Consider the following 109,447-nt stretch of genomic DNA (forward strand, 5'->3'; position numbering starts at 1 on the left):
TTCATCAGCACAGGGCATGCTCCTGGCAGGCTTCAAACTGGGAGGGAAGAGTAAGTACAGGCAGCGCAGCGCTTTGGGAAGGAGGGAGTCTAGCCTTCTCTTAGGGGGGGGAGGGTCCAAATGCCCCAGCCTGCATTCCTCTGTCTTGCCTGGGCGGAACAGGGGTGGCACCTGCATGTTGGGGTGTATGTGTGTGAGCAGGACCCCATCTACTTTGGGGGTGAGTTGTAATCTTGCTGGGTGTGGCTGCAATCCTAGCCACACTTTCCTGGGAGTAAGCCCCATTGACTCAAATAGGACATACTGCTGAGGAGACCTACATAGGCTTGGGGTCTGTGTCAGCTTAACCAAGGATCCTCACCTTTATCTTTTTCCTCCCCTTTCAAAAAAGAAAAAAAAGCCACTCTTGATGGCTTTGTCTCCAAAAATTGATTAAAAAATAAAAACACCCATTCCTTTTCAGCCATCCCTTTTTCCTCCTGCCTCCTTTTTTGGGGGGGACGGGACTTCCCATGTTGGCTACTATTATAAGACAAAAGGCACAATCCTAGCTAGGTCTACTCAGAAGTAAGTCCTATTGTGTTCAATGGGACGTATTCTCAGGAGAGTGAGGTTAGGATTGCAGCCAAACAGTCTCTGGGTCTCAGTTTGCCTCAGTTTGCAATTAGCAGATACACACACAAAAAAGTCTTCCCCTCCCCCAGCAAATTCATCACTTCCCCCCTCCCTTTCCAAAACCCTCCAGGTGTGCTGCTAACAAACTCAGGGCACAATCCTAACCAGCTCTACTCAGAAGTAAGTCCTATTTTGTTCAATGGGGCTTACTCTCAGGTAAGTGTGGTTAGGCTTGCAGCCTCAGAGTGCTGGCAGCTGTTTTTTTTTGTTTCTAGTGTTTATTTATAACAGCTTCACCCCCATTTTGGGGGTAACTGAGGTGAGGTGTTGTAATGGGGAGCCGTGGCCTATGGCCACAATAATCAGGGGAGCTGCGGGCCGGAAAAGTTCGAGAACCACTGGGTTAGGCTGTAGCTGTTCAAAGAGGAAAGCAGGGTAAAGAAGCTGAAACTGCTTTCCCAGGAATTGAGTGTGTTGCAAGGTAGTCCACAAAGGGTAGCTGGCCAGCCCATGCAGGCACAGCAACTTCTGGTAGCACTGGGACAGAGGCCTCCAAACCATGACCCGGGGGCCAGATGTGGCCTGTCTCTGGTCCCTTGAAAGACTGGGCCACTTGACCGAACATGACCAGAGTTGTGCTCCAATCCAACTGAGGGTGTCCAGAGGGTGTTCTGAGGGCCTAAAAACATCACTTCCTGGTTTTCCTAAAATATTGTTAAGTAACTTTTTGTGTCCTCTGAAGGCTTTAGAAAGCCTTCTTGGGGTCAGGGAGGCCTCCCTGGCTCTCAGAACATGCTTTGGGTGTTCCCTGTGATGGGCTGGTTCTGAGATATTTACTCCTGTATATTTAAGTAAGCTGTGTGGGAGGTGGGAGAATGGCAGTCCATTTAAGTGGGGGCTTTATTTCTGGTTTGGAGAAATGGACATTTCAGGCCATTCATTCATTCATTCATTCATCTAAGTTTCATCTCTAATGTATTTAAATTTTATATTGAAATTTTTTTTCTGGTCCTTGACACTGTGCCAGATATTTGATGTGTCCCCCTGGCCGTAAAGTTTAGAGACTTCTGCACTTGGAGAAGGGGTGAAGATTGGAAAGGAAATTGAGAGTTGTCCATTACCAGTCCTGGATGCTAGATTGGTACAGTAGTTCTTGTACTAGAATGGGGGTGCTTCACACAGCAACAGTGGATTAAAGAACAAACACTGCAGTACAAAGGTAGACAGAAGATCAAACGGCATCTGGGATTTGGTGACCCAGCCCTTCATTCTTTTGCTTCTCATAGAGTCCTATGGGGTCTTTTGTGGAGTGAACTCATCAAGGAAACTTCTTTTGTTATTTCAAGGCCCTTGATTATTCATCCCTAGCCATAGATTTGGTGAGGATAGCTAGGGTTGGAGACCCTTCTTATTTTCTGAGAGAGAAAGGCAAGGCTTCTCATGCCTCTGTGTGTGTGTGAGAGAGAGTTCTGAAAATTAAAGGCATGGCCTTCCTTGAGACCTGAGACCTCCTTTCATCCATCCTACTTTAAAAACACATTACTAGCCTGGGTTGTGCTCTCCTGGCAGGCACCCAGCATCATGTGTATACATGCTTTGTCCATTCTATTAAAACAAATGGAAAGGGTCATCAGCCAATGATGGCCCATTACATGGCCTTCAATCAGGGCTGAGTTGTTAGTCATAATCAACATTTGGTGTATTGTGCCCTGTAGTTTTAGGCAGTGGTCTGAACTTTTAGGTGGCTGTGTCAGTTAAATCTAGTGAAAGTGAACATGCACCAATTTAACAGTTTCCTTTTATTTGAAATTCCACAGAAAAACAACATAGCTCATTCATACGTCAAATAAGAAAGAAGTGCAAAACCAAGTCCAGTTACATAAAATAAAAAAATAAACAAAAGGCACAGATTCAAAAATCCATGATTACTTTTGGAGAATAAGCAGGCTATAGCCCAGTCCCAGATGGGTGGGAAAACAGAAACTATCTGTTAACCTCTTGTGGGCCGTTAATGTTGTTTTAGTTGCACTACAATGCTTTACAAGTACTACTGTAAATAGGTGAAACTGAATAAAAAAACAAAACAAAGGAAAACTTAAATGTTTAAGATCTCTGCCATTAAAAAATGAGTTAACTGAGTTTGTTTTGTCCAAACAATTAAATGCATTCAGCAAAGAGACATGTGTTTTCATTCTTTTCATGTTTGCTTTGTTATATCAAATACATATGTACAAAATGATATGTTGGGAGAGACAGTATGCCAAGTGAGTATGCTGAGGATGCTGGAGGGTGTGGTAACCCAGTTTTTCCTGGTTCAAGTAATATATGCTATCCTCTACACCTCACTACAATACAGATTTTATACACACACACATACACTACATGGCCATATTCTTTAAAAGGCAATTTATAGCTCCTTCCCCAATCCAGAGAAGGCTGTACACTTAAAACATGTTTTCTTTCTTGCGCAGGTTCCATTTATTTCGATGATAAAGCAAATCTGCTCATACATCTGGATCTGCTGCCTCAATTGAAGTGGACGGAGCAACCCTTAGAGGAGTTTCATTCATATGAAGTCTCTGAATCAGAGTGCAGGTGTTTCTGGACTTTAATTAAAGTTTTATAGCGTGCAGCAGAATTAAGCATAGGAACCTCCATGCTGCAAAAGCATGGAGCTGCTTTTGCATAAGCAAAAGTTGATTAAGATAATGTGTCTGTTTTAATTATTCCCCACCCCCATTCATATATCACTAAGCAAATATTGCTTGAACTACTGTACTCATCTTGAACATAGCTGTCTGAAACATAATTTCTAAGGCTTCCTGGAAGGGAGGAGGCGGTTACTTTCTAGCTGCTTTGTACTTGCAATGGTTCTCATGTTGTAGAAAGGATGAGCAACTCCATGCCTATACTCCTCCAACAATTTACTTAACTCTCTGGGGCCATCAGGTCCCTCCCCCCACAAAAGCATGCAGTGTGCACTCCATCAGCAGTGCTGTGTGCTATGGGCTGATGCAGGATAGGATTAAGCTTTTTTTTATCTCCAAATTGTAGCTGGGGCTGTGTGGAAGTGGCTTTTGACCACTAAGGAGTTCATGGCAGAAGTGAGATTCAAGCCGTTAAAGCCCTCCTAGTTCATTCACAGTTCAGTCTCTTAGCTACTACACTACACCAGCTCACAATGCTATCCTATTTGTTTATTAGTAACATTCTCTGCAGCTATGCTTTATCAGTAGCCCTTGCACAGATCTTTCAAAATTGATATGTTTTCTTTGGTTATTATGAGGTTCTCTTACAGCAGGGGTGCCCAAACCCCAACCCAGGGGCCATTTGCAGCTCTCAGGGACCTCCAATCTGGCCCACAGAGAGGCACCTCCACTGCTTGCTGTTTTAAGTCTGTGAAGCAGCAGCGAAGGAAAAGCTGGCCTTGCTTTGTGTAAGGCCTTGATCTATTACAAGACCGTCATTCATTCATATAAGTTCCAACTCTAATATATTCGTTTATGTAAATATATGTAAATTTATTCAAATTTTAAATGTAAATTTTTTCCCCTGCCCCCCCAATACACTGTCAGAGAGATGATGTGGCCCTCCTGCCAAAATGTTTGGACACCCCTGTCTTACAGGAACAAAAGCAACTTATTCAGCCCTTGAGAAATGGTTAATTCTATCAGTGTTAAAGATAAATACAAAACGACGGATGAAGATAACCTGTTTATGATCGTGTATACTGCACTGAGCTGTATTTTGTGACCCTTGAAGACTTGTTCAAGGTAGAACCAGAGGGAAACACTTCCTGGGCGTTGGTCTGGTTAAAGAGAGGGTCTGAGATTAAGATACGTTCTTGTACATCGCTGCCAGAATATGTGGTTGGTTCTGTCATACTCAGCAGGCCAGGGGTAGGTGTGACCACTCTCTCAGTCACTACCACATTCTGGCCTTCTGAAAAACTGGGGATGCTTAAGGAAGTTTGTGCATCAGAACTAGGAACAAGGACTCTCTCCCTTTCTCTAACAACAACATACTTTGAATCTGGGAGATCTGGAAAGATTCCAGGAGGCATTTCAAACACATTCTGCAAGTTAGAGGAAGGAGCAAGCACCCTTTCTGTCACTACCACATTCTCCTTAAACTGAGGGTCAAGGATTACTGTGGGAGGTATTGCCCCATAAGATGTTTCTGTCACAACAACATTGCTGCTAACAATGGGGTCAGGTATAGGCCTAACAGGCTGCACGTCAGGCCTAGACGTCAAGGATGTTGTTGTTACCACCTCTTCCATCACAGCTTCTGAACCAAAACCTTTTGTGGGTTCGGGTACCTTGTAGCTGGAGTCTGAAGTATAGGTGTGTTTTGAATTCAAAGTATTCTGCTGGTGCAAGTAACGTAGATCTGATTCATTTGCTGCAGAACTAGGACTTGTATTTTTCAGGCCTTGGTTGCTGTGCAGGTTGGTTTCTAGGCTTATGTGTCTGCCCGTGCAAATCTCAGCCAGAGTCTTAAATTTGTCTCCTAAGTCATCCAGGAAATGGTCATCAAAGTCACCCTCAATAAAGCTGCAGCAGCCAACAGAGCCATGTGGAGAATCTCTTTCCTCCTCTTGAGAGTAAACTAGGAGGCAGTCTTTTGCAAGGTGAGCTTCATCTTCTTCAGCAAAAGCTTCGGCTTTCTAAAATGTGGGAGAACGAGAACTGTGAGCCTTCAGAGGTTATTTTCTCTTAATGAAAACGTCGTTAACAACATCAATGTTACACAAACTTTTGAAGACTAAAGTGCTGTTAGTTTTAACATCTTATGTTTCCATTCTCGAACTACAGTATTTATTCCAGAATCAGAGGGCTCCCATGTCTTATATACTGCAAATAGGACTACATACAACATTCAGACTTTGAGCAGAATTCTAGGGTAAGACGTTTAAAGTCCTTTTAAAAATATTTCTTTCTACTTTTCAACTTCCTACCTATTACCATTCCCAATAATTTGTAATTTATTTACTTTAACTTGCGCTGGGACAAACAGGTTGGCAGGTCTGCGCTGTATCCAGCGCAAGTTTGGGACTGTCTGAGGCTCGGCCCAAGGAAAGGGAAAACTTTTTCCCTTACCCTGGGGAGAGCCTCAGCAGCCCCAATGGGGCTACTTGGATCTGCGCCACCTGACCAAGCAGCCTGGAGCTGCCCTGGGCTGCCCAGGAATGCGGTTAGGATCTGGCATAACTGTCACCATCTGGCATAACTGCCAACTGGTTCTCCCTGCCCTGCCAACCTCTCGCTCCCTGCCCGCCTGCCCATCCCCAGGAACACCTACCACCAGGCAGGAGGTCTGGTCTAGAGGGTAGAGCCTCCATTTGCCTGAAGATAACATCTGAAGGTCGCCAGTTCGAGGCCACCGGCACCATGCGACCTTGAAGCAGCTGACAAGCTGAGTGCAGCTATTTCCATCTGCTCTGAGCGTGGGAGGATGGAGGCCAGGATGGAGGCCAGATCAGAACAAAACATCTGAATTGTTGTGACTCTTGAAGGACAGAACCTTCTTTCAATTGTAAAAATCCCTGCAGGGATTTAAATAAGCCTGCCTATGTAAACCGCCTTGAATAAAGTCTTGAATAAAGACCAAGAAAGGCGGTATATAAATACCTGTATTATTATTATTATTACCACCCTCCCTCCCCCTGCCCGCAAAAGCCTCCCTCCCGCCTCCTCCCCCCCCCCGATCTCTGCGCTGGCCAAGCTCAGCCAACACAAACTTACCACACCCAGGACTCACATCAGCATGGGGAGACAAGCGCACATTTGAGCACTGGCCTATCTCCTCTCAGAGTGGCGTAAAAGTAAAAGTTCTTATGTTCTTATGTTCTTAAGTACTATACCGCACTTTTGCAACACTCCCAGGCCGGCGCAAGAGACCTGAGTAAGGGCGCTTTAGGACTGCATCCTCAAGTCACTTTTTCAGATGTATAAACTGCAGAGGTTATAATTAGAATAGCTCTACAATTTTAAATTATTATATTACAAAACCTAAGATAGAGTGTGCGCACACGTGCATGTGAGAGCACCCCATAGGAAGCACCCCCCAAAACAATCTTAATAAAGTGGGAGGTGAAATATAAATGCCCCCCTAGCTTTATGACATGCAGTCAAACCAAAGAAAAAAGTAAATCCATGTTTTTGAGGATCTCAAACATTTAGCTGCCTTACGTCACTGAAGTAACTTCTTAAGAATTCTTCATTCACGACTCCTCCGGCTTCCATGGTCATAGTTCCTCCAGCACCAACCGCCAGGCCTCCCCCTGCTCCCACAACATGTCTTCCTCCCGTTGCCATGCCACGATAGTCTTCTCTGGAAAGAAGAGTTTGCTGCTCTTCCCACCGCTCTTCAGCTGTCTGAATTTTCTCCTGGTGCTCCCTGAATGCAGAAGAAGAGCCACCACCCGCAGCGCCTGTGGCTCCCACACCCACTGCAGCCCCTCCACTTCCCATGTGGGAGGCTGAGGACTCCAACGCAGAAGGACGAATCAGGATTGCCTAACATTAAAAGATGACAAACGTCTTAGTCACATCTCTTTAAGAAGGCCAACAGGACTGAGAGGCTAACCTGATTCAGTATCCTGATATTTAACGTGCTTCCTACTCAGAGATAAGAACACATTTGTTACAAAAATCCATGAGAAGAAACATAAAGTCCAGGTGGTTGTGTTCCCCTCCCTGCCATGCTCTTTTCAGAACAAAGGGGTTGGAGTTTGGTAGTTTTCTAAGGCCACAGGAATATCCCCACAGGAAAATACTCTAAATGAAGCTTCTTGTCTGCTTTTCTGCCCACACACTTCCTTGCAGCTGAATCAAAAAAATTAATTTGAGGATAGCCTATCATTCAGCTTGATCCTGCTTGCGTTCATCTTAAATTAGTCCCATGGATTTAAATGGGATTTACGACCAAGAACCCATATTTTGAAAGGCGGTCCTAACCACTGAATACTCTTTCTCTCCCATGTTTGCCAAACTAGTTAATCCCATTTTTACTTTTTAATCCTGGAAATCTAAAAAGAACTTAATGAAACCATATCTATTAAAAGATCTAAGATAAAGACATCATTTTAATTTTAAGTAGCTTAACCCATTGCCTAAAGTCAACTTTAAGTGAGACATTAAATTAACATTCCCGGAAGCCAAATACAGAAGCAGGTGAATACTAAGATACCTTGTCTTCAGGTGCTGCCCCTTCACTGTTCCAGTTACGCAACATTTCCTCACTGTTATCAGGTATCGCTGCAAAAGACTTTGTAGCACCTGATCCAAAACCGCAGGCCAGCAGCAAGAGAGGCACGACTGTAAAGGAAAGCAGTTTATTTATGAACAACCAAAGATTCAAATAACGTGGGAAGAATAATCACAAATATGCATTTGTACAAGCAGTGCAATTGCGCCCACTTCTTTTGCAGGTTCCAAGCATTGGGGAGCGCTGTGCAGGGCTGCCTGCACCTCTTGCAGCCTGCTGCAGCCCAGCATCATGCGAAGTAAGGCACAAGTACCGCCCCTCGCCCCCCTTCGTGACGCAATCCTGGGGATCGTGTTGCTGCCTCCTTCCCCTTCCCCTGCCCCTTAAAGGGACGGGGGAAGTGTTACACCAACTGGTGGGTCACGACCCACCAGTTTGAGAACCACTGCTCTAATGAAATGAGGGAACCATGAGAACAAGAACCAAGCACTCATAGCAGTGCACTTTCTTGCTGTGAAGCAGGTTCCATAGTATGTACCATGTTCAGGGTTGTGAATATTTCACACCTTATAAACCTTGCAGACATAAACTTGTAATCATAAATATACTAAGGGGACCTCATTTAGCATCTTGAAAGTCCAGCATTCATTTTTTGAAAGAAAAAAATGTTTCTACCTTTTAAGGTTGTAAAGGATATGAAGTTTTGTGAAGTAACAGCTGAGAGGCTTAGGGCCCAGTCTTATCCAGCATTCCAGTGCTGATGCAGCTGTACCGACGGGGAGTGTACTGCATCATGCATGCGGGGGGACGGGACAGGGCGGGGGAAGCAATCATGAAGGCATCTTCAAGGTAAGGGAATGTTTCCCCCCCTTACTTCAGAGTTGCATTGTGGCTGCATCAGTGCTGGAAAGTTGGACAGGATTGGGTTTCTTAAAAGATTCCCAGCTTTCAAGGGACATTTCAGCAACCTGTATGACTCTTGGTATGCTGCCTCTTGGGTTTTTCTACAAAGCTGCTATTTTTTGGAGAAAATTTGAGATTTGGGTAAGAAGAGAGGAATGGGAGGCACACACTTGAGAGTGAGAAATGTATATCAGGATCATCTTAAACATTTAAATACATTCCTTGTGCTCATTCTATGGCTCTTTACTGCATCATAGGAAAGTGACTGGAATATTAAGTGTATTTAAATACTATTCCTTTCAGCAGGAGATAATTAGGAAGGGGCTTAACTTTGGCTGGATCGTGTCCACATTTTCCTTAAGAAAAGACTGCAAGGTTGCTAGTCCCAAGATTGTGAAGGAGCTGTCCTGTGTGGACATTATTCATATAAAAAAAAAGTGAGTGGGGGCTGAGGAGAGGATGCTGTAAACCCTGCCCTTGCGCTAGCAATGCTTTCCAGACCCACTCCATGCAGAGCATTTGTCTCCAGAGCATGTGTTCTCCCCACAGGAATAGTGGGGAGAGGGCTTCCCATTGCGCTCTTGCTAGCCCACCATGCATTCCCTTTCACAACAGCAACAGTATCTTCAAAAGGCTCTGGGCAATGAAGAATATTTTGTTAGTTCTTATCAAATACATATAGTTACTTACGCAGCAACAACAGTAACGCCAGGATGATGAGTGCAATTGCTGCAGGACCCAACACAACAGATGACCCGACAATCCTTTCTTGGCAGCCACCCCCACCTTCACAATGACAAATATCCACAGAAAGGAACTGCTGCTCGGGACAGCTGAGTCCTTGGCTATCTTTCACCAAGACTGGAATCTTGTACCTGCCAGGGTTCACATTCTGTGGTATAATCTGTGCTCTGGATCCTTCACAAGGAAAGAAAAAAAAATCATATTAGAAAGCAGTGAAATAAAAAAATGTGGTTGAAATAAAAACTCTCCTAGTTAATAAAAACCACCAGAATTTTCATTTGCTTTAGTATTAACTGGTCCTGCTGGATTAGGCCAAAGGACCTTCTAGCTGAGCGTCCTCTTTCCCATAAGGATCAACCAGATGGCTCTGGGAAGCCCACAAGCTGGAGATGAAGGCATATTCCTTTCCCACTCTTGCTCCCAGTAAATGGTATTCAGAGGTATACTGCACCAACACCTGGAAGCTCCATAGAGCCATTATGACCTGGGATTTGTCTTCCATGAATTTGTCTAATCCCCCTTTAAATCCTTTGAAGCTTGTGGCCATCACCACCTCTCATGACAGTGAGTTCTATAAAGTACTTTCTTTTGTCTGTTTTAGATTTCCTGCCAATTAATCTCACAGGATGTACTGTATCTAAGTTAGATACATCCTGTTAAACTAATCGGCAAGGAAGAGAACAAAGCTTCTTTTTACCCATTTTCTTCACAGCACAGATACATTTTATACATCTCGTCCATATCCCCCTTTTACTGCCCCCCCCAAATAGCTCAGTATTCCTATGAGGGAAGGTAACCCAGCTCTCTGATAATTTTGAATGCTCTTTTTAGCACATTTTCCTGCTCAACAATATTCAGAAGTTGTAAAGGATAAGGTCATATTATTAGGTAAGAACAGCTCTGCACAAACACTCATGTTTATGCATGCAAGTATAGACATGTGCTTATCTGGGGAAAATGCTTGCATTCTTTAATGTCTCTTTCAAAGCACTCCCCTGACAAGATCTGAAACTTCTCTGATCAGAAGTGATTTTGAGGAAAAGATGAACACACAAGAACTACAGCTTGGTAAAACATGTAATAGTGATTCTTTCTTACCATCTATTCGGCTAATCACCCATTTGTCTGACATCCTTTCAGGATGATCGATAACAGTGACAGTGAAAGGGCCACCATTTGGATGAGAATCTCGATCCTCAATAGTGAAGTCAATGAACTGTGCATCGGAACAGACTCTTGTGGTGGTGGGTGTAACAGTCGGACAATGATCATTAACATTTTCAACTTGAATAGCAATGGTACCCGTTACAGTTTTTGAAGGGGAGTCTGCAAAATACATAAAGTGAATTAATTATTATGAACAGTATTATGAACCTATTTCAACAAAAAAGTTCACAAAGTGGTTTACAGAATAAAATCAAATTAAATGGCTGTGTCCCAAAAGGAATCACAATCTTAAAAAGATGCAGAAGATCACCAGCAAACAGACACTGGAAAAGATAATTGTGCTGGGGACATCTGTATTTTGCAAGTATGTAAATATTTTTACTGTTCAGAAGTTCATTTATTTCCTTGAACATATAATGGTTTTTTAAAAATATGAATTCATTGTTCAGTTGTCAGAGGTTTGCTTTACACTTCAAAGCAGAGCTGGGCTTGCTAATATAGGATGCCATCCAGATTCACTTAGAACGCAATCCAGAGATTGTACTGGGCTAGCCTAAGTCCCTTACACCAGCCTGGGAGTGTTGCATCTCTTCCTGAGTCAGCCAGGCTGACACACAGACACGTGCCAGCCCACAGAGGTCTGAATCAGCCTCTGCACAAGTGGGGAAGGGTATGTTTGTGCTGCCTGTGTCAGGCTGGTGTGGGGATCTGGGGGGGGCAGGGGGAGGGTGAGAAGATGGCATTCTGGGGTGGGAGGAGGGCGGACGGACCAGTGGGCAGGATGCAGGAGGTCTGGTCTAGAGGGTAGAGCCTCCATTTGCCTGAAGATAACATCCACAAGGTCGCCAGTTTGAGGCCACCGGCACCGTGCGACCTTGAAGCAGCTGACAAGCTGAGCCGAGTTATTCCATCTGCTCTGAGTGTGGGAGGATGGAGGCCAGAATGTGAAGCCAGATCAGAAAGAAACATCTGAATGTTGTGGTTCTTGAAAGATAGAACCTTCTTTCAATTGTAAAAATCCCTATGGGGATTTAAATAGCCTGCCTATGTAAACCGCCTTGAATAAAGTCTGAGGAGAAATCTGACGACCAAGAAAGGCGGTATATAAATACCTGTATTGTATTGTATCCATGGTGGGGGTGGGGCAAGGATACCATGCTTATGCTAGATCGTAACCCCAATTCTGGGTGCCTGGAGCAGCTCTGGGTTGCTCAAGGTCTGCACCACCTATTTAGGATAGACTGGAGCTGCTGCAGTGTTACATGGGGTAAGGGGAATGCATTTCCCTTGCTCAGGGCAGAGCCACAACTAGCCCCAACCCCGTGTTGGATACAGGGCAGGCCAGGCAGCCTCCCTGTTCCAGTGCAGATTAGGATTGGGCTGATAAATTTATTTGGCAAGGATCTGAACCAGTGTGGATTGCTATCATAGTATTACTTGATTACTTTGCGTTTTGTGGGTCATAAGATAATTATCCCGAATGTCAGGGCTTCTAGTATTGTGAACAGTAGATGTGTGTCAGTAAAGTTTGCCTAGTGGTCTTGACTGGTATCCCTCAAAGTAGTAATATAGTGCCTACATATTACAAAGTGCAAGTGTACACTTTTTTTTTGGTTTTCCAGTATAGTGCGATGACTGTATCAGAAGTATTTACTACTATTACATCTACTAAGTACCAAGTATGTGTCAAGTGCTCTAAAGAACAAAAAGGAACATGGTTCCTGAAAGGTATCTACAAATTCACTCACTGGGGGCATGTCAGAGGACAACCAGCACTACATAAACCCTCTTCCTCAAGCTCTTAATCTGCTGCAGTTTGGAGAAGGTAAGAAATAGCAGCAGTCTCTTCTAAGAGGGAAAGAATTCTGCTGTGTCTTACCTTTTCTATACCCTAGCACACATGAAAGAAGACCCCCCCTTCCCTCTCTCATTCTCAAAAGCCCTCTGTGCATGCTGAAAGATCAGGGAGATGCAAGGTGGGGGTTTGCAGAAACCTCAAATCATGACTGAATAGCAAGCCTAGCCAAAAATTGTTAAGCCCTGGTCCCAATTCAGATAGCATACTACTCAGATGTTGCTGCCACTTCCAAAGGCTAGCCTTAGGCTTAAACAGAGAACAAATGAATGTTGCCAAATGACAGATGCTAAATTTGAAAAATAATGTGTAGAAAGAGATATCACTTACCACCAGTTATAGCCAAAATCATTGCAGTATAAGTTCCGTTGACAACAAAAGATGATTCATAGTCAGGTACTTTAATGAGCTTGATTTCAGCAGTTCTGGAATCTATCGTGAGCCAATTTCCGCTGTCATGAGATTTTACATACCTGTGCAGATTTTTATCAGATGTTAGAATCTTCACAGTAAGCAATGTAAAAAAGAACTCTGATCCATAGACACATGAACTTGGTTGTTCTGGTATACAGTGGAACTTAGTCATTCGATTATTCCACCTGCCTTGTCATCCTAGGGCCTCTTTCCACATTATTTGTTTAAGGAATGAGTATGTACATGTTGTGGGAACCCATTTCCAAAGATACGTGTCAATGTAGCATAAAAAGATACAGTACTTCCCTCATAAATGAATGTATTTACAACTTGAGAGAGGTTGACTGGAGAATTCATATCATCCCCAGTTTGCAAAATGTATGAACCAAATGAATAACATGAATTCAGACTGTGAATTCATGTTATTCATTTGGTTCACACAATCAGTTCCCTCCTATGCCAGACATAGAATAACTGCTAAGATTATAGAAGTTGGGGCAGTTGAAGAAGAAAGGTGGAGCTACACTGTATGCCTTGGAGCTTGGGCTAGTAACTGTTCTGCTGTTGTAACAGGCTATACCTCAAGTATACACAGTACATATACACAGCGTACTCTAGTGGCCATTTTCAAACCACCTCCGAAAACAGCAGCCTGTTGCTGTAAGCTGGCAACCTGCACCAGAGCAGGTAAGCTGGCACAGGGGGAGGATCCAGTGACAATGCTACATGCTGGATTTTATTCCCTCTAAAAAAACCTCCTCATCTTTTTTCCCTCATTGGACTTATATCACCAAAATAGATGCCCTGTGTCTGAGAAGGCCTATAGGCAGCCAGAGGAATTACCTGGAGGTAAGTAAAAACATTTTTACTTATCTCCCATTTGCCTTCAGGTTTCCCACCACCACCACCTTGGGAAGTGGCAGGTGCCCTTTTGGTGCAGCTGCATTGGTACTTGTGGTAGGGATAGGATTTGGGCCTAAATCATTACATCCTGTAGATGCTGTAACTTATTTACCTAACTTAAGAGCAATGGCGAAGTAGTATACTTCTACCACAAAGTGTAGGAGGTCATTATGGCACCCTCCATATCATTGTAATGCCCCATTACCAATATACCAAAACCCCATTACAACTATAACAAAACCCCATTACAAACCCCAAACCAAAAAAGATTAACGTAAAATTTTTTCATTAGAGTGTTTTTGTTTCCTGCCACTTATTTCTACTTTGAAACTCATTATAAACATTTAAATGTCTAGCTCAGGGCTTTTCAGACTGGGGCGCCTGTGGGCCCTGGCCTCTTTCCCTTTAAGGGGGGGGCAGCCAGGAGGCAGGGAGAAGGCAGCGAAGCAATCCCCAGGACTGCACCGCTCAGGGGGCCTGCAGGGGTTTGGCTGCACATACCTGAGCCTCCTACAGCCTCCCGGGGGTGTGGGGAGCCCTGAGCAACCTTCTTCAGGGCTCCCTGCAGCTTTGAAAGTGAAAGTGGAGCAATCGCACCACATCTCTGCTAAAGCAGAAGTGGAGCACGATTGCTCCATGTTCACTTCTGAAGCTGCAAGGAGCCCTGCACAAGGTTGCGTAGGTCAAACTCTCCCTGAGAGTTTGAAAACTGCTGGTCTAGCTCATTTTATCCCAAACCCTAGGATTAGATTACAGTAGTTTTAAATCAAATGTATGAACATAGAAAAGTGTGATTAAAAATATACCAAATAAATACGAATTATCATCATACATAAATATATATACTGAGTGCTAGCAAATGTTTAGTCAGAAGTAAATCCCACTGTGTTTTACTCCTAGGTAAAAGTTACATAGGAGTGTCCTTAATATGAGTTACATACAGGCAGTCCTTGATAAAGATGATGGACTAGACCAGTGGTATGCAAACTGGTGGGTCACGACCCACCAGCCCATGTAACACTGCTCTTTCTCTTTAAGGGGTGGAGCAGGGATAAAGCAGCGACATAATCCCAGGACGCTGTGGGGGAAGGGGGGCTATTTTTAAACTTAACTTACATGTTGTCAGGGTCTGGGGAGCCCTGCGGAGCACTCTGCAGGGCTCCTCACGGCTTATAAAAAGTGAAAGTTGCGACTGCAACGAAACCGAAAGTGGGTCGCGATCACAATGGCAAGAATCCGGACATGTTGGAAAATAAGGGTATTAGCAAAAAAAATTAACAGGTAACAACTCATCTTCATAAGGGTTTCCCATCTGCTATTGATTGCTACATAGCAACTTAATTTATACATGCTCTCAGTAAGGAATCTTACCTGATGCCTTGTGCTGTTTTCCCAGTGTCTTCATCAATAGCCTGATAGCGTCCAATAACCTGATTCACTTTCATTGTTTCATTTACTTGTATTACCATTGTTGATGGTTTAAACTGAGGGCCTTCCTTCACATTTACCACTTTAACTTTAACTGGAACTGGTTTTGCTTTGTAACCCTGACTAATAATTGATTTGTGATATGCTGCTTTGTTAGAAACGACAATATTCAAGTCCATGCTCTGCAATTCTTCATAATTAATTTCCTGAAGGGAGAATAAGAAAACACTCAGAATACATACACTGCAAGTTTTTCACCATTAAATATAGAGGAATATGGTGTAAAATGTTTGAGACGAAAAGCTTCCAAAGTGATTTTTCCCCTTGACAAGTTCTTCACCAAGTGTACGTTCCCTTACTTCTCCCAAGTCTCCCAGTCTGTCTCCCCCCCCGGCAGGATGCAGAGCAGGTCTTTTTGGTACAGTTGCATTGGTGGGGGGGGGGGGGTAGAATTGGGCTGAAAGTCCCTAACTTGAGCAATCCTCCTCCATGTGTTACTGAGACACCATGTCAAATGAAATGCTACTTTATACGCTAAGCACCCCACAGTCCCATTGGTATCACATTGCAGATGGAAAGAAGAGCAGAGTTACTATTTGGCTTTTTGTGCACAAAAGCCAATACCAATTCAAATGGCAACACCATACAGATATCCAGTGTGTCCACAGATTAGTAATCTTGTATGTAGGAAATCATATACCTGGAGCCACATTTGTGGAACTGCCATGCACCAACTTATTTTGCTCCCATGTGCAGCAACTCTTCTGCACGAAAGCCTCTCACGTACTAGGGCTGATCTACCCAAATTGCTCCATGAAGACACTAACCTTGACCAGAGTCAACACTCCTTCATTGGTCTGAGAATCTGTTACTATCTGGAAATAGCCTCCTTCGTTGCCAGACTCAATCACGAACTGCGCCAGCCAGTTATCGGTGTATTGTTCATCTCTGTCAAAAGCCTTCAATCGTAAAACTTCCACATTGGCAGTATTTTCCTGAACACTTCCTTCATACTGAAAAAAAAAATGCCTTTCAACATCTCTTTCATTTTAGGCAGTAAACAAGAACTATCTGCAAGTAATACAATGTGGAAATTTCATGCTGTTATCAGACACTTACCATGACCTTTTCAAGAACAGGAATATTGTCATTCACATCCAAGATGTTGATCTGTACAGTAGTCTCTTGACCCCTTCCAATTGCTTCCCCATTGCGGTCTTTAGCTTCCACAGTTAAGGAATAGCTGCTTTGCTCCTGTGTTACAACCGAATAGGTTTGCATCAGTGAGGTGTAAGAGAATACAAAAATAAAGTCTCATTTAGAAAGCTAAGGCCACTCCTGTCACCATATGCAGAGCAGCCTTCAGGTTTCAGGTGGTGGTAGTGGTTGCTGCAAGAGGTATTCCTTTATGCCAGAGGTTCTCAAACTGGGGAGCTGCAACCTGAGGTCCACTGTCCTTGCCACTTTAAGAGGCGAGGAAGGGGGAATGGAGTGACATGATCCCCAGGATCATGCTGCTGTGGGGGGGGGGGCTATCTTTTACTCTCATGTCACAGCAGCAAGCTCCTGGGGATCTGGGGAGCCCCGCAGATGCTTCAGTAGGGCTCCCCAAGTCTTGGAAAATGAACAAATAACGATTGCAACCCACTTCCAGTTTGCTATTATGAAACCTTATGTGGGTTGCAATAGTTTTTTTTCATTTTCCAAGTGTTGGGCAGCCCTGCAGAGGCTTCTGCAGGGCTCCCGGCACCCCCAGGAGCCTTCTGCTGCGACATGTGAGTAAAAAGCCCCTGGCCCTCTCTGACAGCAGCATGATCCTGGGGATCACATCATTCCCCCTCCCCTCCTCTTCAAGAACTTATCTTGGGAAGTTTGAGAACCCCTGCTTTATGCCTTCCCTTTTTCAGGAGGGAGACACAGGGACACACATACAGAATACCACCTGCCTGGGTCCCAGGAGCCCTCTGGTCTGAGATGGGTGAAAGGAGACATGAAAAGAAAAATGATTTACCTCTCTATCGAGCTGGAACATTTGAGTCGTAACCCGGCCCGTTGCTGCTTCAATAACAAATGCCTCAGGGTAACTAGGATTTTGGGAAATGATCCTGTAGGCAATTTGTGAGTTGGGATGATTGGGTTCATCTGCATCTGTTGCACTGATCTGCATCACAAAGGTACCTAACAAAATAAAGTAAGCCTTTGTCTTATAGTGTTACTTGCCAGCCTATGTTGAACTGAATGTTTCCAAATAGAACACTCTCCTTCTAATGGGCCAATCCTATCCTCTACCCCACCCCCGCCAAAGCAGCCACACTGCCAGAACATGGCACTGCATCCTGTGGGGGGGGGGGGGGCAGTCCTGGAGGTCTCCTCAGGGTAAGGGACCATTTGTTCCCAAATGTTCCCTTACCTGGGGATTAGCCTGTGAGGCCTGGATGGGCCGACTCGGACCTGTGCCAGAGCAAATCTGCATGGGCCCAGGTTGGGAGACAGGTCCAGGAAAGGGGTTTGAATTTTGCAGATGCTGCTGCCACTGAACCAGCCCCCTTCCTGGTCCCAATCTGCCCATCCCCACCCCATTCTGCTCTTCCCAGCACTGCCCCCCCCCACATGCTGATGTACTGGTGCCAGGGGCCATCTAGGCACTGCTAGTGGGCTGCTGGTGCCACGTGCAGCAGCAGGCCTGGCAAAGTCTAATAGCGGGTCATGTCTGTGACTGCTGTAAAGCAGCTTATGCTTCCGGAATGCTCGTTCCAGTGGTGTAATCAGTCCATAGGATTGGGTTGTAATGGTATACCCACATAGGACAAGTATGGCATGTTTAATCCAAGAGCATACATACATTCAACCAAGATACCTAAATCCTAAAAGTGTTTTTTTTTTAAATTATACTCCCTTGGACTAGATTGTGAAGAATGTGCTGAAGATTTTATTATATTTGAAGAAAGGACACATGAACATCAAGACTAAGTAAAACTATCTACTTCTTCATTCCTTAGCAGGTACTTGAAGAGCAGATTATCCTCTCAGACAATACACTGCTGTAGATGCTGCTGGGATCTGTGTTTCATTCATGACACACTTCCACTCTAAGATTTTTGGAGATATTGCTTGCCTCATTGATGGTCAAATGCTAGTTCCTTAAGTCTTCCTTATTGTGTATGAGCCACGTTTTTTTCTGGACTGCCTGTTGAACCCTCCAGTAGGAAGGTCGCTCTTGCTAGCGGGGCTTGTGTGGCAGCCAGCTGGTGTTCATTCTGCACACGTGGCCAAACCACTGCAGCCCACATTTTGGATTTGTTCTTCAACTGATGGTTGATGATTGCAACAGATCTGAATGGTCTTGTTACAATGGTGATCATAAAGAGAGATACCCAGAATCTGTCTCAAGCATGTGATTTGGAAGACCTCAAGCTTCTTCATGTCTGATTTGAGCAGAGCCCATGTTTCTAATCCACAGAGGAGAACTGAAGATTAGTGCTCAGAAGAGGTGAATTTTGGGCTTGATGGAGATTCTGAGGCCTGTGGAGGCCCAGCACGACTGGAGGAAGCCTCTGGGGCTTCTTAAGAACACCACAAACACCAATGCTTTACAGTAAACCAATGATGGACCATTGTATAAGCAGTCCGTGGTTGATCAGAACGTTGCTAAGCAACGCACAATGTATAATAAATTCAAAATAACCACACAGAGAAAAAACTATGTAAATTGACATCATCTGACTGAAAATGTAAATACAACATTAGGACTCACCTACTTCACATAGTTCTTCAACTGAACCCACAAAATGTTGCTCTGAAAACACTGGGAGATTGTCATTTACATCATCAACTTTAATCCTGAGATCTATTGGTTTTTCCACAAAGTTACCAAACTGATTCCGTGCGTAGCCTTTCAGCTGGAAAAATATTGACAGGTAAATACGCAAGAGGAAAGTAGAAATAGTCACGTAGCTGAGCAATATTGCTCATGAGGAGCATACATCAAAAAAGAAAATGCTAACAAATACAGCAAATATGGAAGACAGACAAGGTATGGCAGCAGACATTAAAAGTACAATCCTATACACATTTGCCTGAGAGTAAATTATTACAAATATTTATATACTGCTTTTCAACAAAAAGTAGTTCATAAAGTGGTTTACACAGCAAAGTAAATGATTCCCAATTCCCAAAGGGCTCAGAGTTTTAAAAATTCCACTGAACTCAATGAGGCTTACTTCTGAGTAGACATGAATAAGATTATGCTGTAATTTGAGCACTTAACAGGATAAGGAAGTCAAGTTGCTTCACTTACATTGAACATTGGTATTTGTTCACGATCAACTATTCCGGTCACGTTCACAGCTCCAGTTCTCTGATCAATCACAAATAACCCTACAGGGGGTTCTGTGGCTCCTGGGCCAGTAATTGAGTAGGTAATAATTAACCCTTTTTCACCATCACGATCAGATCGTATCTGTAAGGAACATACTTATATTTAGTATAAAGATCAATGACACAGGTCCATCGCCAGGGACTCCTTCTTGCTAATGTTAGGTGGGTGGTGAATGGATCATCTTGGTGGTGGCTTTGGAACACCCTTCCCAGTTCAAAATGCCTGATGTCCACACTGAAGAGCATCAGTACAAAGCAGCTGGTGAAGACATTCTTAAGTATCTACCATTTGAATAAGAAAGTTTTGTATCATGCTGCTGAGTCAAAAACTAAGTAAATCCATAACTTTTTCATTCATTCCAATTGATTTTAACCATCTTCATTTAGGAAAATTCAATCATGTTATATAGCTGTATGTGTGCTCTATGTTTATAAATTAAAATATTTCCGAAAAAAAAAAAATACAGAAATGCATTTACGGACAACGTCCATCTAATGAATTTGTGCGAATGTTCATCCTTAAGAAGTTAAAGATGTTTCATTATAAGGTTACATATTTTGTGCACGCCTGTAAGGCATAATACTATGACACAGAAACACTTTTTAAAAATTTAATGTTGTTAGTTGATTTAAAAAGTCTGCCTCAATTGAATATTGTTTGATCCAAAAACAAATGAATCTGTCATCCTCTCAGATATGCTGAACATGCAAACATGGGAGACAATCCTTAAAGTCAGTGGTTCCCAAACTCTTTTGAATGGTGGTTCTCTTGACCTACTGGGCCTTTGGTCATGGCTCCCCATTAGGACTACAATTCTATACAATGTATAGGGTAGCTTTTTTTTTTTTTTTTTTTGCAAGGATTCTGAAGCTCCCCTAGCTGGTTTCCGTGGCCCCCCAGGGAGCCACAGCTCACATTTTGGGAACCACTCAATGGTAACCTTTTGTATCCACCTTCCTTCTCTTCTGGCCCTCCTGCCCAAGTCCTGGAGAGAAATTAGTGGGCTAGATCTATGTATGGGAACTGTGCATGAACCAGGTGCATTTTCAGGTGCCCAGCAATCCTAGCATGTGCCTAGCAATCCTAGCTAAGGATTGACAAGGAAAGAAAGGAATAGTTCTACTGAGCTGACTCTTTCTGCATGTGCAGCTGACTACATGTGGAGATGATTATGTCCTAACTTACTGAAATAAAGGCTAAGGATCTCTGATATTGTTCAAGAGCATTAAATGGCTTAAGAGTAAGGACACAGAATTTGTGCCAGATGTGGTGCTAACCATCATTACCAGAACACAATCAATACAGACATTTTGATTACAATTTGATTATAAATCCACCATTTTAACTTGAAATTAACCTACAAATAATGTAGTCATCAAAATACCTTTCATTTACTTGGACTTACTTTAACAATTGGGTTTTTATACGAATTGTCACTCTCTTCTGTGATGGATGCAGGCGGAGCAATCCACTCTCGCTTTTGTCTGATTAGGCTGTTCATCCTGAAGGGCTGATCATTTCTGCCACCAAGAACCTGTCAGAAAACCAAGTTTCAATTGCAACATGTTAGAGATAATTTTTGCCCAGATGTCAAATCACAATGAACAGGCAGACTGCAATAAATGTATGCTCCTAATTTTCATTCAATAATATAGTAGGGCTCATTATAAAAATAGATGAAATGGAAGATGTACTGCATGCCCTGATACAGACACAGAATGCCATTTTATACATATTTACCTGGGAATGAATCCCATTAAATTCAGTGGTAAACACTAACTTCGGAGTAGACATGCATATGATTGCATTGTAACTAACTTCTGAGTAGACATGCATGATTGCATTGTAAACAGTAGCGTAGCATCTGTAACATCTTTACCATCTGGAGTATACTATCTTGGTACATGGTATATACATTTTGGAAACAAACATGTTATAGTAATACCCTACCTCTACATGAAGTCCATGTCCAAACATTATGCAGCTCTGCAAAAATAAAAACAAAAACAAAACATTTTTAGAAAAGCCCAAACCAGAAAACATCCAAGATAGATACATAGTAAATGAATCAGCAATTTAATGGCAGTGAAATTAAGTGAAATTTACCCAATAATCTTAAAAATGAATAAAAGAATTGTTAAGGTTAAAGATAATTTTAAAAAAAATCCTAATCAGGCTTTGATTTTAAAATTTTAAAGAGTTAAACATTTAACATTTAAACATACAAAATACTCCACTGGATTCTTATCATTATGAATAAATGATCTCTGGAATGTCAGTCTCTGCTTCAACTCAGGGCATAGCCTTCTGTTTTAATTAACCAAGGGCTACTACCAAAAATGGCAGTTCCATGTTCAGCTCCTTTTCTACAAGGTATAGTACAACTTACATTGCACTCTGATGATATGCAGCTGAGAGTTTTACTGCTGCTGTTTGTGGCAACTGATTACGTCAGGGAAAAGTTCAGCAGAATGACATCAGAACATGAGACAAGTTGTACTATGCATTGTACAGGGGAAAAAGGGAAACTTGACACAAGGCTGCCATTTTTGGTGCCAACCCCATAACTCTTAACACAGAATTTCACTGGAAAAGATAAAGATCTAGTATTAATGCTATAGTTATACAGGAGTGCGCTGCTTAACAACCGTTCACTTAACGACAGATCGCTTATGATGGTGGTCAAAGTACAATAAAGATGCTCTTAAATGAGGCAATCCTGTCTCACATAACTTGCAGCAGAGTGTCTGTTTACACAACAGAGAGGCTCTAAATGCAAAGAAGAAGTAATCTATCTACACTAGCCTGTGCGGCCAACCAGTGTCTGGCAAGGAGTATCTGTTTACATAACAAAGGTAATAGATTGGACTGAATGTTCACTTAATGACTTAATCAAACGTATCCCCATCGTTAAGTGGCACATACTTGTACAGTCAGTTCTCGGTATCTGAGAACTCTGTTCACACCAATTCACTCATCAGCAGGAACAAGAGTGTGACTTTTTGTAGATACACACCTATAAGTAGATCTCACAGATAAGCTGAGAGCAGGTTAGAAAATCATGGAATTTTCTATGACCCTCAGATAAGTCGGGGGTTAAACAGGGGAGTGTTTGACTATAGTTTTGTCTGATTTTACTTGAGGCCAGATCCTGAAAAATAACCTACCAGTAACTGTAACCTAAGAACTGTACAGTGTCTAAATTATTAAAAACATAGTAAAAGATCATAAGATACATTTTTATTCTTTTTAAATTCTGGTCTTCACCTTTTTGTAAACACTATCAGAGTAAGTGCACTGTAAACAACATACCAGTAGATCAGTGGTTCCCAACCTGGGGTTCATGTAACCCCAGGGGCACTTGACAGGACTTTTAGGGATAGTTGAAAAAGAATGGCATAATGGCAGAAAAAGGCAGGTAGTGCTCCAGAATGCCTTGTAGGGCCAGCAAGGCAGAAAGGGAGGTAGCTAGTTGGCTGTGAAAGTCCCACCTATAGCTAGTTTTTGGATATCAATTCATGTTTGAACCAGTGATTGAAAACCAGCACAGTAAAAAAGCTGAACCATAATATGGAAAGTGATCAATCAGCCAGAATTTCTCAGGACACTTCTGGTGAAAAACAGTGCAAAGGAATAGTCGTCTGTTCTTCAAACAGATAAAAAGAGAAAACACTGTGATGAATACAGGTTGAGTCTCATTATTTGCGAGGGTTCCGTTCCAAGAACTCAAGTGGATGGCAAAAAACGCACTATAGCAAAACAATTTAAAAAACAAAGGGTGCAATCCCTGACTTGGGCCTGCCTGGGAGGGTTGCAAATGTGCCGTAAAGCACGTTTGTGCCTCCTCTGGAGGAAGCCAGGCCGGCGCTCCCAGAAACGGGCTGCCGCAGGTTCCTTGCATCAGTTTGGATGACAGGTAGGCGTTGGGGAGATGGGAAGGGGGAGGGAGACGTTCCTGGGAGGGGGAGGGAGGGCATAAGGTGATAATCACTACCATTTAGCCTTCTTTCAGGTGCTCAGGGGGAAGGGAGGAGTGAAGCCTGCACAGAATGACTGATGGATTGTCAGCCGGCTACCCTCTCTGGCATTATTAAACAACTGTTTTCCTTTAATTTAAAGGGCCCTTCTCATCAGCTTTGAGATAGAAAAATCTGTGGATACTTAGGTTATACCTGTAATCACTTGTATGACTGTCTCTCTGCAACAGTAAAAAGAATTTTTTAAACTGTGATTTTAAAGGGGTGCATTTTTCCCCTTTTCAGGGATCAGCACATTCCTTCTCATTTGCAGGGGCCATTCGTGTTGAGTCAAAACCGTGTATAAAAAACCTGTGTATAACAAGGCTGAACCTATACATGAAGTATTGGTTTTCATATAGAAGAGTTGATGGCTTGTATTATTAATTACAAACATTTAGTTAATATGAAGGGTACAATTTATGGAAATGAGCTGCCAAGGAATACGCAAGTGAAAAAGGATGGGAACCACTGCAGGAGAACCATGAATCAAACCCACCTTTAAGGTTTCTGGTGTGTTAAGCCAGAAGCTCTACATACAACATATAACTTACAACACATAACTTCAAGTCACAGCAATTCAAGTCACAGCAGAGAGATGAGCAAGTGCAGCTGCATATAGTTGCAACCCTTTTTACTCAGAAGTAGACCCACTGCTCTCCATGGGTGTTATTCTTAAGTAATGGTGCACTGAATTGTAGCCTGAGACTTTGTTTCAAATGGAATGGAGGATCCCATCCTGGTGTTGAAAAAAAAAGACTTCTGCCAAATGCATGCATTTGCAAAATGGAACCAGGCTGCAGCAGCATTTGCAAAATGGAAGGATGAGAATAAAAGGTTAACTTTGGCTGGAATTTCCCATCGAGGTTACCACAGAAATTAACAGCCCTCTAATGATCTCTGAATTGCTTCTAATGATTGAAAGGAAACACAACTCAGGACAGGACTGAGTTGAAAAGCTCTGCCCTCTGATCTAGGTGATAATTTCAGCTTGATTACTTGGCAAAAATTTGTCACCCTGTAGGTATCTATGGTACCTCACAGAATTAAATGTACATCAGAAAAACCAAAATAATTGTGTTTGAAGGAGCCACAAAATAAAGGCAAGAAGCACAGTGAACCCCTTCACGAAGCAAGTTCCACAAAGAGGGTTTTAAGTTTTCCCTTATTGCAACTCGGAGTTTTATGATGCTGAACCTCTTTGCTTCTGACTGTTTTTGATTCTTATTTTTCTACCGTGCACTGTTTTGTGTGGAATGCTCCCCAAAAGTGGTATATTATGAAATGAATCCTATTAATCCTATAACACGTTCCTTGCAGTAAGCCTCAATGAACTCAATGGGTCTTACTTCTGAGGAGATATGCATAGGATTGTAGTGTGTCAATAGAAGATTATTACTTAGCATTTGTATAGTGCACTTCAATGGTTCAAAAGTACTTAATATCAGTAACAGCCCGATCCAATCATTGGACTGTGCTGCCAATACTTGCTATGTTATAACCACTCACATGCAAGCAATGTTTTCCCCACTGCATGCAAATGTGCATATACAAGCATGACTATATATAATAAATAAACCATCAGCATGACTGGGAAAAGGTATGCAGATGTGGCCATTTTCATGATCGAGGCTGCACTTTTTACAGCAGTTAAAAGTCATGGAAAAAATGGCAACCACCTATGTACCTATTCCAGCTCATATTTCTTCACAAATCTATGCTCTCATGGACCTAACCATCTAGAGGAAAAAATGAAGGCAGCTCAAGTGCATGAACTAGCCACAGGAATGTGCATGTTAGGGTGCCATCACCTTGATGAATTATGGGTGGGGTTGCTGTGCCTCACAGCTGAGTTCCTGCACCCATAAGGAACTACTGGATGAGGGTGGAGAGTATCAGTACAAGCCCACAGATGACTGAGCTCTTTGGTACATATTTTCAGATGTATTCAATGTTTTCCAAACATTTCAGTTATTTTATATTCATGTATTTATTACATTATTTATATACCATCTTCCTCATACACTTGAGTCTCATAGACTCAAGGTGGTATACATATGTTTTCTGTATGAAGCAGCTAATATTCTAATAACATGGTATAAAAAAAGAAGGATCGTGCTAGCAATTCTGATCTCTTTTACATACTCAGAAAAATTAGCTTGTGTAATAGCTCTCCAGTTTCTCAGAAACGAAACATACTGGTGTCCTCCAGTGTAACATCTTTGTGAATGGAAGTCCCTTTCCAAGAATAGGAGTGTTCCACTCATGCAAAGAGTCCCGGAGAACATAAGAACAGCCCCACTGGATCAGGCCATAGGCCCATCTAGTCCAGCTTCCTGTATCTCACAGTGGCCCACCAAATGCCCAGGAAGCACACCAGATAACAAGAGACCTGCATCCTTGTGCCCTCCCTTGCACCTGGCATTCTGACGAGGCCCATTTCTAAAATCAGGAGGTTGCACATACACATGAAAAGAGCTTCTATTCATGGTGTGCACTTCTGCTCAGGGAGGTATTACTCTAAGATGCCACCTATTTTCTTTTTTCTTCTAGTTTTAAATTGTCTTGATACATTTGCCTACAGATGTGTAATGAAGTGGAAGTAGATAATGAAAGTAAGAGCCAGGTTTCTAAGAACATTGCTAGAAAAATATTCTAGAACAGGGTAGTCCAACATGCAGCCCTCAGGCCACATGCAGCCCATGAAGTCTCTTTTGGTGGCCCTCAAGAACCCTGCTTCACCCACCCCCTCTTCCTGCTTCAGCAGCTTTCTGATCTCACTGCCACACTGTCTTAGCTTCTCTTTTGGGAAAGGAAAACCGGAACAGCACAGCAGGGAGAGAGAAAAAGTCTTGCTGCGCCCAGTGCCTTCTCTTCCACCTGCTTCTCCCATCACCTGGCTCAGAACCTGGAAGTAATTGGCAGTGACATCATCACATCGCCACCAATTACCTCCACGTTTGCACCCCCACTGGTTTGGGGGCAGTGTACTGCAGCCCCCTTAGTGGTGAAAGTTGGACCACCCTGTTCTAGAAGCAGGCACATATCCTTCACAGTGAAGTGCTAAGGGAGGTGCCTATTTCTTATTTTTATTTTACCCCTGCTAATTGGGTAAGAGGCACTTTTTCAAGTGGGTGCTTCTCTTTTTAGCAGGGGGAGAGTAACTGGCCCGCCTCACCCTTGCAGTGTCTTTTCTAGTGGCTGTCTGCTGGTGTTCTTTTTGCATCTTTTTAGAATGTGAGCCCTTTTGGGACAGGGAGCCATTAGTTATTTGATTATTCTCTGTAAACCGCTTTGTGAACTTTTAGTTGAAAAGCAGTATATAAATACTGTTAATAATTTTAAAACATTTATATCTCCCCTTACTTGCCAAAGGCAACGGACAATAAAAGAAAATAGAGCAAATTATAAAGGCACCATATAACAACCCATTTTTCAAGTAGATATGTTGGAAAATTTGTTTCTGTATGCACTATCTGTATTGTAATTCTGTTACGGTCTATAGTCATATGAATGACATTTTATCATTCACTGGTTATATAGAATAATACTGTTCCAAGGGAATGGACAGGGTACATCATAATAAAGGATTTGTGTGGGCGTCTTCCTGCCCTCAGTACAAGGATGCGCCTGTCTATAGTAAATCACTGTTTTTCAAGTCCCAGCAGGTTTCGAAGATGTGTTTCTAGCCCAGGGGAGATTTCTGTTCCAGGGTGGATTTCTTTGTTTTGGGTGAGAAAAGCATTTTCTTTGTCTTGTGTCTAATCCTTCTCTGTCCTTCCAGACATGATAAACTATTCTGTGATAACATAGTTTAACCCGATTCATGCCTTGTCTCAGAACTGTACAGGTATAAACCAGGGCAAAGATCTCTTCAAGATCCTAATGCAGTTTTAGCTCCAAAAAGTAACTACAGTATTCAGGGCCTATGAAAAACTTTTGCACACTGAGATCATTTTGCATTTCCCATACAGAGATTTCTAATTCAATAGACTGTGGCTGGCTTTGACTGTAATGCCAAACTCCAGATCAAGCAAGTTATAGCATGCTGAACCAAGATGCAACACAACCCTGACAATCAATATTTATATAGTACTTAAGGATCAATAGAAAATGGGCTGGTCATACCCTGTCATACCCTGCCACACCCTGTCATCAGTCCCGCATAATTCAACTGTCTAAAAAAAGCTAACGCAAGAACAGTTTGAGTGAAAGAATTCTTTCACACACAGAAACTCCCTATGTATGAAATGCCCTCCTACCTGACATTAAGCACACTTCTTTCATTTTGACATTCAAGCAGCTCCTCAAGATACATTTCCTCATCTTGGCTGTATCTCTTCCCTACCTTTTTAGATCATAAGCCTGCAGACACAGCCTACTTTATTGTTAATTTTTGTACAGTGCCTAGCAACTTTTAGAGCCAAAACACCACCAAAACCAACATAAGATGAACACTTCTGGATCAGTCCTCCTGATCTAGCATTCACTTTCCCACACTGACTAACCAGTGGCCTCTGGGAAACCCACCAGAAGGGTGTGAAGACCTCTTCCATATAGTCCTCCAGTAACTGGAATTTAGCAGCAAGGCACCTCTGAACAGAGAGGTTCCACAAAGCTATCAGGGCTACTAGCCAGTGACTGACGTTCAGAATTTGCCTAATCTCCTTTTAAAGCTGATCAATGACCATTACAACACCTTATGGTAGCATCTTACAACCAGCTGCCATCATCTGCTTTGATGATATTTTAATGCAAAAAGATTCTTCTCATTAGGAAGTCATTTTGTATTTGTTACTTTTATATGTTTAGATTTGTGCAAGTGAATAAAAATAAATGCATATTTTCCTTTAAACCTTTTTTCTTGCTTTGGGAAAAAGAAACATTTTCAACAAAACTCCTGTTTCAGAACAAATATGTAATACGTGAAGAAGAAAAATTACAGGTACCTGGAGAGGACCAGTATTGACTGCAGTTGCCTCAGTTGCAAACATGAGTTTACCACACAGAGCGTGCAGAAAGACCGTAGTTATTCTTTTGTGAAAAGGAGATTATCAGATTCACCATTAAAACAGGCATAAATGTAAAACTTTCATGCTTTATAGTTATAGCATTCTGGCTCCTGAAAGGCTCCGGAAAACAATTATTGCTTCCAGCAGTACTGAACTATATTTTACTGAGGGACCTTTGAAACATCACAGGAACTTCAAGGGGACAATTTCTTCTTAGGTTCAATCTATGCTTTACTTTAACATTTAAAAGTCTGCAAACACATGGGTGCGGCCAGTCTTCACCAACACAGAAAAAAATATGGATCTTCCTATGAGTAAAGAATAACCTGAGAAGGCTTATTATGACTTGAAAAACTATTGGAGAGGAAGGAGTTAAGTGGCTTCTAACTACCCACCCTTCTTTGCAACAAGGCAACCTACATGGACTGTTTTTGATTTTTGTTTTTTCTTTTTTCAGCAGAGAACAAAATCCTGCTCCATACTGTCTGGTTATGACTATGTATTCTCAGAAGCAAGTTCTGATGATTCATTGAAAGCCCCCCCCCGCACCCCCAAAATAAGTATTAGAGTGTTTTAAGGCCCTAAACAATAATCTCAGTTCAGCTGGTATATGCAATAAAATGTGTTATTTTGCATGCCATAGTTAACTGAGTTAAAAATTGTCTGAGCTTAAGGCAGAGTTCAGGCCATTTAAGAAAAAACATCAAAGGATAGAAAGAGCTGGCACAACATTTAGTGGCTAAGAGATTGAGGTGTGAATCAAGATGTCTCTGAATCAAATCTCACCTCTGCCATACACTCACTAGATGGCCTCAGGCAAGTCATTCCCTCAGCTTCATCTCCCCAGCTGGATACAGAGATGACAACACTTATCTTACATGAAATTCCATCAAAATAATACACATGAAGTGCTTTGCATGCTCAAAAAGTGATATACAAATGCTAAACATTACAATTATGGAAGTTTTTTTTATATAATCAGGGGCCAGTCCCATTGAGTCACAGTGACACCAGAACATGCATTCTAGTGGTGCAGTGTGCTTTACGGCAGTTGCAAAACAAAACCCTCCATTCTGTGCAGCTGAGTTGATACTGCAAACAGGCAACAGAGTGACCTTTCCGATTATGGAGATCCAAGTTTCTGTTTTATTAAATGCTGCTTAGCACAAAGAGCTTGGCAGGATTAAATTAACTTCACATGTCCCAATGTAAGGATTGGAGGAATAAATACAAATATTTAAATACATTTCTCTGACCAAACAGATACAAGTGTCTGAATTTTTTACCCACATTTTCCTTATTTGAGTATAACAATAGGTTATTCTCCAAGATCTTTTTTCTTTTAAAAGGTTAAACACACTATTCACCCAATTCAAGTCTATGAGACTCAAGAGAGCTCTGTTCCCAGACACAGACATTCTTTGGCAGCAGTACTGCTTCTGTGGGTGACTGAATTAACATATCAGACACCCGAAAGTCACATATAGTTCTTGGTGGAGGTATACTAGGAGGATCCATAGGGCAAGAACAACATTTATGTGCCAAGCCCAAAATGCTGTTAGCTCAGAACACCTAGGATACCTGCTTTCTTAGACAAAGGGCTTCCTGTTTCACGGCCATTGTTAGGAAAGCAACAAACGCAGAACTCTGAAAACAGGAATGAGAATTGGTGTGTGTCACCCTTGCTGTAAATTCTGTTTTGTCAGGTTCTGAACTCAGTGATTGTTTAGATGTTACTCTTCAGTCTGAAGTTAAACAAAGGGCTGACTTGTATGACAGTTAAAATATCCATCTAGTTCCATGTGGTAAAAAATGTGTGAGCTCATGAAAGAAACACACCCTAGCCCCTCCCTCATGGTGGTAAGAATGCAAGGAATTTTCTTGGCTCGTGTGGAGGGGGACTGGGAGGGGGCCTTCTTCACCATCCTTGAGTTCCCTTCACCATCCTACCTCCCCAGTTCCTGTCTGCATTTGGCTGCTGTGTAAAAACTTGTTTTCCAGAGGCTTTTAACCCAATAAATGGTTAGCTTTTATTATCCTGCTTATTTTTATTTTGAAACTATTTCATCTGACACTATTATTTATTATTTATTTTATTTTTCTACCAATTCACTGTTTGCCACTTTATTATGAAAAAGTGGAACATAATTATATATAGTATGTATAACAGCCATTCTCAAGGTGACACAGGTGCAAATGGGAAAGTAAAATCATTCCAAATTAAATTAAAAATCATCACATCCTGTTTCTTCAAGGTGGAAAAGAAACTCCAAAAGTGTAGAACACTTAAACATCCATATATTCACGCCTAATTGGAGAATAGGGCTGTAGCTCAGTCTCCGTGGCAGAGCACTTGCTTGGCTCTGCATGAAAACGGCATCAGGTTCAAGTGCCAGCATCTCCAGGTGGTGCAGGAGACAACCCTTCCCTAAAACCCTGGAGATCTGCCATTAGACAGTGTATTGAGTTCAACAGACGAATGGCCTGACTCAGTACAAGGCAGTGTCACCTGCTCATAATTCCAAGTTTGCCCAATAAAAGGCATCACACAATTACACCTTGGGGTTGCTTGTCTTGACTGCTTTTCATCCTTTGATTCTCACTGCCTCAGGCCCCAGGCATTCATGAGATGAAAACTCCTATCTCTGAAGAGCTGTGCGGGAATCTCAAAAAGAGAGCTCTACTCCTTAAAGGGTGGTTGATCACTGCCAAACTGATCAATCAGTTCAATCAAAGGAAGTGATAAAGGTATATTATTTTGGGGATATTGTTAACATGATGCAGTCACTGAGGCTGGCATTTGAGATGGGAGATCTGCACAAGGCCTTCCGAAATGTTCCTTCTCACACCATTTCTCCACTAAAAATCCCCAAAAGCTGCTATTATTCCTCCTGTGAAAAAGTTTAGGTGCTTACATCTTTTCCACAACGGCACTAAAAAACAGCCTGGAATGTGTATGATTTTCAGTATTGTTTAGCGGTATTGTATCAATAGCAGTATTGGTTCAAGAAAGAAAAGTTTCCCCAAATAATTATGTTACTTGGAAGCTTGCTCCCAAGCCAGGGAGAGAATCTTAGCATTGTTAGTTCCACTGTTGTATATACAAAAGCCCTGCTCTGGGTCTGACCAAAGGTCCAACTAGTTCAGCATCCCACTGTGGCCAACAAGTTGCTTCTGGGATGCTCACCAGCAACACTCGCTACAATCCTTCCCTGCTGTTGCACCCTAATACTGGTATTCAGTGGCACATTGCTGCTGAAAGATGTATCCTCCATTCACATCTAATCTCTCTTTAAAGGCATCTAAGGGCCCAATCCTATCCAAATTTCCAGCACCAATTTAGCTGCAATGCGGCCCCGAGGTAAACAAACAAGTATTCCCTTATCTTGAGGAGGCCTCCATGACTTGCCTCCCACATAGCAGGATGCAGTGCATGCCCTGTTGGCACAGCTGCATCAGTGCTAGAAAGTTGGTTTGGATTTGGCCCAAGAGTCTAACCTTGAACGAATAAGCATTTTGGGTAGAGAAGCTTTGGTACCTTCCCTTGCAGTGGTTCTGATTCTAACTGTGCCCCTCTGCCAAACAAGTCCTGGTTTCCCCCCTCCCATGATAACATGCTTGATTTGTTTTCCCACTTCTGAAGATGGAAATTTCCCTTAACTTTATAGCTCACCTCCTAGATCACGGTTCTTAACCTCTGAAAATTTGGTGAAAGCTATAGACTTCCTAGTCAGAAAAAAAGCACATAGAACACATACACACAAAACCCTTTTTTGCATCGTTCATGGACAACCCCCCCCCAGCACATTCATGGACCCCAAGTTAAGAGCCCCTGTCCGAGACGGACCTATCCTCCATCTCATGAACATCATGACAGCTAGGACAAAAACCGACTCTTGTTCCGCTTACAAAAGTTTCCTTCATGGTCACTAGGAGGGAATTGTTTCACAGCAGATTCAACTGAGCAAAGGGCTTCTTGCAATTCTTCATTTAAGCAGCGATTTCAACTTTTTCATTTCATGGCACACTGACAAGGTACTAAAATTGCCAAGGTACACCATCAGGAGTTTGGCAACTGACAAGGCACACCATGCTGCCAGTGGGGGGGGGGCTTACATCCCCTATTGGCCCTACTAATAAATTACCTTTTCTCAAATTCCTGTGACACACCTGTGGACCACTCACGACCCACCAACATGCCATGGCACAGTGGTTGAAAGCTGCTGATTTAAAGTGTTCAGCTGAAGGTTTTTCAGATCTGGGAGTTCTGTCCAACTAATTTGTAAGGGTTGTTGGGATGCGCCGTAGAACAATTCAGCTGAATGTGCTGCCAATGTTTTTGAAATTAGGAAAATTATGCGACCCTGAATGGTGGGTGGAGAGGCAGGTGAGGCAGAGTCTCCCCACTGGAGTCCTCCAAAAATTGTAAGGCACCCAAGCACCCACAACTCCTGCGCTCTCCATGTCCTGCGCGTGGGTTGTGGGTGCTTGGGTGGCTCCCACCGCGAAGGAGCTTTTCGAAGGACTCTGGTGGGGAGGCTCTGCCTCACATGACTCCCACCCACCACACACCCTTGACCCTGAAAGCCCCCTTCCCGCCTCTCCACAGCTCTTTTCCACCACAGCACCCCCACCCCGGGGTCTTCCCCCGTCCAAGCCACCCGAGGAAGCGCGCCGGGTGGCCCCACCGAAGCCTTTCCGTGCCACGCGCCCCGGGGACACCTGGGGCAGGTATTCCAGGCCCGGAGCCAGCGCTGGTGGCAGGGCGTGGCGCGGCTCCTCTCGCCGAGGGAGGAAGGGCAGCCGTTCCAGCGCCCAGCCCCAGCCAGCCGTCCGCGTTCTCCAAGCCGCGGCGCGCCCCGCGAAGTTCAGCTCTCTCTCCCCGCAACTTGGTGGCTGCTTTCGGAGCCAGGGAAGCCCCAGCCCTCCTTCCCTGCAGAAACTCACCCAGAGGAGCAGCAGCAGCCGCAGCCCTCCCGCGCCCATGGCCGCTGCCCGCTCTCAGTGCGCCTGCCGAGCCCGCGCTCCGTACGCAAAGACGCCGCCGCCGCCGCCGCCGCAGCAGAAGCCCTGGCGCTCCTGGCGAGGGACTCCTGCGGGCTGCTCGGCCACCCCCCTCCTGAGCGTGAAACGGGGCGGGTCTGGACTCGGCGGAGGGGGGCAGAAAGCCACCAGGCGGGCGGAGCGCCGCGCGCAGGGAGGGCTCACCTGGTGGGTGCGGAGAGCTCCGCCCGCTCTCTGAGTCAGAGCTGCGAGACGGGGGGGGGGGGGCTGGCGAACTTTGCCCGTCCAGGTGGAGGGAGGCGGGCCGCCGGGCGGGCTTGGTGCGCAGCTGGCCTCTCCGCCAGCGCTTGCTGTAGCCCTCCTTGGTGGCCAGATCCAGTGGAGGACGGAGTGCCTCTCCCTTGACCCATCGTATAGAGGAGGGAGTGGGGGCAGCGCCACTTCCCTCTTCTACAGAGGGGGTAAAGGCAGAGGCACTCTGTCCTCCACTGCATCCGGTCACCCTGATCCTTGAGAACTTGCACCCAGCCCAGACCAACCCAAACAAGCCCCTTCTCTCCTGGCATTTCCAGGCAGCTCCAAAGCCCAGCCACAGCCCCTGGAAGATTTGGCAGGCTTCTCTCCCTCCCCATTCCCCGCTGATCATCCAGGTTGATGGCAAACCTCTCCAGCTCTCATACTCCTTGTTTTAGAGCAGGGCTCTCCAAACTTTGCAGTGTGAGGGCCCCATGGTAGATTTTACACATTTTTGAGGGCCAGGTTAAAAAAAAACAAAACAGTTTTATAAATGAATGAATGAAATTTCAATGAGTGAATACGTTTTTCTTGGATTTTTTTTTGTAACTAGCATGATATGATTCAGAATGAAAGAGAAATGTGACAATTACAAGGAAATAATGCCATGCTTAAACTGAGAAATGATATATAAGGACTAAAAATGTCAAGCATTAGCAAATGCTCTGATCAAAAAAAAAAAAGTTGCTGGGGTCCAGATTAAATCTGGTGGTGGACTGGATGTTGCCCCCAGGCCATAGTTTGGAGACTCTTGTTTTAGACAGTGGTTCTGAAATTGTGGGCCCCTGGCCCACCAGTGGGCCATGACCCAATTTTTGACAGCACGCAAAACTGGCAGGGCAGATAATACACATAGCCTTTATTGAAACTGGGGTAACGGGTAAACAAGCTGCTACTTGGGGGAAGCACTACTGCCCAATTACCATTATAGCCACAGAGGCTTGAGCGACTGGTCAAGTGAAATGTGTTTTTAAGGTGGGTCCCGATGCTAAAAGGTTTGGGAACTGCTGTTTTAGAAATTCAGCATTGCTTTTTATATATTTAAAATATTTACATTCCACCTTTTCTCTCTAAAAAGACTTGCATGGCAAGGACCTGATATTAAAACTTTTTTTCCCTCCAGCCTGTGCTTTGTAGGATTGTAGTTGCAGATGCAACCATCCTCGTCGTGTTAAAAAGTTAAAAACAGGGTTAGTGTTTTGGGGAATCATCCCAGACCCACTAATGAACTGAAAGGTATATTGGGACTATTGGCTACAGTTCATAAAGGTTGTCTGCACATGTTCAAATGTACGCCTATTCTGTACCATTACTTCACAGATTCCAGGGTTGAGTCATCACACTGAAAAAGTGTTCCTGGGGGAAGTCCCAGTGAGTCTGAATTCCTGGGAATATGCCCCAGGGGGTATTTCACAACAATATCCAAACTCATGTTTGACCCATGATTCCCAGAACATTTCCTGATTCTGAGTGTTTGGCCTGGAAAGGTCTGGCTGCAGCTTGATCATACAGACGTTTGCCCCAAAATAGCAAAGTAGGAGAAGGATTTGAGACATTCATCTAAGTCAGGGGTGCCCAAACCCCGGCCCTGGGGCCACTTGCTGCCCTCGAAGCCTCTCAATGCGGCCCTCAGAGAGCCCCCAGTCTTCAATGAGCCTCTGGCCCTCCGGAGATTTGTTGAAGCCCGCACTGGCCCAACGCAACTGCTCTCAGCATGTTTGACCTCTTGCGTGAGCTGTGGAATGAGGGCTCCCTTCACTGCTTGCTATTTCATGTCTGTAATGCAGTAGCAGCAGCAAAGGAAAGGCCAGTCTTGCTTTGTGCAAGGCCTTTTATAGGCCTTGAGATATTGCAAGACCTTCATTCATTCATAGAAGTTTGTCTTTAATATATTCATTTATGTAAACTTATGTAAATTTATTCAAATTTTAAATGTAAATTAATTCTTTTTTTCCCCTGACATAGTGTCAGAGAGATGATGTGGCCCTCCTGCCAAAAACTTTGGACACTCCTGATCTAAGCAAAGCTGATGGGAAGGAAGGGTTTCAATGACCATTGTTTTGAGGACAGTGGAATTCTAGTTCCTAATAGTCCATTTCAAGAAGATAGTTCCCAAAAGTAGGAAATGGAGTTGCTGTAGTTGATTTTCACAGGGAAAATGGAGGGCACCAAAACTGGGACTTCCTTGGGCAACATAAGCAAGGGAAATGTCTGTCTGACTAGCAAAAAAGTCTGCAAAGTAAAAAGGTTTCAGTAGCCTGGCAGCTCACACATACCTAGATAGACCATAAGAAGAGGCCCATTTGATCAGGGCCATCTAGTCCAGCTTCCTATTTCCTACCTTCAGATGCCTTCAAAGACCTTCAAGAAGGTCATGCAGAGCATGAAGGTGAGGTTTCTTTGACCATTGAGCACTTTTGTGCTCCCCCATTCAAGCAACTGGTGTCCTGAGCATTCATACTGCTCTAAATATAGGAATTCCATTTAATCATTTGATGAACTTCTTTTGGTCCCAAGTGAGTAGGTCAACATTGTAAGATGTTAGGTAGGACATGGTCGAGTTCTGCGGAAGAAGATGAAGAACAAAATCACTTATAGAGAGGCATTATTAATTTCAATGGGATTATTTAGGGTTTTCTGATTGCAGTCTCTTTTCAAGAATCTTGAATACTTGAAACCTCTCCTGAAGCCTTCCAGCCCTCCTGGCCTTCTCACCATGATTCTTAGAGGAAATTTTTTTCATTTCAATATGTCCCTGCTTATCCTTGGGACCTTTTGGGCCCAACTGTATAGTTTCCGGGGTCATTTGGGTCTGACCTTTGGGCTCTGAGAGTCTGGAAATAGGCAAGTCTTCCTAGGGCTAGCAGGTGTACCATGGCTTTATAGTGCTGATCCAAAGACCTGGGAGAAGCTGTTTCCCAACTCCTGTGACTGCCGTCATATCCCCCCAGGTCCTTGTCATTTAATTCCTTCTTCTGTCTCTCCTTTGTGCTGACCTGTGCCAGTTTTACCTGTTTTTTCTGCTTCTGCGCACTGTCCTTCCTGTTGCCTTTCCCCACTTTGCTCTGGCTAAGCTCCATATAGTCTATTGTTATCCCTTCTGTACCCACTCACCAAGATTTGTCCTTTCTCCTCTTCAGCTCTTGAGTTCACCTCCTTCCTCTGTTTCCTCCTCTCTTCCTCTCTTGTCTCATCCAAGCCTTTTCTCCCCACTTCATTTATGGATGCATCATGATTGGATGCAAAACCTATGCGGGGTTCTTTGGGTGTGGATTTTTCCTGATGGCAAACTGGGAGTTTGGAATTGTCCACATGGGTAAGCCATTTTCAACCACTGTGCCACGGCACATTGGTGTGCTGTAAATGGTCTCCAGGTATGTTGTGGGAATATGGGAGAGGGTTATTTATTAGTAGGGCCATTGGGGGATGTGAGCCCCCCCACCAGCAGTGTGGTGTGCCTTGTGAGCTGTCAAAAGACTGATGGGGTGCCTTGAATATTTTAGTGCCTTCCCCGATGTGCCATGAGATGAAAAAGGTTGAAAATCATTGATGTGGGGGATGAATGTATGGCTGGAAACTAATGTGTTTGTCCTGTATCTGAGTCCTTTATGAGTCCTCAGGAAAGGGGAAGGGGGAGGAATCCTTTCTTGCCAGACCTTATCTTCTCTTTGTTTTCTTAGGCTTTTAAAGGCAGCTGTCTCCTCCCCTTGCTTGTGGTAGGTAAATAATGCTGGGATATGCACAGACACAGGAAGATCACTGAAGGATGATTAACAGTCCTGGTGGGGGGACTAGCAATCTTTTTTTCCAAATAAACCCCCATATTAGAGTGAACATGTTTAGGCTCATGTCTGTCTAGTGCAACCCTAAGACAATAATGGTCACCATATCCTGTGGCAGTGAATAAATTATGTGTGGATTAATTAAGTCAAATTATTTATGTAGTGTTCTTTTTCTCTACACAGATTCTACAGCCAGCAAAGTTTACTGGATGATTGTGAGCTGGTATGAAAAGAAGAAAAAAAGTTTTGCCTATCCATAATTTCATCAAATTTATCAACACTCTTAGTCATTTTTGTTTGATTTTTTAAAACACAAACTTCCCGATGCACTTGTCTTTCCTCATAGTAAAAGTAAAGTGCTCCAGTCCCAGGATTATTGTGGTTTATCTTTTTTCGGCTTTCCCCTGCTCAGCGATAACCTTTTTGAGATGATGCAACAAGAACTGCATGCCATATTCCAAAAATAGCCACACCGTGAATTTATAGAGCAATAGTGTTAGACTGGCATCTTTATTTCTGGAAAGCTTAAAACTCAGTTGCACATGGGCACAAGAAGATATCAGAATGGACAGAATGTATTTTTAGATATCCTGATTTCCACTCTTCCTCTTTCCTCCAATCTCAATTTGAGATTCTCAAACCCTTCAACTGTACAGAATGAGCTAGTAGTGAATCCAAGCCAACGCTCTGCAAGTGCTTCCTAAAAAGGTTCGTTTGTTGTTTAGGATTCTCTTGGTTGTAGTGGTCCAATGATGGTTGCAGTGGTCCAGTGAGAAAATCTGAAGAATATGTCTTACAGTGAGAACCCTCACTGCTTCATACCTTGTATTCTACTTCAAATAGACACACGATGGTGAAGTCATTCTCTTTTATGAGCACCACTTCAAATACTGTGACGGAGTACTGAAAAATATCTTCATATTCTCTGTGAAACTCAAGTTGTGATTCATAGTTGACACTCCCATCTTGAGCAGAGTAGAACAGTCATTTGTCAGCAGGTAGATATGATAAATTCATTCTTGTGGAGTTTGTGAAAACAAAACGATACCTTAGGCTGCCTCCTCTAGTGCCTGATTCTGCTCAGGTTGGAGTGATCAACCTGCAGTGATCAACCTACTCCAAATCAGCAAAAAACTCTCAAGCCAGTTTCTAGTTGCTTGGGTGCATTAATCACATCTGGACAGGATGCTGTGTTGGTCTGTGGCAGGAAAACCAACAAACAGAGTCTTGTGACGCCATAAGGATGAAAACATTTGTAGCTTTTGTGGACTACAGTTTGCTTAATCAAATGCATGAGCAGTGTATGTGGGTTGTGTGTGTGTGTGTGTGTGTGTGTGTGTGTGTGTGTGTGTGAGAGAGAGAGAGAGAGAGAGAGAGAGAGAGCACCCAATCCTATTGTCCCCCTTCCGCTGATGCAGCAGCAAAATGGCTACCGCTGCATCCTGCAATGGGTGGGCAGCCCAGGATGTTTCCTTTGAGTAAATAAACAATTCCTTACCTGGGGGTAAGCCTCTATAGTGTGTAGGGGGGGTCTTGCAAACCCGTGCTGGCTAAAGAGCTGGTGCAGGCCCATTTGGACTGGTATTGTGGGATCAGGTCTGGGGTTGAGGTCTTAAGGGATTAAGATTAATCAGACCCTGCTGCTGCCAAACCTGCCCCCTTTCTGGACCAATCTGTCCGTCCCCCACCCTGTCACTACTCCATTCTTTCCTCTCCACTTCCCCACTGCCACCGTGTTTCACCCTCCTCTGCCCCATTCTATACTCCTGCCATCCCCTTCTGTCTCCCCCACCATCTTACCTGGATTAGTGAGTGGGTCCAGATCCACTGGCACCAGTGGGAAGCCTCTGGCCTTCCCATCAGCAGTCAGTGCCAGCAGAAGAGATATGACAACCATGGCCAGTAAGTATAGGATTGGGTCCTGAGTCCCTTACTCTGCTCCTGCCACAATTTCTTCAAACACAGATGTACAGGACTTCCGAATGACAGAGCAAATGAAGTTCCCTGTAAATCAACTGGGCGTCCTGCATTAGTGTGTTTGAAGAAACTGTGCCAAGTGCAATTAACTATGCAGATTATCCACTTTCCACTATAGATCCACTGCAAAGTGGTACTGAACTGAAATGCAAGAGACGCTATATTCCCCCCGGAACATTTTCTGCACATGTATCATGGAAATGAATGAGTGCTGCTCAATAGCAGTCTAGCAATCTCTCATATCATCCATTTGTTGTGCAACGTGAACTAGAGCTGTTCCTGGTGGATTTCGCTTGTGAGAAATTCCCACATTTGTGAGAAATATTGCTGCAATTCCCAGAACTGTGATTGACGTATGTAAATCTGTTTCATCATAACACTTATTCATGCCCTCCTTAACCCATTTCTGCTCAGCCCACAGGTGTACACATTTGATCCTTGTTGCATATATGCAGCATCAGGCAGAAATGGCTTAATGACATTTACACCCTCAATATGCAATCATTATACTTGTTACCATTCTTTCCAGGAAGAATCTGAGTATTGCACAGGCAAAATTGCCTTCATTTCCTATTGATTTTAGCCCTGTACACATCTTCTATGTGTGTAGCCTGGATCAGTGGTGAGAAATGACTGGGGTTGGGGTCACATCTATAGGCTTCATCTCCTTATTGCACTCAACCTTATTCATTCATTCAATTTATATTTTGCAGTCCTTCCTGAAGAGTACCTAAGGCGGCTTACAACAACTTCTAAAATATATTTATAAATTATAAAATGCATAAAAATATAAAATACATATATAAGATAATATTAAGCCCCTAACCCCTCTCCAAAAAAAAACTTGCTGGAAAAGAAATGTTTTTAATCCTCATCAGAACTGCTCCGCAAAGGGGGCTGATTGTTGATTCTCTGGACGCCTGTTCCAGAGGTGTGGTGCCACAACAGAGAAGGCCCTGTTTCTCACTGCCATTCCCTTTACCTCAGATGGTGGTGGAACTCTTAGCAGGGCCCTGCAGATGATCTAAGGCAGAGGTTCCCAAGATGGGCTGTTGCTATGCCCCAGGCAGCAGAAACCTGTCACTACCCCCTTAAGGGACACGGTGGCAGCGATAGCACTCCTGGTATTGCGTCGCCATGGCAAAAACAGGGTTTTAACATTAACTAGGGTAGTGCAGGCCCTCTGGAGAATGTGGCCCCTCCCCCGCAATCTCCTCTGCCCACCTCCCCAAGTCTCAGAATGGCTCCAAAATACAATCATGACCCAGATAGGCCTGCACTATCTATCAAAACCCTATCAAACCCTATCAAAACTATCAAAACCCTAACAGGGTTTTGTTTTCGCCATAGCATTGAGATCCCAGGAGCGCTGTAACCGCCACCATCCCCACAAGGACCACTGTGGTCCACTGTGTCCACCACTGTCTCTCCCAACTCTCACTCCCGCTGCTGTCACTTCCAGACATGTTCACCGCCATCTCTCCAACTCTATAAGAGAGTTTGTGAGCCACTGATCTAAGGGGATAAGCCAGATTGTATTGGAGTAGGTGTTCACAAAGGTACCCAGGTCCCAGGTCATATAGGGCTTTGTAAGTCAAAACCAGCATCTCATTGGACCCAGAAATGAGTTGGCAGCCAGTGCACTTGCTGAAGCCGCAGCCCAGCAGAATCAAACTACTAAGCCCCAATAACCACAAGAGCTGCTGCATTCTGAACCAGCTGCAATTTCCAAACTGTCTTCAGGGGCAGCCCCATGTAGAGTGTGTTACTGTAATCTAAACATGATGTAACTAAGGTGTGGACTACTATAGTCAGAACTGACTGACAGGTATGGCCGCAGCTGATGCACCAGCAGGACCCTCAAGCTGTGGACCTGCTCCTTCTGGGGGGAGTGCAACCCCATCCAGTGCAAGGCACCAATCCAAATCCTAGGTGGTATAACCTGAAAAGAATTCCACAGGACAAGCAGTAGCCTGAGGGACATTAATAGATACCATGAATGTGAAGTTTAGGTCTTGACGAATATGAGTGATTTCATCAGCAAAATGTCTAGGAAAATTGTCACAGCAGGCAGTGGCCCTCACTGACCCTCACTACATGAACCAGCTCAGCTGGGTGACATCCTGCAGACGCTATGGTGGCAGAGAAGTAAGCCTTCTTTGCTACCGCTGAAACAGATCAAGCTATAAAATGAATTCTAGCCTGTGTTTGGTTGGATTCATCTTGGGTCTTCCTCCACCGTCTCTCAAGATGTCTACCAAATTGTTTCATTGCCAGGAGCAATCTCTATTGCTACATCTGGTCTACATCCCTGACCATTTATGCTTTTCAGAGGTTGACCAAGGCAGCAGGAAAATACTCCAAAGCCCTCAGGAAACCCATAGGGTCCATCAGCCTTCTGGGTGGACGATATGATCAGGTCCTTTGCTTTAGTGGAGCTGCCGACTAACCATTAGCGTGCACCCTACCAGGAAGTGATCTGTCCAAGATAAAGGCATGATGTTGATTCCCTCCATCACCAGATCACTATCGTATAGTGAAAACCAGGTCCAAAGTATGCCCAGTCACATGCATGGGGGCTGCAATCTTCTGGGATAGGCCCATGGCTATCATAGTGGCCATGACGTCCTGAGCTGCACACATACTAGGATGTTAAAACTCCTCAGCACAACTAGCTGAAGCATCATCCTAGGAAGCTCAGGAAGGGAGTCTGCTGGACAACAAGGTGCATGATACACCAGCACAATCCCTGTCCTGCCTTGACCATTTAACAGCACATCCAGGCATTCAAACTTGGCACATTGCTGGGCTAGGTACCTGGCAAGGGAGATGAACTCACAGTGGAACAGCCTCTAACCTTCAGACAGTCAAGGTCCTTTGCAGAGGAGTGTATGCTTGCACACACCTTGATACACACACACTATGAATGCTGGAACTGTTCCCTGGAAAACTGAGTGTATGGATTGTTCTCTTGTAGCCCTCATGTGTGGGGATGTTTCCTGTGCAGAGAGGACTTCTTATGTGTAGGGGTTGGATATAATGAGGAGGCCACACACAGAGTATTTTTACAAGGGTTTCCATGAATTTTAATGCAGTGGTTCTCAAACCTTTTACCACCAGGACTCCCTTTTTAGAATGACAATCTGTTGGGACCCACCAGAAGTGATGTCATTAATCTGGACATGATGTCATGGTCAGAATGACATCATCAAGCAGGAATATTTTTAATACCTCCATATGACAAAATTAAATCAAACGTTTACAATAAAGTTTAAAAATCTATTTAAAGGGAAGAAGAACTGATCTAACTCTCCCAAGCTGATGCTGATCTGTTTAAAAAAATTCCCCAAACATCCCAAAGGCTGCAATCCTATCCACGCTTACCCAGGAGTAAGCCCTATTGACTAACATTGTTCGAAGCCACTGGTGTAGCTGGGGGGGGGCGGCACACTAAGTTTTGCTGGGAGCCTCCCTGCAGCATGCAAGTGGCTCCTCCCCCTCCCCTTGGGAGCCATTCACCTCTGTTCCCCCCCCACATGACTCCAAAGGGGAGGGGAGGAGCCGCTTGCACGCTGCACGGAGGCTCCCTGCAAAACTTAGTGTGCCGCCCCCCCTCTAGCTACGCCAGTGATCAAAGCATATACACAGTGTTTGTCAAACTGTGGGTCGGGACCCACTAGGTGGCTCGCGAGCCAATTTTAGGTGGGTCACCATTCATTTCAATATTTTATTTTTAATATGCTAGGCTGGTATGGACTGCATTTTGGGAAATGTTACAGATCTGTACTTTTAACAGAATACTGTGTATATGCTTTTAACGATAGTCACTGCTGGGTAAGTGTGAATAGGATTCCAGCCTAGGATTGTTAAAAATTTTTCTGCTTGATGATGTCACTTCTGGTCATGACATCACTTCTGGTGGGTCCTGACAGATTCTCTTTCTAAAAGGTGGGTCCCTGTGCTAAACATGTGAGAACCACTGCAGTAGTCTGTTAAAAGTACAGATATGTAACATTACACCAAATGCAATTACCAACTATGGTAGCCTCAAGTCTAATATATTAAAATAAAATACGCATTGAGATGAATGACCCACCTGAAATTGGCTCATGACCCACCTAGTGGGCCCTGACCTGCAGTTTGAGAAATGCTGCTTCAATGTTTACAAATAATACTGATTGATTTTTGAAGACACAAAATCTGCCCTTTCGTACTGTTATGGTTCAATCCCCCTTAAGGGGCAAGTACTCACATGTTTATATTACCTATATTTATATCTACTTAGACACTTGTGGCAGTCCTGACCCCAAGATGTCAATGATGACTCACCTGATTGTTCTTCGACTGCCACCAATCCTTAGTTCACCACTGTCTCACCATCTGCAAGGCTTTGAGGGATTAGGGACACTCCCTACTGGTAAGCTGGTGCCCCACCAGAATTTGGGGCAGGATTGAAGTAGTGTCAACACAGCTTCTCAAACAAAACTGGTTTTATTTAGAAAGGATATTCTGTAGCAATCTTTCTTTTAAATAGTTCAGCAATGTGATTTAGCAGTGATACAGCTTTATGATTCAGCTCAGAGTTTCACTTCCAACTCCCCACACTGTGGCTAGGAGTATGCCTTTATGTACACTTTGGGGCTGCTCGCCTCCTCCTCTTTCAGTCGGCCAATTAGGAGGGACTTCAATGGGCCCTTCCTATATTTTTAAAAACTGAAATGGTTTCTGGAGGGAAACCTGTAGTTTGAATTCTAACCAACTTTGCACAAGCAGAAATGTAACCAGTTTTTTTTTACCTCTACTCATGAAAACACTGAAACTAAGGAAGCAATTTTCTTTTTGGTTTTGTGATTTTGATCACTTGGTTAATTATGCAGTAAACCACATAATATGCCAAAAATTATAATGGCCCATGGGAAAATGAAATGTAAGATTTTAATTTGAAGGCCTACAAACCGTTAGGTCAGCAATTTTCAATCAATGTGGCACATTGGTGTGCCACGGGAGTTCAGGAGAGGGTCATGTATTAGTAGGGTCAAGGGGGGATGTGAGCCGGTAGTGCACTGTGCCTTGTCTGTTGTCAAGAAACAGATGTTGCGCCTTGTCAATTTTAGTGCCTTCTCAGTGTGCGGTGAGATTAAAAGGGTTGAAAATAGCTGCATTAGGTTTTCACATGTGGGTACTTGATTAGTGTCATAGTGCTTTTTGTTTCACATCCCATATGCTCCTCTATACAGAGCATGTTTGTCTCTAAGTACAATAGGAAAATAGTAGTGGTAAGTGCTGCCCAACTAGCTCAAGACTATAGGATAGGGTGGAGGGCAGTTTTACCCTTTACTTCTTCCTTGGTTACAATCCAGATTGGAGGCCCCAGTGGCAGCTAATTGCAGAAAGAAAATTAAAAGTACAAAAAACAAAACCCAAACACATAATGTATGTTTAAAGAATAACTAGCTTGCCCCTAAAACAGTACATCTAATCCTCTGAACTGGAATCATCTGGACTTGCTCCCAGTCCCACTTAGGGCACAATCCTAATGAGGTCTACTAAAAAGTAAGTCCTATTTTGTTCAATGGGGCTTAATCTCAGTAAAGTGTGGTTAGGATTGCAGCCTTATACCCTTATTGAAAAGCCCTTAAATATTGATTTAGTTTTTGTAACAATCTCTGCAGCACAGAATCTACACTATTAATTTAATCTTTCAAAGTAAAGGTATCAAACCTTTACTGAAAAGTTTAAATATGTGGAGCCTGTGCATAATATTGGCCAAGCCACTAGGTCTGTGCAATGATCAGCACTGCAGAGGGCAGAGTGGCAGTGATCCAGGGGTACAAAAATAGCTTGTCATGTGAAGTGCTAAGGACCTAAGTACATGTTAGGTGAAGTGCATTGTTTGGCATTCCTGATTATTTCTTCTAATGCAAATAGCAGCAGTGGAGGGGAGCAATAAGAATCTGGAACACAGAAGATCCTTAACCCTTCCTCATACCAAGCCAGATTGCTCCTTCTATAGCTGCTATACCCCCCTGGGAAGGGAGCTCCCATTGGTACCAAGTCATAAACTGGTGTTGTTGTAGAAGCATAGGAGAGAAAAGCAAGATCTTATTCAGAAGTTCTCTTCCAAATGTTCGAGCTCTTCCTAGCCCAAAGTGGCAATTATTTGTTCCACTGGCTCTCTTCAGATCACTGGCATTTTTGTAACCATGTGTGGAACTGCCCACATTTGTCTTTTACTTCTTACCCTTGGGATCTTGCTTTGAAGCAATACTTATTGCTGGGAGATCTGTGTGTGATGGACTTCCGTGCAGTAACTGTCTGCATTGGCTGTTATCGAAAGAAGTCACTTGCCTATGCACAGGAGAATTACGTGTGTGATTGAAGTTCTGATTATTTTTGCCACTCCAATTTCTGACTGTCAATGAGCCAAGTTGCTTTGAAATTGAGCAGCATCTTGACTTTGTAAGTAAGTAAGTAAGTAAGTAAGTAAATAAATAAATAAATAAATAAATAAGGCATCAGCTGTGGCCTGGAGAATATGAATCAGGACTGACTACATGTGGACGCCACTAATCCAGTTTCCCATTATCAGTTTCTTTCATAGTGCGAACAGGGCACTGAACCACATACCTGAAATTTAGCCATATCTCCAAGGGGAGGGCAAGTGAATCTCCAAGGGGAACTAAGTGAATCAATCCATTGGAATGTTTGAGGCTCTGTAACTAGTGGTGGCAGCTTCAGTTGACTGAGGAAAGGTATGCAAAGTGAGTTTGCAAGGTTCTTGCCCTGCCTGCTCCTACAGATATTTCGTACCTGTGCTTGCGCATGGGTGTCTGTGCTTCAGGGCCATAGGAAACAGAGAGGAAGGAAGTATGGGCTCAGGCTTGCTTGTTCTGACACTGGTGGGAGACTGATGATTGTTTCAGTTTCCCTTTATTTGAATTTGAGCACCTGTGTTTTTTCCACCAAGTCAGAGGTGGAGCCCCAGAACAGAGGCTCATAGGGTTGTGAATGGGAATTTTTATTTCTTTTTGGGGTGGAGAAAGAAGAAGAGGATATTGGGGCACAGCTTTTTGTTAAGGGAGAGCATTTTTGGATGGGAAAAATTAATTTGGAATGAGGAAAATATTTTTGCAGTATCTTAACAGCCCTGATTCATTCCCAAGACAATTAAAAAATATAGAGGTTGAACAAAGGATGGAGGTAAATAGCAGAGCACTTCTATAATAGGTTACATCCACTCCCCAGATACACATTCTTGTAACCTTAGAGGTGCTGCTACCTCCCTAACTCTCTTAGCTTCCATTCCATCTCTCTTTCTCACTGAGGCTGCAATCCTAACCACATTTTCCTGAGAGTAAGCCCCATTGAACAAAATAGGATTTACTTCTGAGTAGACCTGGTTCGGATTGTGTCCTAAGGGTGCAATCCTGAAGCACTCTTGAGCCGACCCAAGTCCCTTGCGCCAGCTTGGGAGTGTTGCAAAAGTGCCATCAAGCACATTTGCACCACTCTGACGGGCGATAGGCCAATGCACAAATGTGTGCTGGCCTCCCCATGTTGGCATGAGCCTTGGGCCTGATAAGTAGTGCTGGCCTCCTCATGTTGGCTGAGCCTGGCCAGTGCAGGGGTCTTGGGGGGGGGGGCGTGGGGAGGATGGGGAGGAGGCAGGACGGAGGCATTTTGGGGTGGGGGAAGGATGGGCGATGGGTGTTCCTGGGGGCAGGCAAGCGGAGAGCAGGAGACAGGGCCAGGATCTGGCAGTTATGCTGAATCCTAACCCTGTTCCCAGGCAGCCCAGGGCAGTCCCGGGTTACTCAGATTTGCACCCACCTCATCAGGCGGCGCAGATCCGAGTAGACCAATTGAGGCTGCTGCGGCTCTCCCCAGGGTAAGGGGAAAGGTTCCCCTTTCCATGGGCTGAGCTCAGACAGCCTGAAACCTGTGCTGGATACAGTGCAGGGCCACCGGCCTGCCTGTTCCAGCACAAGTTAGGATTGGGCTGCCCAACAAACTCTATCTTCCTATAGCAGTTTCTTCGGTTCTTTTTGCATTGACCACACAAGGGGTGGAGAGTGGGATGAGTCAGCTTACACTTGCACTTCTGTGTCTCCTCTCAGGTGGAGGATACATGCAATCTTACCAGCTATCATGGCTCCTTCCATTTTCTCAGGAAGTCTTCCATTAAGAATACTCCAGCATCAATAATGTTTTACCTCATTTAGAGGTATCACGGCTTCCTATGTCAGTGACCTGCATTAAAGGAGGAATTGGCCAGGTAGCATTCACAATCATCACCCCAAATTCATTACACCTCCTTATTTCCTAAAGTGGCTACCTAGGATTACAGATCAAATATCTCTTTTGGCTATAAACTGCCTTCAGCAACAAATAAATCTGAAAAGAGAGTTTGGTCGGAAGTTTTTATTAAACCGAATCATTATTTTACATCTTCAGATATGTTTGGCAGTTTGTTGTAACCACTTGCAATAAAGCAGTTTAAAAAAAAATGATCACAACAGAGAAAAAGCAATGAGAGTTAATGCTTAGAAATGCTTTGGGCACAAAGGACAGTTATAACTGATTGATAAGTGAGAAAGCACATACGGAAAACTATGTTTGCTAGACAATTCCTTTGTAAAGAGTATAGATGAAAACTACTATTAATAAAGAATACGGCCTATTCAGGAAGGCGACTGAGGCAGTTGACTTGGGTAGCAAATTGGCAGTGGGTACCTACCTCCATCTTCCACTTGCCTCTACTGCTCCTCCTCTCTTCTCACTCCCTGAATTAGAATAGGAAGAGGGAGAAAGAGTGAGAGAAAGAGAAGTGTGGAAGACAGGAGAATGGTAGGCTAGAACACTGGGAGATGCTCTAGCCCACGACTCTTATTTCCTCCACAGTTCCACTTCCATTCCCTCATTCTCTTCCAATCTAGGGACTGGAAGGAGCAGACACTGGCATATCCCCTGGTAAGGTAGAGAAGAGCCTTTGCCATACTGCTTCAAGTGTCAGGAATGTCTTGGGCTGGCCCTGATAAAGACTGTTACTAAGTGTCAAAACACAGTCATCTGAAAAGTTATGTTCGTGCATTATGTTTACTCCTAGACATGAATTCAGATATAAAATTCATTTTAACTAACATAAAGAAAAATAAAACACTAAGTGACTGAGAATTGCAGCTATGTAATATTATCAAAACAATGCTTTTCATTAGCAAAAAAATGCATTGGGAAAGAATGTATATCTTTTTTAAAGATAATGCAGTAATGTTTTCCGTAACATATGTCTATGATCCATTCTTGGAGATGAGCATTTAATTCAGTGAATTTGGAATTTCTGAACGCATGAAATGAAAACATTCACTTTTGAATTTCAGCTTGCAAAATGGAATAATAAAGTGTTGTTTTTTTGTTTCCCCAAAGTTACAGCAGCTCTTATTCATACTGTGCAGGACTTTCTCATGAGAACAATTCAGTGCTATCCTATTTGAATGAGGGAGTTCAGTGGTGACTGTTCAACAGCCATGGCTATTAGCACTTATGACAGTAACCAAATTGATATTGATTACCAGCTACAGCTTTTACATAGAACACAAATCTTTCCTATTATATGGCAGCATCCTTTACAACGGAAGCATGCTAAAATGGAAGGCTAATCATGGAGATTATCTCGGACAGTGAGCATAGATGCATACATAAGAACATATAGGGCATTTCTTGCATTACGCAGTTAAATAAGCATAGAGAATCCTGGGAACCAGAGTTTGAGGGAGGAAAGGGATCTCTAATGACAGAGAATTCTTAACACTCCTATCAGACTACAATTTCCAAGATTCTGTGGGGGAAACCATGACACTTAAACTGGTGTACAACTGATCTAGGTTTATAGTATAGATATGCCCTTACAGTACAGTATTTAAGACAGCAGAGTAATTCAATCCAAAGAAACCTGAACAAATATTTACTAAGGGCCACTTCTGAAGCTAAAATTTCCTTACTCATGTTTTAAAATAGTAGTAGGAAAGTATCCAAAAAAGGCAGAAAGCAAACATCTTTGCAACATAGGAAAAGTCAAACATGAGTATTAAATAAGATTGTAGGAGTTGTGTATTCACACTTCTCTTTTGACATGTGCATATGTATGCATTCAGCCATTTTATGACTGTTCCTCCAGACACATTTTAAAAATGTAAGGAAGGAAACATACCATTGGAAGCAGCTCTACGTAGCTATAAAACCCAACATCCTAAAAATTCTACATAGGTCTACTCAAAATAATAGGTAGAGAGATAGAGGACAGTTTGTTATAGTATAGTGAAGAAAAAAAAATCCTTCTGAATAACTTGTATTTACACTACAGCATGGGTTGGCTACACTGCAGTTACTCTTAGTTTACATATGGTACATAACAAAAACATGAAGGCCAGGACTCAAAGAACTATGCAACAACTTCAGCATGCCCAAAGGGTGGAAAACTCTTTCTGGAAGTGATTGGCAGTTATCTGCAGTAAATTTGCAAGAGCGGACACAACAGAAGTACAGTTGTCTTCAGGATCGTTTATAAGGCATTTGTTTATCGAGTTGTTATTTTCCAGTTTGTGATCTAACATTGAGCCTGCCCTCAAAGGAACAATGGCCAACATTCCACTGGGTGTATCTAAATGTTAAAATAGTTCTTTGGACCCCTACCAATATCTTCTGTATTTTTGGTTTTATGCATTCTTAAGCTAGTCATGAAAGAATTGAACAACATAGAAAAGATTTGTGGGTTTACTTAGAAGTAAATCCTATTAATTTTGGTATGACTTACTCTAAGTAAGTGCAAGTATGCATAGGATCTTAACTTAGGTGTTTTACAGTAGTATGTGGACCACTATGGCAAACATTTAGTCAGAGACCATTATGGATATACAGATTTAGCAGAGCATGTTGTTGTTTTTTTTTTAAAAAAAATTTCAATAGTTAAATTTATTTTCAAAATTACATTCTCCTTCTACAATTCCTGCATGATCTGTCTCCTATACTATCAGTTGCAGAATACATTTTCGTCAACTCCGATTGTCTTTTCTGTAAATATATGATGTAGAGTCAACTAAATCGAAAACTAGTAATGTCTCTGCAATTTGAGAATTAAGCTAATAATGCTAATAGTTTCATGCTTGGGCCAGTTTTAAAAAGTGGTGATTTTTTTTTTTTTTTGAGATTTGAAGATGTGTAATATGTGCAGCCTCACCATTCATAAAATAGTCATGTTCTACTTAAGCAGATGCTTCCTGAAACTTTTTTTTACTACTATGGCAGGGCATTGTCACTATAAAAATTTGCTATCTTGATTTCCTGTGGTACTCAGAATCTCATAAGGTATATATCATGCACCACGCAGTATTTCATTATCTCTTTTCCCCCTCCTCTGATTACATCTCATTATCTAACTTCTCCACGCTTTCCCACCTCAGAGGGTTAAGAAGGTGTCATGGGTGGAACTATTGCACAGTACACCAACTGTGCTACACAGGCGCTATAGAGTCAGGCAGGCAACTGCAGAACCCAGTGAAACAGTTCCATGAATGTTGCAAGTTGCTCCTAAAAGCCACATGCAGCCCAGTTCCATTTCCTTGTCACGTTGCCAAAAAGGAAAAAGGAAAAAAAAAGATAAGCAAATACAGAACACAACCATTAAATGATTGTCAGAAAGTGACGAGATGGACCAGCAATGTGCCGGGTATGGGCAAAAGGTTGTGCCAAGGTTTCTGCACAGTTGGAGAAAGTATATTGGCAGTATATTGAAAGTATATTGGCAGTGGTTTCTTTTTCCTTTTGGAACTGGATAGCTTTAAGAGATTCCTGTTCAGACAAGAATTTTTTCCCCCCTTAATGCAGTTTCCTATGTACTGTATAAATAATTTTTAAAAAAAATCATTTGGTGGCAAATGTAAAAAAAAAGAAGAAGTGGCAAGTCAGGAGCCTTGCAACAACATGTTACTGCAAAAGGGCCTTACTGATTAGAATACTGTATTGTGCTGTACTTTGCTACCCTTCGTCGAGTTGTACCAGGCGAAGCAGATCCAAGTGTCTGGCTAAGGAGAGCGTCAGGACTCAGCATTTGGCCTGTCATGCCACTCATACCTCCAACACTGCTCATTCCTGCCCCAGACATCACTCTTTCTGTAACAACCACATTGCGCGCCCCTGATAAGTCAGAAGGAATGCTTAAATTGCCCTGAATGCCTGTGGCAGGTCGTATCACTCTTTCTGTTACAACTACATTGGACCCGTCACCCAGATCAGGGATGCTCATGGAAGGGGGTATCCTTGAATTAGGTGCAATGACCCTTTCAGTGACCACCACGTTTGAACCCTCTGGTATATCAGGAATATCTATCATGCCATGTAAATCAGTGACTGAGGTAGGAGCTAGCACCCTTTCCGTAACCACTACATTTGATGCACGCACAGGATCAACGCTAATTGTGGGAGGCTTCAGGGTTGGCCCAGATGTATACGTCTCAGTCACCACTACGTTCCCGTGGAGCATCGGATCAGGTGGCATCGGTCTTGGAGGCTGTATGGTGGAAGTAGTTGTGTAGGTGTTTTCAGTAACAAATGTTGTGCCACCAACAGGAGGAGGTGGAGGTACCGATGAAGATGCGTTAACAACAATGGTAGTTCCAGGGGGTGGCAGGCTTATGTCAAGTTCAGGATTGGGAAGAGGCGGTCTGGGCAAGGTCGAATCTGGGAAGGGCTCAATTTCGACACCCAAGCAAATTTCTGCTAAGGTTTTAAACTTTGGTCCCAAAGTATCCAGGTAGGTGTCATCGAGATCATCTCCAATGAAACTGCAACAGCCGATGGAACCAACAGGAGTGCCTATACCTTCATGATCATATATCAGTAGACAATCATTTGCAGGTCTGCCTTCATCCTCATCTGCATAGGCAAATGCTTTCTAAAAATGGAGGAAGAGGGAAAGACCCAGTTAGACAGTCCCTTCTTGCAGTTGATACAGAGAGGAAAATCAAATTCGTAAGAGAGATACAGCCCAATCCTAACCAACATTCCAGCATAGATGCAGCCGCAATGCAGTCTCAGGGTAAAGGAACAAATGTTTCCTTATCTTGGGGAGGTCTGTGTGACCGCCCCCCACTGCAGGAAGCAGGATGCAGCATGCATCCCATTGGTATGTTTGAAAGTTAGTTAGGATTGGGATGTTAGTGAGTTACTATTGAAAAGCAGGCAGAATTATGTTGAATATTGGTGGCACAAATACATGCAATAAGCAAATTCCTTCGGTCTGAGCACGCATAGAGATTACTTCCATATACAATATTTTTATGTGAAGCAAAAAGTTTCATCTGAGTTATGCTCTTTGGGTTGTGCTCAAAGAAGTTAAGCACGAGTAAGCACCACTGAAATAAATGAGACAAATTAGTCATGGCTAACTTAAGCCCCATTAATTTCTGTGGGACTTAGGTGGCAATTCTAATCACACTTACCTAGAAGTAAGCCCCATCTACTTTTGAGCATGCCTGCATCAGGTTGCTGGAAGACCTGGGGCAAAACTCTGTACCCCCTGTCACCTGCTTATGGCAGATTGGGCATTACCCATTGCCACCAGAATTAAGGTTTAGGGGTTGACCTGGATAGGTGTGGGCCCTTGACCAATGTCTGACGTGGCTGATCCTGATGCTACTCTTGCTTTTGAGTAAACACGTACTCTGCTTACTGTATGTCATGACTAATGTAAACAAATCAGTGATCTTACAGACTGATGCTATCTGGGCGTTGCACTGATGGAACTCACAGTACTTCAACCAATGGGAACTTACTCCCCAAACAGAAACTTCTGTGTGAATAGAAGAAGCACTCCACTTATGGAACGGTTCTCTTCCATGAGTGGAGCACTCCTTCCACTCACAGAGGAAGTTTCTGTTTGTGGAGTTAGCTCCTGACTGTGAATGTACTAGCCAGGATTCCACCCAACAATATATTTTTAAAAAAATGAACAGATTTTTGTTTCTTTACCTCAGAAAAATAACTGTCTAAGAAAGCCATGTTCACCCCACTTTCCCTATATTCTTTTATTCCTCCAAAGGTTTCTTTTCTTCCTGTTCCGTAGCCTGTTGTAGTTCCATAGCCTGCTGTGTTTCCGTATTCGGTAGTTGTTTCATAGCCCTTAACAGCTCCAAGCCCTGTAACTTCTTCGACACCTGCATTCCGCATCACTCCATCTACGTACTTTGTTGCATAGATATCTGAAAAACAGAAAATGTCAGACAATTCCCAGCATGCCAAGCACACCAATGAATCTAATTTGCATAAAGAAGTCTTATTTTTCTCAGTGTGGAGCTGCTCCTTCTTTTGGAGTGAGTTAGGAAACCGAATTTAAAAAAAAATTCTTATGTACAGTACATAGGAGTTCCATGTGTACAAAGGGTCACCTGCTGAGATCTGTCCTGGGGCATTCACATAAGTGGAACTTCCACCAGGTAACTTCAGTGGAGCTAACAAGATTTACAGCCCAATCCTATTGAAGGAAACACATGTTCCGCTGGTGCCGATCCGCCGCAAAAGTGCCATAAAGCATTTTGCAGCAGCGCAGGGAGCTGGCGCACCAAGGTCAAAGCCTTCCTGTGTGCACAGGGAGAGCAACAGAGGCCAGCCAGAGCAGGTATGCCTGGTGCATAGGTTGGAACAGGGTGGGGGAGACGGTGGAACAGGGTGGTGACAGGGGTGGGGTTTGGGCCTGGGTGGGATTGGCAGCGCCAGCATGCGCCAAACAAATCCCAAGGTCCTTCCCGGGCCTGATCTGCCTTCATGGATTAACATGGACTTGCACCAGCAATATCATTGCTGCAGGTCTGAGTTGACCTGCTACAGCTGCTGGGGCTTATCCCAGGGCAAGGGGACAAATGTCCTCTTAGACTTCAAGCAGCCAAAAAACCCCTGCAGGATGCAGTGTAGCCTGCTCTGGTGCCACTGCACCACCACACAGAGATTTAGGTTGGATTGGACTGTTAGATCCCAGCAGGTAAATTTAGGCTGGATTATTGAACTATGCAAGCTTCTGAGGTAGTCTCATACCTCACTCACTCAAATATAATAACGGCAAATATAATTTACTAAAGACCCCATCCTACTGTTCTTCAGTACTGATCTTGTGTGCGCTGCCAGGGAGATGGCTGTTGTGAAAGTGCCATAAAGTACTTTGTGGCAATCAGAAGGAGGGAGGCGCCAATGTGGAGGCCTCTGTGGGTGGGCAATGAGCCTCTACGCTGGTCAGAGAAGCCCCAAGAGCTTGCCGCTGGGTGGCATGGGGGTGTTTCAGGGCAGGGGGAGGTGAGGGGAAGGCAGGGAGAGGCAACACTAGGTGGGGGGGTGATGGAAAGGAGGGTGGTTCAGGTCTGGGAGGGGGCGGGGGTGGCTGAAGAGGCTGCTGCTGGATCCTATACCCTGACGCAGGCCTGAAAGCCCTATATGGGGCTACTTGGTTCTGCACCAGCCATTAAGCTGGTGTGAATCCGAGTAGACCCATAGTGGCTGCTGGGGCTAAACACAGAGTAAGGGAACATTTGTTCCCTTACCTCAAGGCGACAGTGGCTGGTTCAGCGGTTCAGCACTGTTCCACTAGCGCATGTCCCATTAGGACTGAACTGCAACTTAACATTTTGTCGAAGTGGAGACTTTACATACCTGAGGAGTCACCAAATTCACCTCTACCAGTTTTTACTCCCCCACAAATAGTTGAAACGTCCTGAAAAAAAAAAAAATGTAAATACACAATTTTATAAGATACAGACTTTTTCAATTTTCAAAATACAGACTTTTACCCTGACTCAGGAAACTACTAGCATAACAGAAGGCTGGATCCTACCCATATCCTGCTTAGGATGCAAGAAGCACTATTAGAGGTTTCCACAAACTAAATTATTTTTGTATGTGCCTAATAGACAAGAGTTGTGTGTGTGAGAGAGTGAGAGTGAGTGAGTGAGAGAGAGGTACTTGGTGTAATGGAGGAATTGATTCCCATGTGTGAATTGCTGTCACTGAAATTATTCTTTGTTACTGTTATTTGACAGGGAAAAAAAACATCCTTGTTATTGGTACATTTGTAATTTGTATGTGGTCATCCATTAGAGGACCCGGGTTACCTTACTCCATTGAGTATTTTCTTCTTTCAGATGGATAGTTCTTTATGTCATGTATTCTCTGACCAGACGGTTGAAGGAACAGTTATACAAGCACCCTCAATTTATGTGTCTTGATTTACACATTGTTGAAATAGCTCAATTTGAAATTTAGACGGTGGTCTCCAAATGTTTCAGTTTGAGGGTCACATGGTATATTTTACACTTTTTTTGCGGGCCAAAAAAGCAATCAGTTTTATAAATAAATGAATGAATATGTTTTACTTGAATTTTTTTTTTGAACCAGCGTGGTATGATTCAGAACTGAAGAGAAATGTGACAATTACAAAGAAAAACTGCTATGCTTAAACTGAGAAATCATATGTAAGGAGTAAAAATGTCAAACATTAGCAAATACTCTGACAGAAAAAGTTAATGGGGGCAAAATAAAATCTTGTGGTGGGTTGGATGTGCCCGCCAGGCCATTGTTTGGAGAACCCTGATTTACAGCGCAAGCCTATCTTGCACTGGAACAGGCAAGATAGAGTTGCAAAGTGGCTCAGTCAAAGGTAAGAGGAAACTCTTCCCCTTATTTCTGGGTAAGCCACTGCAGCCCCTATGGGTCTGCTTGGACTTGCGCCACTTCCTGAGGTGGCACAAGTCTGAGGAGAGAGGAGCAACTTGAAGTCACTCCACGTTACTCGGGTATGGGGGCTAGGATCCAGCCTAATCGCCAGATCCCAGCCCCACCTCCTGCTGCCCGACTGCCCCCAGGGCCGCCCTCCCCTGAATTTCATTCAGTCCATTTCTTTGATACACCATGAATGCTTAGCTCTGAGCCTTGTGTAGCGTTGTGTATAATTACACCCAGGGTCAGCCATAGGGCAATTCAACCAATTTGGCCAAACTGGGCTCCGGGTCTGGAGGAGTCCTGCACTGGGATGGCAAGCGGAGCACCCACAACTGCAGCTGGCACCTTGCTCCATAGCTGACACCCTGGCATGGAATATTCCATGCCTAGGCATCGCAAAGAGAGCGTGGTGAGTGGAGCATTGCCGCCGGATGCCCTCCCTCCTGCCCAGCCCAGTTGACGGTGGTACTGCTGCCAGGTGCCTCGCTGCTGCTGCCCAACCTAGCGGGTAGGGGCTCCCCATGGGAATGGCTCCCTGCAAAATGGTTTCAATTGGGGCCCACAGCTCCTAAGGCTGGCCCTGGTTACAGTCGTGTTGAAAAATGAGCCATGTTGCTCCTTAGTCATCCTAGAGTCTGGGCACTGGTTAAAATTATCGACTATATATTATTTAGGTAAAGTTATGAACCAACCCGGTCTTCAGGCTGTGCTCCTTCGATTCCCCATGAATGAATAGCTCCTTCGTTGCATTCAGGCACAGGCTCAAATCCAGCACCTCCACCTCCACCCGCCGGAGTAGACCCACAATAGCCACAGCAGCCACTCTGTGACATCAGAATTGGAACCACTAGTGGAGACATAAACAATCACACCAAAGGTCAAGAAAGGAAATGAAATTTTTGAAAAATTGTCTCTACGAACAACTGCAGTGTGCAAAACTAATTTTGCTAAGCTCTGGGACACAAACAGAAACATTTCTGAGGTAAACAACATGAGTCTTCATGAGTCTGACAATGAACTCTCGTTGCACAAGTCTAATAGCCAATCCTAACTAGTGCCTGGCTGGAGGGCACAGTGGCACCAGCACGGGTTTTGCTCCATCCTACGGGCAGACAGGAACTGTGCCGAAGCAGAGAGATAAGTAAAATAAAGTTTTACTTACCTTACCCAGCCACGTCATGGTCCGCAATGGATCTACTTGTATCCATGCCAGCTCCTTGGCTGGCACAAGTCCAAGTAGAGCCAAGGGGGCATGTTGAGGCCAGGTGCGAGCAGAGGATATAGACAGAGCTGTTGCCACCAATATCCTTCCTCTGCTTGCTCCTTCCATGTCCCCAGAAGACCCAATCCTCGCCCCATTCTGTCCACCCCTTGCCCCTACTGCTGGCTTATCATCAGTGGCAAAGATAGTGGAGTCCATCAGCAGTCCTCTGGCACTGCCACCATTTACAGCGGTGGTTCTAAAATAGCTGCTGCCAATGTGCTGTGCATGTCACTGAAAGACATGTTACAACAGCAGAACTGTGCTCCACTGTCCTAACGGGCAGCTCAGCCCTACACTGTTCTCCTGTAAGTCCTTCATAGCGCACTCCTACGCACCTTTGTTCAGAAGTAATTTTTGTTATGTTCAATGAGACCTACTCTTCGCAACGTGAATAAGATTAATGTCTTAACACATCGAACCATAAAATGGAGGCAAACAAATTGAATTGCACCTGATCTATTTTTATTTACAGCCCAGTCCTATTCTCCACCAGGCCAGAATGTTCAATGGTGTTGACGGAGCATGTGCTGTATGCTAAGGGCTGGCAAAAGACCAGATGACCCTGGAGAGGTAAATAAAGAATATTTTTACTTATCTCCCTGTAGGCTGCCTGGTCACCACTGGGTCTCCACAGACCTACACAAGCTGTTTAGCTGGTATAAGTTGAGGGGACTCAGGGGCAGGTATGGGCTGGGAAGGATAGCATCTGGTGTGTGTGGCTGCTGCTGAGATCTTTCCCCCTCCCATTCCTGAACTGCTCCCAGCCTGGCCTGCTCCCTGTCCCAATCCTCTTGATCCTCCCCCCTGCAGCTGACTGTGGAGGTTCCCACATGCAGCCTATGGGGCTTTGTGCTTGGGGTACCAGCCCACAGAACCATGAAGCCTGCTCTGAATTGGGTTGCACTCCTTCTCCAGGAGCAGGTTCATAGCTTGGGGGTCCTCCTGGATAAACAGCTGCTTTTAGATGGGGAAGTGGCAGCTGTTGCCAGAGCAACTTTTGCCCACTTTCAGCTGGTGCACCAGCTGCAGCTGTCTGAGCTGGCCACAGTGGTCCATGCCCTGTTGACATTGCAATTACACAACTGCAGTGCACTCTATGTGGGATTGCCCTTGAGGATGGTCTGGCAACTGCAGCTGGTATAGAATGCGGCAGTCCATGTGGTCATGAGAGCTTGCAATTTGACGTGGAATATTGCTCTGGTTGGTTATATTGGCTGCTGGTTTGTTTCTGGGCCCAATTCAAGGTGCTGATTTTAACCTTTAAGCCTTTAATGACTTGGGGCCAGAGTATCTGAAAGCCCGCCTTCTCTTGTATAGGCTGGATGGTCTCCTAAGACTGTCAGATGGTCCCTTCTGTGTGTGCCCCCCTTGATCGAAGCAAGGCAGGCAGTGGTGAGAGGCAGAACCCTCTCAGTGGTGGCCCCTGAAATGTGGAACGCCCTCCAGGGTGAATTATGATCAGCCCCCACCCAGGACACTTTCCAACAGGTCTTGAAGACTTTATTTAAATGGGTTTTGGTGGTAGATCAGATGGGGGGGGGGTGTTATTTGATATTTGGGATGGGGCTGCAGGAGTTCTTGTTTGCTATTAGTCTTATGCTTTTATCTCTTAGCTGCTGTTTTAGGTTACTGTGGCTTTCAATATTGTTTTTATGATGTATTTTTTTTTATCTTTTTACATTGTAAACATAAAAGAGCACAAAACAAATGAACTTGAGCAGCAGGTTTTGCTACCTAGGGAAAGGTGAAATAGAAATCCCGAATTAAATAAATAAAACATATTGCTTTCAGAAATGGATAAAGCAGATAGAGCTCCATGGATAGGGCTCCATGGCCACTTATTCATCTCAGCATTCTACATTAGCATGAATTCTGGGTAAAACATGTTACTTGATGCACTTTCCACCTACCCAGTCTAGGGCGTAAGTACATCTCAGTCCATAAATGCATTGTTAGATGCCTGACCATCCAGTTCCTATCACCTTGCCTAAAACTCTTACTTATTTCAAGGGAAGATGCATAGGCACCTTTTAGAAAAACAGTCATTTTATGTAAGAAGGTTAAATGAGAAAATAAGACAGGTCTGAAAAGCAAGCAGAACTTTTCTTTTTAACATTAATAGTTAATTTAGATTAAAGAAATACTTACATACAAATATTAATCCTCCAAGGAACATCAGGGCAATAGCAGCACCACTAAGCGAAGTGCCATCAAAACCTTGTCTTCCGCCATACTGGCCTGGTATATAGCCACCACTTTCTCCATAATCACGATCAGCACTACCTCCTCCTATGCCACCGCCAGTTCCACCACCACTGATGCCACCGCCAGTTCCACCGCCACTGATGCCACCACCAGTTCCACCGCCACTGATGCCACCCCCAGTTCCACCTCCACTGATGCCACCGCCTGTTCCACCTCCTCCTATGCCACCGCCAGTTCCACCTCCACTGATGCCACCGCCAGTTCCACCTCCACTGATGCCACCACCAGTTCCACCTCCACCGATGCCACCCCCAGCTCCACCTCCACCAATGCCACCGCCAGTTCCACCTCCACCGATGCCACCCCCAGCTCCACCTCCACCGATGACACCGCCAGCACCAGCTCCACCTCCACCCGCACCACCGCCACTGATAATAACAGTGATTCTTTTAGTAGCGCTTCTGGTACACATTCTGTTCTGATCACAGTGACAGGCTTGCAAAGGAACCATCTGTGGTCTTTCGCAGCTTCTTCCACTGTTGTCAATCACATTCACATAGACCTCATAGATAACGAAGTCCATGCTTTGGCAGGTCAGTTCTGCAGAGGTTTCTGTGGGGGAGGAAAAAAAACAAAAAATAATTTAGGTTAAGAATTCTGCTTTGGAATTCCTTTTCACTTAGGGCACAGTCCTAACCAGGCCTACTCAGAAGTAAGTCCTATTTTGTTCAATGGGGCTTACTCTCAGGAAAGTGTGGTTAGGATTGCAGCCTTAGGCACACTTCAAGTCTCTGGGTCAAGGAAAATTTTCTGAAGCACACTATAGCTGCACAGCTGATTTTGAGTTTCATTTCCTTCCCCCTCCCCCCCCCCCCCCGAGCTGGGCCAAGCTGATCAGAATCAGCATCAGGATATCAGATTTAGCTGATAAGGTCTCAGAAATGTTTTGTGAAGACTGAATTTCAGTTGACACAAGAAAGCGGGCAAGTAGCCCACAAGTTAATTTGTTGAGCTAGTTTGAACTACAGTCAGTTCTCTTTATATGCAAATTTGCTATCTTTTAACTCACTTATCTTCGAGGGGCAGAACTGCCACCAACTTCTTGTTATCTGTGACTCTTCTTGTGTGATAACTTCTTGTTATCTGCGAATACTGCATTGGTGCAGCATCAAACAGACACTGGTACTGGCCCGTGGAGAATCAGTGGGCACATTTGTGTCCGCTTCAAGACTTGGCCCACCAACTTGAACTCCATCTTAGGGACTCCAGCTGAACCGTCACAATTCTGGTGATGATGAGAGTGCGATGATGAGAGGTCCCTTGAAGGCTACCTGCTCTAGGGCTGGAGCAAGCCAAGAGAAGGAGAACGGTGCAGGAGGAGGATGGGTTAAGCAACCCACGCCCCACTGCTGAACTCTGAAGCCTCCTTTCAGAAGCCTGAAGAACTCTGGGGCTACAGCCTTCAACGTGTTGAGGGATAACCAGCATGGAGGCGAAAGTATCATATGTAGGAGATGTTGATGAGCACTCAGCCTCATATATTTCAAGATTCAGATTCATCCCCTCGAACCTCACCCCATTTTCCCCATAGGCTTAATGATTTGGTATCTGCTATTTTGATACCCACTAGGTTTTCAAAGAACCTAACTCTAGCAGATAACAAGAACTGTCCTGCACTGTCCTGCACTGGTCCCCTCTAGTGTATGGGGGAGGTGCAAGGGTGCACACATTTCTTCCTACCTGCTGTGTGGTCGCATTGGCATCAGTGCCTAACTGCAAGGGTCATGGCTTATTTGAACCACTTCTCTACGCATGATGCAAACAGTATTGCAGACTGTTGCATAACTTACATATCCCAACTATTTCTAATGGACCAAAGTTCTCCCTACAATTTTGTACTCTACAGCCCAATCCTATTCCCTGTTGCTGCCACGGGAACTAGTGTTGTACCAGCTAAAGAGCTGATGCAGGTCCATGAAAGTGACATCATCAAGCACAAAAATTTTTAACAATCCTAGGCTGTAATCCTATCCACACTTATCCAGGAGTCAGTCCTATTGACTATCATTGTTGAAAGCATATAGCCTGTTAAAAGTACAGATTTGTAACATTTCCCCAAATGCAGTCACATATCATGGCAGCATCGAGTCCAATATTTTAAAAATAAAATATTGAAATGAATGGAGACCCATCTGAAATTGGCTTGTGACCCATCTAGTGGGTCCCAACTCACAATTTGAGAAACACTGCAATAGAGCATTGGGACTCCTTTATGAAGACCAGTGCTGAGTTTCATAGGTGAATGAATGAGTGAAATTACAGTTGGACAAGAGAATGGGGATGATAGAAGTAAGAAGAAAGGGCTGCATTCCTGCTAAAAGAAGGCTTAGCATTTATTTTAATGCCCAGATTCAGCTGTATCCAAGAAATCTTACAAACCTACCCACCAAACATGTGGTTTGTGCTAGGATGGAGGTGGGGTTATAAGGTAAAGCAAATGTTAAATGCAGTGGCAAATTTTGAACAATACCACTTAATGGCAAATGGTAATACCTAGGTATAACTTTACTCACCATTTACTACGGTGATTCTCCATAAGCCATTCTGAGACTGAGCCACAATGTTATATCTGAATGGTGCTCCATATGGATGACTATCTAGATCTTTGGCTGTGATAACCACTGATGGTCTATCCATGCATACTTTTCTCAATTCATTTGTCAGAGTTGGGCAGTTATCATTAGTATCTTCAATTGTAATCTCAATGGTACCAGTGGCTGTTCTGTAAGGATAGCCTGAAACAAAACGGGAGAACAATTGAAGATGAATTTTAGCATGGCTTAAGTAAAAAATAAAACAGCATCTATAAGAGAAAAGCAGCAAGAGATATACTATATATAGCAGAACAGGAAGCAACCACCAACCCATCACCCAAACACCTGACAAAAGTGTTTTGAGCCCTTGCCAAAAAGCCACAAGAGAAAAGGTAGGTCTGAGCTCCCCTAGATGGGAGTTCCATAACTGTGGCACCTCTGTGGAGAAGGCTTGCCCTCCATCCACCTGACCTGAGTCAGAAATGGCTTGTGGAAGAGTGCCCCCTCAGTTGACCTAAGAATATGGACCAGAATGTACAGAAGTAGATGGCCCCCAGATCACCTGGTCCCAAACCGTGAAGGGCCTCTGTGATATGCACTTTACATGGCCCTCCCAGTCTGAAACTCTCCCAGTCTACCCTTGGATATCAAGAACAGATCAGAGATGTATCCTGGTCCAGTTACAATTCTGACTGCACTCCAAATAACACATGGTAGCAGGGTGCTTCTCCATTTATTTGATAGACAGTGTCTTGTCTATGTACACATTCCATTGCTGGATTGAGCTATTATTCTCCTAGATATTCTTTATAAACTGAGGAAGTGGTGAAGACGGGAGCTGTGGGATAAGGAGTTTACAAAGTAAGGAGACCAAGGAGCTGAGAAGTGGGAAAGCAATTGTGCACATGGATTGGAAGTTATCATTTCAATATTTTGATGCAGGTGTCTATGGAAAATATTTATTTGTTCATTTGCAACATTTAGAGGCCACTTTTTCACATGCTTAAACTACATTGTAATGTAGAAACACTGTAATGTAGAAACTATATTGAAATGTAGTTTACAATGCATTGCAAGGAGTTAGAAGATGTCAATTTGCAGAATTATATGATAACTGAGAAAAATCATTACTCAATGATATTGAATATCAACTACACAATACTTAGAGATTTCAAGGAATAATTTTAGAAAGCTGTTTCCTTACCTGTAGAAATAGCTAGAACTTCTGCTGTGTATACTCCATTGACTACATAAATTGACTCCCGATCAATCACCTTGTTAAAAGTAATGACAGCAGTTGTTGGGTTGATTCGAAACCAGGCAGCTGGATCACGTCCCATCTCATAACTGTTTTTGTTTAACAAAAATGCTTAGAATTAATTACAAAATGCTAACACATGTGCATACACCAGAGCTGTTCTAGTACCAGATGATCATGCTTGATTTGCACAATTATTTTAATATGAGAGAATGTGCTCCAAAATTTGTTCTGCCATTCAGCATTTGTTCAGCATTTATGCTGAATGGCAGTACAAATTTTGGAGCATATTCTCTCATAAATGCTGAAATATAAATCTCTCATAAATTGCTCAAAATATGAACAAGGAAGAAATAAATATGTGAGAAGTAAGTATTGTACAGCTGTAGGAAAGTAGCATACAATGGAGGAGGAAAATTTAGCATAGCCTTCTCCCTGAACTGTTCGCTTGCTGTATGCAGAAAACTTGTTATAGCAATGAGTTTGTGGAAGATGTCTTTTGCCAGCAGAAGCCTTGTTCTGGAACAGAGGTATCTCTCTGTGTAACAGCTTTGTGCAATGTGCTTCTTTGTGCAATGGGATTGTGCACGAACATTTCTGCTATCAGAAGACACCTTTGGATGTCTTTTCTTAAATTATTTTTAAGATATTGGTTTGTGGATATCTTTCTTAAAAGTAAAAATTTAAAACCTTCATTCACCATTGAAGTAAATAGGATTAAAGAACACAGAAGTCAGACAGAACCACATTTTGCTCCTAAATGATCATGTCTTCCTCTTCCTATAAGAAGTTGGCTCACTTTGCTCAGACTGGATACAAGAGCCTAGCCACAAGGAATGTCAAGTGAAAATAAAAAACTGTCTTACCGGACATTAGTAGCAATTGCTCCTGTATCCTGATCAATGGCTTGGAAAGTTCCAACTTTATAAGTCACTATGCTTTCAGCTGTCATGCCTTCTGAAGCAGTAACCATAATTGAAGATGGACTAAATACTGGTCCTTCTATTACGTTGTTTATTTGTATAGTAATTGGGACACCCTGAGCTTGGTATAGAGAAGCCACTGAAGAATGGAAAGGTGCGATGTTTCGCACACCAATGCTGAGAGGTATGCTTGAATACTGCTCAAAATCAATTTCCTAAAGGAAAGAAAGAACACATATTCCGTTTTCATACATACCAGCTTATGCTGGAATCCTATATACATTCATATGAGAGAGAGAGAGAGAGAGAGAGAGAGAGAGAGAGAGAGAGAGAGAGAGCAACAAAGAAGAAAGGACTTCTTTACCCAACTCACAAGTAATCAATAGAATGTAATAAAAGCCCAATCCGAAATGCAACACCACTGCCAGGTGCAGTGGTGCCTAAAAGACTATCATTGCATCGAGCAGCCCTGTGGAGGCCACCAGAGTTCTCCTTGGGGGAAGGAGAACATTTGTCGCCTTCCCCTGGATAAGGGCGCAGGCCCTGCAATGGGCTTCCCTGAGTCTGCACCAGCTATTTTGGCCAGCACAGACTGGGGAAGCTCTGTGTCAGTCTTTTTATCCCAACAAAGAGGATAGGATCCAGCAGAGAGGCCTCTGCTGGTCCCACCCTCCTCCCAGGCTGGTTCCTCATTGTAAAAAAATAAAATGCATGTTTTTTATTTACATGCATTTGGCAGTGGTGGCAGCAGCAGCGAAAACTGAAATTGTCATACTAACAGTGCCTATGGGTCCCTGTTCAGGTCACTATCTTACTTAAGAGGGTAGCATCTGAAATGAAAACGTGGTCTTTCCTGGAGGATCGCGACCCCAGGTTGGGGAACACTGCTCTAGCTGGGAAAGAACCCTGTGACATGATAAGTTCATTTCATAACATCCTACCTGCAAGCCTAGAGAAAAATACCCCCCCTTTTAGAAAGGAGGTAACAAAATGGGGCAGTTGAGAACGTTGGCAACCATGTGTACTATCTGTTGCTTCTTTTTTTGAGGGTCTACAGCCATGTACTCATCTTATTTTTTCCTGGGCAAGGTGAAAAGGCAGTGATTCTGTTCTTTATTTTTGGCACACAGACAGGAATCAGCTTCTCAAGTTTCAGTGGTAGCGAAATAATGGCTTAAATTCATACCTTTACAACTTTCAGAATACCCTGATTAGTTCTTTGGTCTACGACGATCTCAAAGTTTCCATTCTCATTTCCACTGATGAAATAAAATTCAGCAATCCAGTTATCTGAGAATTCTTCATCGGCATCAATTACTTGTATCCTCAGCAGCTCATCACTGAGTGAGTTTTCTGAAATGCTTGCTGAATACTATAAAAGAAAGAAAATGGTTGATACTGGATATGTATAGAGTGTTTTCATCATTGACAGTCATGCAGAAAGCTTCTTTACAATGAAAACAAACTAGATATGAGAACTAAACATCTGGTTTCCATCTGTTTGCACTCAGCAATATGGACATTGCTGCTCTGTGGAATGTGGCTACAAGAGTAGCCCTGTTCATAAATTACCATGCTCATGATACAAACTCTATGTGGTGGTGGTGATGGAGTTCCACCCCAACATGCACAGTACTTGTCTGCAGGGACCTATGTTGTTCCTGGGGACGGATCCTCCCTGTGATCTGGAATGTCAGGTGTCCAGTGGTTCAGAACATGGAGATGATCTCTCCACATGTACAGTGCTTGTCACTGCAGCAAACGCTATATATGTGGGGCCAGAGGTGTGGCTTCAAGAGCGCATTGGTGTGTCGACAGGTTTGGTGTCATAGTTATTTATTGGACAGCTAATAAGAATGCACAGGTCACCATAAGGCCTTAACTTGTTCTTCTAAAAACACTTTTCCTCAGCCAACAAATAAGCTGAGGAAAAGTGTTTTTAGAAGAACAAGTTAAGGCCCCTGTTTAAAAGTCATGAAATGAACCTGAGGAAAAGGTATAAGTGAAAAAGACATTGAGGAATTGTGTTTATAAAACACGGGAGAAAATGAAGCAGTAAGAAGCAATACCTTTGGACTAGTATTCGCTCTAATCTCCACCCCCAAGTGTGTGAACCCCTACCATGGCTTCGTGGGAGTGGCTCTGGAGCACTTGGCGATGATGTCATTGTCCAGAGCACCAAGATGGAAGGTTTGTGGCTGCACGGCTTAGATGGAATGCTGTTCATTACACCTTCCTCTTGCCCACTTTGTTGTTCCCAGCACATCCATACAGAGCAGTGTCCCCCTCCCCCATTTTTTGTTTTTCTTCGCAGTTTTAATATTTTGGGGGGGATCCTGCTCTAGTCAGGAAAGCTTACCGAACTCTGTGAGCAAACTGGAAAGTTATCGTTTACATCTTCAACAGTAACCTCGCATATACATTCCGACGATATTCCACCTTGACCTCCATCTCTATCTGTGGCTTTCACAACCAGTGTGTAGCTGGCATGCTCCTGAATTGGGGAAGGTGAGGAGAGCAAAAAGTGAAACAACAAAGTAATGTTCAAAAGATCATGCATTATTGATAAAAGATACCTCTGTGATGCAGACTTCTATTTCGGCGCAACAAATGTTTTATGCAATATATCGAAAAAAAGCCTGAAAAGTTTCTTCCTTTGCTATGTCACTGGAACTGCTTTTGAAGAACAATCCTACTCAAAAGAGCTAAGTGCCACTGAGCACCAAACGACACGTGACTTAAAATGTATCATTCCATGGTTAGAAGCAGAGCTGATACCTCTTGGTATCTGAAGCAGTGTGCCAAATAATGTCCCCCCTTACCTGGGTGGTGAACCAGGAGGAGAGGAGAGTCGTGGGTTAGAGCACTGTCTCTTCTGCTTTGTCCTCCTCTCCCTTTTCCAAACCAGGGAGTGCAAGAAAAAGAAGGAGCCACAAGAAAGAGTGAGCAGCTGGATGTGGGTGTGACCTGCCAATCTGCTGGCCTCATGGATGGGCTGGCCCTGTTAGAGGTTTGGCTTTACTATCAAGAAGCAAATATGTATTTCTGTGATCTGGACTGAAATTGTGGCATAGAAGTAGGGGCAGTTGCCTGTTTGCCTTCCTGCCATTTTCCTGCCCAAAATCCTTTTCCACCCAGTGGCCACTTAACCTCAGAAAGGTCATTATAGCAAATGGTATTTTAACAGCCAAATCCTATAGAAAACCACCCCCTTCCAATGCAGCTGCACCACTGAAGTTCATGCTGCATACTGCAGGGGAAGCAGTCCCGGAGGTCTCCTCTGGATAAGGAAACATTTGTTCCCTTGCCAGGGAGTAAGCCTCCACTGCCTAAATGTGTCTACTCATACCTGCACCAATGATTTAGCTGGCGCAAGTCCGAGTAGACCAGAGAAGGCGAATTGAGGCCAGAAAAGGGGATAGGATATTGGCAGGGGGTGATACCATCCTCTCCCTGTCCTGGTCTCCACCACATTTCTCCCCTTCCCAGCTTACTGGTGCTGGGGGTTGTTGCAAAGGCGCTAGTGCAGTTACAGCCTCTTCTTGCCTGTGAAAGCAGTCTGGCTCTTCTGAATGGTATGTTGTGTTTTGTGACAGCCATAGTTCCACTAGTTCCAGCAGTCCAAGGCCACCTGTAGGATGGGGCCATTAAATAGCTACTTTGACAGCTTGGTTGTAAATGCCTGCCAAAATAACTTATACCTCTGCCCTGCGGTTCCAATCCTAATGAAGTAGCATGTCTGCTACTTGAGAGTGAAGGCAGAGATCTAATTGCAGAAGGATGTATGAAATATATTCACACAAACTTTGCCCACATGGGTTAGGGGGGTTTCAATGAGTTAGGGTTAGAGTAAGCATTAGGGTATTTTTTCTGTGGGCAATTCTTGTGTGGGTTTTTATCAGTGTGGGTTTTTTCATAGGACTGTAATGTCACCTGTAGTTTGGCTCTGAGTTCAGTAGGACTTACTGCGAACATAGGATTGCAGCCCTGTGAATCTTTGTTTCTTTCAGGACTGGTTTATCCATGAGACCAAATGAGGTTGTCGCCTCAGGGGGGCAGACTGGCTGAGGGCACCCACCTCTGCCTGCCCACTTGTCCTCACTGCTCCTCTGCCTTCTCCTTCTCTCGGGATTAGAAAAGAAATAAGGGGACAGAGTAGAAGAGCAAGTGTGGAGGACAGTGGCAGGTTAGAGCATTGGGGGACAGCATTTGGCATGCCATCTTAGAGCCCAATCCTGAGCTCCTAGCGCCAGCCCTATGCTGATGCTGAGTGTCGCAAATGTGCTGAAAGGCACACCTGTGACACTCAGTGCCAGGTCAGTGCTGGTGCCAGCTCAGCACCAATCCACGCTGAGCCCAGTGCCAGCTAGAAGCCTACTGCATGCCGCCTAGAGCAAGGGAACAGCTCCAGACTTGAGTAGCCCCATTGTGGGGCATACGCTCTTATCTGGGGAAGGGGACAAATGTCCCCTTCCCCTGAGGAGACACCGGCAGCTGCCTGGCTTGCAAAGGATGCAGCGGCAGCCATTTTGGCTCTGCTACTCCTCTGGGTGCCAGGCAGCTCGGGACTGGGCTGTAAGACACCAGGAAGTCTTAGGCTGGCCACGGTTTTTTCTATCCCTCTTCTCTTTCTGGTCCTTTCTGAATACCATAACAAATGCACAGCTGTTATTCATTGGCTGCTGTGGGTACTGAACGCCTTCTTCAAGGAAACTGTTCTGTTCCAAGAATATAACATTTCTCCGATCTTCATACTGCCCATAAGAAACAATTTTCCAATGATAAAAAAATTGGAAGTTGTATTTTTTGGGTGCGTGGGTGGGTTACCTCTCTATCAAGAATATTTGCAAGGTGAAGTTCTCCAGTCTCTGTGTTCAAAATAAACCTTGATGGACCTCCAGGAGTCTGACTCTCAATCTTATAAGCAATTTTGGAATTTAGGTTATTTGGCTCATCTGCATCTGTAGCAGTAATCTTCATCACCAATGTGTCTGGAAAAGAGGGGGGGGGGAAAAGTCAGAAATAGAAAAATTAAAAGCTGCATTGCAGTTAGTGAATCCTCTGATTCTGCCTTACTAACCAGAAGGGAATGGAATTTTCAAAATGCACTATAAAGAGACAGTGCAGTGTAGCAGTTTGAGTGACAGACTAGGATAGGGCAGATCCTGGTTCAAATTCTTGCTCAGCCATGAAGCTCAGTAGATGATATAAACTAGTCACTCTCAGCCTAGCCTACTTCAGAGGGTTGTTCTCAGGATAAGATGCAGGGTGGGGGAATAATTGTGGGCCCAATCCTAGCCAACTTTCTAGCGCAGATGCAGCTGTGCCAATGGAACATGTGCTTCATCCTGTGTTGGGGAGGGCAGTCGCTGAGGCCTCCTCAAGGTAAGAGAACATTTGTTCCCTTATCTCGGGGCTGCATTGTGGTTGCATCAGCACTGGAAAGTTGGGTAGGACTGGGCCCTGTGTCCTGAGATTCTTGGAGGAAGAAAGGGATAGAAATGTGATGAAATACTTTCCAAGGGAACTGCTCAATCTCTGACACAGACAATATTCTTCTGTAAAGGACTTGAGAGACTGAGGGATCCTTAGAAAGGCTTCTGTGGGGTCCTGGCACCTCGCGCCTGGGGCTTTTGCCCCATCAGACCTTATGGTAGGTCTGCAACTGAAGTGGGAAGAAATGTTAAAGAGGGAGGTCTTATTACTCTATAAGTCCTTGCATTCTCTTTTCTCCTGCCTTTGTGCTCTTAAGGTCACAGCTCTGAGGTAAGGGCAATGCAACTGAGGCAAGGGAATAAACATTGCCCTACCTTGAGGAGGCTTCCATTACTGCCACCCAACTGCAGGTTGCAGCACATGCCCCACTGGCACAGCTATGCCAGTGCTGGAAACTCGTTACGGATTGCACCATAAGCTGATTGTGTGTGTGTGTGTGTGTGTGCGCGCGCGCGCGTGCGTGCATGTGTGTGTTTTCGGGGTGAGTAGCTACTTCCTGTATTTTGAGGCTGAGAAGGAATGTACCTGACATGTACTGACCCTTTGGTGCTTGCGTTTTTTTTGCCTTTCTTATCATGTCCTCTCTTGCCTCTCATCGTGACTATGTCTCTTTTAGGGTGCAATCCTAACCCACTTTCTAGCACCGACATAAGAGCAATGCAGCTCTGAGGTAAGGGAACAAACATTCCCTTACTTTGAGGAGGCCTCTGTGAGTACCACCCAACTGCTGGATGCAGCACATGTCCCATTGGCACAGCAATGCCAGTGCTGGAAAGTTGGTTAGGATTTTGGCCTTAGTCTCTCTTGCAGTCTCATCATCACTGGTGACTATGCTAGAAATGGCTACAAGACCTTAGCAATGTACTTACTGTCCATACTGCTTTCGAGAACTCTCCCAGAAAAGACGGTTTGTGTAAATATTGGTGGATTGTCATTTACATCCAGAACCCGCACTCGGAGTTCAAGTGGTGTTTCCACTGACAGCCCAGTTACAACATTTATAGCAAAACACTGAATCTGGATAAAGAAAGTAAAAGAAAGAAAGAAAAAAACCTAATTCAAAATGAACATCATCATTGAAATACTAATAGTCATGCATTAGAAAAACAACTTTCACTTCCTTTATAAATATTGTAGGATGTAGAAAAGGAAAGAGGATATATTCTGCAAATAATTAGTACTTACAATAAACATTGGAGTTTCTTCTCTATCTACTATTTTTGTTATATTAATTTCACCAGTCCTTGGATTAATGACAAATACACCAAAGGGGTGACGATCAATCCCTGCTCCAGAGATTTTGTATGTAATTTGTTGGGTTTCTTCACAATCTGATCGGATCTACAAGAACAAAAAGAACACAAATAATGTTGTCGCTACTATTCAGATATTTTTCTCCATCGTAAATTGAGTGATCCCCAGTGATCCTTGAGAAATGTCGGTTTTGGTTAATGAAACCCAAGGGTGTGACCACATCTATGAGTATTGTGATTTAGTATTATTACTTACTAGAAACAAACTAGAATCACTCCAATCTAACCACTCTATGAATGTGTACTAAGAGGCTGTGCAGATATTACTATAGCTATCCTACTCCTGCAGACCATTTTTCACTCAAGCGGTCTACTTGTGTGAGATCTCATCCCTTCTTCCATGCAACCCACATAGTCTCTGTGACATGTGCAACTTTTGTTTTTGAAAGTCACTTAAAAAAAACTGCCATGATTTCCTCAGTGGCCGTGAAATCAGCATCATCAATGTGTGCGTGTTTGTGCATTTTGCACATGTGTATGCAAGGCTGCTCATTCATGGGGTTGACTGAGCTTGTTGCCTGAGGCAGCAAATTGGTGGGGGTGTTCCCATATCTGTCTGCCCACTTGCACCCACTGCTCCTCCTCCTCCTGCTTCCTGAATTGGAAAAGATAGGTGGGAAAGTTACCCTCCCCATCTCTCCTGGCAACATTGCCTTGTTATTTATTGTAATATACTTTTTATTTATAGGTACTGAAAATTGTGTGCTTTCTCTTCTTTACGTTGGAGTGCATGGGAATTGTCCACAACAAAGGTCAATCCACACATTTCAAAGAATGGATGAGCATGGCACTTGTTTGTGTTTTTTCTTCCCCATTTTTTTCTTTTGAAGACCATATGAAGGTTGCAAAAGATAAAGCCCCTTGATTTCTGATGCAGCTTTGTGGCATTCTGCAACCTCTTCCCCCAATGTTACTTAAAAGATAAGAACCAAGCTCACCACATTCTTCATTAGACTTACAGTAATTTGGCCCTAAATTGTCTTGTTTATTTCAATGGTGTCTAGTTATGACTTTCTTTCTTTGGATACGATCCTGTAACTAAATGTTCTCGCACAGGTCGCCTCCTGACCACCATCTGCCTGATCATCACTGTAACTTTCACACACTTGTTTGGGTGTGTCAGTTCAGTGGACTCAGTGGACTTTGCAACTTAACCAGAGTGTATGAAGGATTCTAGCCCTTGTTTCCATAGTGATTTACAATCATTGAACAATATTTTTTTCAATTTGCTTGGAACTTACCCTGGCAATTGGATTTCTCCTTGAATTATCTTCATTTTCCCTACAGGCTGCTGCAAATTTAATCCATTCCCTTTTCTGCCTCCGAACATTTTTCCATTTCTCCACTCCATGTTCACTGAATTCTTTCACCTTGAGCAAAAAGCATGTTAGAGAGTTACGCCTAACTAAATATTTATTTATGTATTGGTTTTATGTGTATTGCTTTTCTGTTACTCAAAGCGGTGATACTGTTATGAACAATTGTTTTGAATATTGAACAAAAGCAACATTCTATTTAACTGGCTAACTGGGGCTGTCACCTGTTCTCTCTCTCTCTCTCTCTCTCTCTCTCTCTGGGCCTTCTTCCCTGAACTCCTTTAAAGTCAAAGAATAAACAGTCAGAGGAAGGGTTCAATTAAGTGCTCCTACTCCAAGCTAGTGCTGCTACTCTGAAGAAAAGGGAAGGTCAATTGATTTCACTACAGAGAAGAGAGTTTATACGCTGCAGAAGGACCTGGATATCAAGGGGACCCTGATTCTGGGTGTCCTAGAAGCTGAAGAACAGAGAATGAAGTTATGCAGCAGAACATATTTATGAGGAAGAACTTCACATGTTCCTAAGATAGAAGGGTTGTATGCTGTTGGAAAGACAAGAAGACTCAGGACCATGGTTATGCTGGAAGCAGAAGGAAAGTGGGAGTACATATCCGACAAGACCCATATGTAGGAAAGACTATATACTTTTCATAAAGGTCTACAGCAGTATGTAGGATTGAATTTCAATATTAGTTGTCTGCAAGTTTTTAGTTCTGATGTAGAATGACCATTTTGAAAGAGGAACCAACAAATGGCTGCTTTAATAATAATCCGGAAATTTAAGTTACCTCAGATTGGAAATGGCAGGTACTGAATTCCAGGGATACCTAAGAGGGAAGCAAGAAGACAAGAATCAGTATGGTACACTTTGGTCATTTCCCCTAAGAAATCTTATAGACATAAATGTAGGTAGTGTTATTCAAATTATATTGCAGTGTATGAGTGGCCCATCAATGAGGCTAGGTGGTGTAAGTGGCATCTACAGCAGATGGGGGGAGGGAGAGGGCAGCATATTCAGGGTGCTTTTCACCCTGAGTCTGCTGCTGCTACATCCCTCCAGCCTGCCGTGGATACAAACCTCATTGATCTGCTTTCCACTTGCTAAAAGTGAGTTGAAAGTGGATAATCTGCCTCCTTACTCTACTCCTTGCATGGTTTGTTCAAATGCAGTCGTGCAGGACTTCATGTTCGTGTTTGGCTGTGCGAATGAAGGAGTCGCTTCATTTGTGTAATCCCATTGAATAAAATCCTAATTTATAAAAAATATTTTTATTTAAAAATGTGAAATATTTATAAAAATAAGCACCTGAAGAAACTGCGTAAGGAGCACTGCAAGGGGTTTAAAAAAAATAGTGTGGAGGTGGTAGTGGCAGACCTGAGCTAGCATTGGGCAGCATTCCGGGTCATGGTGCCCCTATGGACATGAACAGGCACAATCCTGCCCCAACATAGTTGTCATTCATGCCTACCTACACTTATGACTGCATCTTTTCCCTGAACCAATCCCTTCTTCATTCATAGCCCTGTCTCTGCACTGACAAATGTTCAGGCACCTCTCATTATCTGGACTTATGTGCTAAATAGATTTTCGTTGCAAATGTGAAGTTCACTGACATTTCTATAGCTAATTCAAAACATGTTTGTTTTTATTCTTGAATTCAAAATGTAAATAAGTTAAATTTCCAATAAGCCAATACTGGGAAAAATAATCAGATGAGAAATACAGAAAGGGTTTTTTTTTTTAAGCTAATATTTTCCTATTTAGGGTATTCTGCCATTTTAGCTTCAGAGTTAAAAATGTTACACCAGAGGGACCAGAGAAATTCATATCCACACCCCAGTGATGGGTGTACAGAATGGGTGGAAGTGAGATCATTCACACCTAGACAGCAACAGGTGCTTAAGCCAGGGGTTCATAAAAACACTTCAGAGTAAAGCACAAACAAATGCAAGAGCTCTCAGATTTACACTCAAGAGAAAATCATTCCCTTTAAGAATAAGTTGGGACGTGAAGCCCATTTCCTTGATTTGTTATGCATCTAAAATGCAATTTTTCAGATAACTTCAAATCTTTTTTGCAAAGACTTGTGTCAAAGAGAAAGAAATTAGGGATCATTGTGGTCACTGCGAGCTTTGCTAGAAAAATATCTTCGATTTGCTCTTCTGTCAATTGGTTCTGCACACTTGAGGTCCAGATTTTAACTTGCTGTTAAAGAAATTGAAAACCAATTACACAGGCCAACACACATTTTGCTTCCTTAAACGTTACACCAATTCCTGTGTATATTTGGGGTGCTGATTCAAAAAATGGCATCTGTTTTGCCCTATCACGTCTAGTTTTGGAGACACAGCATTGCCTCTTTAGTGAATGGTTCAAGCAGCTTCCTCATGAGGAAGCCTACACCATGGGTTCCTCATGAGGAAGCTGCTTGAACCATTCACTAATGAGGCTATACTATATCTCCAAAACTAGACATGATATGGCAAAATGGATGCCATTTTTGGAATTGGCACCCCAAATTCATATCAAACCATCATAAAGTTTGGGAAAAACTTTTCTGACCCTCAATTTTGTAGGCCTGTGTTATTAGGATCCCAAATATTAAGGAAGGAAATTGTAAGGAATTGTCTAATCACTGCTTGGCTAACAAAACAGTAGATGCAAACAATCAGGACTATAGTTCTGTCTTCAGACAAAACTCCCATATAATTGATTTAAAGTATTGCATAAGAACCATATGTGAACTTTCCAGGCAGCAAATCTTTCAAGGGCCTGTCTTCCAATAGTGATGCCCTACTTGATCAACAGATCATTCCCAAATCCTTTGAGGGAACCCTCCAGCACAACACAAGGCAATCTGACAAACAGGAAACCATGGGGTTTATGCAAACTTCCTTGGGCATGTATATGGGGCTCTCTGGATCCTGGCCTTTTATTTGGACAACGTCTAAATTTAGATCAGATTACTATAATGAACATAGGCAAGGACATTTGTTCCTCAACTCCCAGTATCACCAAGTCTGTTTTCAGCAGGAAAAAGAAGGAAGTTCAGAAAGCAAAGCTATTCAACAGAATTGTATTCAGAAGCAAAAAGGCCAGGTACAGATGATAAGAAAAAAATACCCCAAAGGGATTTTATGCCACCCTATAAAAAGAAAAGATGAATGTATGGGGAAAAAGTCAAGCCAAGCTCTGTTTTACAAGTTACATAAAACATGCTGGCTTTGTGAGAAACATAGTCATTTGGCCACCTGTATAGCTGATGATTTTGAATTACAAGGATGATTTAATGAGCAACTCCTGCTTTTCTGAAAACTAGAATATATGGCCTTGTTTTACAGGCTGTACAATCAAGTTGATCGCCATGCTGTAATGCAAATTGAATGTGACAGGGAGAATTAAGGCAGGCTGTAACTTTCTTACAGCGCAGTCTTATCCTTTCTCCTCCCTACCATCCCAACGATGCCAAACTGGCGAATGCTGCATCCTGGAGAGGGGAGACAGCAGGGAAAGGGGATTTTAAATATCCTCAATCCTGTGTAAGGACTCTGTTCTGCCCTCCCGCCACCCCACCATCCCCTCCCATTTTCTGCTCCAGTGAGTGGGGACAATGGCAGGGGCAGGAAGGCACAGGCCTTCCCAGCAGTGCTCTGGCAGCGTGCTAACTCGTGGGCTAATGGACCACCTTTTGTGACAGTTGCTGACTGCTTTATTGTAGTCAGTGCTGCCACAGGAGCCTAGCTGCCATTGGTCGGCAAGGGAACGATTGGGCTCTTAAGTGTTAGTACATTTCTAGTACTACAAAGTGTTAGTACTAAAATTCAGCCAATGTCAAGCTCACTTGAATTCCATTGATTTTAATGGAAGAAATTTAAGGATGGGTTTCTTTTTCCCATGGATACATTTTGGCTGGTTGGTGTCCTCTTTTGGCAGTAAATGCAAATATAATAACTTTGAATCTACCTTTCCCCCTGTCTCATTTGCACATCTATATTATTGTTATTGTTATTAAGACTGCAATCCTATCCACACTTACCTGGAAGTAAGCCCAACTGAATATAATGAAGCCTACTTCTGAGTAGAAATACATAGGATTGGGCTCTCAGAATACTTATACACCACTTTTCAAAAAGAGTAGTTCATAAAGCAGTTTACACAGTAAAATAAACCAATAAATGATTTCCTGTCCCCAAAGGGCTCACAATCTTAAAAAAAATAAAAAATAAAGAAGAAACACCAGCCACAATCACTGGAAAAGATGCCATGCTGGGTGATTAGGGACAATCAATCTCCTCCTGTGAAATATAATTTAAAAGATGTCTCTTTGCCCAATTAGCAGGGGTGAAACAGAGCACCTCCTCATCAGATAATAAAAGCTATTAAAAATGGTAATTGTTTCACACATTTACTTAGGTCCACTGAGGTGAATGGGACAGTTTAAGAACCCTATTTGAGGGTTCTAGACTGGAGCTTCATAATAAAAACAACATTAATTCATGATGCAGGCTCACCCTTGAAAAATAACTAGTGAAAAACCTGACATCTGCTATCTGTGGAAATGGTTGTCAATGATTTTAAGATCAGTTTGAGATCAAAAGATTAGAAACTGATACAATTTTTAAAGGCAGTTAACATTTACAAAAAAAATCAAAACCTGATTTTTTTTGTTTGATGTGAAAGAAAAGTGTTGGCAACGGCACTTTTTCATAGAGGACTTTAATATTATAAAGTGAAATACCTGGTGAAAGCCTATTTAAATCAATGACAACCTAGTGGACTTTAAGGTTAGTTCTTGTCTGTGTGAGATAAGAGATCAACAGAATGAAAGATTGCAGTTGCATGTCTAACTATACTAGAACTGGTTTCAGTAAAAAAGCACAAATATTATAAGTCATTTGACATGATAAAAGTTGTTATCATTTATCTTGGCCATAGTTTACATTTGCTTTCTGTTCTCAGAATACTGCTGCTGAAACTGCACAGCCATTGTGACTGGCTGACTTTGTTAGATCTGCCCTCCATGAATTTGTCCAACTCACTTTGAAACATATCCAAGCCAGTGGCCATCACGTCACACGGTAACAAATTCATGAAATAGTACCTCCTTTTGCCTGCCAGTCAGTTTCATTGGATACCCCTGGTGTTAATGTTATGAGGAGGGAGAAAATCCCCTCTAGCCACTCCTTCTGTATCACACATAATTTTATCATAGTTCCCCCCCCCCCCAATCACCCTTTTGCCAAGCTAAAAAGCATTGAACATTGCAGCTTTTCTGATAAGGAAGGTGGTCCAGCCCCTTAATCATTTTGGTTGCCCTCTTCTGTACACTCTTTCATGAGATATGGAAACCCAAACTGTGCACAGTATTCCAAATGTGGCAGCACCATAGATTTGTATAGGGCACTAGACTAGTATCAGTCAGGGATGGCTGAATGACTGCTGCTGCCTGATCCTCTCCCCATCCAAGAAAAAACAACAACAAACAGCTACTTACTTCAGTTCCTTCCCATGCAATCCTCCTGATAAAGCAGGAAGTGCAGCTGGTGCTGAGAACCCCCAGTGTGCACTGCACTTTCTTTTTTACTGAAAGGGGTGACAAGGAAGAAGCCAGGAAATTGGATGCTTCCCCTCATTTCTTCTTTGCAGAGTACTTTAAGTTTAAATGGACTGTGTGAGGAATGAACAAGGGAAAGGGGTACTGATGTAGCTCACTTCTGCCTCAATGGTTTTTTAAGCACAAGCAGTGGCAAACCAGTTCACTCTCCTTGCTCTTTCCATGTGCCGTTCAACCACATGAAGAAGGAGCGCGGGGAGGGGGTAGTGAAGTGGACAGTCCATTTCCTGCTTGCTTTTAGTGAGTGGGAAGTGGATCAATGCAGCTAGCCTCTGGAAGGAGATACTGGAAGACTTGGGATAAAGGACACTCTGAATCCATCGCTTCTCCCACCACCCACCCTGATGCAAGACAAATCAGGTCACCTCATGGCTTGGCCAGCTATGGGAACAGTCAGATGAAATCTGTCATATCGGAATTAGCCTTTCACAGAAATAACATTAAAGCTCCTTCGATTAAGGCATTCTTAATATTGAAGTTGATTCAAAAGTTCAGAATAAAACAGATAGTCCAGAAGTTTATAGAACTCCTCTGCCTTGAAGGGTTAGCCTTCCATGTTTAGGAGTTTGAGGTCGCTGGCATTCAAAATTGCAACTTTCCATACCTGCAATCTGTAGCAGTACCATCTCAGGAAGAATACATTTCCCAAGATCGGTAAGAGGAAGAGTCCCCCTCTTAGGACTATACCACTGGTTTGCCCTGAATAGTTCTAATGTAACGCTCATTATGCTTACTCATAAGTACATTCCACCGAATTTAATGCAACTCCCTAGTAAATGGACTAAAGCCTTAATTGTGGTGGTAGTGATGCCATGATCTTTGCCTCCTCTCTCTATTCCCACAAATCATATGGATAAAGTTACATGTTTATGGACACATCCATTTCTCTCCTAAAGCTGTTTGAAGAGGATCTTTTTACCATCACAAATGGTATTAGAATTATTCCTCACAATCTTCCAGTGCACCCAACTTGCAGTGGCCATCATTCTCTCAAAGATTTAAATTAAAGCTGAGCATGAATTTTTTTAATACACATCAGTGCTGAAGAAGACTCTCAGAGGCACATTTTATGAGATGCAGAAGAACAAAGGAAGAGCTACTCTGTCTAACAAGATGGGTGTGGGCTACATTCAGCAAGCAGTGACCTACTTAAAGTCAGCCTGTAGCTTTGCTTCATGAGAACATTTTAAGTTGCACCTTAATTTCACTTCTGCGGTGGCTCAGGCAGGATCAATGGTTACTACAACCTTTAACTTATTTAGCACTGTGTATTGGCAAAATATGTTGCATTCTTTCCTGGCCTTGCCTTCACAACAACCCTGTAACATAGTTCATTTTTTACAAACCCTGTAACATTTTTTTACAAACTCAAATCTCCTAGAAACAAGTTCAGCTGTCTATCCAGGGGACTACTGTGGTTTCTTCTTTCAACAGAAACAATGCCATGCTTGACAATTTTGTACCAATACCACTTTTTACTGCTCTATATGCTACTGTAATGGCTTCTGAACCTAGGCGCCTAAGACAAGGGGAAGGATGGGGCCATACAAGGCAAATCTGGAACCTGTGCCTGACAGGACAGGCAGGACGAAATCTTTCCCTTAAACATTCCCTCCCATGATTCAGCACCTTAGAAATGCACAGAGGAGAAGGGAAGGGAACAGTGGCCTCATCCTGGTTCCTTCTCTTCTTCTGGCAGTTGTCACTCACAGCAGTGAAACAGTTCTGCTGTCTGTCTTGTTCTCCTCATTGGTGTTCATCATCCCTCTCCCCTAGGGAAATGACCCACCACAAGTGTCCTATTTCCTTGGCAATGGGGCTGCCTATTTGTATCATCTCATCATGCTATGAGAGTCAAAACCACCCTTTCTACTATTGGCGATGACTTGCCCCCCTCAGCCTGTCAGACCATCCAACCTGGAATGCCCTTCACTCAGTGGCAGTGAGGCTGGACATCTACACTCAATTATCAAAAGGCTAAATTTGTGCATATGAGAAGCGTAAGTGACATGGAGGGAAAGTACTAAAGTTCTTTGAGAAAAGGGATTGGTCCCACTCAGAATCAACAGTTCTGGAAAAGAGAAGAGAGCTCCTTTAGATAGATCATAACTGAGTAGTTCTTTTGCTGAATCCTGATATTACTTAGGGCCCTTGAAGCAAATCTAGTCTTAGAGATGTGAAAGTTAGGGCCCAATCCTATCCAACTTTCCAGCACCTATGCAGGCTTGGGGTAAAGAAATATTTGTTCCCTTAGCTTGAGGAGGCCTCCATGACTGCCCTCCCACTGCAGGATGCAGTGCAGGCTCCACTGGGCACAGCTGCATCAGCACTGGAAACTGGGAGAAGATTGGGCCCTTGGGGACTAAAAACAGTTAGTAAGCAGTCTATCAAAAGCATATCTGATGCAAACTGTACAGTATTTACATACACAAGAATGGTGTGGGAGTGCTTGGTGGATTATAACCTGATCTTAATATATTATATTTGGTGCTTGTCATCAGTGATGCCTTAATGTCTGCATCAAATTCTGTGCAACAGTTCTAGGCAATTTGTGTTTAGTTTCATTACTCTGCATTGTTTGGATAGATTTGTCATGCAGCTGTCAAAAGCATCAGTAATAAGTTCAGAAGTGTGTGGGTAGTGTTCATTTAGACATTGATGTGGGCCATCCCCAGATGCACCAAAGATCAGCAATTGATAATGCAAGCAAGACCTCCACAATGCACAATAGAGTTCTGTCTGCTTATAAAGGGCGTTCATTCATTTCATGCCCTCCTTTCTGTGCACGTTGCTCGACTCTTTCTAGTAAAATGATTGTGTCTTCTGCACTTCCATGTGCTCACCACACAGTATGCAGAGGTCTTAACTGAGGTGTTGTATGGAGTCCTAGAGCATGTAGGACAGAGGGACTCCGAAAACTGGAACAATTGATTAACGGACAAGGGCCACATTTACTAGTTACATGGTTAGTCTATAGGACTAAGCTGGCATTTCAAAAATAAACAAATATCTGCTTGTAGGGCTGGGGACATGTCCTAAAACCTTAGAGCAGTGTTTCTTAGACCGTAGGTCGGGACCTACCAGGTGGGTTGTGAGCTGATTTCAGGTGGGTCCCCATTCATTTCAGTATTTTATTTTTAAAATGTTAGACTTGATGCTATCATGACATGTGACTGCACTAGGGAAATGTTACAGATCTGTACTTTTAACAGGCTACTCTGTAGATGCTTTTAACAATGACAGTAAATCGGACTTACTCCTGGATAAGTGTGGGAAGGATTGCAGCCTAGGTCTGTTAAAAATTTTCCTGCTTGATGATGTCATTTCTGGTCATGACATCACTTCTGGTGGGTCCTGTCAGATTCTCATTCTAAAAAGTGGGTTCCAGTGCTAAAAGTTTGAGAACCACTGCCTTAGAGAACTGGGCTAAATTGGGAGAGAACTGAGCAGCTGATCTGAGTATAAGGCAGCTACATATGCTCAAGGAATATCCTGTGCATCCTTGATGACCCAGTGTGTCATTTTTAAATGACTCGTAGGATCTAACTGTTGTGCACAAATATTGTGTTGGAATCCACCTCTCCAAATGTCTCCACAGGTATTCCAGGTTGACATAGCTGTAACTGAAAGTCATGCCAGTTCTATCACTTTAATATGCTGCTTTGCAACTTCTACTTCAAAGACATTTGCAAACACAAATTAATTAATCATATTCAGGGTTCCAAGCAATTTTATGTGCAGTTTTGGCATACTCCCTGCTCCACCTACTTGCATTGAAATGACTGAACATGCCCTTAAATCCCGATTTGTTGTCTTTCCCAGTCCTGTTCCTTTCAGGGGCTGAGCCTGCTCACTTTGAAGTCAAGCAGAGTAATGCTGTGTGAACAGAGCCGAGTATCCAAGCACATTAGATTATTAGTCATCCTTGTGCCATTGTAGCAGGCAGATGTGTCAGCAGTTTGGGCTATGCAGTTTATTCCTGAGCCAAAACTCCCACTAAGCAAGATTAGATCTTTCTGCTTATTAAATTAACTTTCAGCTTTCTGAATGTTGCAGTCAAAATTCTGGCAGATGGCGTCTCCAAGCCACAACACTATTACGTGGTTGGGATTCTCGCTGATATCAACTGTGATTGAATAGGAGGTTATGAATGTGTGTATGTATGTTTGTGACTAGGATCAGAATATCTGTGTCTCTTTTCAAATAACCTTTTTTTAAAAAAAAAATTTTCTTTTAAATCAAAGCATTAACTTTAAGAGGTCTCTTGTTTTTGTTTCAAAATGGAGAAAAGTCATGTCATTTTTAAACAGTAAGGTTTGGTTAGCAAGTACACAAAATATGGTTTCATTTTGGAATTTTGTAATGTTTGAGGTTCTCATCCTGATCTAGGGGGAGAGATCCTTATATGGAATGAAGCCTGAGCCTCTCTGCAAACAAACAGATGGGGATGTCCATCCAGCTGTGTTGTGATGCCCATCTAGATCTCATTGAACTGGCTGAACGTGTCTTTTAATGGCAACGGGAATCCATACCCTCATTCCTGGTCACAACTAGAGCTGGTTTTTATATTTTCCCTAAGCTGGACAACTTGGGATCATGAGAAAAATCATCCATGTCTAAGCAAACAGATATTTTTGCTTTTTAAAAATGAACTGAAACTTTGCTCCTGTTCATTTCATTGTCAGCAGAAATGGGTTGCATTATTCTGTCATTTATTGTGCTTTATACAACAGCCTTTCAAGCTAATGATGCAGCCAATAAACGCTGTAAACCTAGGGAATTCTTATTCAGGGCATATTTGACATAAATATATATTCCCCTTCAAATGTATTTTATGGTTCTCTTGTATTGCAATGCAGACAACATTTAAGTGTCCCTAACAGTGCAATCTTATACATGTCTACTCAGAAGTAAGTCTTCTTAAGTTTAATGGGTCTTGAATCCTATACATACTTTCTAGGTAAGTGTGTACAGGACTGCAGCCCAAGCCTGGGGTAAGGATCCATTAAATGTGATTACATGATACACATGGCAATTTGGTTGTCTGATCATGAGCACAAATTATTATTTGGGATGCCACAGCTCAGCCCACATTTGAAAGGGGTTGTGATGCCAATTCGGTTTGTGGTTTGCATTTGTGACCAACCATTTCAACAATCTCTTTGCCTGATGCACAAGGCAGTGCAAGTGGTGAAAAAAAATGTCCGTCCATGTGGAAAGTGGTCCTGAGATTCAGATTAATTGATGTGATTGTGGCTCATAAATCACAATCCAGTGCAGATTCAGGATGAAAGAACAAGGCCTTAATCATGCCTAACTCTATGTTAGCTTGAGATCACAGTCTTCTGTGGAATGCAATAAGAACATAAGAACAGCCCCACTGGATCAGGCTATAGGCCCATCTAGTTCAGCTTCCTGTATCTCACAGCGGCCCACCAAATGCCCCAGGGAGCACACCAGATAACAAGAGACCTCATCCTGGTGCCCTCCCTTGCATCTGGCATTCTGACATAGCACATTTCTAAAATCAGGAGGGCACATACACATCATGGCTTGTAACCCATAATGGATTTTTCCTCCAGAAACTTGTCCAATCCCCTTTTAAAGGCGTCCAGGCCAGATGCCATCACCACATCCTGTGGCAAGGAGTTCCACAGACCAACCACACGCTGCGTAAAGAAATATTTTCTTTTGTTCTAACTCTCCCAACGCTCAATTTTAGTGGATGTCCCCAGGTTCTGGTGTTATGTGAGAGTGTAAAGAGCATCTCTCTATCTGAGCCCTTAGAGTTGGTTAAAACACTTCATTAAAGCATATACAAGAAATTCAGCCATGTACTTTAACTGTTAGAAAGGAAAATGGAGAAGTGTCTACGTGAAATTATAAACAAAAGTTCTGATCAAGTGGAGAGTCTAATAAATTATCCACCATAAATCAGGTGACAAAAGAAAAGTCATGATACATCAAACAGATTGCCTTTGTTTAGCAAGTCTGAACAAGTACCGCAAACACAGCCCAAGCATATAATTCAGTCTCTTGCAATGAACGTTTCTGAATCCTGCAGATGTTGAACAATCAGGACAGATGAGGAAATATGTCCTGCCTCCCTCTCAAACAGAGATTTTCATTTGTCTCAAATCAAATGATTCTGAATAAACTCCCAGGCATTTATGTAGTCTTCTTATATTAACTAGAATACTACTATTTATTCCAAATGCAAACCATAACAGATACATTTTTGTGCATTTCATTGCGTAGTAGGGAGTTTCCACGATATTAAGAAGACATGCGCTTCAATTCTACCTGTGAAATCTCCTTAGTTCTTGTGCCATTAGATCATTGTCCCTATTTTTGATGACCATGCATAATTCCATTCGGTGATTCCAGTGCACCACTTTAGGTTTGCTGGACAGCTTGAGCATGCCCATTGAGAGTTTTGACTTTTCATCCTTTGAGCGGTAGACCCACCCCCCCACATCATATTGCCAGCTGCATTTGAATAACCTCTTACTTTCAAAAGGAGTTACCACACTGGTCCTTAGAGAAAGTACAACTACTGCATACGGGTGTTTGGGTTTTGTTTTGTTTTTAATCTGCTCTGGCCTTTTAGATCACTGGATTTTCAGTTTTTGAATTTCAATTTTTTTTTTTAGGCGGAAGATGTCTTAGTGCTTCTCAATCTTTTATTGCTGTTGTTGCACATTTAATAGATGCAAGACAATTATGAAGATTTATCTAATCTGAAGTTCCTTATATTAGAAAGCAGGATATGAAATGTTTCCAATAAACAAACAAAAGCTCAACTCCCATGTTAATATTTGATTTAACAGAATCATAATTGTACAGAAAGAACATAATGATAATGTTGCATAAATGGCCTAGTCTTGTTTTAACAGCAAGCAGCATTCCAGACTCGAAGAGACCTGTATATGTCCTGTGCCAAACATGCTGGTACTGATTCATATACGCTTTTTGACAAGTCTCAGATTATTTATTTGGCAGCTGCCTCTGTGGATTAGCTCTCTTTTACTGAGTGCAAAATTGGTTCATCAGGCTTGTTTAATTTTTCTGATCAGTGAATTGTGGAGTTTCGCTCTAATGTATGTATATTCTCTGAACATTTTGATACACTACTGGTAACAATGAGTTAAAAACAAAAAACAATACGTGGTTTGAAGCAATACCCCATATGAAGCCATTCCAAAGGATACTAGACTATCCTAAAAGTTAGGGTGCCATTGTAATCATTCTAAATTCTAGAAAAATCATGAACAATTAAAGCGAGTACTTGAGAGCATAGACCAGCCATTTTCAACCACTGCGCCGTGGCACACTGGTGTGCTGCGAGTGGTCCACAGGTGTGCCAAAGGAATTTGGGGGAAGGTCATTTATTAATAGGGCCAATGGGAGATGTGAGCTTCCACTGGCAGCATGGTGTGCCTTGTCAATTTTCAAAAACCTGGTGGCATAGACCATGCAGCAAGGCAGAGTATTTTAAGAAGGGCCTTTAACTATTTAGAGTCCTTCAATGTGAATATTTTAATTTTATTTATTTTTTTCACATTTTTTAATACTGCCCTTCTCCCTTCAAAGAGCTCAGGGCAGGATGCATGGTCCCTTCTCTCCTTTTGTCATCACAACCACCCTATGTGTTAGGTGAGGTTGAGAGATAATGATGTCCTCACAACAACCCTGTGAGGTAGGTGAGGCTGAGAGATAGTGATTGGCCCAAAGTCACCCAGAAAGCTTCATGGCTGAGCATGAATTTGAGCCTGGATCTTCCAGGTCTAAGTCCAACTCTCACACTGTGACACCAACTGTCATTTCTTACTCCACACACGTCTTTCTTGTGTGTGGAGTAAGTACAAACAAACATTGTAACCTGAAGCCTTCACATTGAAAAGGATCACATTGACTAATCCAGTGACTAAATACACATATTTCTAGAAGTCAGCAGCCGCTATTCTTAGTGCCACACAGTTTGAGAATCTCAACTACACTGAGCCCTTTATTTAATTGTACCAGGCCCTAATCAATATGGTATTAAATAAATAATAAGTCATACAAGTTGAAAGCAGGAGCCCTCACTATCACTTCTTCACAGAAATTTCTGTAGAAAGTCTACTGGGGTAAAGCTCACAAGATTAAATTCAATTCAGATATTTCCACTGTATGCCAAAACGTAAATTATCACAAACACCTGATTATTCTACAACGTCAAACCTTCATCTTTCCATTGAAAACACAATCTAAATCAATGAGCTGATTGATAATTTGACAGCACAATCATATGAATGTTTACTTGGAAGTAAGTTCTAGTGAATTCAGTAATACTAGTGATACTACTAAGCAAGTAAGTTTAGGATTGCAGCCACAGTTATCTTCACCTTAAAACATGTAAAAATTCACTTCCATTGTACAATAATAAAGATCAATGCATAATTTAAGATCTGCCAGAGTTCTTAAATTAGCATTAACTGCGGGTAGGAGACAATATCAAACATAACCTCCATATAAAAGGCCCAAAGCACAAACGCTTATGCTAGATTTGGAAAAAAAACAAAAAACCCTTAGCTTTAAAATTCTTTCTTACCATTAAAATGAACAGCACAGCCGCTGTCCTGCAAGGAAGCCAATCCATTGCATCTGAAGTGCCTTAGGTCCAAGAAAGGGACAGTAATGTTCTGGATGGCTGTACCCTTCCCCCCTTACAGCAGTGCCTCTAAAAAGGCACCGCACAGATGTTCTTTCACCCAGGCTATGGAGGAATCTCTGACTTCCTCACAAGGGAGCACAGGAAGATGCTGTGAAATGAAGTGTCTCTCCCCACCCAAAACTTCTGGGCAGGTCTTGCTTGAAATGCTTGACAACATCATCATTGCTCCAAGGGAAAAACTTAAGACACACCTTGATAGTTATTGCAATGAAACACATCGTGGGACACCAAAGAGAAAATTGTAGAGAGAGGGAGAGAACGCAGGAAACTACCAAAGGAAATCAGAACTACCCTGCACACAGAAAGCAACCATTGTGCCATCTGAGTACAACTGCCAGGCTTCTGTTTCCAACTTTACAAAGCAATATGAAAGTCAGTCGTAACGTAAAGGCGAGCTTCAAAAGATTAATTCCCCTAATCTTGTGTGTTTTCTAATACACTAGCTGGATTCTGGGTATAGAGACTACCTTATTCATTATGATAGCAAAGGACTCATATGCCTAAATACGAGCATATGATATTGATTCCCTAATAAAATGAATAATAAAATTCCCTAATAAAATGAATGGGACTGTTCCTGCAGTTGAACAGATGAGATGCCTTCCACTGAGTCAGACCAGTGGTCTGTCAAGCTTGGCACAGCCAACATCACCTGGCAGTGGCTTCCCAGGATTCAGACATACTGGCAATAGCCTTTCTCAGTCTACCCTCAAATGCCACACTAGCTCCCTCTCCTATGACTTTCAAGGGCACACTGAATGCCCTTCCCACTTGCAAGCTCTTTCTCACTCCTTTCTCTCTTGATTTAATCACAACAGTTTTTTTTAATCATTTGTTCTTTTCATTTTTCATCCTTACTATTGTAAGCCACTTTGGTAATCTCATGAAAAGCAATGTATAAATCTTGTAAGTAAATAATAGGCTGAAGACCTAGTCACAAAATAATCTGGACATATGGCTATCAGGAAAAAAGCCTTGGTGGTTTAAAATTACCAATTGCTCCAGCAGCCCATGGCAAGATTATTGCATTTATCTATTACAGACAGGACTTACGGGTAAATATACAAAATTGGCTTATCTATCCTGTATATACTGCACAGTCTACTTGGCTGCAGCTCTACAAATCCTCATGCAGTGGCAGGGCTGGATCAAACCATGCTGGGGCCCTAAGATATGGCAAGCCTATAAGGCTATATCCCATAACATTACCCCCCCTCAATTTATTATTCTAACAGAAAGGAGAAATGAAAAAGAACATTAAAGCTTTGTATTTCTATATATTCACAGGCAAAGGTGCAATGAAAAACTCATTAAACTTAACTATCTTGCATGAAGCCTAGTTGCCTATGAAGTTCTTCCAACTTCAATTTGATTGTCTATCTTATTTCTTAATTAGCATACATAAAATCCTTTAATCTACAGCAGAGGCTCTTCATCATGTGAAGTCCAAAACAGCAGCTTACTTACAGAGCAATCCTATACAGGCTTGCTCAGAAATAAGTCCCACTGTGCTCAGTGAGACTTACTTGTGCATAAGTGCGTTCAGAAACACAGCCTTAGTCTGTATAATTCTTTTGCCTCCCTCCCTACCCGGTTTTTCCCCTTCTCCACTACTGCCTTCCCTTCTCCAGTGGCCATGGCGGGGTCTCGCAACAGACAAGGAGTGCTGCAGCAGTGCTCCCAAAATGGCCACCAACTGAGTGCTCCACATGCTGCTGGCATCCATTTTTGCAACAACGGAACTTGTTTCTGTGTTGCAAATTGCTCTGGCCAGCAGCCCAATCCAGCATAGGACTGGGCTGTTAACTTGCCTTAAAGACTGTTGTAAGGATTCCATCTAGTTAATACTTGTGAAGTGGTTTGCAGACTCAGAAAGCACTATGCTGTGTTAAGTATTATTACTGAACCTGAAACCTCATGCATATAAATCACAGATACTTTTGTTATCATTTTATTTAAATATTTTTTACCCCACCTAGCTACCGTAGTTTTGTAAGCACCTAGGCTAGACCAAGGCTGCTTACAAAACAAAATTTAAAACAGATTATCATTACAAAGTAGCTATTGACCAACCAGTCAATGAGCAATGGAACAGCAGTTAGTGACTGACAGCCCATTCCTGAGCTGTCCAGTGTGCAGGGCTCCCACCGCACCAAAATGGCTACCGCAGCAGCTCTTCGAGAGAAGGGGACTCATCCCCTTCCCCCTGGTAAGCAATAGGGCTTCTCGATTCTGCATTGGCTATATAGCCAGTGCAGAATCAGGAAGCTTCGCTTCGGGCCATGGTGCTCTGGATCCAGCGGAGTTAAGCTCCACCGCTCCCCTGCCACATCTCCTACCAGCCCTCCCCCTGCTCCAGAACACCTTCCCCTGTGCCCCCACTCACCTCTCTGCTGCCCAGCGCTCTGGGCAAGCACTGGCTGGCAGACTGCGGGCCCAGCACCGGAGCTGGCCCAGCACAGACTCATGCTGTGCTAGCTCCGGCACTGGGCCAACAGTACTGCCTGCAAATGTGCCTTACAACAGATTTGCAACAGTGCGTGCCAGTGGTAAGCTGGTACGCATGGTTCTGGATTGGGCCCTGAAACAATAAAGGGCTTAAAGCCATTGTGGGAAAACAGAAGAAGATCATAACATTATTGAAACAAATGCCTGGAAAAAGATGATCTTCATCTGCTGCTCAAATGTCGATAGTATATTTGTAGGTGCCAAGAAGACATTTTTGGGTAGGTTTTTTCAGAGACAGGGTACTAGAAGAGCAAAGCGCGGTTGACAGCTACCTAGAGGTCAAGTTAGGCATGACCCTGATAGTATAATGGTTGGCAACCTTCAGTCTCGAAAGACTATGGTATAAGCCTACAGCACCCGGTATTCCCAGGTGGTCTCCCATCCAAGTACTAACCAGGCCTGACCCTGCTTAGCTTCCGAGATCAGACAAGGTGAGATAGCAGCCTGGGCAGGGCTTATGACCCTTAAAAAATTATAGGTTGCTTTTCATCTCATTGGCTTTCAACTGAAGACTTCTTTCCAATTAAAAGAGCCCAGGAGAAGTTGCAATTGGGATTGGAAACCACAGGGAACCGAACTGCTCAAGCCTCCCAATTCTCACTGCATTTTCATTTTGGTCCTCCTTTGCATTTTTTAACAATAACAACAAAAAAGAAATAAACAGAAGCCAAAGGACATATCATATTATCCGAATCACATCTAGTTTGACACTGACCTGCCAAAAAGGAGCACTCAAAGGAAGGCCTCTGACTAAGTGAATGGTGTGTACAAGTTTGATGTCTGGTAGGATGGCAGAAGCAATCTGAGCAGAAGTATACAAACTGACAGGAAACCCCCTCATCTCACATTTCAAATGAATAGGACAGCAGATTGAGGAAGTAGCATCAAGAACTACAGCAGAGCTAGAAATAAGCAGTTTGACAGGGGAATATTATGGAACTAGAATATTTTGTGGTTAAGATCTAAGTTTTCTGAAGAACAAGATGGAGCAAGACGCGGCAACAGCACTGTGAACAATCTTCTGCACTAGAAAGCATGAGGTAGTTAGACAAACGCCATACTTATAAAACAGGCACAGAAGGCCAAACTACACACCATGCAAATGTGCACTCCAGAGCCATGCGTCCAACCAGGAGTCCAACAATGCAATGTGGGGCAGCAGTCCCAGTCAGAATTGGGGCACATTGGAAGGGGGAAGTTCATCCCACCCCTCCCAATGTACTGCTTTTCTCCTGAAAATTGTTCCATTCAAGAGGTAATTTGCTCCCGAAGAGAAATATCCGCTTCAGGGGCAAGTCCCTGCTTCAGTGGGGTGATTGTCAGTTGAAAAAAAAAGCTGGCATTGTCATCCTGCACACTGTTTTTAAGCACTTCTGATTAGAAGCACAAAAATTGAGCAGATGCGCTCATGCCATTTGGCCCAGACATGGAGAAGAAGGACTGGAGAATAATTCCCAAATACTCAACACAGTTCAAGATTCTTCCCTATGTAGGCCAACGGGCATAGATGTAGCCAGATATAGCAAACATGACATGCTGGAGAGAGTGGCCAGGCTGCTGCTGGAAGAAGCGAGCGATCAGGTTCACATGGCAATGGACTGGGGATATCCACAGCCATAGTAAGACCTTGCTGGGGATCTGAAAGTGGCAGGGAGGGAGTAGAGCATGGCAGGGAGCGGCCGTAATGGATACCTGATGATGGGAGGAAGGTGGATTGTGCCTGGGAAGGTGGCAGATTCAGGAGCAATAGCACCTGCCTAATCCTTACCCTTTCTCTGGCTTGATCCAGCTCCATGGGTACAGACAGACTTGCACAAATGATATCTTTCTCACAGGTCTGAGCAGACTGGCGGGCCACAGTGGGCTTGCCCTGGGGCAAAGAAACAAATATTCCCTTACTCCAAGGAGGTCTCTGGAGATCGAAATTCCCATGTGGGATACAGCAGGCATTGCACTGGCTTTGCTGTATCACCAGCAAAGGGAGTTATGGTGGATTGGGCTGCCCAGTCCACCAGATTTCTTTATTATTAAGATCACTTGGCATACCTTACTGACTACCATGTATGCACCAAACCTGAATAGTAACAGCATGAAAAGGAGTAATCTGGGAATCTGACGCGCAATTATAGAACATCCACTTCCTCTTGAGACTCATTAAAATCTGAAAGCCAAAGTACATGTTTGGTCTACCTGGAAACTACCCATCAATAACATGCTTGGCCCTCCTGCATAGTTTTTCTTTTCAGGGCCCCACTGGTAATGTGGTTGTGTATAAAATATGTGGCCTCAGCCACCCACAAATATAGGCATAACTTCTCAACGTGATTGTGATCAACACTGATGCTTACACGGATACTTGCCCTCTGTCTTCCTAGTTACGTAGGAAGCTGTCTTACACTGAAGCAGACCACTAGTCCATCTAGGTTAGTGGTGGCTCTCTACAGTTTCAGACAGAAGGCTTTTTCTAGATACACCTGGAATGGATGGAATCTGGGACCTTCTACATGCAAAACTGGTGCTCATCACTGAGTTACTGCCTGTTCTCATCTCTTGCCGTTTCCAGTGCTTTTCATTTCCAATGGTTTTATCTCTGTCTTGACTCTACTCCCTACATCTTTTACATGCATACTTTTTTATCATCCCATTTCTTCTTTCATATCACACCACTAAGGGCCAAACTAGACATGATTCTAAACATCATTTGCACATTTGTTGCAATTGTAGATAGCAATTTGGATCAGAATCACTGCATGGGGGACTTTTGTCTTTTGCCCCCAGTGCAGTCCTGAACCATTTGGGGGCCTTGTTGGGCTGCTATTTATCAAATAAATACCTGGTGGCACCTGGTGTGGGCAACTTATTCCAGATGCTAATCCCCCTCTGATTTTTTGTTGGCACCTCTTTCTATCGCCAGCTAAAGAGCTGACACAGGTCCAAGGAGACCCATCAGCAGTCAAGGGGTTTATGGTGAGGTAAAGAAAAATATTTTCCCTTTTCCTAAGCTTCCTGATCTGCCTCCCCTCAGGATGCAGTGCAAGTTTTTCTGGCAAAGCTGCATCAGCAGAGGGAGGGGGGGCTAAAGGATAGGATTGGACTGATAGTATATGAGTAGTCATGTATTCTGCATTTGCAGTTTTTTTCTGCTCTCCTTTCCTTCCAGTCTATGAACTGGAGTCTGGACTCTAGAGTGGGATGCTAAAACAATGAGATAAAGTTGAGATAAACACCATGACTCCAATCCAGCTCAAATGAATCATGGCTAGTCTCACTGACAGCAACAGAACAAAAGAGCCCTTCTTGGTGTTATCCCTAACTCCTAGCTCCTGACCTCCTAACCTTGGCCTAGTATACTGAGAGGTCTTGCTAGCTGACCACACATTCAGACTCTTTTGTTCCATTCACTGTCTCGCCTTCTCTTTTAGATCCACTTATAAAAGTGTTTCTCAACATTTGTCCCCAGCTGTACCACTTCACACAGTCCACCTCAAAGTACCATCGGATGTAACTGGGATGACATCATCACCAGTTACTTCTGGGTTGGGAGGCCAGATGTGATGCAACGAACACCAGCAAGAGGCTCAAGGTGGACAGGAGGGCTTTTTCAAGAGCAGAAAAGCATGCTTTGGAGCTCTGCCCACCAAGCTGAGCCTCCCACCGCTGTTTGTTGTGTTGCATTCCTGGTCTCACTGCTGGTGGCACGTGTCCGGGGTCCCATGCATAGCACCAGGCATCTCCTCAAGTACCACCAGTGATACCCGTACACTAGTTGACCTATAATATGTTTGTTAGTGGGCATGCTCCCATTACTCTTCATTTAATTAGTCTGTGGAACTCCTTGCCACAGGCTGTGTTGATGGCATCTGGCCTAGATGCGTTTAAATTTCTGGACTGGACAAATTTCTGGAGGAAATGTCCCTCACGGGTTACAAACCATGATATGTATGTGCAAACTCCTGGTTTTAGAAGTAGGCTTGTCGTACCCTTGCCCAGAAGGGCAGAGCCAGTTGGTCTGACGGGTGGATTCTGTCCAGTGCCGCTGAGAACGAATAAGCAAGACACTAGAAGGTGGAAGGTTAGAAGGTGTTTACTGGTTAGCAAGGCGTGCCTGCGACCCCTGAGAGCTGTCCGCAAAAATTCAGAAGGCGTTCTTCAGTTGGGTGGGATAGTTTTTATACATTTCAGTTGTCATTCAAACAAAGCGTCCCCCAAAAAGGGGAAGTTCCCTTTGGTAACTTTCCTAAATGTCCTTCTTCATGCACCTGCCCTCTTCACTCTTTCTTTTGCACTTGCCCTTGCCCCCACCTTTCTCAAAGGGAAGTCTTGTTTCTGACTGTTTTGCGATGCTTGCGGTTCTATTTCTATCCTGTCTGGCTTGCGGTTAGGTTAGTAAGACAATTTATTAGCCTGTCAGAAAAAAGGGTCTGTTAGTGATAAGATTTAGTCAGCTGTAAGTTCTAACTTCCTCTAAATCATGCCTTTTCCAGTCCCTGTTCTTCTGCTCCCCCTCCCTCTCTGTGTTGATGGCTGCCACAAGTTTTTGCCTTGGTAAGGGGGGGGGGTTGAGACTGATTTGCAGGTGACAGGCTACCTCAGAATGCCAGATGTAAAGGAGGGCACCAGGATGCAAGTCTCTTGTTGCCTTGTGTGCTCCCTGGGGCATTTGATGGGCCACTGCGAGATATAGGAACTAGATGGGCCTTTGGCCTGCTCCAGTGGGGCTCTTCTGCCTCTACCATTTACTATCCTTCTACTACTGTTGCTACTTCCTTCATCATCAACTATCCTTAATCATGGCCTTTCTCTCAATTCCATCTGGTCCTTAAAACCAAACATTTCCTTTCCAGAACACTTTTCCCAAATTCTTTACAACCCTTTCTCCTAATTTTGCTTGTCCCACAGAGCTTATTTGAATGTCAAATTTACCACTCATGTTACCATATGATTGGACCTGATATATGGTAAAATTCTTCTTACAAGTTTTGCAGGGGAGTCAGAGCTCACCTCAGGGCAGATGGACCAACAATAAGAATTCACTCTTCTGCAGGGACCTCTTCAGATATCCCAATACAAATATGAGAAAGGACCATTCCTGCTTAGAAAAATAATACAGTACTGTATTTTCTAGGCTTTCCCTCCCCCATTCTGGAGCAGCAGGGATCACTTCAACTGCTGTCATTTTGAATGATCCAGGTTTCCTAGGCTAGCAAACAAAGTATGCCATTCTCTTTACAGCAAAGTCCATACTTATTGTCAGTGACGGGGTTATAGGAGATATATAATTCTCTCAACACCTTAGGTTTGTTAGGGCATGTGTGTGAAAGGGAGGAAGATTACAATGTAAGAGGTCTGATAAACCTGTCTCAGGAAAAACTTGTCTGACGTGCTTTATAACTAGGGTGTGGAGTGTTACCATATCTCCACAGAAACCTCATGCAGTACCTGAAAAAAAAGATCAAATCCAGATTGCTACTCGTATGGAAGCAAAAGGCCTATTTGCAGATATTAGCACAAAAATTGACAAATAAAAGTGGGGGGGGGGGGAAAGAGGGAACACATGTGGAGTGAAGGGATTGCAGTGCAGGCAGGGAGGAAGGACAACAGCCTTAAATTCACAGGCTGTTTCAAGGGCTTGCTCTTGAAGAGAGTTGCCAGGTAGGAGGCCAAACCTGAGACTCAGGAAGCTGGTACCAATGATCTCATAAGGTAGGGCCTGGTGATATCACATAGTTGCATACTGTTGGATGACCAGAAAAATCCAGAGTGGAGCTCTGCGGCAAAGGGGTGGGAACAAGAAAAAAAGCAAAAAAAAAAAAAAATCCTAATTGTTTTGAGAAGAATTTCCCCATTTTTTTTCCAGTAGGAAGATAGCAACATTTTATTTTATTTTCAAAATGAAAAAATTTTCGTTTTCAGTTTTCAAAATGAAATTTTCATTTTCAAAACTGTGCTTAAAATAATAAAATGACAGATAATTACTCTGCTGCAAGACTCTTGTTGCCACATCACCCCCTCACCGCCTCTTCCTCTTTCACTCCTTCCAGGACAGTGGAAGGAGATAGAGTGGAGTGCCAGAAGTATACACTAAGTTTTGTATGGAAGACCAAACCTGTGCCTGGGGCTGAAAACTAGAGGTCTGGCAGCCTATTTGGAAAGCCTGAGATGGCCCTTGAAAATCTGAGACCAAAAACCTGAGGTTTGGCAATGTTACTCTTGAATGTATTCAGAATTAAATTGCAAAAGGCAATGTCCCAAGAATTGCTTAGGGCCTAATCATATCCAAATTTCCAGTGCTGATACAGCTGTGCGCTGCATTCTGCAGTGCGAGTGCAGTCATGGAGGCCTCCTCAACATAAGGGAATACTTGTTCCCTTACCTCAAGACTGCACTGCAGCTACGTTGGTGCTGGAATGTTGGATAGAATTGGGCCCTTCATTTCATTTATTATTTTACTCAATACATTTATACCCCACATTAGAAAGGCATCAAGGCTACTTACAAATCAAAATATTTAAAACAACAAAATCATTACAGGAGTAACAAACTAGAAGAAGAAAATAGGGCAGGGAGAAAAAAAGCATGAAACCAAGAATGAATACAACAAAATTTCTAGGCAGATGTTGCTGCACGGGGATCACTAGCAATTTCCTCTGTGGCAAAAAGGTTAAAATCAGTGACTTAGGTCTGACTCCATTTTGTAAGCCTACAGCCCTTTTTGCAGCAGCTGTGGGAACAGAGTTAGTTAGAAGGCTGGAAAGAAGTCATCTTGAATCGCACTTTGGCCGGGTGTAATGCATGATAATGGGCTGGACCTCAAGGTCTTGCTAATTAGGAAGTGGATGCAGCTGTTATTCTCCAGTTGGGGATGGCCGATAGTAGCTCCACGTGATGATATTTTCCAGAAACTTCAGCAGATCCAAATCACTGGTTGGCTAAGAGTTAAGTTTAAGACATTTAAAAAAAATGCTGTAGTTGGAAGAGGAAGAGAACTCTTTGGGTTTCTCTTTGCTGTTCCAGTATGGATGGCTGATTGTATCAGCTGGGGTATAAGTAGATGACCCATCCTTTGCTTATGCTCAGAGGTTGGTAAGATGCGGGTGAATGTTAGGATTAAGTAAGTATAGTAGCTCAGCTTTGTTTTAGCATTGTGTGTAGTGTATTTATTCTCACAAAAGCTTTCAAGTAGCATGCAACCTTAATTCTAGTCCTTAAATAAACCATTCTATTATTATAGGTTTGTGTCTGTGTGAATACCAGGTCTGGCCTAGGCCACTCAGCCTGCTATTGGAATGACCCAGAATCTTAAGTCCCTGGAATTTTGGGAGCTCAGTGCTTGTAAGAGCTGGGGGGATAGTTGTAGAACTTCTACTTCCTTTTAACTGAAGGAGTGGTTGTGGCTACTAAGGACAGTTTGCCCTGAGGACTCGTATGCCCACCTGATTGGCCAGTTGGATGAATGTGTGCACAAGAACTTGTACTCAGTGTTTGGCTTATTTGCCTGGGAATAGTATCTTGCAGTCTCATAGGGTGTTAAGGTAGTTGGATGCAAGAGAACTAAACTGAGAACATATGTTCTTGACTCATTGGGAATGTTAGGACAGTGAACCAGGAGTATGTAAGATACTCCTATAAAAGATAGGATCTCAAAACACATAGATGAACAGGCCTTGCTGAGGGAGAGTCAGCATGGCTTCTATAAGGGTAAGTCTTGCCTCACGAACCTTATAGAATTCTTTGAAAAGGTCAACAGGCATGTGGATGCGGGAGAACCCGTGGACATTATATATCTGGACTTTCAGAAGGCGTTTGACACGGTCCCTCAGCAAAGGCTACTGAAAAAACTCCACAGTCAGGGAATTAGAGGACAGGTCCTCTCGTGGATTGAGAACTGGTTGGAGGCCAGGAAGCAGAGAGTGGGTGTCAATGGGCAATTTTCACAATGGAGAGAGGTGAAAAGTGGTGTGCCCCAAGGATCTGTCCTGGGACCGGTGCTTTTCAACCTCTTCATAAATGACCTGGAGACAGGGTTGAGCAGTGAAGTGGCTAAGTTTGCAGATGACACCAAACTTTTCCAAGTGGTGAAGACCAGAAGTGATTGTGAGGAGCTCCAGAAGGATCTCTCCAGACTGGCAGAATGGGCAGCAAAATGGCAGATGTGCTTCAATGTCAGTAAGTGTAAAGTCATGCACATTGGGGCAAAAAATCAAAACTTTAGATATAGGCTGATGGGTTCTGAGCTGTCTGTGACAGATCAGGAGAGAGATCTTGGGGTGGTGGTGGACAGGTTTATGAAAGTGTCGACCCAATGTGCGGCGGCAGTGAAGAAGGCCAATTCTATGCTTGGGATCATTAGGAAGGGTATTGAGAACAAAACGGCTAGTATTATAATGCCGTTGTACAAATCTATGGTAAGGCTACACCTGGAGTATTGTGTCCAGTTCTGGTCGCCGCATCTCAAAAAAGATATAGTGGAAATGGAAAAGGTGCAAAAGGGAGCGACTAAGATGATTACAGGGCTGGGGCACCTTCCTTATGAGGAAAGGCTACGGCGTTTGGGCCTCTTCAGCCTAGAAAAGAGACGCTTGAGGGGGGACATGATTGAGACATACAAAATTATGCAGGGGATGGACAGAGTGGATAGGGAGATGCTCTTTACACTCTCACATAATACCAGAACCAGGGGACATCCACTAAAATTGAGTGTTGGGCGGGTTAGGACAGACAAAAGAAAATATTTCTTTACTCAGCGCGTGGTCGGTCTGTGGAACTCCTTGCCACAGGATGTGGTGCTGGCGTCTAGCCTAGACGCCTTTAAAAGGGGATTGGACAAGTTTCTGGAGGAAAAATCCATTACGGGGTACAAGCCATGATGTGTATGCGCAACCTCCTGATTTTAGAAATGGGTTAAGTCAGAATGCCAGATGCAAGGGAGGGCACCAGGATGAGGTCTCTTGTTGTCTGGTGTGCTCCCTGGGGCATTTGGTGGGCCGCTGTGAGATACAGGAAGCTGGACTAGATGGGCCTATGGCCTGATCCAGTGGGGCTGTTCTTCTGTTCTTATGTTCTTATGTTAAGATAGGTCAGGGAGACCCAGGACTGTGACATCCCCCATAACTGGGATGCAGACTTAATATAAATAAGTAGTAATATAATCCAAACATAATAGTCTATCATGTTAATGGTGGGAGTCATCTGTAATCCAATTCCTACTGTACAATCTAAAGTGTAATGGATTGTTCTTAATTCAAGTGTCCTTCTATTTTCTGTGAATCCTGGCTATAGAATGCTAGTGGAGGAGTGGGAAGAGCAGTCAGCCAGAGCGCTAGAGGAGGGAGACTAAGAACCTGATCCTATTGGATTTACCGCTGGTGCTGGGCATCACAAAAATGCCTTAAGACAGTCCTGGCACCTGTGCCCACCTGAGCTCACTGCACTGGCAGAGAGGCCAGTGCCAGTTGGTGCTGGGCCTCATTGCTGGAAGGATGCATGCCAGCAGTGCCAGGTGGTAAATATCTGGGTGGACGGGAGGCTTTTTGAGGTGGAGGTTGGGGGAAGATGGGGAGGGGGCAAAACTTTGCAGAAGGAAGGCCAGAGGGTGGATCAGGCCTGAGAGGGGGGTGGAGACAGCAGCCGAGGTTGCCACTGAATTCTGTGCCCCCTCCTGCGCCAAGCCACCCAACACAGGTCTCCTCGGTGCTGCCCCTGCTAAATAGTGGGCACAGCTCCAAGGAGACCCATTGGTGGCAGCAGAGCTCTACCCAGGGTAAGGGAACAAATGTTCCCTTCTCCTAAGGCGACTCCAGTGGCTGCTCTGGCCCCATGGCATGATGTGGTGGTCATTTTGGTGCTGCTGGACCTAGTGGCGCCAGAGCACCATGGGATTGGGCTGTAAGAGAACGCTAACAGGAAGCTTCCTATTGGCATTCTGGGTGTCTCCATCTAGCATTCTGGCTGACTGTTTCTCCCATTCCTCCTCTAGCATTCTATAACAAGCTGCAAAAGAAGAAGACATGAGTGCTTGGGGCCACAGTACATACAGGATCCCCTGTTACTGGTGGTTTTGGTATCTGCAGAGGCTGCTGGAATGTGTCACTCTCAGATACTGGAGGATGTCTGAAAGGAGGAGTGGGAAAACCTTAAACCAGGCTCTTTACTGACAAAGCCAGTCTTTCCCTTTCAGTATCTTCACATTGTTTTATTCATCCTATTGATTATGTATTGGGTTAGAAAGAGAAGCTACTTCAGTTAGTGGAGCTGTCATTCTACTAATGTGATTTGATTGGATTATCCACTACTGAATTTACATCAGTAAAAGATTGTTTCTCTGCTATTCATCCCATTTAACTAATGTTCAGTCTCTTTTTGGGAGGGGACCCCAATTTCATTACATATAAAGTTATGGGTGGTATAATTGTGTAATGAAATGTTCACACTTGCATAAGGAATCCTTTGTTCAAGGAGAGAGCTTCTGACCCCAGTGATACCTCCCAACAGTGGAAGCACACGTCAAAATGCTACTTCATGTTTAATTGTTAAAAAGTGAAACAGGGAGTCTTGTGTCAGCAAAAATGTAGCTTGATCAGATGTACTAAGTCAGGCTGTGGTGAAATTGCCCAAGATGGTGTAGTAAGCTGCTGTAGAAAGGCAGTTCCATTCTGCAGACTGTGAATTAGAACAGGGGTGAGCCCTCATCTCCACCTCCAACTTTTCTGTTGCACCCTGGTGAGCTGTCTCTGAATGTATGTGACTTCATGACTACAGCGGTGACAGACCTTTTTATTTGGTTAAATAGATGGGTGGAGATTCATTATGATATAGCCCATTGGTATCAAGGACAAGCCCTTGATGAATACTTAGATGGGGCTGAGCTCCTACTGCAACCCAAATTATCAGGAAGCAATTAATGGAATTAAAGCTGCAATCCTATGCACACTTACTTAGGAGTAAGTACCCTCAAATACATTGGGAATTACTTTTGAATAAGCATGCATAGACTTACTCTGCAAGTGTGGAAAACTGAGAACTTGTAGGAGTGTTTACACAGCTTGGTACCATGCTCCCTTAAATACAACACTTTGATTTGTAGTTGTAACTATTTGTAGATATTTTGTGTTCATTTTGGGACTGTGTATATGTAATGGTGGGAATTCCTTAGAGGGGTCTTTAAAGTCCTACCTCCCTCTCCTTTGCATGTTCCTTCCACAACCATGATTGAGATATATGTTTGCATTGTACTTAATACTAACCAGGTGGCCTTTTAACCAGTATTTCTCAACCAGTGGTACTTGAGGTGGTGTCTGGTGGTACTTGCAGGACCCCCAGGCACCTACCACCTGGCAATACAATCAGCAATGCAATGCAACAAGAAGCTGTAGGAGGCTTGTTTCAGCAGGCAGAGTTCCAGCATGCAAAATTCACACACTTGAAAAAGCCCTCCCGTCTGCCCTGAGCCTCTTACTGGTGTTTTGTGTTGCGTCTCGCCTCCCAACCCAGAAGTTACTGGCAGTGTCATTATCACCAGTTACTTTGGTGGTACTTCCAATAGGTGGACCATATGAAGTGGTATGGCAGGGAACATACGTTGAGAAACACTGTGCTAAACAGCTTCAAACACTGGTTTGAAGCCTACTTCCATTTTGGATTGGGATATTGGAAACCTTCCATTACAGCTGCAATTCTATACGTGCGGTAATCCAATTCATCAGTGTTTTCCAAACTCTCCAGGAGAGTTGGGAACTGCTGTAAGTCTGTACAGGGGAGGGCATCACCAAAAAGATGTTGCAAACCATGGAGCCTGTCCAGTCATTTCATAGTTCAGAGCACTATGGGGGGGGGGCAAAGCACTAACTTTGCAGGTTGCACCACCACAGTGTGCAAGGGGCCCCACCCCCTCCCCTCCAGAGTAATTCCAGACAGTGGGAGCAAAAGAAGTGAATGCCAAACTTAGTGCTTCACACCCCCTCTAGCTACACCACTGGTTCAGATAATTCAAGAAGACACTCGGGAGAGCCTGAAAAAGCCAGAGGACAAAATTGGAAACAGAGGACCAAACCCTGTCATTTTAATAATGTTTGCATTGTGTTTTATTACAGTATTGTATAAAATTAATGTTTTCAGCAAAGTTTATTGCGTTTCTGTCCATCCGGCAAATCTCTCATATCACCGCATCACTCAGTATTTGTAATAGCAAAGCTATAGTTACAGGGACTTGATACTTTGTGCATCAATAACCTGAGGTCAGACCCAGTTTGGCATCAGATTAAGAGGATATCCTTTTTTATCATAAGAGTCACAAAGACTTCAATAGGTTATTACCCTACAAGTTGTGAAATAATATAGCATTATCTGAGATAATAAAGCGTTTCCTATCCCTAAAAGCACAACAAACCAGTTGTTTGTTTGATAAAACAAACATAATTCCTAAGAAAATAAGTGACATCAGTATATGAATGCTGGGGTGATGGAGAGTTGCACTATTTCAGTTGTCTGTTTAATTCTAGCAAGCTTATTTCGGCTTAACTGGGATGTGATTTTGAGCACTGATGGCTTTTCATGAAATTCAGTTGAATGAAGTAACAAAGGGCAGCATCATGACAAGTGTGGCTACATCCAGTTACGGAAAAGGCTTCAGCAGTCAACCTCGAGGCAAAATCCAGAGCCAGAGTCCCTGAGGCAGTTCATGGCTGAACACAGTCACGTTCTGGCAACTCCTGCGACGCCGCTGGAACCAACCGTATTGGCCTCTGCCTTTCCATTGGACCATTTCAGCGACGTGGAGAGGGGGGATTTGCTGCATGGGGAACAGCCTATCCATACCTACTTTACCCAGGCTTCACTGGAGAGGACACTCTGTTCCAGAACCACCATTCAGAGCGTGACACCATAGTCTTCCGAGACTGAAGGATGCCAACAAGACAAGTGGTGGCGGCTGCCACACCATCAACTCCAGAGACTATCGGATCACCACAAGGCTCATAGTTTCGATTCCATGGAGGCACCATTTCTGTGAATCTCTACCTTTACATTGGTAGTGTGATTTGAGTCTTTGGCTCAAAGACACGTTCACATTTGTTATAGTGGCTGCATACAAATAGACGGGTTGCGTGGAGGTGTCTGTTTACTGGGATTCTCTGGTGCCCTAAACACCACACCGTACTCTAATTCATGCCTCCTTTTCAATTTCAGGCAGTTTAGTGTATCTACAGAGACAGAGGAAAGCATAATTCTCACAGCTTAATTCTATCCCCTGCCATGTGATAGTACGTAGTTGCATCATACCCTGCATGCTATGGTGAGGGTGTTAGCCTACAGGAGGTATTTTTTACTTAGGCTGATCATTTATAGGTCTACATCAGCTATTTTGCTGGTGCCTGAGGATAGCCAGGGTGGGTGCCTGGTTGCAAAATGGAAGATCTGACAAAAGTAGCTGCTGCTGGATCCACCCCTTCTGCTCTTTGCCCCTAGTTATTCTCTCTGTTACTCCCTTCCTCACACATGAACTGAAGCCCCCCCCCCCACTTGCCTTCATCCCTGGACACTTTCTGTGGATTGCCACCACAGCTGCCTTGCAACAGTGACCTGAAATGGCCCAGCAATGGCGTGATCTTCACGTTCTTGCAGAGCTTTTTTCATCAGCAGGATGCTAGAAGGCCTGCAGGATCAGGTCTTCAGAAGCTTTGTGGGCTGTCTCCCAACACCAAATATTCATTCATGGTTCTGGGTCCCAATGGAAAGCTTGCTGTTTTAAAGGGGTGTGTGTGTGTGCGCGCGCACATGTATTCTGTGATAGATACACAATGTGGCAATGAAAGTTTCATATATTTTCTGTATAATTTGTTTTCTTTCTGTTAGCCATAGGGAAGAGCAACGAAGTATTGCTGAGGAACAGGAATCTTACAACTGGCCCCATTGCTACTTTGCCTTCTACTTTTTAGGACTTTATTTCATTGCTTTCATGTTCAAGTTTACATTTGCAGCAATATAGTCTAGAAACATGTGGCACTGATGCTCCCTTCTGATGCTCACAGGTGGATATACCTGAAGGTCTTGATGGTACCCTTTCACTCCACCTGCTGATCCTCATTTGGTACACCTGCTGCTGAGCGACCTACACTCTACCTGGTAGGTGGGAATGGAAGGCACAAATGTTTTTCCAGTAGTGATATCCAGCAGTCTTCCTCCTTCCTAGAAGTGAAGTGGACACAGTGATTCAAGGTGCAAAAATATGCATAATGCAGACACATTAAAAACAAAATAACGTTATGAAGGCTTAACATATCTTTTTCATGCTTAAAAATAAACTGATGAATCATGAAAAAAAGATGTGAGAGAAGATGACCAACTGTCACCTCCTTCAGGTTATCACAGGCTTTATATAATTACTCAGAGAACAAACACAAGGAATGAAAGTAAGAACATTTGACCTGAGAGACCAGCCTTGAGAGTCCAATGAACCCTAAGGTAGTTGACACAGTTGACATTCTACCAGCCAGGAAACCAAATAAGCAGTTGCAGAAGATGACAATCATAAACTCTACAGCCAACTAACTTCAAAATGACCTTACAGGAACCATAGGGGCACAATAAAACTCTGTAATTTGTTTGGCTCCAGTATGAAATTAAATGTTTGTACAGAGGTACATTCCTAATGGTTTTCTATACAATGGAGTCTTTATAATAAACATGCATTATTATCCTGTCTCTCAATGTCTTTATCTCAAGATGTTCCAAACTCATTGTCTATCATTTATGTGCTATGTCATCCTATCCTAATCATATTATGAGAAAGGAAGGGTCAAACCAGGCATGATGCTGGTTATGCATTTGATTCTGTTTCTCATTTCTGTCTTTAAAACAAAACAAATAAAAAACTGTGTCTATGTTTTTTTCTTTTATCAGGATTGAAATATTTTAGTTACACAGTCATTCAATATTTTATTCCCTGCTGACTAGTTAATCACAGTTATCGGTTAAGCTAACATTTAACCACAGAGACTACTGAAATACATATAGAGATGAAATACACGGTCATTCAATATTTTATTCCCTGCTGACTAGTTAATCACCGTTATTGGTTAAGCTAACATTTAACCACAGAGACGACTGAAAGACATATAGGATGCATTGGTTTGTAGCAAAGTGGTGAAGGTGTGATTTGTTCAGGTAAATGGAAAGAGACACAGAAAGAATCAGATCACCATGTTTTGTGGCAACGAATGCCACAAACTAATTGTGTGCTGTGTAAAACATCTTTTTTTGCCTGCTCTAAATCTCCTGCCATCCAGTTTCAATGAATAACCTCATGGTTTTAGAGTTCTGAGAGAGGGAGATAAGCTTCTCTTTCCACACCCTGCAGTTTTATGCATCTCAATCATGCCCCCCCCATTGCCTTTTCCTCCAAGTTCAAAAGCCCCAAATGTTGTAGCCCTCATAGAATGGTAGACAGGTAAAAATACAGGTAGAGATGGTAATAATAATTCTTTCAACAGGTTATTGGGCTGTTGAGTGAGCCACATATATTTCAATCCACAGAGATATCCTTTTGCAAAGTTTTAAGATTTTTCTTCAAAAAGTCTAAAAAGAATTTTTAGTTAGGCCTTAGCTCAGGGGTGTCAAACATAAGGCCTGGGGGCCAGATGTGGTCCGCAGAAGCTTTCTATCTGGACCTCAGGCTCTCATCTGCTGAGCAGTGCTGAGGTGTTACTTCTGAAAGGGCAGCCCACATGAAAATTGGGCTCTCCCATATTTTGAAATATGATCAAGATTTGCGTATTTTCTCTTTTGTCATTTGCAGCTAATGAGTTCCTAAGTGAGAAAAAGTGCTTATTTTGGTTATGACCTGTTTAATGACATCATTTCCTGCTTAATGACATCACTTCCGGCCCTCAGCAGGCATCATGATAGAGGTTAAAAGAGAAGATGTTTCAGACCTCATTGATAAATTAAAGATCAATAAGTCACCGGGCCCTGATGGCATACACCCAAGGGTTATTAAGGAATTGAAGAATGAAGTTGCAGATCTCTTGACTAAGGTATGCAACTTGTCCCTCAAAACAGCCACGGTACCAGAAGATTGGAGGATAGCAAATGTCACGCCTATTTTTAAAAAGGGAAAGAGGGGGGACCCTGGAAACTATAGGCCGGTCAGCCTAACATCCATACCGGGTAAGATGGTGGAATGCCTCATCAAAGATAGGATCTCAAAACACATAGACGAACAGGCCTTGCTGAGGGAGAGTCAGCATGGCTTCTGTAAGGGTAAGTCTTGCCTCACGAACCTTATAGAATTCTTTGAAAAGGTCAACAGGCATGTGGATGCGGGAGAACCCGTGGACATTATATATCTGGACTTTCAGAAGGCATTTGACACGGTCCCTCACCAAAGGCTACTGAAAAAACTACACAGTCAGGGAATTAGAGGACAGGTCCTCTCGTGGATTGAGAACTGGTTGGAGGCCAGGAAGCAGAGAGTGGGTGTCAATGGGCAATTTTCACAATGGAGAGAGGTGAAAAGCGGTGTGCCCCAAGGATCTGTCCTGGGACCGGTGCTTTTCAACCTCTTCATAAATGACCTGGAGACAGGGTTGAGCAGTGAAGTGGCTAAGTTTGCAGACGACACCAAACTTTTCCGAGTGGTAAAGACCAGAAGTGATTGTGAGGAGCTCCAGAAGGATCTCTCCAGACTGGCAGAATGGGCAGCAAAATGGCAGATGCGCTTCAATGTCAGTAAGTGTAAAGTCATGCACATTGGGGCAAAAAATCAAAACTTTAGATATAGGCTGATGGGTTCTGAGCTGTCTGTGACAGATCAGGAGAGAGATCTTGGGGTGGTGGTGGACAGGTCGATGAAAGTGTCGACCCAATGTGCGGCGGCAGTGAAGAAGGCCAATTCTATGCTTGGGATCATTAGGAAGGGTATTGAGAACAAAACGGCTAATATTATAATGCCGTTGTACAAATCTATGGTAAGGCCACACCTGGAGTATTGTGTCCAGTTCTGGTCGCCGCATCTCAAAAAAGACATAGTGGAAATGGAGAAGGTGCAAAAGAGAGCGACTAAGCTGATTACGGGGCTGGGGCACCTTCCTTATGAGGAAAGGCTACGGCGTTTGGGCCTCTTCAGCCTAGAAAAGAGACGCTTGAGGGGGGACATGATTGAGACATACAAAATTATGCAGGGGATGGACAGAGTGGATAGGGAGATGCTCTTTACACTCTCACATAATACCAGAACCAGGGGACATCCACTAAAATTGAGTGTTGGGCGGGTTAGGACAGACAAAAGAAAATATTTCTTTACTCAGCGCGTGGTCAGTCTGTGGAACTCCTTGCCACAGGATGTGGTGCTGGCGTCTAGCCTAGACGCCTTTAAAAGGGGATTGGACAAGTTTCTGGAGGAAAAATCCATTATGGGGTACAAGCCATGATGTGTATGCTCAACCTCCTGATTTTAGAAATGGGTTAAGTCAGAATGCCAGATGTAGGGGAGGGCACCAGGATGAGGTCTCTTGTTATCTGGTGTGCTCCCTGGGGCATTTGGTGGGCCGCTGTGAGATACAGGAAGCTGGACTAGATGGGCCTATGGCCTGATCCAGTGGGGCTGTTCTTATGTTCTTATGTTCTTATGTTCTTATGAATGCTATTTGGCCCTTGGTTTGAAACAAGTTTGACACCCTTGTCTTAGCTCCTTGAAAGCTCTTAAGTGACCTCTTCCTTTTTCTAGCATCAGTTTCATTCTTTCTAGTTTTAAGAGTGCTTCCTATGATATGCATTTGTTGTTTACCACAGAGGAATGCTCTTGAATGCCATATGCCATTCACAATACTGTGGAACCACTCCCAAGTCTTAAGCAGACGTATGTCTTGTGGAAGTTACAACTCTCACTTTGAGGTCACACATTACACCTTACATTATAACCCCTTTTCATGTGATCTTTGAGACACAGGAGGCATTTGAAGGTGCACTACCATGTTGTAAAACAGGTCCTATGGGAAGCAGTCCTAAGATGTCCTGTGAGTCATCTTGCTGATGGGGTTTCCTAAGGCCAGGTGTGGCCCCTGAGTCAAAGCATGATTTGGGGAGGTCCCCAGTGATACAGAAAGAGTCACTTGCTGACCTAGACTAACCAGGCACATCATTTTTTGATTCTGGATTGGCTCACAACTAGTAACCTTGATCTTTATGTCTGAGTTAAATAAACACGCACTCCCTGAGACATGCTGTCAGTTACCTAAACAACTCTAGCCATCCTAGCCATGTCACCATTGAAGACATGTTGGATTTCTGAAGATATTCTTGTGCTGGAAAAGGCACAAGATACGATTAGCTGGTTGTCTTAGGGCCAAACGAGATGATATGCCAATTCCATGATTGGGGCCTTTTACTCTGGAAAAAACCTCCCATTTGTGCTTTATTTGAAGCAAGAACATGCCCCAGCATTGTCTGCATTCTAGGAGATTTTGGGCTTTTATTATGAATGGGCCCCAGCCAGGTCAGAGGGGACAGGTGACCCAGCCAGGTCCACCAACCACACAAAGAGTCTGAGGGCGCAATCCTACCCTTCATTGGGGCCGATGCAAGTCCCTTGCACTGGCCTAAGAGTTTTGCAAAAGTGCTGTAAGGCACTTTTGCACCACTTTCTGGGGAGATAGGTGGGTGCCTCGACGTGCGCTGGCCTCCCTGCACCAACACAGGCCCTGGGTGAGTTGTGTCTGCTGAGCTTGGTGGATGCAGGGGTCTGGGGAGGCATGGGGAGGGTGGGGAAGAGGCAGGAGGGAGGCTTTTTGGGGTGATGGGAGGGCGAGCAGTGGGTGGAACTGTGGGCAGGTGGGGAGCAGGAGGTGGGGCCAGGATTCAGTGGTTATGCTGGATCCTGACCCTGTCCTTGGGTGGCCCTGGGCTGCTCAGATTTGTGCTACCTCGTCAGGTGGTGCAGATCCAGGTAGACCCATTGGGACCACTGCAGCTCGATACGGGGTAAGGTGAAAGGCTTCCCCTTGCCTCAGGCTGTGCTGCTTTTGGCTCCAAACTTGCACTGGATGCTGTGCAGTCCCGCTGGCCTACCTGCTTCCAGCGCAAGTTAGGATTGCACCTTGAGTATACATCTGAGTTACCTGCACTCTCACAGGTGACTTTGATATATGCTTTCTTTTTATCAGGCAGGTGGACCTCAGCAAGTGCTTGACTAACAACCATGTCGCTTTGCTTTTTGCTATGGTCATGCCATCTTTTTGGAGAAACATTTCCTGTATTTCTGGCAACAGCACAGCATTGGAAATGAGAGAAATTCATATGCCGGTCCACCCTTACAGAGAATGCTGATGTCAAAGGAAATTCTGTTAACATATATGCAGCAGTCCCAAAAAGATGACCTGTTGTACCAGCCTACAAATACTGGTATGACATTTTGGTTTCTTGCACTGCTGGAACTGCTGCTACTGAGGTCATTTTGCATGTGTGCTTACTGGTGCAGCAAATGTTTGGTTGAAACCATGCTTCTGTGTTATAATACATAGACGAAGCACATTGCAATCCCATTGTGTCTTTCCAGGGTGAAGTGAAAGATCTGATGTATTTTTATAATCATTCAGTCCTTTTGCGGTCAAACATTTCTAGCCACACCTCTACTTAAGGCGTAGCTTGTTTGACAGGACAAGCTCTAACAATGACTAATTCTGTCTCTTTCTCTTCACATGTCTGAGAAATTATCATCTCTTACAGGTTGCTATTTTACCTTGCCATTATTTTTTTTGAAACATAGTCATACAATAGAAATCTTTTCTCA

The 109,447-nt window shown here is 43.5% G+C and overlaps 2 protein-coding genes across 2 annotated transcripts; both read right to left on the reverse strand.

The window, feature by feature from the left end:
- Positions 1 to 3,226: 3,226 nt before the first annotated feature.
- Positions 3,227 to 33,695, reverse strand: DSG2 (desmoglein 2). The gene is made up of 15 exons (XM_066623860.1): positions 33,595 to 33,695; positions 21,570 to 21,605; positions 21,025 to 21,153; positions 19,539 to 19,700; positions 18,996 to 19,140; positions 17,253 to 17,419; positions 16,361 to 16,495; positions 16,069 to 16,254; positions 15,185 to 15,447; positions 12,827 to 12,969; positions 10,573 to 10,800; positions 9,421 to 9,648; positions 7,810 to 7,937; positions 6,810 to 7,136; positions 3,227 to 5,284 (listed from the first exon to the last, which is right to left on the reverse strand). The coding sequence occupies exons 1-15, from the start codon at positions 33,631 to 33,633 to the stop codon at positions 4,331 to 4,333; spliced, it is 3,270 nt and encodes a 1,089-aa protein (XP_066479957.1). The 5' UTR covers positions 33,634 to 33,695; the 3' UTR covers positions 3,227 to 4,330.
- Positions 33,696 to 48,156: 14,461 nt separating this feature from the next.
- LOC136649011 (desmoglein-4-like) lies at positions 48,157 to 87,120 on the reverse strand. Its single transcript, XM_066625383.1, has 16 exons — positions 87,037 to 87,120; positions 73,617 to 73,655; positions 72,754 to 72,882; positions 71,385 to 71,540; positions 71,069 to 71,216; positions 69,531 to 69,694; positions 67,063 to 67,197; positions 65,890 to 66,075; positions 64,647 to 64,918; positions 63,727 to 63,869; positions 62,502 to 62,723; positions 59,872 to 60,540; positions 57,152 to 57,306; positions 55,395 to 55,455; positions 53,727 to 53,956; positions 48,157 to 52,650 (listed from the first exon to the last, which is right to left on the reverse strand). The coding sequence occupies exons 1-16, from the start codon at positions 87,082 to 87,084 to the stop codon at positions 51,700 to 51,702; spliced, it is 3,708 nt and encodes a 1,235-aa protein (XP_066481480.1). The 5' UTR covers positions 87,085 to 87,120; the 3' UTR covers positions 48,157 to 51,699.
- Positions 87,121 to 109,447: the final 22,327 nt, after the last annotated feature.

This window comes from Tiliqua scincoides, chromosome 4 (genome assembly GCF_035046505.1).
Source record: "Tiliqua scincoides isolate rTilSci1 chromosome 4, rTilSci1.hap2, whole genome shotgun sequence".
Classification (NCBI taxonomy): domain Eukaryota; kingdom Metazoa; phylum Chordata; class Lepidosauria; order Squamata; family Scincidae; genus Tiliqua; species Tiliqua scincoides.

Coding starts and splice junctions, on each gene's coding strand:
- DSG2 (XM_066623860.1), bottom strand. CDS start 33,633: ATGGGCGCGGGAGGGCTGCGGCTGCTGCTGCTCCTCTGG. Junction 16,255..16,360: donor CTGTTCTTGAAAAGGTCATG/GTAAGTGTCTGA, acceptor TTTTTTTTTCAG/TATGAAGGAAGTGTTCAGGA. Junction 10,801..12,826: donor GATTTTGGCTATAACTGGTG/GTAAGTGATATC, acceptor TGTATTTTGCAG/ACTCCCCTTCAAAAACTGTA.
- LOC136649011 (XM_066625383.1), bottom strand. CDS start 87,084: ATGGATTGGCTTCCTTGCAGGACAGCGGCTGTGCTGTTCATTTTAATG. Junction 71,217..71,384: donor AAGAAACTCCAATGTTTATT/GTAAGTACTAAT, acceptor TTCTTTATCCAG/ATTCAGTGTTTTGCTATAAA. Junction 67,198..69,530: donor CAAATATTCTTGATAGAGAG/GTAACCCACCCA, acceptor TCCCCAATTCAG/GAGCATGCCAGCTACACACT.